This window comes from Perissodus microlepis, chromosome 4 (assembly GCF_051167445.1).
Source record: "Perissodus microlepis isolate ML-2025 ecotype Zambia chromosome 4, ASM5116744v1, whole genome shotgun sequence".
NCBI classification, from domain to species: Eukaryota; Metazoa; Chordata; class Actinopteri; order Cichliformes; family Cichlidae; genus Perissodus; species Perissodus microlepis.
This window is the reverse complement of record NC_140464.1, coordinates 29,264,640-29,408,410: the sequence shown is the minus strand read 5'-3', so window position 1 is coordinate 29,408,410 and position 143,771 is coordinate 29,264,640. Positions and strand designations below refer to the sequence as shown.

The 143,771-nt window shown below is 41.4% G+C and overlaps 5 protein-coding genes across 7 annotated transcripts in view; 3 read left to right on the top strand and 2 right to left on the bottom strand.

Annotated features, from left to right (window-relative positions):
• col1a1a (collagen, type I, alpha 1a) overlaps nt 1-14,879 on the top strand; it is an 18,497-nt gene extending 3,618 nt beyond the window's left edge. Inside the window, exons 5-49 of the mRNA XM_084926953.1 lie at nt 190-282; nt 1,877-1,945; nt 2,029-2,073; nt 2,375-2,428; nt 2,514-2,567; nt 2,782-2,835; nt 2,931-2,984; nt 3,094-3,147; nt 3,884-3,928; nt 4,033-4,086; nt 4,182-4,226; nt 4,338-4,391; nt 4,909-5,007; nt 5,197-5,241; nt 5,362-5,460; nt 5,690-5,743; nt 5,841-5,948; nt 6,684-6,737; nt 6,853-6,951; nt 7,046-7,099; nt 7,191-7,289; nt 7,383-7,436; nt 7,528-7,581; nt 7,745-7,852; nt 7,941-7,985; nt 8,628-8,726; nt 8,822-8,929; nt 9,242-9,403; nt 9,509-9,562; nt 9,667-9,774; nt 9,891-9,944; nt 10,222-10,275; nt 10,365-10,526; nt 10,692-10,799; nt 11,022-11,129; nt 11,448-11,501; nt 11,898-12,005; nt 12,129-12,182; nt 12,277-12,384; nt 12,492-12,545; nt 12,638-12,745; nt 12,905-13,184; nt 13,275-13,465; nt 13,758-14,000; nt 14,143-14,879. Coding sequence (XP_084783079.1) covers nt 190-282; nt 1,877-1,945; nt 2,029-2,073; nt 2,375-2,428; nt 2,514-2,567; nt 2,782-2,835; nt 2,931-2,984; nt 3,094-3,147; nt 3,884-3,928; nt 4,033-4,086; nt 4,182-4,226; nt 4,338-4,391; nt 4,909-5,007; nt 5,197-5,241; nt 5,362-5,460; nt 5,690-5,743; nt 5,841-5,948; nt 6,684-6,737; nt 6,853-6,951; nt 7,046-7,099; nt 7,191-7,289; nt 7,383-7,436; nt 7,528-7,581; nt 7,745-7,852; nt 7,941-7,985; nt 8,628-8,726; nt 8,822-8,929; nt 9,242-9,403; nt 9,509-9,562; nt 9,667-9,774; nt 9,891-9,944; nt 10,222-10,275; nt 10,365-10,526; nt 10,692-10,799; nt 11,022-11,129; nt 11,448-11,501; nt 11,898-12,005; nt 12,129-12,182; nt 12,277-12,384; nt 12,492-12,545; nt 12,638-12,745; nt 12,905-13,184; nt 13,275-13,465; nt 13,758-14,000; nt 14,143-14,289 — 4,011 coding nt within the window. The 3' untranslated portion in view covers nt 14,290-14,879. The remainder of the gene's footprint in view (nt 1-189; nt 283-1,876; nt 1,946-2,028; nt 2,074-2,374; nt 2,429-2,513; nt 2,568-2,781; nt 2,836-2,930; nt 2,985-3,093; nt 3,148-3,883; nt 3,929-4,032; nt 4,087-4,181; nt 4,227-4,337; nt 4,392-4,908; nt 5,008-5,196; nt 5,242-5,361; nt 5,461-5,689; nt 5,744-5,840; nt 5,949-6,683; nt 6,738-6,852; nt 6,952-7,045; nt 7,100-7,190; nt 7,290-7,382; nt 7,437-7,527; nt 7,582-7,744; nt 7,853-7,940; nt 7,986-8,627; nt 8,727-8,821; nt 8,930-9,241; nt 9,404-9,508; nt 9,563-9,666; nt 9,775-9,890; nt 9,945-10,221; nt 10,276-10,364; nt 10,527-10,691; nt 10,800-11,021; nt 11,130-11,447; nt 11,502-11,897; nt 12,006-12,128; nt 12,183-12,276; nt 12,385-12,491; nt 12,546-12,637; nt 12,746-12,904; nt 13,185-13,274; nt 13,466-13,757; nt 14,001-14,142) is intronic.
• Nucleotides 14,880-38,813: 23,934 nt separating this feature from the next.
• LOC146389225 (T cell receptor beta chain MC.7.G5-like) lies at nt 38,814-49,318 on the top strand. The gene is made up of 8 exons (XM_084924727.1): nt 38,814-38,862; nt 38,956-39,405; nt 39,516-39,816; nt 47,252-47,307; nt 47,761-48,108; nt 48,200-48,223; nt 48,320-48,426; nt 49,207-49,318. Exons 1-8 carry the CDS (start codon nt 38,814-38,816, stop codon nt 49,231-49,233), a joined length of 1,362 nt encoding a protein of 453 aa, XP_084780853.1. The 3' UTR covers nt 49,234-49,318.
• A 2,721-nt stretch (nt 49,319-52,039) lies between these two features.
• LOC146389224 (uncharacterized) lies at nt 52,040-61,345 on the bottom strand. Its single transcript, XM_084926952.1, has 6 exons — nt 61,149-61,345; nt 59,028-59,460; nt 57,640-57,785; nt 57,205-57,373; nt 56,647-56,809; nt 52,040-56,402 (listed from the first exon to the last, which is right to left on the bottom strand). The coding sequence occupies exons 2-6, from the start codon at nt 59,331-59,333 to the stop codon at nt 56,095-56,097; spliced, it is 1,092 nt and encodes a 363-aa protein (XP_084783078.1). The 5' UTR covers nt 59,334-59,460; nt 61,149-61,345; the 3' UTR covers nt 52,040-56,094.
• An 8,909-nt stretch (nt 61,346-70,254) lies between these two features.
• On the top strand, nt 70,255-73,284 carry pex12 (peroxisomal biogenesis factor 12). Of its 2 annotated transcripts, none has more exons than XM_084926951.1 (4): nt 70,255-70,508; nt 71,371-71,495; nt 71,588-72,123; nt 72,640-73,284. In XM_084926951.1, exons 2-4 carry the CDS (start codon nt 71,373-71,375, stop codon nt 73,031-73,033), a joined length of 1,053 nt encoding a protein of 350 aa, XP_084783077.1. In that variant the 5' UTR covers nt 70,255-70,508; nt 71,371-71,372; the 3' UTR covers nt 73,034-73,284. The 2 variants fall into 2 exon arrangements, with proteins under 2 accessions (XP_084783077.1, XP_084783076.1); XM_084926950.1 differs by having other exon boundaries at nt 71,368-71,495.
• Nucleotides 73,285-74,849: 1,565 nt separating this feature from the next.
• hdac5 (histone deacetylase 5) lies at nt 74,850-138,565 on the bottom strand. Of its 2 annotated transcripts, XM_084926949.1 has the most exons (29): nt 138,296-138,565; nt 125,284-125,443; nt 106,028-106,123; nt 104,139-104,392; nt 103,914-104,058; nt 103,708-103,813; nt 100,089-100,222; nt 97,639-97,770; nt 97,375-97,484; nt 95,443-95,559; nt 94,196-94,307; nt 93,962-94,072; nt 93,674-93,867; nt 93,466-93,584; nt 91,822-92,017; nt 88,672-88,783; nt 87,298-87,431; nt 86,996-87,116; nt 86,404-86,453; nt 86,220-86,327; nt 86,077-86,132; nt 85,901-85,988; nt 83,795-83,914; nt 83,305-83,402; nt 82,979-83,097; nt 82,641-82,774; nt 82,144-82,225; nt 81,871-82,051; nt 74,850-81,701 (listed from the first exon to the last, which is right to left on the bottom strand). In XM_084926949.1, the coding sequence occupies exons 2-29, from the start codon at nt 125,303-125,305 to the stop codon at nt 81,662-81,664; spliced, it is 3,291 nt and encodes a 1,096-aa protein (XP_084783075.1). In that variant the 5' UTR covers nt 125,306-125,443; nt 138,296-138,565; the 3' UTR covers nt 74,850-81,661. The 2 variants fall into 2 exon arrangements, with proteins under 2 accessions (XP_084783075.1, XP_084783074.1); XM_084926948.1 differs by lacking the exons at nt 125,284-125,443; nt 138,296-138,565 and adding an exon at nt 117,700-119,113.
• Between the last annotated feature and the right edge of the window lie 5,206 nt (nt 138,566-143,771).

Below are 143,771 nucleotides of genomic sequence, written 5' to 3'. Positions count from 1 at the left end.
GAAGACACAAACATGGAATCAAATATTAACCAAACACATGTCTTCAATGATAAGGCCAGACCACAGAAAATACACGTGATTAATGGTTTAACAAATCAGTTTTCTGTCTTAGAGTATTGGACTGTGGACATCAGAACTTTTAATCCAAGCGACCTTCTTGAGTATGATCCTGATTTCCTCTATCTACAGGGTCCCGCTGGTCCCCCTGGTAGAGATGGTATGCCTGGCCAGCCTGGACTGCCTGGACCTCCTGGCCCACCTGGACCCCCTGGCCTTGGTGGAGTAAGTTGTTGAATTTTAGTTATTCTGTATTTCACTCATTAAAGGTCAATGGTGGCCGGTCAGTTAGTAACGTAACTATGTCGTTTAATGTATGCAAATGATTGACAGCATGTTAATCGTGCTGCAGCTAGAGCGGAAAAAGTCAACTGTCAAAGCTGAAGCCCAAATGTGATGTGATATTAGTGTGATGAGCTGTGTCTGGAGTTTGGCACAGTGTCTCTGATCAGAAGGTCAAGAAGTCATTACTAAGGATGGAACGACGCCTCATGTCCTTTTGAACGGAAAGCAGACAATATTCTGGAAGTGGACAAACTTTAGAAAGTTAGAGTTTGCTAAGCTACCATTTTTAATTTTAGAGGTTTATTTACATTCTAATATACCCACTGACTCCAGGTCTGATTTAGAAATCTGATCTGACATCTCCAAAGACTGAATTCTGCTACAGGATCATTGTTCCACATGCTAGGCTAGCACTGCATATCTTCATGCCTCTGTGCAGCCTGTTGTTGACATGACTGCTAATATACCAAAAATATTGATTGAAAATATTTTAAATAGTAACAAAATATAATTTATTATTTGCTAATTCATTTTACCATTTGCCTCTGTGCTAAAATGTTAAAAGAACACACTGTCACACGGTCATATTCTTTAATGAGATACTTAGTTAACATTCAAAAGCTAATTTGCATTTCTGTATCTTGCTTAAACATGAGTCCATACTTTTGTAGAATCAACTTCTAATTGAATATTCTATGTTTCAGTTTGCCAATAACTTCGACTACATATGTGTATGCTAAAGTAATAACTATAGCGTGGATAACATGTATAACTTTACCGAGGGTTAGCATGATGCTGTTTTAGATATGGCTAAATATCAACGTCAAATTTTCCATGATTCAGGACATTAACATCTATTAACATACTTCAGCATTTACTCCATGTAACCACAGTTCAGTAAACTCCTACAGTCTTCCCTGTGTATACATTATCAGTGACATACTTCTATGCCAATGGTCCACGTTAAGCTGGACAATTAGAGACTTGACAGTCACCGTTAACATGTGTTTGACTTCAGACAGAATGTTCCCTATCTACATTATACAGTATGTATCCTCCAGAGACACCTTTAAATACTACTGTTGAGGTCAAAGGTCAATGACTTGATACGCACTGCTCATTTTAGAACTGGATTGTTATGAGTGGCATTAGCATTGAGATTCCATATCATCAAATCTGCTGCTGCAGTTTTGTTATTGTGTTTGCTTTTATTTGGAAATATGAAAAAATTATGCAGTGGGGAAGTGCATGGTAAAAGAAACAACAGACAACTATACTTGATGGAACATGACACAACTATGCATGATTTAGATATTTAATTTGGACTATGGCTCAGATGATCCAGAATCAGTGATTCTATTCAACTGGAAAAAGTACATTTAGTGTTGAGATTTGAAATGCATTGCTTTACTCATAGCTAACATGTAGCCTATGTCATGTCACAACACAGATGGAATTTAATATTTTTTCATCATAAAAACAATTATTTTGGTATTTTTGTGAGATTAACATGTCTGTGTTTATTTTTTTCCAGAACTTCTCCCCTCAGATGTCCGGTGGCTACGATGACAAATCTCCTGCCATGCCTGTGCCTGGACCCATGGTAGGTTACATATGTATTTAAATACACTATATTCAAAATATTTCCATGCACAGCATCTGAGCTTTTCTCTGTTGGATTGATAGGGCCCAATGGGACCCCGTGGACCTCCTGGACCTCCTGGATCTAGCGTGAGTATATGATGGGGGTTTTTATGCTTAGGTTAAAAACTGAAACCTGGCATGCTAGCTGGCATGAATCCAGTCCTTCCTTTTTCTGCTGCAAATAACACAAAGACAGTGTTTCTTTCTGATTGATTACTATTAGGCAGTAGTATTGATATTGATTACTGTTAGGCTGCAAAAACATCTTTTATTTTCTTGAAATAAATTTTGAAAAATTAACAAACTGCTCCTTACAGTGTGTTGAAAAAGTGAGTAGCATCAACATATTTGGTGTAGTGATGGTGTTTCTGTTTGTTACCAACTATAGGGACCTCAGGGATTCACTGGCCCCCCTGGTGAGGCTGGAGAGCCTGGATCTCCTGTGAGTATTCAGACAGGGAAACAAATGCACGTTGCACTTTGCTGTGATGTTAACACTCTCACCTTATGTTTGATTTTCGCTTCAGGGTGCCATGGGTCCCCGTGGAGCTGCCGGCCCCCCTGGAAAGAACGGCGAGGATGTAAGTGCACTGGATTGATATCATATCAGTTCATCTACCTATATATATCATATATATATATATATATATATGATATATATACATATACATATATATATGTATATGTATATGTATGTATATATGATATATATACATATACATATATATAAGTTTAGACTGAGGAATGTCTTGAGCCATCATTTCATCCCCATCTCCCCAACTCTCTTTCTCTCAGGGTGAGTCTGGCAAACCAGGTCGCCCCGGTGAGCGTGGACCTTCTGGCCCTCAGGTAAGTTGTTGATTCTTACCACCGATATGTAAAACAAAAACAGAGCTGAGATAATAACTTTTGTCACCTCCTTGTTTTTTTGTTTTTTTTCCCAGGGAGCTCGTGGTTTCCCAGGAACCCCAGGTCTGCCTGGCATCAAGGGACATAGAGTGAGTCAGAACTTGTGCCACCCCATTCAACTCATATTCAACTCAAAATAAAAAATGTTGAAAGTCATGGCTGGAAACTTCATCTTTGCATGTCTCTTATTCTGTGTAGGGATTCAGTGGCCTGGATGGTGCCAAGGGAGACAGTGGCCCCGCTGGACCCAAGGTGACTGCCCCCCCCGCTTGTTATAACACTTGTTCTCACCACATAAGTTGTAGAAAAAAGTCACCCACAGGTGGGCTACTTCACTTATAGTGCAGTGGTGAGTAGCTGTAATCGTAGCAGTGCTATAAATGACAGTAGTAATTGAAAAAGTAGTTGTAATATTGGCACTGATATCTAACTCATAGTGGTCCTGGTGGTAGGAGCACTAGTGCCAGAATTTGAAGTACAATAAAATTAATCGCATTTAATTGTAATTATAGACAGCACCATATCACAACTCCCTTTTAACAGGAAGACATCTCTGGCAGAACTATCAATATGGTTCTCAAATGAGTACCGTTTAGTGTTTAAAGACACACTGAAAAAATTAACCTATAGATGCAGAAAAATCATTAAAAATGTCTAAAACAGTTTCAGCATTTCCTCCATTATAACCAGTGTATTTTCTTCACCTACCACTCCACCGACAAGTTGGTCATATACAACATATTTTAACCTAAAGCGAAATACTACTAGTATTAACAGCTAACAGTTTGAGTATCAATGTGGACAGTAAAAGCTGTGGCTACAATAATGCTCCAAAAAGCAGTAGTATCAACCATTTAAACACTAGCAAGTTACATTAGCAGTCACTGGCTACTTTTTAGTTATAGCAGCTTGATTGGCTAAATGTTTAATTAGAGTTTAATTAATTATTCTAATCTTCTCGCCGGCCTGTGTGTTTCTGTCCATTTAGGGAGAGGCCGGCACCCCTGGTGAGAATGGAACCCCTGGTGCTATGGTGAGTAAAACAAGCACCCCGTGTCTGCTACATAATTATAGTAGTATAGTTTCTTCTCTCCACAACTGATTTTGGCTAACTGACGCTGTCTTTGTCTATCTCAGGGACCTCGTGGTCTGCCTGGTGAGAGAGGCCGTGCTGGTGCTACTGGAGCTGCTGTGAGTCCATACATTACATAGTTGCAACTAGTGAAATCAATTAATTAGTGAATTGAGAAATCAATCAAACACTCACGTTTGTCTTTGACCTGCAGGGAGCTCGTGGTAACGATGGCGCTGCTGGTGCTGCTGGACCTCCTGTAAGTCTTTCATTGTCCAAAGCTTCAGTTCTTAAAATCTCAGCTTTGTTAGCACTGACCCAAAAAGATGCACTATGTATATCTGAGTATCTGTGTTTTTGTTCTTCTCAGGGTCCCACTGGCCCCGCTGGACCCCCTGGATTCCCCGGTGGCCCTGGAGCCAAGGTATAAACTGCTCCTGACCCGCTCCAGTAATCTTCAGTGCTATCCATTTTTCTTCTGAAAAGCAGTATAATCTATTTCTTCTCCTCTCTTGGTTGTGTTTTTACTGTGCCGACTTTGAAGAATTTATTTTCTGAAGCATGTAGGTAGCCAACACGTACACCTGACATGTAGAATGCAGGTCATAAAAAAACATCTGAGCTCCCACTACTGTTTGAGTATGAACAGTAACTATTAAGAAATTAGATGGATGGGTGCTATTTTTATTTTTATTTTTATGTTTTGCAAAGTTCTCAGTATATTTTAAAGCTTATGATAGAAATTCACAGTAATTGTCTGTGCATGTGGAACTGGGTCATAGCTGAAGCTGTAGGGTTCTTTTTGGCTGAGGTTAGATGTTGAGTGTTTTCTCTAAAACAAATCTTCTGTTTATGCCGACAATTTTATCTTTTTTTTTTTTTTGCCTTCCACCACCAAGCTGTTTCCACCACCAAGAAAATAATCTTTTCTTTCTCCCCAGGGTGATGCTGGAGCTCAGGGTGGTCGTGGACCCGAGGGCCCTGGTGGAGCTCGTGGTGAGGCCGGAAACCCCGGACCTGCTGGCCCAGCTGGACCTGCCGTAAGTATGAGTGACTGTAATAAAGATCCTTGATGAAAACAACAACAAATGGGCCACAAAAAATAGGCCACTAGAATCTGATTCATGGCAAAATAAAACAATTTACATTATCATTTAAATTGTTAAAAGAAATTAAAAAAAATTCTGCCTTCTGGGACAATAAATAAACTTCCTTCCTTCTCTTCTCAGGGAAACCCTGGAGCTGATGGAGCCGCTGGAGCTAAGGGAGCACCTGTGAGTATCTTTTTACTCTATTTTTAATACTTTCTTATTTTTACTAAAGCTACAGATAGTCATCACTTTTTTTACAGCATGACATTAAATGACTATATTGTTGTGTGCTGCCCCCTACAGGGTGCTGCAGGAGTTGCTGGAGCTCCTGGTTTCCCCGGACCCCGTGGACCCCCAGGACCTCAGGGTGCTGCTGGTGCCCCCGGACCCAAGGGTAACACTGTAAGTAAAGATCTCTTAGATCAAAAAAAAAAAAGCAAAATCACCCAAAATTTAAACTTGTATGTTTTGTGTGAATACTTTGACAGTTACAACCAAGTTAGAGATTTGTTTTGGGCATTTGTTGTTTGCTGAAATTATTTTTCTTTTAGATTTATCCAAATAATAGTAATTTCTCCCTAGTTTGTAGTTTGTCTAATTTTATGTTTTCTTGTTTGTTTGTGTCCCATAGGGTGAGGCTGGTGCCCCAGGATCCAAGGGAGAGTCTGGTGCCAAGGGAGAGGCTGTGAGTTCACCATAGATCATGACAGAGCACACTGCACTAAAATTATGTGTGTATCAGCCTCTTATGCCACATTACATGTTACATTGCTCTTCTACAGGGTGCTTCAGGAGTTCAGGGACCCCCTGGACCTCCCGGTGAGGAGGGCAAGAGAGGAGCCAGAGGAGAGCCTGGTGCTGCAGGAGCCCGTGGCGGCCCTGGAGAGAGAGTATGCATCTCACTGGATTTCCACTTTATGCGTACCCTAGTCTGTAAAATGATGGCAGAGGGACCTCTAGTGGTGTTTCAACACAAAGGACAAAAGACTGAAATCTTTATACTGATGGTCAAATCTAAATGATTGAGATTACTTGTGTGCAGCTGTAAACATTACAAAGGTTAGTTTGACTGAAAAAGCAGATTAATCTCTGCTTGGAATGAAAACATAATAAACACCATTGGGCTCTTAATCATGATGTAAACAAACACTCTAATGAGTGAGGTTCAAAATGTTCCCAAAACATTTGACCAAGAGTATTACAGATATGGACATACTGAGTGGTGCTAGTACTAAGATAGAAACATTCATTTCTGTTCCTAGAGACAAGGTTAATACAAGCAATTTGTCAATGGCTGGCAGATCCAGTCCACAGATTCTATCTGCCATCACTTTCTTCTCATTGAGTTCTCTCAGCGCTCTAAAACATGATTAAACCTATAATTATGTTCATAAGGCACTGAAGCAGAAGAAAGCACAAGCACTTGGTTAAAAGCATTAAGTCTTTTGGATGTTAATTTAAGTGAAAAATGATGCCACAGACCTGAGGCCCAGATCTCTCTGATGGAATTCGATTGTATGCATGATACAGGGTGTTCAATTTTAAACCTACAGTTTGGACACATTTCTGTTTAAACACTTTTTACTGTTCAGAGCTAAGCAGGACATGTTTGATTGTCTTTACAGGGTGCCCCTGGTGGTCGTGGTTTCCCTGGTTCTGATGGCCCTGCTGGACCCAAAGTAAGGAAAATGCACACATACATACAACAGATATAAACCTTAATTTCACCCGCATGCTTCCACAATTTTGGTTTAACTAATTTTTAAATCTCCACCATTCTTATTTTCTTCTTAGGGTGCCCCTGGTGAGCGTGGTGCCCCCGGTCTTGTTGGAGCTAAAGGTGCCACTGGTGAGTCTGGCCGCACTGGTGAGCCTGGTCTGCCCGGAGCTAAGGTGGGATAGCATACTGTCTGTCAAATAATTCTCTGCAGCATCATTTATTCATTATACCCAGTCCCTCCTCTGACCTCTGACCTCTGCTTTGTAGGGAATGACTGGCAGCCCCGGCAACCCTGGACCTGATGGCAAGATGGGACCTTCTGTAAGTTTGTATGCAGTACAGTTAACCCTAGTTCTTATAATTTATGTCAAGAAATAGTATAACCCTTAACATGCTTAATCTTCCTTAATAGGGAGCCCCCGGACAAGATGGCCGCCCTGGGCCTCCTGGCCCTGGTGGAAATAGAGGCCAGCCTGGAGTCATGGGATTCCCCGGACCCAAGGGTGCTGCTGTGAGTAGCGTTACAACATCTATATATTATATTTAATCATGCTTAGTAATAGTGGGCATCTAAAATATGGTCTCCGTGTTTTTTTGTCTATAGGGTGAGGCTGGAAAGCCCGGTGAGAGAGGAACCATGGGACCTACTGGACCTGTTGTGAGTGCTCAATATTCTGCTGTTTTCTTTCTTGTTATCTATCATCAAGGGTAGGATTGTGTGTGTGAAAGCCTTCTATCTCTCTACCCAGGGTGCACCTGGAAAGGATGGTGATGTTGGCGCACAGGGCCCTTCTGGACCTGCTGTAAGTAAACAACACTAACTGGCCACATTTTGATATTAACACCCAAGTTTGTGTTGATGTCTCTCTACAAAGTACTGAAAGCTACATAGCTGCAAGAATAAGTCACATCTACTCAATGCATTACTGCCACCATTGCTGACTCTCCCTCTCTGCTCATCTTAAGGGTCCTGCTGGTGAGAGAGGAGAGCAGGGACCTGCTGGATCTCCTGGATTCCAGGGTCTCCCAGGACCCCAGGGAGCCATTGGTGAGACTGGCAAGCCCGGAGAGCAGGTACTGATTGAAGCGGAACTATGACTGGAACAGCATCATTTCCAGTGAATAAAAGTGCTTATTCCTGTATTTCTGTTTTTCCTTTTAGGGTGTACCTGGCGAAGCTGGAGCCCCAGGACCTGCTGGAGCTAGAGTAAGTCACATATCCTCGTAATTTTCACAGTTAGATAAGACTCTAATTGTGGTTTAAATATAATTAAATATATTCATTAGTTCTTTGTCCAAAATCCTACGTGGTGTAGAAAACAACTTCCTAAGTTGCTAACTAGCTCGTTCAAACACATTAAAGTTATTACTAGCAGGCTATTGTAAGCTTATAACTGCTTTTTTATTCTTTAAAGTGGATTCTTGTCCAAAACGCTCAATGTTAGACCCGGAAAACAACTTTTAGCCTGCTAACTAGCTAGCTACTTTCAATATTAGGATTGCTAACAAGCTACTGTATCATTAATAGTGATAGCAACTATGCAGATGCTATCACTAGCTTCAACTCACATTACCTGTAAACAAAACAAAGGTACCATAACAGTGTCGATATGGTCACAGGAGGAAAACCCTTGCACTGCCATTTACAAAGTAGCTCTTCGTGTTGATCAGAAATTCTGTTTTACACTGTCATTCATAAATGAACAGATAAATTAGGATGAAAGCTTCACCTCACATATGAACCTCCCTTTGGGGAATATCATCCAACTAGAACTGATCTAGCAGATCTAGTTCTCATGGTTTCAACAACCCATCCAATAACCTCATTTCAACCTACTCTTCTCCTCAGGGCGATAGAGGATTCCCTGGTGAACGTGGTGCATCTGGGCCAGTTGGACCTGCTGGTGCTCGTGGATCCCCCGGAGCCTCTGGAAATGATGGTGCTAAGGTGAACACATCTTATATAAAAACTAAGAAGTTCTCAGTTGTGAGCAGATTGACTAAATTGCACATATTACACTATTCTGAACATCTCTTCCTCAGGGAGATGCTGGAGCCCCTGGTACTCCTGGTGCTCAGGGTCCTCCTGGACTGCAGGGAATGCCTGGTGAGCGCGGTGCCGCTGGTCTTCCAGGACTGAGAGGAAACAGAGTGAGTCGCCTTCTGTAGTCCTATTACTCTTAGTATTCGGAGAAGCCAGGATAGTACATTGGCGGTCACTGCCATTGTAGACTGCTATCCTAGGTGAGATTTACTTTAGCAATCCAACAAACACTGATCAGTGTTTCTACTATATGTCCATCCATTTTATTGTCATTACAACACAATTGGGATGCAAATGCCCAGTGTAATCACTGATGGGCTTTACAGTGACTTAGCAAATGACCCCAGCATTGTAAGACCTGATATACTATGTGAATGTTCGTCTTATTACCAACATCTTTTTTCCTTTCAAACACACAGGGTGACCAAGGACCTAAGGGTGCTGATGGAACTCCTGGTAAGGATGGTCCTCGTGGTTTGACTGGACCAATTGGACTTCCTGGACCTGCTGGCTCCCCAGGAGACAAGGGAGAGTCTGGTGCCCAAGGACCTGTTGGACCTTCTGGAGCCCGTGGACCCCCTGTAAGCACTGCTATGTCTGCAACAGATAATGTTTAATTCAAAGTTCTCAAGTGTGTTAATCTTTGAATGTTTGAATTCATTCTGATTCGTCTACCTCCATCTTAGGGCGAGCGTGGTGAGGCCGGACCACCTGGACCTGCTGGATTCGCTGGACCTCCTGTAAGTAAATTCTACAATAGTGTCCACGCTATTTTTCTTACTCTAACACAGAAGTTACTAAAAAACTATTTGGCTTTTTCTTCACAACCACCAATCCACTCTAGGGTGCTGATGGACAGGCTGGTGCTAAGGGAGAGCCTGGAGATAATGGTGCTAAGGGAGATTCTGGTCCTCCCGGACCTGCTGGACCCACTGGTGCTGCAGGACCTCAGGTTTACACAATAACATACTCCCAGCATATCCCAGTTCACGAATTACAGCTATTTAGACATATATGTGACCATATTGTGTGCTGCTGTTTCTTTGACACTATGCTGTTGCCTTTCAGGGTCCCGTTGGAAACACTGGCCCTAAGGGAGCCCGTGGACCTGCTGGACCTCCTGTAAGTCACTCTTCCTACTTTCCCAAGCAACTTACATTTCTGACATTAGCTTAGAGGTGACAGTACCTCTAGCCAAACTGGCAATACTTCATAAAACTGGGCAAAGAAAATTTAAAAAAAGGAAAGAAAGTAGTGAAACATTTTATTTATTTTCCAAACACGTACCACCATCAAATCCATTGTTTGATACATGTCTGTTTTTTGTTTGTTTGTTTTTTACTGACTTGATGCAGTATTTTTGCAGCCTGAGTTAGCTAATTGGCCTCTATCTCCCTAGGGTGCTACTGGCTTCCCTGGTGCTGCTGGCAGAGTTGGACCTCCCGGCCCCGCTGTAAGTTTTTCTTAGGTGTTTCTGACACAGTGCCCAAAATCTATGTGTTTTCCTGGAATTATTTTCAATTCTCCCTGTCCTCCCCACAGGGTAACGCTGGACCTCCCGGAGCTCCTGGACCAGCTGGCAAGGAGGGACCCAAAGGAAACCGTGGTGAGACTGGACCTGCTGGTCGCCCTGGTGAGTTGGGTGCTGCTGGACCCCCAGGACCTGCTGGAGAGAAGGGTAGCCCTGGTGCTGATGGTGCTACCGTAAGTTATATCAACTTTCAGTACATTCTAAAATGCTGTGACACAATTTATAATAAACCATAGCCTTCAATAATCTTCTTTTCTTAATTTCCATCCTTTCACTGACTGCACAGTTTCTGCTACCTGTGTCTCAGTGTCTAACTACTTTCTGTCTGTCTTTCACAGGGTAGTGCTGGTATTCCTGGACCTCAGGGTATTGCTGGACAGCGTGGTATTGTTGGTCTGCCTGGACAGCGAGGCGAGAGAGGTTTCCCTGGACTTCCCGGAGCTCTTGTAAGTTCCCATTGGTATTCTAAAACCCAGAATTTCAAAAATTTCAAAATGTTCAGTGGATCTGATAAATCCAGAACATCAAGTTACATGATTCTAAATCAAGAGAAAAGTCTATCTACTTCTAAAAGACACAAAACAATAGCATTTAATTCTCATTTAGCTAAGCAAAAAATAAGAATGAGGTTAATATAACTGGACTGACTGCAACTGTTGCACTAATAGGGAGAGCCTGGAAAGCAAGGCCCTGGTGGTCCAAACGGTGAGCGTGGACCTCCCGGACCCATGGGACCCCCTGGCCTGGCCGGAGCCCCTGGAGAGTCTGGACGTGAGGTATAAAGTCCCACCAGAGCAAGTGGAGAGCCAAGGGGTGGCTCTCCCTTTGGTTACCCTACCCAACCAACTGTGAAGCCCATTAAACTGCCAATTATATGCTCATGTAAATGTAGTTGCATCTAGTGACTGCTATATTCCTAATAGAACTTTTTGTGTGACAGTATTTTGCTATAAACACTATTTCTGACACATCTCGTTATGCATTCAGCCATATAAATTGTAATGACTTTAAAATTGACCATTTCAGCAAACTTTCAGTGAAGTCAGTTCTGAAGGTTTTTGTTAAGCTTAACTTGCTCTGTGCCTGTGTTTAAGGGAACCCCTGGTAACGAGGGCGCAGCTGGTCGTGATGGAGCCCCTGGACCCAAGGTAAGATAAGCTGACCTCACCAACAGCACACAGCTATCTTATTTTTTGTTCCATAGCGCCAAGTATGTTGGCAGCCTACAAGTTAGCATGCTAACATGTTAACATGCAACTAAATAATTTGTGTAGCATCACAAGTTATCTAGCCTAAAGCTTACCTATTAGCCATCATCCACAACTTCTAAAATGGCAACCAGAGGAAGAAGTCACACTTTCTGTGAGTACTGCCATGATTTGTGAATCCCACCCTGGAGGATATATATGTGTGTTCAGCATGTTCATACATATTCATACACTACTAGAATTTTTAACATAAAGCTTAACGGGCAAATGGAGTCAGATACACTGTTTGAAGCTAGTGATAATGATGATATAGCTAGTTTTTAATTTGTCCTTTAGGGAGACCGTGGAGAGAGTGGCCCTGCTGGAGCCTCTGGTGCCCCTGGACCCCCTGGCGCCCCCGGACCTGTCGGCCCTGCTGGAAAGACTGGTGACCGTGGAGAGACTGTGAGTGACAAATCTGCTTCATTAATGTTTCAGCTTGGTATGTCATGCCAGTCAAAGACAAAGGCTGTAAGTTACTGCAACCCTGTCTCCACGTAAAACTTTTTTTTTTTTTCAATTTTCCAGGGACCTGCTGGCCCTGCCGGCGCTGCTGGCCCTGCTGGACCTCGTGGCCCTGCTGTAAGTAACAATATTGGTTGCAAAACTACACTGGATGGAAGAGCATGCAAGGAAGGTTAAACCAAATGATGTCTGTCATTTTTCCTTATGACAGGGGGCTACAGGACTTCGTGGTGACAAGGGAGAGGCAGGAGAGGCTGGAGAGAGAGGCATGAAGGGACACAGAGGATTCACTGGCATGCAGGGACCTCCCGGACCTGCTGTATGATAGTTTATGCTTGAGTCTGCATATACTACAGTCAAAGAAAGTAATGCCATACACCAGCAAACTTAGTTTTAAACTGATTGTCTTCTTTTGTGCACCCATAGGGACCTTCTGGAGAGTCTGGACCCGCTGGTGCTGCTGGACCCGCTGGACCTAGAGTAAGTTAACTTAGTCTGGAGCAGTTGTGTAGTTTCAGCTTTACCTAGTTTATTTTCAGATACTGACATTTGAAATTTCCTGGTATTTGTAGGGTCCTTCAGGAGCTGCTGGTGCTGCTGGTAAGGATGGTATGAGCGGTCTGCCTGGACCCACTGGACCTCCTGGACCTCGTGGACGTTCTGGAGAGATGGGACCTGCTGTAAGTCTAACAAGCTAACCTTCTTTCAGCTGTTTACTTAAGTTGTGTCAAGTTGTACCTTTAAACCTAGGGTTTTTGAGGGTTATATTTTGATAAAAGCAGCACATTACTAATGAACTAAGCAACCCACACTTTTTCTTTACCCTTCTCCTTCTGCAGGGTCCTCCTGGACCTCCTGGACCTCCTGGAGCACCTGGTGCCCCTGGTGGTGGATTTGACCTTGGCTTCATGGTCCAGCCTCAGGAGAAGGCCCCTGATCCCTTCCGCATGTACCGTGCTGATGATGCTAACGTTCTCCGTGACCGTGATCTGGAGGTTGATAGCACCCTGAAGAGCCTGAGCCAGCAGATTGAGCAGATCCGCAGCCCTGACGGAACCCGCAAGAACCCAGCAAGAACCTGCAGGGACCTCAAGATGTGCCATCCTGACTGGAAGAGCGGTGAGCAGTTCAATACAGTGACAGGAGAGCTAGTCCAAGGGCAGTCAGATGTAGGCCTAGCGGAGTTTTGAAGTTGTTTGTGTTTTGCAGGTGAGTACTGGATTGACCCTGATCAGGGCTGCACTCAGGACGCCATCAAGGTCTACTGCAACATGGAGACCGGCGAGACCTGCGTATCCCCAACTCAGCGTGAGGTTGCCAAGAAGAACTGGTACATGAGCAAGAACATCAAGGAGAAGAAGCACGTCTGGTTCGGAGAGGCTATGAATGAAGGCTTCCAGGTAAGCGTCCTAATTTATAGAACCTACCTGTTCTCTCTTCTTCTATTCTTCTTTATAGTTTCTTCTTCTGTCTCTTTCCATATTTCTCTTATCTGCAGTTCCATTGTGATTTTCTGCAGCTTGAGTTCATTTCTCTTACCCACTTTCCTAAATGTCTGCTTAGGTTCCTCTTCTACTCCTCTCTACCCGTCTCCACTTCTTCCCACTTTGTCTTTACCCAGTCTTTTTCAACACCATCACACCTTTGCCCATCACAGTCAGTAATCTATCCCCTATTCTCTGTCTTGTGCAGTTCGAGTATGGCAGCGAGGGCTCTCTGCCAGAGGATGTCAACATCCAGATGACCTTCCTGCGTCTCATGTCCACTGAGGCATCCCAGAACATTACCTACCACTGCAAGAACAGCGTCGCCTACATGGATGCCGCCGCTGGCAACCTCAAGAAGGCCCTCCTCCTCCAGGGCTCCAACGAGATTGAGATCAGAGCCGAGGGCAACAGCCGCTTCACCTACAGTGTCCTCGAGGATGGATGCACGGTGAGGAAACCTTTTACATTAAACTCAATATGTTAATTATTCAAAGTTAACAGAGATTGAGAAGGGTTAGAGGCTAGAGGTTCTAATCAGCACTGTTATGAATATGAACCCTAATTCTGATTTTCGTTGTCTCTCCTTCCAGTCACACACCGGTACATGGGGCAAGACAGTCATTGACTACAAGACATCGAAAACATCTCGCCTGCCCATCATTGACATCGCTCCTATGGACGTTGGTGCTCCAGACCAAGAGTTTGGCTTTGAAGTTGGACCTGTCTGTTTCTTGTAAAAAGAGAAATCTGGACTTGAAATTGTTGTTGTGTGCGTGTGTGTGTTTAATTTTTTTCTAGCAGTCATCTCTCTCTAAAGCAAAAGCAAAAAAAATGCCCCCAACAAATCATTCTCCCGATGCCATTTTTCTGAAAAATCTGACCCTTCATTCTTGATTCTACAAGTTTCCATTTGGCCGTTGCTCCGATGGTCCGCTTTGCCTAAAACCTGCACTTCGACGAGAACAAGATGGCGGTGGTGTAGAGGCATCTGCATCGTCGCATTTGGGACCACTACTTTTTTTTTGTTTCTGACTTTTTTTTGTTTGTTTTTGCCATCACCAACACCAAGGATCCTGTAGAGAAGACATTTTGTTTCACTGGCAACAAGAAAATAATATATGCCTCTGTAAAGTGTAAAAGAAAATTGACTTCCCCTCATCATGCGGCCAAACCCGGCCTCTCTGGAGTTTACAGAAACAGACACAGGTGACTTTTGTATTTTTATACACCTCTGCGGTGAGAGGAATGAAAGGACAGTCCCAACAGACAGAACCCAATTGCTTTGTACCACGTTTCAGGTGTTGATGAATAAACGGTGAAACTGACAGCCATGTTTGTCTCTGTTGTTCTGCCCTTCCCCTTTTTCCACCTGCCCCTAGACAACGCCTCCTCAAGAGTTGTCCCTTCCTCACCTGCTGATGTTGTAGCTGTTGTGATTTGTTTGTTGTTGTGGTCTCTTTCATGTTTATTCCTCTCTATGTCTCCCTTTTTTTCCTAAAGAAAAGCCACATTAAAACCACCAGCAGAGAAACATGGGTTTAAACCTCTTTTTTTAAGGAAAAAAAACACAAAAAAATCCTTATGCCTACCTCAGAAGTGAAAGGAATTCCAGCTCTAAAAAAAGGGCCCAGTGTTTTTTAAGTGAAGCCTGCAGTAGAGTTGTGGTGGTCAGTGGGGGTAGTTGAGGTTTGCAGACACTTTAACAGAAGCAGAGAGGGCAAAAGCCTAAAGGTGCTATTCTTTCTTTCTCAGAGGTCTGCTGGCTGCTCAGTATGACTATACTGTTGTGTAGTAGTGTAGCTACGGTCACTCTGGCATGGCAGGGTCCTCCTCATGGTGCTAAAATAAAACCACAGTTTTTTTTTCTTGATGTCCAGAATGAGACAGACTTCTTCTATTTCCAGCTTTGGTAATGTTGGCAACCAGCGTAACACCTCTTTAAGCCTCTTTTTTTATGTTTTGAACTTCCCCCTTCACTTTTAACTGTCATCCAGATTCTAGTCCACCAACTATCTGTTGTGGTCTGTTTCTTGTTTTTCTTTTCTTGAAGTTTCTCAACAACAACAAAATTCGAGCTGTGATAAAATGCGCAGAAAGAGAACCATCAGTGAGAGTTTGTGAGAGAAGGCAGACAGACACACCCATGGGGGAAAACACCACAAGGATCTGTACCTATTTTGTATATGTATAATAAATTGAGATGTTTTTAATTATTTTGAATGCTGAAATAAAGCATGTTAAGTGGTCGAACAATGAATCCTGCCTAATTGCCTGACTGACCCCCTGCACTTCTCCCCCCCTCCAAAAAAAAGAAGAGACTTGAAGTAAAGCACCTTTTGCCTTTTTTACAACTTGTACAGTAACAGAAAGAGACAAGATTAAAGAAACATGACAGAAAGATTTCTGCCTCTTGTTTAATATTTTGCTAATATATTCCTCTGTAGACGAAAGATGTTAGCAGATTTTGAAACATTTTTGAAGGTAGCACCTTGACTTGTGTCTCTTGATCATGTAAGCCTTTGCTTCTCTTTGCAGTTTTGAGTGCTGCCACGTAAAATAAGCAGGTGAATAACGCGGCTTCTAATTGTGAAACCTGTCCAACTTACTGGGGGTCAGAAAAAATGAGGAGAGCAGCCTACCTTTCAGTCAGATTCCACATTGTGACTTCTTCCATGCCATTAAATCCATATAGAAAAATGCACATCCATAATCCGCCAAGAAAGTGTCAGCCTGATAGTCCATTTAAGAGTAATTCTGTCCATCTTGACAAGTCCCTACAACAATCTTTTACCCCACTGTTTCCACAGCTGGTCAGCCCGTCTGCTCAACTCAGACTGCAGAACTGAGGGGCTTGTTGGTGCTGGGGGGAACCAGCTCTGCTCTCAGACTGTTGGCATCAACTTGGCTTCACAAAGACACCGATTGTCCACCTTGAGGGAGCCAGGGAAGAGAGGGTAGGTTTGCACTCCCAGCGGGAATCTGGATTATTTCCGCAAGAATTTAGGCCTTTATTTGAGGCCTGGGCAGAGGAATGTTAACCTCTCCGGTTTCGGACAACAGAGGAGGTTCTGTTTGCAGAGAGGAAGCTTCTCTTCGGGCTTGTGTGACTTTATAAAAAGGGTAAACATCAGAAGGGTGTGATGAGGCCAGAAAAAAGGAGATAACAGATACAGCTAGAGGATGACTTTTAAGCAAGATCTTTGAAGGGACAGTTTCTGTTTATTCTTTTAGGCACCAGCTACAAAATATATGAACACATAAAATAAAAAGAAGCTTTGTAACAGATTTAGCTACTGTACCACCTAACTTCCATCATCAGTGTTCTATCATCTAAAGATGGTATTGACATGAAATCCACACATGCAAAGAAAGCAAACCATAGATGACCATAAATTATGTGTAATAATGCAGAACACACAGGGAAAAAGTATTTAGGCTGGTAACTGAAATTTATTTAATACTTTCTACTCAAGCCTTTGTTGGTGAGAACCGCTTCAAAGATCCTCCTGTGTGGAGAAACTAGTCCCATGCATTGCTCCGGTGTGACTTTGGCCCATTCCTTGGCTGTGTGTTTGGTATCATTGTCTTGCTGAAACCTACACCCTCATTTAATCTTCATCTGTCTCTGTACATTTTTCCATTCATCCTTCCTTCAATTATGTGAAGCATGCCAGTACTGTATGCTGAAAACAGCCCCACACTATGACGTTCCCACCTCCAAACTGTACTGTTGGTATGGTGTGTTCGGGTCATATGCAGTGACTTTTGACCTCCAAGCATGGTGTGCATCCAAAGAGTTTAATGTTGGTCTCATCTGACCAGACTATATTCCCACAGTATTTCTCAGGTTCATCTAAATGTTGTTCAGCAAACATTAAAATCCCTTCAGCATGCTTTTCCTTCAGAGTCTTGCATGGTGAGTGTGCTTACAGGCCATGGTGGCTGAGTGCATCAGAAACAAAAACAAAAATACCACCCAGGACTCTTGAGAAGCTGCAATCCTCTATCACACAGGAATGGAACAACATTCCTCTCTCAAAAGTCCACCATCAGTTTCCAAATATTTATGGAACATTGACAGTAAATATGGTTTTGCCCCAGTTACTTTCTTTCTTTTCATTTTTTTGGAATTTCTACAAAACTTTTTCATTGCTCACAGTTAACTCAGGATTACTCAGAGTTGACTGACTGTTGTTTGAGCTCAGTGTGTCACCTTTTGCTATCTTTTCTATTTTATTTACCATTAATTTAATACTTGAGTTAAATTTCAATCTCCAGAAACCCAACCTTATCAGTTCATTTTCAGTTGCCTTTTTTTAGGCATTTTTTTTATTGAAAGTTAAAGACGCTACAATAATACAAAAAGCACTGTTGTGCTGCACACTCTACATTTATTTATATTCATAATATCAAGGGTTCAGTACCCTATTAATGCCAAGAAGAGGCGCTAAATAATCACAATTGTGTAAATCCAGGCCACCACATGGAAACACCTCTTGGGCTGTCTCTGTATCACACAGTGTCAACAGCAGTTGCACAAGTACTCTTTGTTATTCTCTGGCTTTCACCTGCACAATAATGATGCTCAGACTCCTTCAATTAGCTGCTCTTCCACTATGTCTAGCAGGTAAATTCCTGAGTTCTGTAAGTACTGATTTAAATATTAATGCTTCTAATAACTCCAACTGTGTGCTTCAATTGTGTTTTCTGTAGGGCTCTCATCAAAAACTGTCCATCAGAGTCCTGCTCAGATGTTCAAAGTGGCTGGAAAACAAGTCCTGATTAACTGCAATCACAGTAACAGTGATTTTTACATGATCCAGTGGTACAAGCAGTCTACAAGGAGGAATGAAATGACTCTCATTGGGTTTGCACGATATGACAGTCAGGCTGTTGAAGGCCCATTCCAAGCACTTTATAACGTGAGCGGAGACGGCAGAAGTGCTTCGTCTCTTCACTTTTTAGCTCACGGCAGTGTAATATATTTTTGTGCCGCAAGTGAAGCACCCTGCTGCATCACCCGAGCGGTCTGTAACAAAAACCCTCACCACACTCATCTGCTGTAACCACACATTCTGCAAACACTTTGTCAATATCTGGTGTCAGACAGCCGATTACGTGGGATTAAAACAAAACTTTGAATGGTGGGGCATGGCATTACCAAAGACAGTTTGACACGTTTGCTCCATGAAAAATCGTCACTCTTCCCCAAACCCCTGCAACTCTGGGAGCCTGACCAGCCCCTGGTGTTCTTCAGATGTTCAAACAATGCCAGTCCTTAATTTTTCACCTTTTTGCCATTCCCTGTTAGTATTATCACAAGCTCACTTCTTAACAGTTAGCAGAACTTCATCAGGTTCTTGACATCGTACTAAACCCCTTGCCTTGTAGCTACATTTTGAGTGCGTGCATGTGGGTGCAGAACATTCAATTAAATTTTATTTATCTAGCGCCAAATCACAACAAAAGTCGCCTCAAGGTGCTTTATATTGTACAGTAGATCGCACAATAATAGATACAGAGAAAAACCCAACAATCATTTGACCCACTATGAGCAAGCACTTTGGAGACAGTGGGAAGGAAAAACTCCCTTTTAACAGGAAGAAACCTTCGGCAGAACCAGGCTCAGGGAGGGGCGGGGCCATCTGCTGCAACCGGTTGGGGTGAGAGAAGGAAAACAGGATGAAAGACATGCTGTGGAAGAGAGACAGAGATTAATAACAGATATGATTCAATGCAGAGAGGTCTATTAACACTTAGTGAGTGAGAAAGGTGACTGGAAAGGAAAAACTCAATGCATCATGGGAATCCCCGGCAGCCTACGTTTATTGCAGCATAACTAAGGGAGGATTCAGGGTCACCTGGTCCAGCCCTAACTATATGCTTTAACAAAAAGGAAAGTTTGAAGCATAATCTTGAAAGTAGAGATAGTGTCTGTCTCCTGAATCCAAACTGGAAGCTGGTTCCCCAGAAGAGGGGCCTGAAAACTGAAGGCTCTGCCTCCCATTCTACTTTTAAATACTCTAGGAACAACAAGTAGGCCTGCAGAGCGAGAGCGAAGTGCTCTAATAGGGTGATATGGTACTACAAGGTCATTAAGATAAGATGGGGCCTGATTATTTAAGACCTTGTATGTGAGGAGCAGGATTTTGAATTCAATTCTGGATTTAACAGGAAGCCAATGAAGGGAAGCCAAAACAGGAGAAATATGCTCTCTCCTTCTAGTCCCTGTCAGTACTCTTGCTGCAGCATTTTGGATTAGCTGAAGGCTTTTCAGTGAGTTTTTTGGACATCCTGATAATAATGAATTACAGTCGTCCAGCCTGGAAGTAATAAATGCATGAACTAGTTTTTCAGCGTCACTCTGAGACAGGATATTTCTAACTCTAGAGATGTTTTGCAAATGGAAGAAAGCAGTCTTACATATTTGTTTAATATGTGTTTTGAAGGACATATCCTGGTCAAAAATGACTCCAAGGTTCCTCACAGCGTTACTGGAGGCCAAGGTAATGCCATCCAGAGTAAGAATCTGCTTAGACACCATATTTCTAAGATTTTCAGGGCCGAGTACAATAACCTCAGTTTTATCTGAATTAAGAAGCAGAAAGTTAGTGGCCATCCAGGTCTTTATGTCTTTAAGACATTCCTGCAGTTTAACTCATTGGTGTGTGTTATCTGGCTTCATAGATAGATAGAGTTGGGTGTCATCTGCATAGCAGTGAAAATGTATGCTATGTCTTCTAATGATGCTGCCTAAGGGAAGCATGTATAATGTAAATAGAATTGGTCCTAGCACTGAACCCTGTGGAACTCCATAATTAACCTCAGTGTGTGAAGAGGACTCTCCATTTACATGTACAACCTGGAGTCTATTAGATAGATATGATACAAACCACTGCAGCACAGTACCTGTAATACCTACAGCATGTTCTAATCGCTCTAATAGGATATTATGGTCGACAGTATCGAACGCTGCACTGAGGTCTAGCAGGACAAGCACAGAGACGAGTCCACTGTCAGAGGCCATAAGAAGATCATTTGTAACCTTCACTAAAGCTGTTTCTGTGCTGTGATGAGCTCTGAAACCTGACTGAAACTCTTCAAATAAACCATTCCTCTGCAGATGATCTGTTAGCTGTTTGACAACTACTCTTTCAAGGATGTTTGATATAAAGGAAGGTTGGAGATTGGCCTATAATTAGCTAAGACTGCTGGGTCTAGAGATGCTTTTTGAGTAAAGGTTTAACTACAGCCAGCTTGAAGGCCTGTGGTACATAGCTGATTATTAGAGATAGGTTGATCATATTTAAGATTGAAGCATTAATTAATGGCAGGACTTCTTTGAGCAGTTTTGTAGGAATGGGGTCTAAAAGACACGTTGACGGTTTGGAGGAAGTAATTATTGAAATTAACTCAGAAAGATCAATTGGAGAAAAAGAGTCTAACTTAACATCAATGGTACTAAGAGTAGCTGTAGATAATATTACATCTGTGGGATGATTATTGGTAATTTTTTCTCTAATGATTAAAATGTTATTTGTGAAGAAGTTCATGAAGTCATTACTAGTTAACGTTAACGCGGTGGTTGGCTCAAAAGAGCTCTGACTGTTTGTCAGCCTGGCTACAGTGCTGAAGAGAAACCTGGGGTTGTTCTTATTTTCTTCAATCAGTGATGAATAGTAAGATGTTCTGGCTTTGCGGAGGGCTTTCTTATAAAGCAACAAACTATTTCTCCAGGCTAAATGATGATCCTCTAAATTTGTGACACGCCATTTCCTCTCCAGATTACGAGTCATCTGCTTTAGGCTACGTGTTTGAGAATTATACCACGGAGTCAGGTACTTCTGATTTGAGACCTTAGTTTTCACTGGAACTACAGTATCCAGAGTCAAACGTAGTGAGGAGGTAAAATTATTAACAAGATAATCGACCTCTGTTGGGGTAGCGTTCAGATAGCTGCTCTGCTCTATGTTGGTACAGGGCATTGAAGATGATAACAGTGGGTGGATTATATTCTTAAACTTAGTTACAGCACTTTCAGAAAGACATCTACTGTGATAAAGTCTACTCTCCACTGCTGTGTAATCAATTATTGTAAATGTAAATGTTATCAGGAAATGATCAGACAGGAGAGGGTTTTCAGGAAACACTGTTAAATGTTCAGTTTCTATGCCATATGTTAAAACAAGATCTAGAGTGTGATTAAAGTGGTGGGTGGGTTCTTTTACATTTTGAGAGAAACCAATTGAGTCTAGTAACAGATTAAATGCCATGTTGAGGCTGTCATTTTTAGCATCTACATGGATGTTAAAATCACCCACAATAATTATTTTATCTGAGCTGAGAACTAAATCAGATAAAAAGTCTGAGAAATCAGAGAGAAACTCTGAGTAAGGTGGACGATAGATGGTAACAAGTAAGACTAGTTTCTGAGTTTTACAGCTGGGGTGGATGAGGCTAAGCATCAGGCTTTCAAATGAATTAAAAGTCTATCTGGGTCTTTGGTTGATTAATAGTCTGGTCTGAAAAATTGCTGCCACACCGCCCCCTCGGCCTGTGCTTCGAGGTTTCTGGTAGTTAGAATGACTCGGGGGTGTTGATTCATTTAAACTAACATAATCATCCTGCTGCAACCAGGTTTCTGTAAGGCAGAGTAAATCAATTTGTTGATCAATTATTAAGTCATGTACTAACAGAGACTTGGAGGAGAGAGACCTAATATTTAATAATCCACATTTCACTGTTTTATTCTTTGGTTCAGATGTGGATACTGTATTGTTCTTTCTTTTTGATTTCTTATGTTTAAATTGTTTATTGCTGGTTTTTAGTTTGTTTTTTGTCTGTTTGGGAGCTGACACAGTCTCTATGGAGATGGGTTTTTGGCCAAACATGGCCAAACAGTTCAATTTAACCTATTAGGTGAATAAAGATAGAAATAACATTGATCTGTAGCTCATCACACCTTCAAAAGTAGGAACATTTTTTAACAGACCTGCAATTTCAAGACATCAGTTCAATTCAGTTTTATTTATATACCACCAAATGACAGCGAGTCATATTGCAAAGGCCCTACAATAATAGCAAGCACTTGGTGACAGTGCAAAGGAAAAAAAGACCTTTTTACAGGAGAAACCTGGCTCCATCTGCCACATCTGTTTGGTGGTGACAGAAAGTAAGTAATATCACTCTCTCCAACTCTGACTCAGTTTTCTCATGAACTGGCAGCATATCTTCACAAAGTACTGAGCTAATGGTGTAGGGCTGATGGGAGGAGGTTCCCGCCCACCTTGTGATTTTCTGTGCGTTAAGGATGTGGATGAACAGTATGACTGCAGATCCACTGAGAAAAACAGCAACTGAAGGCAACAGCACAGATACACCAAAGCTAGTTTAATAGTTGAAATAAAGAAGATGTTGATCTTATTCCTGATTCTGATTCATAATATTAATCTGGTTTCAGGTAATGGCATGAAAGAGGGATATTTTTGGAATAACCGCTGCCTAAAGCGCGCACCTTCTTCTTATTGCTGTGTGTAAAGTATTTTATGGTGTTCTTTGCTCTTTCTTTCACAGGTGTCTCACTCAGTGACCAGGTCCACCAGACTCCAGCTGATATGTACAAAAACCCAAATGAGACAGCCACACTCAGATGTTTGCACACCATTTCCACCTATAACAGGATCCTCTGGTACAAGCAGTCACAGGGTGGACAGTTACAGCTGCTGGGATACATGTGGGGAAGCTGTCCCACTCTAGAGGCCAATGTGTCTGCAACCTTGGATGGTAGTGCAGATGAGAATAAAAACTGCACCCTAACAATTGAGAAACTCCAGCAGGACAGCAATGCGGTGTACTTCTGTGCAGCTAGTTTACACAGTGTTATCTATGGCTGCTTCTCAGCACAAAAACTTCACCACCACACATAAAATATCATCTGTGTATTACTGTTCACACCCCCTTAGTTCTTACTGTGCAGGCAGAAATGTTCCTGGGAAAGTGAAGGCTTCTATTTTTTAAATGAGTTTTTAGCCATTGTATTTTCGCTGTCAATTTCCAGACTTTTTTCCAAGTAAGGAAATCTCAGAAAGTTGGTTCTGTTCATCTGGAAATTCTGCCAGATGAACAGAATCAACTTCCTGTGATGTACCTTGGTTTACTTTTTCTTGGGATTTTGTTCCTGCAGTTAACGGTCGATTTGTTACCAAATTTTCTGACAGCAACTATAGTAATGTGGGGCGTTCTGCAGAGATTTGCAAAGCAGTGTCCAGAGCCCTGTGTTACACTGCCTTTCCTGTAGCTTCTAGAGACTGGCACATGTTTTGTTCTTTGCATGACACCTGCAGATAAAAGCCAGAGATTCTCATGAACAGCTTCAGCAATAGCCTTTTTAAAGAAATTTGCATGTCAGCCTACTTGATGGTTTTGCTTTCTCTCACTCTTTTTTATTAACCTTTCTGACTGATGACTTTCTGTTTTTATCTTCCTTGCTTTGTAACTGTTTGCCCTGTTCCCACCAATGTCCCTGTTCCCACCAATGTCCCTTCACGTAATTAGTGTAAATGCAGTCTTGTCTTTCCCTTTATCTTTTTTCCTAGTCATCCGTGTCTGCTCTGGTGTTCTCCTGGTTAAATGTATGCTCCTTGTGCTTACTATAATGTCATCACAACCTCAACAACCACTTAGAGTGGCAGTTGAGGCAAACCAGATTTGCTGCAGTATTCTGACTGATGGTGTTGCCACCTTAGAATCTGTGACAACACTGAGTTTAGACCAGGTGTAATCACTGTGAACCAAACGCTTCAGGCTGCACTTAACAATTAGTCTAGAGTTTTTCTTGCTCTTAAGCTGCATCCACACAGAGAACAGTTCACTTACCATGCATCCCTTTGAAGCTGTTGATTGGTTGTTTGCAAACATTTCCAGATCCAGTTGCCTAGGTAACCCTCTAATTTATTTTTATTTCCAGGTCATATTTTGTCAACCTACAGCTTCTCACACTCTTATTGGTAGCTACTTCAATAGCTCGCCTAGAAACTGAGAAAATGTTATCTTGGGTCCCACCCACCTCACGTCGACGGGGGTCATTTCATCCACAGCCACCTGAAGTAGCATAATGTCATTCAGTTTCTCCGGTCAGTGTAATATAAACACATCGCATATAGCATAGTAGTTAGACTTTAATTTATATATATGTATTTGTGTATTTATACACATTTAACCATGTGCCTGTATTAAAAAAAACAAGCTTGGCTAGTTTAGTATTATTACTAATAAATATGTACAGTGGTCCTGACAGCTCAAAATGCTTTATACTGAACAATGACTCATCTATGATTCTGTCCTTCCTCTGCTCATGAGGTGGCAGCATATCTTTACATACTTACTGAACTAATAGATCATGGCAGACAGGAGAATGTCACCTCCCACTTTAAGACTTTCCGAGTATCAAGGATGTGGGTGAACAGTATGACTGCAGATCCACTGAGAAAAACAGAATTTGACCACATCAGCTTCACAATAACTAAATACTTTAAAATACCCAAGAATGAAAATCTTATTCCTGATTCTGATTCATAATATTCATTTGGTTTCAGGTAATGACGTGAAAGAGGGAATAACCGCTGCCTAAAGCGCGCACCTTCTTCTTATTGCTGTGTGTAAAGTATTTTATGGTGTTCTTTGCTCTTTCTTTCACAGGTGTCTCACTCAGTGACCAGGTCCACCAGACTCCAGCTGATATGTACAAAAACCCAAATGAGACAGCCACACTCAGATGTTTGCACACCATTTCCACCTATAACAGGATCCTCTGGTACAAGCAGTCACAGGGTGGACAGTTACAGCTGCTGGGATACATGTGGGGAAGCCGTCCCACTCTAGAGGCCAATGTGTCTGCAACCTTGGATGGTAGTGCAGATGAGAATAAAAACTGCACCTTAACAATTGAGAAACTCCAGCAGGACAGCAATGCGGTGTACTTCTGTGCAGCTAGTTTACACAGTGTTATCTATGGCTGCTTCTCAGCACAAAAACCTCACCACCACACATAATATCATCTGTGTATTACTGTTCCTGCATCTACTCAGCTTTTTATTTCAGAGGTTACAGCTGGAGTTCTTACTGCAGAGAGATCAATTCCTATATGGAGGTACAGACTTTTATTTTGAAACAGCTAATGTGATTATACAGTTCTTCCTATTATGTTTTCCTTTTTCAAAAAATAATCTGTACATAATCTGTTATAAGAATTTGCAGAATTGCAGAAGTAAAAGAAAAATGCCTACTCAAAATTTATTTACATGTATTTATTTTTTTTATCCATGTTGTAATGCTTTCTATCTTGTTTTATTTAACACAAACATGCCTCTAAAAATAATCAGTGGTAATTGTTGGCCTCTCTGGATTTTTATTAGCACTATTCCTGTGCAGCACTTCTTTAAGCTCAGTTTTTAAAACCTTGATATGTGATCACAGCCCATGGGCAAGACACCAAATATTTGAACTCTAAAGACATCAGTGTGGACATCAAGGCATCTGGAATTTTTCATAGCGTGTCATTCAAACCATACAGCAGGATATTAACGGCTAGCCTCTTGTTGTGAATGAATCAATCTCCCACCTTCCTTTTATACCCAAAATTTTTGAAAGAGTAGTTGTCAAACAGCTAACTGATCATGTGTTTTAGGTTTCAGACCTCATCACAGTACAGAAACAGTATTGCAGAAGGTTACAAATGAAGTTAATGCGTAAGTTCAATCAGGAAGATCAGTAGTTACACATCTGTCTGCTTTTTGGGTATTTGGTGGCTAATTATGCTTTACATCACTTCCACTTTTCCATACTGTCAAGCTCATTGCTGACATCACTAATCCAATCACTTTCCTGCCCTTCTTCGGGCCAATCAGCCTCCACTCCACATACAGTCTCACTGGACATCAAACATTCTCCCTTGTGGAACCAACCTGCTACTCACTTCTCCCATACTACTCATGCTCTATTTAAGCTTCCATCTTCCTCTCCACCACTATCGTCTAGACTGGGGTCCTACCCCGATGGGCCATCGGTGATGGGTTTGTAGCATAAACCCATTCGCTGGAACGTTCAAGACAATTCAACTACACAGCAAAAAGCATTGAACACCAAGCAGAGCTCTTTATGATTCTCGTATACGAGGGAGACCAACTGGACAAACGTCGTTCCTTCGCTTGACCTCAGTTGCTCTCGTCTGCTCCCCCGTAACACTGCTCTTTTATTGAGGTTACATGAATATACATAGGTTCATTAACATATGACGTCTACATACACACAAAGAGTACCTTGCCTGTGCGTTGTCTAAGTGTGTGTGTGTGTGTGTGTGTGTGGGAGGGGAGGGTCAGTGTGTGACCCCATAAACGACTTCCCTAAACCTGGAAGTCCAGGAGTTCATCTAAACAAAAGGCACTTAGACCAAAACAGATATACGTGTGTTTGTTATACCATATATGAGCAAGAAAAGATACGACCTCTTCCCATGACCCTAAGATTGTGAGTGTGCATGCCAGAACACTCTGGAACAGACTATTAAGGATCAAACCTCTACCAACATGACGTTGATTATACAACTCTAAGCATGTATGAGTAGATATTTCTAAGCATAAATGACAATCAACAATACAAATCTAACAATCGGAGTCTAATTGCCAAAAAGTTTAATTAAATTCTATATATCAGTGAATCATGTTCAATTCCTTCTGTTGACTCGTCTCTGTGCTTGTCCTGCTAGACCTCAGTGCAGCGTTCGAAACTGTCGACCATAATATCCTATTAGAGCGATTAGAGCATGCTGTAGGTATTACAGGTACTGTGCTGCAGTGGTTTGTATCATATCTATCTAATAGACTCCAACTTGTTTGTGTAAATGGAGAGTCCTCTTCACACACTGAGGTTAATTATGGAGTTCCACAGGGTTCAGTGCTAGGACGACTTCTGTTTGTATTATACATGCTTCCCATAGGCAGTAGTGATGGGATTTCCAGCTCTTTTTAGAGAACCGTCTCTTTCGGCTCGGCTCACTAAAAAGAGCCGGCTCTTTCGGCTCCGAACCGGCTCTTCAGGTTGTTTTGTTGCTTTAATTAATTTATTATTAACAATAATATAAAATTATGCACAAAAGGAATTACTAATGTAAAAAAAAAAAAAAGTGGTTTTATTTATATATGTTTTATATAAATATATGCGGTGGCCCGTAGAGACAAAGCACCTCCAAACTCCAAAACACATTTCTAGCATGAACTGAACTTCCAAAACAGAGCTACCTAGATCACTTAAATTACACAATTGAAAGCATGAAAGCATATGTGTATTGTTTGTGTATTTATACACAAGCACTCATATATATTCAAATAATTTTAAAAAAAAGTTAATTTACCTGTTACTACCACACCATCGTTGGTACTTCCTGGCTTGTGTAGCCACTATGTAACAAAAGCTCAACACTGCGCCTAGCATCCTGGAGCACTTCTGTTGTCTTTTGTACGTGTTTTGAGTTTTTATGTGCTTTGTCTGTAGGGGCCACCGTAAATATAATTTTATTTATTCACTCCACATTAAATGTAATAAATAAATCATATAATACAAAAACCAACTATTTACATTTCAACTTTTAACTATTTAAATTTTCAGCTTTTTCCTTTTAAACAAATTTAAAGTGAAACAACACAAAACACTGTAAACCACAACACAATTGAATATAAATTAAAATATGAAAACAAAAAGAACATGCATATTCTCTGTCATATGGACCTGCATGAATAAACTTTCTGAATCATTTATCATCTGCAACTGAAAATAGTTGTGGATGATTACTATACCTTTCTAATGTGACGTTGTTGTCCCTGGCTCTCTTTCTCTCTCTCTCCCTCCCGCTCTGTTCCTGTGCTACCAGCATAAAGCACAAGGCTCGTATGCGGAGTGAAGCGGGGGGGGAAAGTGCGAGAGAGAGAGAGAGAGGGTGAGAGAAAGAAAAAAAAAACCACGGCTCGGGATAAGGAGCCGGCTCGTGTCGTTCACTTCAAAGATCCGGCTCTAAGAGCCGTTTCGTTCGCGACCGACCCATCACTATTAGGCAGCATCATCAGAATGCATAGCATACATTTTCACTGCTTTGCAGATGACACAATCTTATCTATCCATGAAGACAGATAACACAATTAGTTAAACAGCAGACCTGAGTGACCTCTAACTTTCTGCATCTAAATTCAGATAGAACTGAGGTTGTTGTACTCAGACCTAAAAATCTTAGAAATATGGTATCTAACCAGATTCTTACTCTGGATGGCATTACGTTGGCCCCCAGTAACACTGTGAGGAACCTTGGAGTCATTTATGACCAGGATATGTCCTTCAATACACATATTAAACAAATATGTAGGACTGTTAAATCCAGAATCAAATATGAAATCATTCTCATCACAAAAAAGGTCTTGAATAATCAGGCTCCATCTTATCTTAAAGGCCTTATAATACTATATCGCCCAAAGAGCACTTTGCTCTCAGACTGCAGGCTTACGTGTGGTTCCTAGGATATTTAAAAGTAGAATGGCAGACCCTTCAGCTTCCAGGGTTCTTGTATTGAACCAGCTCCCAATTTGGATTTGGAAGACAGACACTATCTCTACTTTTAAGATTTGTCTTAAAAATTAACTTTCTGATAAAGCACATAGTTAAGGCTGGATCAGGTGACCTTGAATCTTCCCCAGCAGGCTTAGGCTGCTAGGGGCTTCAAATGATGCACCGAGCATTTCTCCTTCTCTCACCTTTTTTCACTCATGTTTTTATTCACCTCTACATGTAAACATTAGTTGTTAATAATCTGTCTTCCACAGCATGTCTTTGTCCTGTCTTCCTCCCCTTACCACCAACTGATCGCAGAAGATGACAACCCCGCCCTGAGCCTGGCTCTGCAAAAGGTTTCTTCCTGTTAAAAGGGAGTTTTTCCTTCCCACTGTCGCTAAAGTGCTCACTCATATGATTGTTAGGGTTTTTTCTGTATTATTGTAAGGTCTTTACCCTACAATATAAAGTCCCTTGAGGCAACTGCTGTTGTGATTTGGCGCTGTATACAATTGAGTTGAACTGAATCAGCTCAGGTATTAAGGTGTTAAACTTTATTGTTTAACACTTCGTGATTACTTCATGATCAGTGTGAATACAGAAGAAGAGTTTGGACTGGAATACCTTGAGGTGACTTACTGAAGCTTAGTAAAACTGCCAATGTTAGGATAAAAGTATACAAGAGAAAAAAAAGGCAGGTTTTGCTGAACTTACTCTGTAGCACAAGGCAGACCCACTGTGGTTGAGCATCAGACACAACTCAAAACTATGCTAGAGAGCAGTTCACTTTCCATTAACCAGACTTTTCTGTGCATCAAATTATGAGGAATATATGCTGCTGAACACATCTCTGTGTATCACTCATGATGCACAGGCTTTGAATCACTTGTGGTTTCCTGTAAGGCAAACACCTGTTTCTGTGGCTGCTTTTATAATGTAGTCAACTACATACTATACTATTTCAACATCATGCAAAAAAAAAAGAATCTTTCTGACATCACTGAGACTCAAAACAGGTAACAATTATTATGAAGATTTCACATTAAGAAAGTATCAAGTGTGAAGTGCTGATGGGACTGATGAAACCAACATGTGACAGAAGAAATTAAGAGGAAATCAGGTGTCACTTCGCTGTGAGAGGCATTTGAGAATTAGAGTTGAGAATGATGTCACCATTTATCATCAGCACTGTTTCTCTCCTCTGTACTGCAGGTATGGTTTTAAGATCTTTATGCCCAGAAATGTATCTTTTTCTTCTTAAAACACATATATTGCTAAAGTTCACATTAAAAAATACTTGTTCATGTGCTTGGTTCTAGCTCTTATATGGACTAACGATGTCACACAGACCCCTACCTTACTCCTGAAAACCGGTGACTCTGCCCAGATGTACTGCCATCACAATCTGCATGGCAGTTATTACCATATGTACTGGTTTCAGCAGTTACCAGGGGGGAGCTTGAGGTTGATTGTCCACATGCTGCCTTACAAGGCCCCAGACTTTGGAAACTTTAGTCAAGAAAAATATTCAGCCAACAAGATTGTAAGTGAGAGCGGAGCTTTCACAGTGAAACATCTGGAGCCAAGTGATAGTGGTGTGTATCTCTGTGCTGTCAGCTCACACACTGATGCAGATACCTGCCAGGCTATACCAAAACTCAACAAAAATGACTGAATATTGGGAAACTGTCTGATTTTTCCCTCATTTGTTAACGAACTGTCATTCTTGGACTTTGTTGTGAGGTAATGAGGGCGATCAAGGTAATGTTTCACAGAAGTTTGCAATGTGTCACAGTTCTGGGTCAGGTTCGACCCAGCATTTTGAGTTCTTATGTTTTGGTTTATTTTTGAATGATTGTTTTGTTTCTCTGATGCTATGATGATTATTATTATTAGAGTTCCATGTTTCTGTTTATCCGTGTTTAAGGATTTGTTGTTTCATGTATTGTTTGAGTTACATGTGTTATATTCTGTCTGCCTCTCTGTCTGCGTTTGGATGGAGGTTGGATCAAATTCATGCCATAAATGAACCACTCTGGAGTTGATTTGGAACTGTATCAAGACCACCTCCTCCAAAGAGTCTGGGTGGGATTGATACTCTCTAATACTAATTATAGGATTTGCATCTACTAGCTATGCTGAGGGGTAGCTCTGGCAGCCGCCTGTATTTTTGGTTGATTCCAGCCTTTTTTTTCTTGTTCTGACACAAGCGGCATCTGATGTGGTCTTCTGCCACTGTAAATCTACCTATATCAAGGTTCAACATGTTGTGTATTCAGAGATGCTCTTCTGCATATCTTGATTTTATCAAGTGGTTATTTGATATACGACTGCCTTCCCATCAGCTCAGAAAAGTCTGATTATTCTCCTCTGACCTCTGGCATTAACAGAGGTTAATTCCTACCCCAGGAAAACCCCAGGAAACTGCCACTCAGTGGATATTTTCTCTGTTTCAGTCCATTGCATTGGGTTCCTGCTGTTGTTTTATATATATATATGCATGGAGAGAGAGGGAGAGAGACAGAGAGAGAGAGAGAGTTATGCTGTGAAATGCCACATGGTGGAGCCATTCTTACTTTTCAGAACATTTGGCTGTAATCTTTTAGATTAATACCAACACCTGATATAAAAATGTACACAAGAATATGTTAAAGTGTTTTCATCTTAAAAAACAGGAAGGAACAACCAAGAACCAGATGACCATTCACATGTTAGGAGGTGGAGTCATCCTGTGCATTACCCACACCCCTTTCATCCTCTTTTCTCCTCAGACCTCAGAGACACAAGCTGATGTGACAAAACTAAGGAGGAGCTCTCCATTATAGAAGACATTAAAATGATCTACTTTCTCTTTTTCTTTTTTCTAGCAGGTACTGACTCATATTCCTTCTCTCATTTATTCATTGCAAATAATATATAATAAGAAAAAATGTTCTTGTGTTCTCTCCAGATTGCTGTGTGGGTATTGAGATCCATCAGACTCCCCCTGCTCTCATCAAAAAGCCCAATGACATGGTGCAGCTAGTCTGCACCCACAATCTAACTGAATACAGAGTGATGCTGTGGTACCAACAGCCAGCTGGCCAGACAGATATGAAATGCATTGGATATATCAACTATCGGGATGTCACAGTGGAAGAGACATATAAACAGAATTTCAAGATCAGTGGAGATCTTAGTACAAGTGATATAAAAAATGTTTCACTAATAATCCAGTTGACAGGAGCTCAAGACAGTGCAGTGTACTATTGTGCAGCTCGTTTTGCACTGTGACACAAAATCTTTCTGGTATTTACAAAAACCCCAAAGCACAGGCTTCCAGTGCTGATAGATTTGTAGATGGCACAGAGGAGCAGGCACCTGTTTCTGTGGCTCTCATTTGGGTTTATGTCCTATTAAGTCAGGCTGTTCTTTCACTAAGATGTTGTGCAGAAGTACAGCAGCAAGGTTGGTGTGTGTTTCCAGCAGCATTCATAGGGTTCCTTGGAAAAACTCCTGACAGCTCTTTCTAATACACCTCACTAACATGGCTACGGCGGGCTAATAATGTGTGACGATACTATTTAGTTATCATGCATTCACCAAATAATGACTTGGAATCAGCTGAGACTGAAATTTACATAACTGGGGCAATAGTGTGGAAACAAATGTGACAGTGCAAAATCAGTTTGTAATAGTAAAAAGTCATTTATTTGTTCAATGATTTCATTTTAACATTCTTTGTAATGTGTTGTACCAAATAAAACATGGTTGCTTTGATATTCATTCTAGGCCATCTCTAGCAGTGGATGGGGATGGACTCCAAATTGACATTTTCTCCAAGCAATTGAATGTTTTAAAAAAAAATCATTTTGTTCAGCCAATGGAAAAAGTACCATGACACAGCAATAACATGAAAATAAGCTTCTTATCTTATAAGATATTCAATTTTTTCTGATCACAGATACTTATACATATTTAGATGTGAACAAGAGGGTGAGACGTGTGCTGAAGGCAGATTACATGTTTACATTTTCTTTTTACTAGATATTCATTTTACTCACCAACATTTTTTTTGTTTTAATAATAATGGATTGCATTTATATAGCGCTTTCCTAGGCACCCAAAGCGCTTCACAATTCCACTATTCATTCACTCTCACATTCACACACTGGTGCAGGCAAACCACAGTTGTAGCCACAGCTGGGGCAGACTGACAGAAGCGAGGCTGCCATATCACGCCATCGGCCCCTCGGGCCAACAACAGTAGGCGGTAGGTTAAAGGACACTGCAAATAATGTAACTAATTTGTAATATGCATTTTCACACTATATATAATTATTGTGTTCCTCTTCCTACAATAATACAGGGAAAACCACCAAGCAAGCACTCGGCGAAGGAAAAACTCCCTTTCAAGAGAAACCTCTGTAGAGATGCACAGAAATGAATAGTCATTGTTTTTAACAATTTTGATTCAAAATACGTTCTTCGTATATTATAATGGGGTGGGTATAGAAGCAGGTCATCTACCAATTGGTTGTGGTGGTTGGTGGTTCGATTCCTGGCTCTATGCAGACAACAGTGCCCATCCACATCAGAAGTTTAAAGGTTTAAACTTTGTTTTTTTGTTTGATTTTCTGTCAGACAAAATTAATTATTTCCTCTTAATTTATTAAGTGCAGTAAATCTCTCTAGTATTCACCAAAAGATTTCAGAGAATTTTCACTTGTTTTGGAGCACCTCAATATAAAATCTTTTCACAGAACGCTGTCCCCTAAAAATGAGACTTGACTTTTAACTTCTTCTAGATTCTAAATGAGACGGCTACACTTTAACTGGTGCTGACGTGAGACTTCATCATCGTGGTGAGATGCTGTTGCCACTTTGTCTCCTCCCTTTCCTGCACCAGACTCAGAGTTATTGTCAGTCAGCAGGTGTGGTTTTCAACATGAACAGTTTTTTAATATCAGTTATTATTGCACTGTTGGGGATCAAAGGTAATTATTTACTTAATTTCTTTCTGTCTGCTCAATGCTGCAAGTTTCATGACAAGATTTGATTTAACGTTAGTATTTTTTCTACAGGGGCATCACCAAATCAAAATGAAAATGTTCATCAGACTCCGACTGATCTCCTGAAGAACATAACTGATGGAGACAAGCTGACCTGTAAACACAAAGTCAAGAGCTACGACACTATTGTGTGGTATCATCGCCCAGCAGGAGACACCTCTCTGAAGCTAGTTGGTTTTACAAGTTATAAAGAAATTCAGACTGTGGAGAAACCCTATGAGGGCTTATTCAGCGTGAGTGGAAATGGAGAGGTTGAAGCATTCCTGCACTTGGGCAAACTCAGGCACCCTGAAAACAGCGGGCATTATTTCTGTGCAGTTTCTAGTCCCACCACAGCAGAAAAGCCTGAAATTCCTCTACAAAAACCTTCATCTGACCCTGAACACCTGCAGCAAACCACATGCCCACAAACCTTTGCAGACAGTGGGAGGAGCTGCGCTGGAGAAGTTGACAGAAAGATACAGCGAATTCTAGTCCTTTTCAAACGGTTGAGTTCAGCTGGGATTCGAGCTGGTTTATCACATTCAACATGAACTGGTCTCATCTCTTCATACACATCATCATCTGCATTAAAGGTATTCATAGAGACTCTCTGTCCTTTAGAATTTTGATTTAGAAGTGGTCTCCATGTTTTCTATTTGTATAAAAACTATAAAACTTTTTAATTCGGGCATTCATAATTGCATTCAATTAATGGTTTTATTAGTGTTCAATAAGTATTTTACCAATGATCAGACTTTTTGTTTAAACCCTGAAGTCTGAATCCTCAGTTCTAACAATAGCTCGCTGTCTTTTCCCCAGTGTCTTTGCATTCAGGTAACAAAAATCATTGTGATTGAAATATATCAAAAACAGTTTATGTTATTTATATATAGAGTTCTTCTACTTGTTGTCCAATAGATAGTTTAGAGGTTCGACTTGAGATTATTTCCTGTCGGTCTTATTTCCTACTACTCGACACTCTTTTGTATACTGCCAACACTTTATTCACTGTTAGTCACTTATAGTTTTTTATTCACTTATTCAGCCACTGTCATGTAAAAACTGTGTACATACTGTATATTTTAAGTATTTTTTTATCTCACTCTTATTGTCTGTTTATGCCCTGTCCTTATTTTTAACGTCATGCTGCTCTGTTGTATCTTAATTGCCCCTTGGGGATAAATAAAGTCTCTGATTCTGTCATCAATGAGGACCACAGAGGGTTAATCTTTTATTGGAAAATTAAGTGCTGCAAAGCATCTGAACTAGTTATTTCCAATTATTTTACCCTTCCATGGCCAGCCTTCAGCAGAGACATGTTCTAGAAAGGCAGCCACATTAGGGTGATTAGTTCTGATTTTCAGTATTTCCCTCTCTCTGACTCCGTCTACAAGACAGCAAGACACGGGACAATACAGACCAGGTTCTAAAAGATTAGGAATTAAAGTTGCTAGTAGCTGTTATTTTAAATAGGGAGTCCAGGGGAATGTACGCACAAGCACAGGTCATTTAAAGAGGTTAAGAGAGAGAGTTAGGGATAGGGTTTATAAACTCTCTGATGTCTAATCGTATTATTAATTATCAATAAACCCTCTTTTAATTCTTCATATTCTCAGATTGAACTGCATTTTGTGTACTTTTTATTCTAATCCTATAATTAGCAGTTGTCTCAATGAGCATAGAATCCTTGAAAAGAAATGCTACCAATTTATAACCTGTCAACTTTTCTTTGTTTCTCTACAGGAGTGTCCCTCGATAAAGAAATAAAGGTTCTTCAAACTCCAGAGCAGCTCCTGAAGCCGCTGAATGAGGAAGTCAGGCTGACCTGCAAACATAAAAACCAAAACTTTAACACTATTTTGTGGTATCAGCGCTCCAAAGGAGACACTGCTCTGAAGCTGATTGGCTTCATGTATTATCAGTCTCCAACTATTGAACCATCATTTGTAGGTCAGTTCAACGTTAGTGGAAATGGAGAGAGTGCAGTGGATCTTCACATCCTGAGACCGAGACACCCTGAACACAGCGCAGAGTACTTTAGTGCCGCAAGATAGCACAGTAATGAATGCAGCTCCTCTCTCTTACAAAAACTGCATATGCTAACAGATGGTAAACCACTGGTATCATGTGATGAGGTTGGAAAGCACTGAGATAAGAAGCTTTTTTCCTTCAGCGATGCTTCAGTTTAGCCCCCATAACAGTGAAGACTGATAAACAATATAATTAAAGCGGTACCCCACAAGCGTTTTACAGCTGAGGGGTAATGATGATGTGGTTCAAGCTTCTGGTAGTCAATAAAAGGTAACAGTTTTTAAGCATTCAACACTCTTTGTAGTTTTTAATGTTACTTATAGACTAAATGGGCTATATTATAATCTACATGCTTATTTGGGAAACTGTAAAGGTGAAAATAAAGTCTATTAAAAAATGATTATGTGCGTGCTTATGTATTATATTAACATAACTATGGCAAGTCATGTCATCCTCCAGCAATTTTATTCTGTGTGAATTCAAAGTTTACAGTAAAAGAAGTGAATGATTGCTCCTAGATCAGTCCAACCAGCAATTGAGTGTGAGTTTAACAGCTCCTGTGGTCAGGCACAGAAAAGGAAGCTAATTCTTTCTGCAGGTCCAGTGTATGTGATGTATTACTGAAACCCTCCACGTCACAACTTCTGATGATAAGAAGAACAGACCAGACACACTCTGGTGGTTGAGCCTTGTGTTTTCACTGATACGCTTTAGCCTCTGTGGAATGTTTAGTCCAAGTACACGACTCCTGGATCTCGACTCAGGACAGTTATATTTCTCTGTTAACTCAAATGTTTTTAGTTCACACCTACACCACACAATGAAGAAAAGATTAAGCTAATTTGTGCTATTTCTGAGGGTTGTTTGGGTTTCCTTTTAGGATGTTGCAAGCCAGTTCAGATGGGTACCATGGTTATGCATTTAACCCCATCAATTTGGTGCTATATATAAAACATATGTTAAACTAAGGTCTTCCTGGTCATACACCTGCAAACGCAGAATACGGTTTCTTTCTTCAAAAGTGCAGCCTTTACTTGATTTTGTTTTTCCTGTTTTTGTTTGTTGGAACGGCTGTAAGGAAACCAATGTGAGGATTAGAAGCAATTTCCCCAAGTTGGAATCCTTGTCACTGTAGACTAATAAAAACGAGAAACATCAAAACACAGGCAATTTAATCCTGAATTGAAATCTGTGGGAGAAGAAAAGACCCTGCAGTATAACTACCTCAGGGAAAAGGTCTGTTAAGTTGACAACAGATTCTTTAGATGCAATTTTTATGTCCTGTGACCACTGAAAGTTATTTTGTGTGTGTGTGTGTGTGTGTGTGTGTGTGTGTGTGTGTGTGTGTGTGTGTGTGTGTGTGTGTGTGTGTGTGTGTGTGTGTGTGTGTGTGGTGGCGCGGGGGGGGCAGGGTGGCTTTTGGAAGAACAAATCCCACAATTGTTAAGTCCCATAGTGTGACCACCCAAAGAACAATATGATGGCCCTGCTCTTTCTCATGTTCAAATGCTGTAATATCTCCACTTTTTCATGTCATTTAGTATAACTATGATCCACTTATCAAAATAAACAATTCCAGAGTCTATTAAAGGTTAGATTCAGCCAACAGGTGGAGGTAGAACACGCAGCATAGAGGCTTGATGAATTAGCACCTCCCCATTCCTTTTTTTTTTTTCAGTTGAAAGATGAAGGAAAAGAAAAACAGAAGGGAAGGGGGACAGTGAGAGAGGGCACTTAAAAAGAGAAAGAAGAAAAAAAAATCTCCTGGATCACCTGTTGAGAGAAAAAGAAGAGAAAACAAGCAAAAACAACAGAGCAACATACTAAACACAACACCATCACGTTAATCTGCTAAGTGTAAACAGCAGTAAATACTAAATATTGAATGTTGTTGTGTAGCAAGCAGGACCGACAGCCAATAAAGGTGTAGTTTATGTCTATGAACAGTGAACACCCGTGTGCACACCTGTGTGGATCAGCGCGCTTGTATTCAAAAGGTTTCCCCGTGTAATGGTCTGCTAGAGGATGTAGAGAGCCATAGCCCCGTCCCCCAGGGCATGAAGCAGGCATGGAGGAGATCCAGGCTCCAGACTTCCAGAGGCCCCAGAGTGCGAGAGCCCAAGGAGGACCACCGGAGGGGCATCCATGCCACCCTCCTGGGAAGAGCAGAGGAGAGCCCCAGATGAGGGGTCACCCAGTAGCCACGGAGCAGAAGCCAGAGGGGGCTGCAGTGGTGAGTGGTGTGCCCGCCGGCTCTGCCGGCAGCCAGCTGTGCCAGAGTGAACCGAGCCCCAGGCCCAGAGGCCGGAGGCCTGAGGGCCCCCTTTGCCCCGGAAGAGGCCTGACCGAGCAACAGGCACCAGGCCCCGCCAAGTAGTCACCGGGAGTGAGCTGGTACATACCTGAGCGCCCAGCCCTGGACACCAAGAACCACCAACGCACCGATGCCTCCCCTGCACCCTGGTGACACACCCGCACCCCAAGGCCCTACTTGTGTGGGTGGGTGTGTTGGAGCGGGAAGAGGGAGGCAGCCGGGGATGGGGAGCACCTCCCCATTCCAGAAATACATGAGCTCAGTCACTCAGAGCAAACATTACTTTTTCACAATGTCTCCTTTCATCCACACGTTTGGCTTTCTCTTCCTCTGCTTTCCAAGTAAGAGCCTCAGTTTCACATTCCCTCATACATAAACCTATAACTGTCCTCTTTGTTTGTACTGCAGTAATAATTTTATCCAAACATCCACAGCTCTGGTCAGCAGCATCATATTTCATCAAAGTCTTCCTCAGATTGTGAACGTGAGCTCTAAGGTCCGCATCACATGCAGCCACGATGACGGGACCCGCTTTGTGATGCTCTGGTACCAGCAAAGAACAGGCAGTCAGTCTATGACCCTCATTGGGTTTGGATATGGCACAGGAGACCCGACCTACGAGGGTCAATATAAAGAAGAATTTACGCTTGAAAGAGAAGACAACATAAAAGGAGCTCTGGTTATTCCCACAGCAAACCTGTTACTCTGCCAGCACACAGTGGTGTGGTTTAATACTGCTCCCTCACAAAAAGTCCCTCAGTGTCGTCTTCTTTTCTTCAGCTCTTACGTCAGAGGAAGCATGTCTTCACAGAGCAGAGAAGTTAGGCAGTCGGTCTCATACTCGAAGATCTGGAAGATGTGTTCAGCTGGAATCACACTTTTTTGTCTGCTCTTATTTCCATGTAATCTTTCTTCAACAATAACAACCTTCAGAATTTTTCTACTTGTTTTTGTCAACTAGTATTAACCACATTTTAAATCTCTTTCTCTGCAGATCAAGCCAACTGTGTGACATTCCAGCAACCTCAGTCCAAGATAGTCAACGTAGGCGAAAGAGTAGAAATCCAATGCATCCACGATGATGACAGTTTATACGTGATGCTCTGGTACCAGCAAAGGGATTATGGAGCGATGAGCTTAATTGGATATAGCTATGACACAAACAAACCCGACTATGAGCCGGCGTTTCAGAATCACACCGAGATTTTGAGAGAGACCAGAGTGAAAGGAGCTCTGAGCCTCCCCAGTGTCAAACTGTCACACTCAGCTGTGTATTTCTGCGCTGCCAGTACACAGTGATGTGGTTCAGTGACACAGACTTACTAAAACCATCTGTGCAGCCAACCTGTGCATTGCTTTCAGCGGGATGATAGCAAAATTAGCAGGAGACAGCATATTTCTGCAACAGCTTTGTAGAGATCGACATCTCTCATCACTCAAGTTTTTGGAGCTGCCATGTTGACCTGTCCAAAGCACATGAGGAGAGCAGGAGGTCAGACACAAACCAGCACAGAGAATCTGCTCTGGTGGTGGTACTCACCTTCTCCACAAGGGCTGCGTCTGGATACCTGTGCCTCCCTGGATCTCCCATCCTTTATCTGCTCACCTGCTCATCCTGGCTATCTCATTTAAGGCTTCACTGGATCATTGTACTCTTCTCAGTTAGTGTAGCCCAGCTCTCTGTTGTATTCTTCCTTGTGCTTATGGTTCTCTGGCTAATCGTTGTTTCTCCGTCTCCCCTGTACAGACCTCCCTGGACCCCAGCCTGCCTTTCCTGGAACCCTTTTGGATGAGTGAGAGTGTGACTGAGGCACAGCGTGGATCTTTTGGACCGAGTGTGTTTCTTTCACGAGCGGAGTGAGTGTGAGCATGTCTGTTCTCCAGGCCTGGACCTGCCCACGGAATCTCTGGACCCCTCTTCCCCCTCTCACTGTACATATGTAAATATTCCACTTGCACTTCAGTCCTACCTAGTAATTGTGACAGAATCAGGTTAAGTTAAAGAAATAAAAGACCCCACTTTCCAATGAATTGCAGTAATAGAATTGAGATAAATGCGGGTAAAGTAAAGGCAATAATTCAGTTCAATTTTATTTATACAGTTCCAAATCACAACAACAGTCATCTCAAGGCACTTTATATTGTAAAATAGACCCTACAATAACAGTCCCAGAAATAATAATAAAGTAAAGGCAACAAAGGAAAAGACATCTCCTACTGTTTTTTTTTTTTTTTTTCATATTTGAAGAAATAAAATATCATAAATCACTTGGGGGGAAAAAGGACATTTGGACAAAAATGTAGTTGTGGCAGAGGTGTCGTCTCTGGCTCAGGGGAGCAGTAGGGCAGTGAGCTCAAGGGGGGAGTGCCAAGGAGGCTGGAGGGACAGGTGTCTGGGATTCCACTAGCGAGGTTTCTCCCTCTAGAGTGAAGCCTGAGACCTGTGGAAGGAGGTGTGAGTGCTGGAGACCATCTGAAAAGCTGAAGTGGGTGCCAAACCTGTCAAGAAAGCATTTTGTGCGATTTGCAATAAACACTACTCAAAGTAATACAGCGTGTCGGGTCAAACACTACAGTATCGGAGCAGACGATCTTGAAGAATGTGCTCCAATGAAGCCTAGCCATCAAAAACAAACGTTGCTTGATGTCCACATAACATTGAAAATGGCTGAAAAGTGAAATTTGGTTGAAAAGGAAAAGGACATTCTTCAGTCCACTAACTCCGTATCTAACTAGGGCTATAGGGCAGCGACTGAGGGGGCACTGAAGTGTTTGAGTAGACAGAGGACCAGCCCATCACAGGTTTACCACAGAGTGCACTTATATCAGCACCTGCAGAGGACCAGCACATTCATCTCCAAATTGTTCTTGCTGTGAGATGACAGTCATGGCACAACAACAATGTACTTTGGACAATTAACCCAAAAAGCACTTTATAATGTTTTTCTTCAGTGAAAAAAAGCAAAGCAATGGTGTTACTCTGCCTCACAAAGATTATATATATGATACTGCTCAAAAGGAATAAATGAATAAACGCGTTCTTCAAACTTCAAAAACCACCTTTTGCAGCAGTTACAGTCTGGCAGCTCCTACACATTACAGCTGATGTTTTAAGGTAATCTGATGACATTTAACCACACACTTCCTGGAGCGTCCTCCCTACCATCAGTATGTCAAACAGTTCCCACAGCAGCTCAGCAGGGTTCGTATCCAGAGACTGTTCTGGCCAATCCATTACTGTCATTATTCTGGCTTACTGCTTATTATCTTGCAATATAAAGCACCTTGAGGTGGAATTAATTTGAACTTGAACTAAAGGTTTTCTGCTAATTAATTAGCCTTTTATAATGACTTGAATTAGCAGTCAGCAGCCTCCCCACAGAGGCCACGCCACCATGGGCAGGGCTGTAGCTGTTCTCAGTGACTGTGGGTGGAGCACTCGTGGAAAACTCAGGAAACATTCAAGCATGTGAACATTCCTTTTGATGAACCCTAATGAACATGAAGCTCTTCTCTCTAGCACTTCTCCTGTTTTCCAGTAAGAAAATTGTTTTTGTTTGTTTGTTTTACTTGACTTGACCTCTACACCAAACCCTTAAATTAACCTTTTTGTTTTCTTCGTTGTCCAGGATTCTGTTGCAGTGTGAAAATATATCAGCCACCTTTTACTTTGAGCCGTGAAGGAGAGAAATCGGCGACGCTGCAATGTGAACAGGACAATGATGAATATTTATACATGTTTTGGTACAAACACGCAGACTTTAGGCAAATGCAGCTGTTAACGTATTCTATTAATAAAGGTATTCAAACCACTGAAGCTCCATTTAATGAAACAAAGTACTTCATGTCACGTCCTGTGGTGCGTAATTCTAGTCTGCACATAAAGCGAGTGGAGCCTGGAGATTCAGCTGTGTATTACTGCGCCTCAAGACTGCCACAGTAGCACAGACTCACTCTGTGGCTCATCAACAACCCCAACATCACAGCAGGTCAACGACTGACAAGCAGCTCACTGTCAGTCTCCCCGCAGATGTTTGTTTTTGTCAAAACTCTTTGTGTGCAATTAGTAAAGCTTTGGCTTGACTTTAAGAATTTGTCTTTAAATTATATATTAGATTTGATTATATTTGTATATTATTTGTTTAAAAGTGTAATTTAGAAATGTAATGGTAGTATTTTTCTTAATTTTCTTAATTTTTTAAGAAAAGAATAGAAAATAAGGCTCTTTGTTACAATTTCATTTCTCACATAGGTAACATGATTCAGATTTCCAGTTTATTTATAATTTTTCTGTCCTGATTAAGATACATAGATTATTTCAGCATCCTGTTTGTTATGAGACTGAAATTTTGTTTATTTATTTATGTAATTTGTAGAAAATTGTAATCCAATTTTTTTTTACTGTCGTTTTTAATCATTTTACTATTTTTTCTCTAAATGTACTGTTGTGAAAAGTTTTGTTCATATATTTTGTTACACATTGAAATGAATCAAGCATTATACATTACATGAGGCCATTTTTGTGCATATTATGTTTGCATTAAAATGCCTCAAAATCCTGGTATATTTACAGCACTGCGAGCTTACGGGAAAGTAACAATAATCGAATTGCTTTTTTGCAATAGTAATCCCTTACTTTACTCGTTACTTGAAAAAAGTAATCGGATTACAGTAGCTGACCATCTCTTCTGGTGACTGAAATGTTACATTTGCTCTAGTCTGCCTAAAAACAATTCCACGGTGTGGAAAAAGTCCCTGCAGCAGTGTTTGCATACCAATTGAAGTTGAAATGAAATAAAAAATGACAGCATCCCCTCACTGCCACTCAGGAATCTCTCAGCTCCTCAGTTGAAATATCACGGAAACCCTGGTAGATGATGTCCTTATGTATAAATTATACCTGTTACACCTCACAATAAATCTCCAATTTTGAAATGATCTTCCTGCTTGTGTATACTATGATAAAATAAGTACTTTATACTATACGTGCAATTGTGTACATTACGACAATTATGGTTTAAAGTGGAAATTAGCAAGGGCGAACCCTCAGTCACAATTCATTCTTCTGTGGTAGATTTTTCTTTGTATAGAGGCAGAGATCAGCCGGCTTTCTCTGCTGATACCAAACTACGTCTTGGATTTAGACATACTGAGCCATCATGCCTAACCTTTCACCTCTTGACACTATAAAACTAGTGCAAAGGTCTTATTTAGTGAACGAATCAAATCAGCATTTAAACTGATGTTAGGTGGGGCTAAGGTAGCCTTAGCCTGCTCTGCTGCAGTCCAACATAGTAATTGACTGCAAACCTCAGCATAATACAGACAGACATTTCACAATATGAATAAACCAATACGTGATTAAAAACGCTGAAATGGGACATTAGCTAATATTTTCATTTACATTTCCAGTTTATCAAAAATTACTAAAGTGTGAAAATAATCTCTGATCCTTATCCCTATTTTTCTCTTTGAGCATGATTGGTATCCTAGTTGCCACACGCTGCCTTCCAAATCGAAGATCACAAGCTATCTGTTTTTCAGCTTTAGTTTGCTCCGCGGTTTTTAGATTTCTGACATGGGTGGGGTAATCCAAAAGTACAAGCAGCTTGGACCATGTTCTGTGGTTTTACCCACATAGTGCTTTAAACCACATAGAGCTTTTTCTAGAAAAATTTAGCTGAGGCAAAACTTGATCAGCAGCAGAGGAGCAGTCGCTGATCCATGAAGTCATAAAAATGTATCTGTTTCAGTTCGCTGACGTGTCTGCAGTACCACAAAGCTGATCAGTTAGATAAGTACACAGGTGCTATAACAGAGGGAGCAGTGTCCCGTACAATGTAGCTTCTCAGCATCCACATATCTTGCATTTTGCTATTCTGTGTTTCTTTTTCTCTTATTCTTTAAGTGTTTGCTGTCTGAGCACACAGTTGTTTTGTTTAAGAACAAGTTGATCACAGCCTGACCTCTGCTGGCTGAAGTTGGTGTTACATATGTCTGAAAAATCATGCTGATGATGACCCTTCAATGAGCCGGGCCAATCTCAGATTATATTTATGTCTAAAGTTATACCAGACTGATTTAACTTTGTGCTTAAGCATGATCTGAGGTCCAACTGCATCATTGTTAAAATTCTTTAAGAAAGGACAAACAAATGTTTTATCAGTTGTCCCACAACTTTATTTCTCATGTCGCGTTTACGTTTATATTTTTTTTATTACAAAATCACATAAGACCTTTTTTTCCCTTTTTTTCCTTTTAGGATTCTGGCACTTTTAGAAATAAAACATCAGTATTAATGTGTTTGATATGTTTTTATTTTCCATCTAAAAGTTTAGTTGTGGTTAGACAACAGTAAAGTGAATAATTTGAGCCTCCACAGCAGTGTGTGTAATTCTGTCAGGATGAACAATCTGAAAAGAAAGCAAACAAAATGTTGTCTTGACTGCGATTGACTTTGAAAGGGTTTTCCTTCATATCTGATAAGTTTGATCATATACTCGCTTTCCTTTTTATTCATCTAAAAGCCTTGTAGGGGTGTCAAACCATAGGTTTAATCACTGTAATTTGGGAAACATTATCAAAATGATGATGTGGAACTGCTGATTTCCTCCAGTTTTATACTGACTGGGCGGAAATAAAGAGGTGTGACCAGAGAAGACGTCACCGTGCAGCTACTGTATATAGAAACACGGGCTTCGTTTTCTTTGTGCGTCTTTTCTTAGCAGTCACAGAAATAGCAGCATTCATGCTCACCTCAGGTCTCCAGGCAGCCTGCACAGCTGCTCTCATCCACCAACAGAGAAAGATGGAGGCTGAGATATGGAGATGCTGGGTGGGGGGAGGAAAGACAGCAGCAAAGTGAAGTCAGGTTTTTGTCTAGTGCTTTTTCACTGTGGGGACAGGGGGGGCACGGTGATACAAACCAATAGAGCCGCTGTACAAAAACCTCCTGCATTTAAAATGCACAGCGAGGAGCTCCGCAGATTACTTTCAACACCTGACAAGCATAAAATGAGCAGTATTTTAAAAAGTGCAGGTAGCCCTGCTCTTACTGCACAGAAATATCATTAGTGAGGGAATTTGTTTAGAATTCAATAAAATTTTAAACACAGTGCAGCTTTTGAGTTTATTTCACTCATCTTTTTTTTTTTTTTTAACTAAAAACTCAGTTGGTGGGATTAACATGTCCTTTGCTAAAATTCCAAGTGTTTAGTGGGAATTTAGTCTCATTTCAAGTGCCTGCTCTGGACTGTTTGGTTACTTTTTCACAAAGGATGCGTTCAATGTGACACTGGAGCTGAAGCCTGCTTTGGAAGTGGAACTAGACTAAACTGTTCTGGGTAAGTTGGGGCCCTCACAATTTCTGTTTATTGAGAAAAAAAGACGTTTGCAATGTTTAGACTATGGCTGAAGCAGTGACCTACAAAAATGTGGTCCTTTATATTACTGGTTCAGCTCCGTGCTATTTGATATTAAGCTGGTCCACAGTGCTACTTATGAAGCCTATTTTGGTGCAGGCACAAAACTGACCGTTCTCGGTGAGTAAAACGTCCACTCGTCCCTTTGGAAGCATTATAAATGTGTAGATGTTGGAAAGTATTTGGATATTAGCCTGTGTGTACAAAAAGAAAGCAAGCAAGCATGTTTAAGGTGATTGGAGTAAAGTTCAGTTTACTGTGCTGGTGGTTTTGTTTTTGAGGCTTTTTTCAACGGAGGCACCAGGTCGACTGTTTTAGTTAAGAAATAAAGTGAAAGAACTAGAATATAAATTAGAATATCATTTAATGGTTGTTTTTCATCTGATGGCAAAATACCCAAAAGCCTGAATGACACCTTCAGGTAATGAGTGATGCAATAATAGCCATAAAACTCACTATATCTATATCTATATATATCTATATATATATATATAAATGTGTCCTGTTGCTGCCGTGGTTTCAAGGGCGATCCTTAGCAGACTCTAGCTGTCGACTACTGTCGATCTCTATGAAAAGCTCAATGTCTGAAACTATGACAAAGCTTGATAAATTGCAAAGAGGAGCCCCAAGAGACAAGGAAGAGGTTTTTGTAACAGTCTGACAGCTCTGTGTTCATTCAGCGAGGCTTATTTCGGAGCTGGAACTAAACTGACCGTCTTAGGTAAGATAATCTGCAGCGAAGACTCAAACTACACGTCTTAATATGATAGAAATAATGTGTGATAAGTGTGCTTCACTTTTTGGGCGGTTTTATTAATCAGCCATAAACATATTCAAGCTGTTTTTAAAAAGTGAAAGCTATTAAAGCACAAAGTTAGTCTTGTGTCAGTGCTGATTAGTCTTCAGCAATGTGCTGCAGCTATAAAAGAATTGGCTCTATGCCCAGATTATCTGTGGCTATACGGAGTTCTGATCAGCTCTGTGAGCGACTGCGTATTCCCAGTCCGAGGCTCACTTTGGGAGGGGAACTAAACTCACAGTTTCAGGTAAGGTGCAAAAATAGAACATTTTAACAGGCACAAATGCATTTTATCATGCAATAGTCCATAAATTAAAACCTAATTGTAAGTAAGTTGAGTTACTGTAGCATCATTTAAGGTTCCTGACTTTGTCTAAAACCTGAAATCTGTCTAATTAGGTTTTGTTATGAAGGGGAAATTTGGAGAAATTTGAATTTTTCATAAAGAGAAAAAAAAGATCATTTCCAGCTGTTGATAGCACAAACAATTTTTACTACGCTGCATATCAGTGTGGCAAACTACAACCCTGCTTACCTTGGTACTGGCACCAAACTGACAGTTTTGGGTAAGAAACCTTATGCATGTTTTTTTTCCACTGCCGAGAACCTCTGAGAAGTTCTAATGTAAGTTTAGGGCTGTAAAAAGAGCAAAGTTTGATACTTGGGTGTAGACAGAATCACAAAGTTATAAACATGTTGCTGTGGATTTAAAACAATGTGCCATGAAATTTATTTCAAATGTCTTCTATATCTAAGATATATGCTGCAAAAGCAGCATTTTGGAAAAAAGAAAAAAAGAGATGTGGCGTCAGAAGCTTACATATTAACACCTTACACCATTATTTATTTCATTTTACTTTCTTTTTACCCAGTAATCCCCTGCTGTTTTTCCAAAATCCAAAAGAAAATGACGAAGCAGGGTTTTTTTTACAAGTGTTACTTTTTTTATCTTTGGGTATTCAAAATGGGAATAATGAGACTGTTTGCATTCTAATGATTCGATTCTCTTTGTCCCACAGCACCAAATAGAACAATTGAGCCACCAAAGGTGAAAGTGTTTAAACCTTCAACAAAGGAGTGTCAAAATGAAAAACACAAGAAAAACAAGAAAACCTTGCTGTGTGTGGCCTCTGATTTCTATCCGGACCATGTGAATGTGTCCTGGCAGATTGATGGGGTGGATGTCAAAGATGGCGTCGCCACCGATCACTCTGCCCACTGGAATGGTACACACTACCGCATCACAAGCAGGCTGAGAGTCTCATTTTCACAGTGGTTCAAACCAGGCAAGAATTTCACCTGCACTGTCAACTTCTTTGATGGGGAACAGACTGTTCCTTCTGTAGGCTGGGTCGCAGGCATTCGAAGTACGTTCATTTACAATCTTTAAATGTGTCAAAATCATCTGAAATAGTTTGACTTGATTTCACTGAAAGAAATCGTTTTTCTTTTTCTTAGATCCAGGAGCTGCAGCAATACGAAGTAAATATTATTAATAATATTATTAATAATAATAACTCAGTGTGTCTGCTCTATACTGAGCTGGGAAAATAATACAAATCTTACAATTTTGTGCAGACAAGTATCTGAAGACCACCCACAATGCCAAGCTGTCATATCTGGTTTTGATCATCAAGAGCAGCATCTACGGACTCTTTGTGATGATCCTGGTGTGGAAATTTCAGGTTGGTCCAAAACGATCCAGCTCCTGTTTGTGCCACGAGCAGTGGTCGTTATATGAAACATATCTCAATACAAAACAATAATTTAACAGCACCAAGTGCTTCTTCCTCCAAAGGAACCTGTCTGAAACTGGATCTAAATGTAATGCAGGATCGATTTGTTAGACCGCCGTAAAAATTAGCAGCTAAGAAAAACATCAGTTAGCCTGTTTTTCTTGAATATGTCTTTTTTCTTAGCAACTATCACTCAACAATTAAAACCTATTGAAAACATTTTAAAAGCTAATGAGCTACAAACTAATGAATATAAAGGTATCATTTAAAATAACAAGGTAGGGGTTTTGTTGTTGATGTTGTTTAAAGTTTATAGATTTATAGATTCTCAATGACCATATTTCAGTCACCCCAGTAGTATTTTTCATTAAATATCTCAATCAATCACTTTTAAAATTAGTATAATAATATTTTCTCAGTAATCTCAGCACTGGTGGGTGGTAATATATATGTAACAAAGTGACAAAGTGCTCATTATTACCACAGAAGCTCTGAAAATGATTTCTTATAGTTATCATTTAGTGTATCCAAGAAAACTGCTTTACATCCACGTCATTTCTGAATTTCTTTGTGCTTGATTGATAATTAAAAATGAGTAGGAAGGTGAAGCTTGCCTTCTTTATAGTCAGTTTATTTAGTGAAGACTCACTGAAGACATGAGGCTTTACATTTAAACCTTTGTTTAAAGAGCGACTCTGTAAACTGAAAAGGTGTTTCCTGTCTTCACAGGGGTTTTCAAGAAAACCAAAGAAATGAGAGCTGAGCTGAACGACTGAGCTGCTTTCTGTGAAAACAAAAACATTCACAGTATCATAAGCTTTGCTTTCCATTTGACTTTCTTCCATTTAGTATATAAATAAGTGGACATCCTGTGCTGTTAATAGTTATTATTCTGTTAGTTTGTGTCAGTGCTTTGTGCTCAGTTTGCTTCTTAATAAAAGTACTCCTTAAACACACAACTGTTTATTTCTTTCATATATGAGTCTGAGGCAGTTCTGCCTAACAGTACAACATACAGTATACTCATCAGGTGCAGTTTCAGGTATTATTCATTTATGTCTGAGCCTTCACTACACTGCATGGCTAGCAGGGAGCTATTTTTAGCAGCCTGTTATCTGTTGGGTTTCTGAGAACTCACCCTTATATTTTCCATTTTCTATGAACTCCAACTCAAAAACATTGGGCCATTTTTACTGTGACATGTTCCCCTGAGCAAAACAAAACATGTCTGTAAAACCTGTTCAAGATTCACTTTTTCCATTCTCAGTGAGTAAAGCTGTGTTTTTTTTCACAGTAGGTGGAGGGCTATACATATTGAAGTATGTGTGTAAAATGTGAGTCAACCACAGCTCGTAGGAACAGGAAATCAATACTCTCCTCTCTCCAGAGAAGGAGGTTGAAGCTGTTGTTTTGTGAGGAACAAACCAGGTCATGACAGCTTACGGAGGCGTTGAGAGCAACAGCAGAGCACAGGATGTGGTCACAGAGTGAGACGAGCGAGCGGCAGATTGCTGAGAAGCTTCAGAGGTGCAGACTTCCGCTTCACTGCAACCTTCACAAGCATTAACACGCACCTGTGCACCAGCTCCCCACTCTGCAGCGCTGCACGAAGCACACTAACTGTGTCAACTGAAGCTACGCTGGGAGACAGCAGCTGTTCTGTGTGCATACGGATAACTGCAGCCTTTTATTTAGAGTTTGAGGTCACATAAGTTCATCAGAAGTATCAAGCGCAATAAAGTGCTCATTTCCTTTTCCCTAATCAGAGGATGTTTATATCACAACAGAGTTTTGATCTCCTAAAGCTGAGAGTTCTGCTTCAGAGTTAAGAGTACTGACCGTAATCCTTTAATGCTCACAACAGCATTACATAACAAGAAGGTAACAATAAACTACAATGATTATAATAAAACTATAATATAATAAATCGTTTTTGGGGGCTTGACTTCCTATTAGTACATAAAGCTAACATCTGTCCATCCACTTTCTTTTGTTAATCCAACTCAGCCCAGGGCTGGAAAAAAACAGCTCATTTAATTCAATAAAGAACAACCTCATATTTCCCCTTAGTCTGCATTATCAGATGAAGGAGTGTTTCATGGTGATATGTTAACTAGTCTATTTTATTTTCCCTACATGTCACATCCTTCATATAAGAGCTGTCTCTATCTGAAAGTGAGATCAAATCTAACTTTGTTAAAGTATATTTACCATTAAAACTGGGATCTGCCTCTATCGCCTGATAAATGCTCACATTTTTAGACTGCGTGAGAAAGACTGAACTCAAACACGCTGCCTGTAGATGCAGGTGGTGGCTATTGGTAAAGAATTATATTAACATAATACATTAAAATGTCCTTTAAGAATTCACACTCTGAGGTGCTTTTCCAGTTTAAATATGATTGTAGTTTAAGTATGACACTGGGATGGTATTCACTTTGTGCTATTTTTACTCTTATTGGCCACCAAAGTGCTTTGTAATAAAATCATTATTACTGTGTATGTGTTTTATCTGTCAGAAGAGTAGCAGATGTGATAGTAAAATTACAAAACTTATCACAGTTCAACACTCTTTTTATGAACATGTTCAGGTTACTACATTTAGAGTTTTGAGGGAGTGTTTATAGATTCATAATAGTTCAGTCGTTTAAATAAACCTGATTAAAATATGTTTTTGATTCAGTCCACAGGTGTAACACAGCAGACACCTGTCAGACTCAGTCACAATTATAGAAAGATGTTAAACATGGAAACCTGTTGTTTTATGAAAGGTTTACACCCTTACTGGGTTTTAACCTCTTAGAACTTGTCCCGCAGAGACATCTTGCTTTTGTGTATAACATGACGCTAACCAGGTCACGATGAGAAAATGTATTTAAAATAGTGAGATACTACAGAAAAATGTTAATTAGCCCAAATGATAAGATACTCAAGTTTTATTATTTAAACCAGAGTTACAAGATCAAAATGTGGAATGCATTATCAGAGGGTACAAGAGATTTAATCAGATTAAACACTGAAATAAAAAAGTATAAAACTACATTTGGGTTTCAATAAAACACAAGTTATGTAATTACAGTATATTTGAAGGGATTTGAGGAGATCCATGATCATATATGTGTTTTTCTACAGCTTATTAAATGCTTACAAACTGTTTATTTTTTCAGCCTTATGAAACAAAGCAAGTGTTGATGGGCTTAGTGTAGGAACAACTCAGGAACAACTTCTGTGCTGTGTTCATCTATCAGCTGTGACTGATGGGAAATGAAACAAGCTGTACATTAATAAATTATAAATATTTTTACCTTAATCAGAGAGTGCTAGTGTTCCTGAGAGTAACACACCCAGGCCTGCTGGTCTTTTAATTAAAGAATAAAGTCATACAGCCATGCATAGGATGCATCTGCGCTATATCAGTGTCTCCATCTGCTGGGCAAACCATGCCAATACATCAAGAGCTTAAAGGCTACTATAGACGGTAAGTTTAACACATACAACAAAAATCAGCACAAATAGTTTTCAAATGTTTTAATGAGTCAAAATGAACATGATTGATTTTATTGGCACATTTGGGGATGAAGGAACAAAGTGAATCTTAAATATTAAAATGTTTCTTAAAGAAGAAAAGCTATCAAGCTCCAGAAAATTACACTAGAATAAATGCAGACACGGTTGCAATTAATCTAGGAGGATCCAGCAGAGCCGCAGAGCGATGGCTAACAGAGACAGAGTGATGCTCCGGGCTGCAGAGCCGGTCAGCTTGTTCCTACCCAGAAGGGCACGAGCTATACTTCACTCCTATCATGGACACACCCTCACTTGCCAGCAGCATGCCAGAGAAGACGATTGATTTTGGGTTCGTGTCTGTACCTAGGCCTCCTACGCTGACATTGAGCATCTTGTCACTTTCTTTAATACATATTAGTCTGTTATCCTCAACAACATAGTTTACATTAAAAACCCACAAGATGAATTCTGCTAGTATCACCTGACTGAATGAATCTACCCATACACTTACATGTGCTTCTAGGAGGGTGGAGCACAGCTGGAAATAACTAAGCTTCATATATCATATGAACTGTTAAACACACTGCACCCTAGGAAAACACCAGCAAATAGAAAAATGCTGCAAGAGCACAAAGTGTATTCATTGTGTTTCCATAAAAAATACAATGGAAGCAGAAATTTAACAAAATCACACCAAACACAAGATTTTAGGGACTTGGAAACAGCTATCCACGCCTTTGCTGGACTGCTGCAACTCTATGTGTACAGCAATGCCTATTCCACTCCCTCCCACAGAGAGTTGTATTGATTGAAGTATTGATTTTGCTTCATTCAGTCCAATAATGTAGGCAGACCCTACAATATTCTATGTATTATTGTAGGGTCTACCTTACAATATAAAGCACCTTGAGACACTTTTCTTGTAATTTTTGTGCTGTATAAATAAAATTGAATTGAAGTAAACATTAGGAACATCCTGTTCACCTAGAATGTCATTTTAAATGCAGCTCTCATCCAGCAGATCATCATCATTAGCTCCCAAAATTCACTCTGCCACGTCCTTTCTGTCAGTCAGATGTGGAGTGAATCTCACTCTAATCCCTATTGTTCCAGCTTTAAAACCTGTTACCTAAAAGTCAAAGAGAGGTTGACTGTATGACGTCGGTTCATCAATTCATTGCTCTAGATTTTACAGGTCTACAGCGAATGGGCTAATAACTGCATATTCACTCTTTATTTATTCAATTTTTAACATAACACTCTTGGAGTTTGACTTGATCAGCGGTGGCAGTAATGTGCAGGAAAAACAACACGAGTCCATCTACAAGGAGGCTGTGGGGTAGCACGGGCAGTCACCAGTGTTTTTAATTGTCATCAGGGGTTAGATGGTGGGGTGATATTTGGAATAATGTGTATGTATGCAGACAGTTTAGTCTATAACCATGGCTGTATAAAGAGAAACTAAACTTTATAAATAGCGCCCCATTCACTGCACTGTTGAAAACCCTCCACACAGCTAAACAAAGCACCATATACCAGACATTAGACAGCTCCTGCAGAGCTTCCATTACTTATTCAAAAGAATTCAAATTCAGAAAAATTATATCTTGTGGGGTGAAAAAGCTGTTCTTTTCTTTGGAATTTGGAAAATACTGCAGTGCATTTGTCATGATCTGAGTGTTTCAAAGAATAAACAGAGTAAACATGCCTGGGCTCGGTTCAGTTAAGAATAATTCAGAAAACCTAAATTGCTGTCGCCCACTTAGAGGCTAAACATTCGCTTGTGCGAGCAGTTAGCATGTACCTAAACTGGAGAAATTCATGTTCTGCTAACTCCAAACTGGTCTGGTTCCACTTTAGCTTGCTCGATATTATTAATAACTATTATCAATTATTATCAGTCTAAGTCCACTGAATATTTGTAGAGAGCTGTACAGTCACAGAGGCTAACAATAAGCTCAGTGCTGGATCAGTAGACCAAACTGTGGGGCTATCTGCTTATTAAACCCAAATTTCTCATTTTGAAATTAAAGCTGTACCCTAGCAAACATTTCAATATCTAGTCCTAGTTGAAAAATATTACTAAAATTAAAGATGAAACGACACTAGGGACATTATCACAGTGTCAGTTTGACATATATTTTCAATATCACTGAGAATTTGTTTTCAGTAACTGTTCTCTATTATCTATTTGGTAATGAGAATAAACAAAATGTAAAACATTTTAACGTTTCTCAATAAAAAGAACAAGCAGATATCTGATGTTTCAAACAGTGTTCGGCCCACTTCTTATCTTGTTAACCTAACTAACCGTACATAAGAGCAGCAACATTCCTGAGTTTATGATGCTGACATCTCAGACAGAGCGAACATAATCACATGATGCAGAATTTAGAAATATTAAATCATAAATAGCTTCACAGTGTTTTTTTTCCTAAAACAGGCTCCAGTAATACTAGTCTGTGTACATGGAGCAGACTGACGTCTGATCATAATCAGTTCTACGCATACTAGTTGTTGTTGTTTGAGAAAAAACAAAGGTGAACACTGTAATCCTTCTTTGCAATAATCTGATTTGTATTTCTTGAGTTGTAAGACGCAGTCAAACCCAACCTCTACTCTGCTTGGAAATAAGACTGACATCCATCTGTCCACCATTCTGTTTTTGGCACAGTACCACGATCAGCTTTAATCAGAGGTGAGGTTTGGGTTTCAACCCTGTTTGCTGGAAACAATTAAACTGTGACAAAGTTCCCAACACTAGTCCTAATAGTTTCATTACTAAAAGGTTTTTCAAAAGGACAGAAAAACACAACAATTAAAGAAGAGATGGATGAAAGGAGGGCAGTCTACTGCTGGAGGCCAGACGGCTCTCTTTCTCTGCCTGTTTAATACCTCCAACACACACACACACACACACACACACACACACACACACACACACTCACAGTTAATAACTGTATTCCAGATCAGCAGTAATCATCTTGACATCTTTGACCTCTGCGGGTCCTGCAGTAATCCTCTGTGGAGTACAGACACATATGGTCCTCATGACCCCCTCTGTCTTTATTGCTGACTCTCGGTCTGACTGTCAATCAATAGGTTCAGACATTCTTAGGCCTTCTATGGTGATAAACTACAAAGAACAAAGAGTATATTCAAGAAACCTTCTATTAAATATTAAATAATTTATTTGCATCCATCCATCCATCTTCATCCGCTTTATCCGAGGCCGGGTTGCGGGGGCAGCAGCCTAAGCAGAGAGGCCCAGACCTCCCTCTCCCCAGCCACCTCCTCCAGCTTATCCGTGGGAACACCAAGGCGTTCCCAGGCCAGCCGAGAGATATAATTTAGATATAACTTATTTGCAATTTCTATTTTACATTATGAGTTACACACATGCAAAGATGTGTTTTGTGAGTGAACAGACTTCCCTTGGGTGTTGCATAAGAAAGGGTGTAAAAACCTGCTAAATTAAATGTCTACGACAGCTGCCTGCTGTGGTGATCCCGTGTGATTAAGGAAAAGCTCAAATTAGCGTAGGTATTATAAAATAGGTGGTAATGAGATCAGTGAAAGGGAAAGAAAGAAAGCACAACAGAAGTCAGATTATGTGTGAACAGACGATTCAGCTGTATCCACACAGGGAGCGATTCACAGTGATGTGTGACAAGAGACCGTAGACAGTCAATCTGACATTTGGTGACTTCAAGAGACTACAGGTGAATGAAACCTCGGCAACTGTTAATACAAGTCAGACATTTTTTTACTCTTCGAACTCCACATTATATGTAATGGCCTTTGGCCTTTACCAAAGTATGGCTTTTATTGTGAAAAATCCCATTGCTGACAACGGTCGTTCTTAAAAATTCATCGAAAGAACCACATTTTTACAGCAGTTCACTGGTAGCAGCAGATCACAGTTGCGATATTTGAACAGATACTCCACCTCTTCTTCAGTTTTAATTCCAACTCTGTTTTTCACTTTTTTGCAAGGAAAAAGAAATCAAGTACTATCCATTTGTGGCAGCAGTCAGGAAGTGTGTGCTAAAAGCATTTTTGTAACCAGAGGAGCTAGAAACATCTGCTTATCCTCTCACTAATTTTGCCTCAGGATGGAGGGCTCTGAGTTTGCGTCTGCGACTCGGTGTCCCAGTTCTTCCCTCGGTTCCTCTTCCTGTTCCTTTCCGCCATCACCACAGCGGCCACCACGGTGACAAGCACAGTGACAGTGATGACGAGTACAGTAGCGGTCTCAGCCACGCAGAGTTGGCTGTCTACCCAGGCCAACGAAGCCCCCATCAGCTGCGGAGGGTCCTGGCATGTCACGTTGTGGTAGTCGTCAATGTGGAGGTGCCGGACGTGTAGGATCTTACTGAAAACACGATGCAGCTCACAGTCACAGCTCCAAGGGTTCCCTGGCAGGGAAAGAAGGAAGGCAGGTATACAGAGTTCAATTAAACAAAGAATGCAAACCTTAAAATTGTGTGTGTCAGAGTGTTGAGTCAGAACTTGATTGTAGAAGAGGGGGTGTTGATCAACATCATCTATTTTATATTGCATGATAATCAGTCCAAAAGTTTTAAACATATTTCAGTCTGTTCCGTCAGTTTCTGACATGGAGAAAAATGAATGAAATAAAATTAAAGTACTTCTGCAGACCTGACAGCTGTATGTGTGTTGCTGTTGTATGAAGGCTGATGAAGGTCTTAAATTTGAGGTTATGCAGGTTGTTTCCCTCCAGATCAAGAACAGCCAGGCTGTACAGAGGTGCCAGGGCATCAGTATCTATCTGAGAGATGCTGTTGTTGCTCAGCTGGAGTACCTAGGAAGACAGACAAACAGGTACTAATTAGAAAGGCAGACATACAGAATAATGAAGTCATCAAAAATGGTGTGCCACAGGGATCTGTTTTTGAGCCACTTCTTCTTACAATAATTAGACAATTCTTCCAAAGCAGCACATTAAAGTGTGCATTAATAGGTAGTGATATCATAGTACTTTATACTTTATAACTAATGATATATTTCAAACTTATCATTATTCAGTGTACCAAAACACTAGCTGTCTTACGTACAGATGAATTAAGACCTGAAATAAGATTCATTTACATTATTATCCTTTTTAGAGGCTAAATCTACAACAGTCCACAATCAAAAAAAACAACAACTTTGAGGTACCTCTTTATTTACCCGTTTAAAAAATAAAAGTCTGTTCACCTCCAGTCCAGGCAGCATGTCCAGGCTCCCATGCTGCACCACAGTCAGTTTGTTGTTGTGTAGATAGAGTTGTCTGAGCCGGGAGAGGCCTCTGAACACGCCAGGGCCAACAGACACCAGTTTGTTATAACTCAGGTCCAGCTTTTCCATGTTGTCCAGAAATTCCAGGCTGGCAGCAGAGAGAGACAACGAACGCGTGAGACAGTGAGAAGATACTGTGAGAGACAGGCAGAGAGAAGCTCTGTGCTGAATGCTGCTGTCTGCAACCGTATTCACATGGCATGCAAAGAGAGGCATGCATAAGACAGCTCCTGGTCTTTTGGATCACTTTAAACATATTCCTGTTAAGCCAGACGATAAACAGAAATATGGAAGCTGATGGAAAACTGAGATGGAGTTTCACGGCACTCTGATGACCCACAGATAGCCATGTACCTGTATCCAGATAGATAATGCAAGTTGTTGTGCTCCAGTCGCAGTTCTTTGAGAGCAGGCAGACTAGATGAGAAGTCCACAGGGAGAGTTTTTAATTTGTTCCAACTGAGATCCAGTTTCTCCAGAAAGGACAATGAGAAAAATGCCTATTCAAAGACAAAAAGCATCAATTACTTGTGCTGTTTCAACTTTCCTACTGTCAGGGACCTGGGTCTGAGGACCCAGGGTCCATGAGCAGTTTTGAACTTGTTTATTTGTTGCTGTGTGTACCGTGCTTGTGCCCCTGGTTTCCCTTTGTATTGTGTATGTGTGTGCGTGTGTGTGATGTCCTGGTTTTCCTGGACCACCAGGCCTAGTGGGTGTGTCCTGTTGGGAGGCTGGCCACACCCGAGGAGGCGGAACACACCTGCAGCTGATAAGGATCGTTAGGGGAGCTACATAGCAGTGTGGCTCAGTGCTTCTCAACGCTGGATCATTGAGTGACTTCACGTTAGTCTCTTTGTCAGTTAGAGAAGGTTAGTCTGCTGCAATTGTGGTGTGTTCTGACAGCTGCCTTTTTGTTATTCCCCAAGTGTAGTGTGGCGTCGAGAGGGCAGTGAGCACGGGGTGCTCGAACACTGCCGAGCGGAGACACACTGGGCACTACTCTGGGAAGAGGACACAGCACGGAGTCGGGAATGCACTGTATTCCGTACTTTATAACGCACTTCATTGTTATAGTGTCAGTTTACTTCACTGTAAATAAACGCACTGCTTTGCATCGAAAAGCCCTGCATTTGGGTTCTAATTTCCCCACATCCCCACGGTCTGCCAGCGCGACCGTGACAGATTCAGTTTTTATATGACATATCAGTGACTGGCAGTGATGTAGTGGTAAACACATTTTCTTGCAGTCCATGTCTCTCATTTCTCGTTTCTCATTTCTGTTATTTTCTGTAAATGTGTTTTTTAAATATAAAGTATTATTTTTTATATATACAATTAATACTTCCATTTCTATACAAATACAAAGTTGCAATTTATTTTCTATCTATCTGTGAGCTGCAGACAGATAGTCAGTCACAGGCAAAGAGGCAGGGTACATCCTGGACCAGCACCAGCCTGTTTCAGAGCTTTCACTTAGACACAGACAACCATCCACACTCACATTCACACCTAATGCCAATTTGGGATCTCCAGTTAAGCTAACATACTTGTCTTTGGCCTGTGGGAGGAAGCCAGAGTAACCGGAGAGAAGCCAACCCAACCCTGGAGTGTTTTCCATGCTTGTGCTAATTTGCTTTAGTTACATATTAAATCTCTAAAATACGTCTTCGTATTATCCTTACAACTGTAATTGTGCAACATTTTCAGATGCATAAATAGTTTTTCCACCACTTTGTTCTTACCTGTGGTTGGATTTCCTCTATCTGGCCGTTGGTGAGCACCAGCACCCGCAAGGACCACAGTCCTTTGAAGGCTTGAGTGCCTATCACACTCAGATTGTTTCTTCCTAGCTCCAGCAGCCACGTGCCGTGCGGGAGGCCCCTGGGAACGTGCTCAAACCCACGGTCGCGGCAGTCCACCAGGTCAGCATGCTCATAACAAATGCACTTGTGTGGACACAACTTTGAGCACTGAACACGTGGGAGAAGGGACTGCGGGGAGTAAATGGCAAGAAGGAAGAAGAGATGTGTCGAGGAAAGAAGATTCATATTTCCCAGGACAGCTGAAGGAGGTTCAGGAGATTTTAAGAAGCAGAAAGCTCACTGAAGGGCGGGAGTTTAATTCTGCTGTTCTTTTTCCCAAACCTTGCAGTCCATGTCAAAGCAGCCAAAGTAACTGGCAATAGAAAGAAACAGAATATATTTTCTATATCAGAATATAATACTATACTCAGTATTAATAATAGTGTAGTCTTCACTGGCTCGCTGTTAAATCCAGAAATGAATTCCTTTTCTTTAACTGATAAAGCTTACAGATATCTGTGAGCTTCATGAAACAAACCCCCTGATCCAGCTCTCCCTTATTCATGCTGTGAGTGGCTCAGGCTGCCATGGAGAAGCACTCCGAGAGCACAAACCTCCACCAAGGTAGCTCAGTGTCTGGACAGCATTTACTTTTAAGGGAATTGTATTGTTTTTTATATATAAGCATTATGTAGGATCAATAGATAATATGTGCTGATTTGTAAATAACTGGACATGAATAACTTGAGAGTGCTAGTTAGTATATTTGTAACTAACTAGGCAGCTCATTTCTCCTGATAATGCTTTCTTTAAACATGTGACACATTTTGGGGTCAACTTGGAAAAAAGGCAGATGTGACATGTCAAAGTGAGGTCAGAAGTTATGGACGCAAACCATAATGTGATATTGAGAATCCCTGTGTATCCCTATATGCCTGTATGTGGTCAATTCATATAGTGGCAGAAGGAAACATAGTTTTAAAAGCTCTATATTATCATTATTATCGCTTTGGCGTTAGGATCAGTCTGTTGACCTTGAAGGGGAGTTTAAAGGTCAAATGTGACATGATAGTTCAAATTTTTATACAGTACTTACTATATATCAATAACATATTATATGTTGATAATTCACACCAAACTTGTAAGAATCATAGTTTCTAAGGCTTTTTGCCAATTTTCCAGCCAAGAAATCACTGAGTTCACTTTCATGACCTTGGTTGATGAAAGACGAATTTTCGTGTATTGTTAACATGACCCCGCTCCACACCCCTATCCGCAGGTTTTATTACAGATAGAATAACACGCACACATGCAAAACAGTACCAAAGAAATTATGGCTTTTGTAGAAGTAGTAAGCTATATTTATAAAGCACCTTTAAGAATAGAGGCGAGAAAAAAGAGAACTGTAACAGAGTGAATTTAAAAAAGAGAAGCAAATGTAAAGTTGCACACAAAAACTTACAATGAGTTTTATCTGGTTTTTTGTTTGTTTGTTTGGGTTCCTACTTGTCCTGACAGAAATGTTTGGATCATTAGCTGTTAATTGTTCCACTGTACTCATCAGTATACTGTACAATTTATTATATCAATTCTGCCTCCTGCAAATGAAGGCACAGTTTATGACAGTTGAATTTGTATGCTTAGAAAATAAAACAATGAGCATAAAAGTTCTGAAAAGCTACGACATGATAAACATGACTTTCTTCATTTTTTTCTTTAAATCTCCAAAGGACAGTTTTACCTAACAGGCTGTAGGACTACAGGGATACGTCTTTATGTCGTCTCTCCATGCCTCATCCAGATATAGCTGCATAATCAGATCATGAATGAATTCAGCCAGTCTGATGAAACTGCTATTTTTTTACTGTATCAATTTTTATTTTATTTATTAGCATGTAGTTTTCTAATGCTTATTTTGGAAAAAACAATCTCCAAGATAAAACATTTTCCATGGTAAAAAATAAGAAAATAAAGACATCGAACAAAGAGGGTCAATAAAGTTAAAGTTTAACAAGTGGGATATTTTTTATCAGTTATTTTGACGATGGATACCTGACTCACCCCTTCTGCTGCTGAAGAACCAAAATATATCCATGCTAGCTCCTCAACTTCTACATGCCCTCGGCTTTGATGGATGATGCTGAGACAACAGGCAGAGGAAGGAAGGAGCGAGAGAACCAAAGACAGGACGACGATGATGCTGATGGAGCCTTCCAGTGCAGTCAGCTGCGTTAATAATCCTCTAATCCTCTCCAATCGCCAAACACTTTCTCTCTCTCACTGAACTCGTCTGATGTTTGTCATGGTGTTTCTCTCTGTCCACCCTCCCTCTGGTTTCCTAGGCATCGCTCCATCTGTCCCTTTTACCGACTTAAATATTATATAAAGACTTTTAACATTTTGAGAATATCGCATGTGTGTCTCTGTGTATATTTTTGTGTGTTACTTTATCAAGTAAGTAAAGAAGCACACAAGTAAGGATAAGTACAGCTTTAACTACCAAAATTCACTTAGGCTATTTATTAATTAATTATTACTTTAATACAAAGAGTCAGCTGTTTCTCCAGCTTCTTTAGCTAGCAATGCTAGTGACTACTTGCAAATTTAGCAATTTAGCCCCTATTAGCATCAATATAACAACTGATAAGAACTTCTAGAAATTGTTGCAGTCATTCATTCTTATACTAGATAAATTAGAGAGGAGAAGTACAACATGTTAATTTACTTCAATTCAATTCAATTCAATTTTATTTATATAGCGCCAAATCACAACAAAAGTCGCCTCAAGGCGCTTCATAGATACAGAGAAAAACCCAACAATCATATGACCCCCTATGAGCAAGCACTTTGGCGACAGTGGGAAGGAAAAACTCCCTTTTAACAGGAAGAAACCTCCGGCAGAACCAGGCTCAGGGAGGGGCGGCCATCTGCTGCGACCGGTTGGGGTGAGAGAAGGAAGACAGGATAAAAGACATGCTGTGGAAGAGAGACAGAGGTTAATAACAGATATGATTCAATGCAGAGAGGTCTATTAATACATAGTGAGTGAGAAAGGTGACTGGAAAGGAAAAACTCAATGCATCTTGGGAATCCCCCGGCAGCCTACGTCTATTGCAGCATAACTAAGGGAGGATTCAGGGTCACCTGGTCCAGCCCTAACTATATGCTTTAGCAAAAAGGAAAGTTTTAAGCCTAATCTTGAAAGTAGAGATAGTGTCTGTCTCCCGAATCCAAACTGGAAGCTGGTTCCACAGAAGAGGGGCCTGAAAACTGAAGGCTCTGCCTCCCATTCTACTTTTAAATACTCTAGGAACAACAAGTAGGCCTGCAGAGCGAGAGCGAAGTGCTCTAATAGGGTGATATGGTACTACAAGGTCATTAAGATAAGATGGGGCCTGATTATTTAAGACCTTGTATGTGAGGAGCAGGATTTTGAATTCAATTCTGGATTTAACAGGAAGCCAATGAAGGGAAGCCAAAACAGGAGAAATATGCTCTCTCCTTCTAGTCCCTGTCAGTACTCTTGCTGCAGCATTTTGGATTAGCTGAAGGCTTTTCAGTGAGTTTTTTGGACATCCTAATAATAATGAATTACAGTAGTCCAGCCTGGAAGTAATAAATGCATGAACTAGTTTTTCAGCGTCACTCTGAGACAGGATATTTCTAATTTTAGAGATGTTGCGCAAATGGAAGAAAGCAGTCTTACATATTTGTTTAATATGTGCGTTGAAGGACATGTCCTGGTCAAAAATGACTCCAAGGTTCCTCACAGCGTTACTGGAGGCCAAGGTAATGCCATCCAGAGTATGAATCTGGTTAGATACCATATTTCTAAGATTTTCAGGGCCGAGTACAATAACCTCAGTTTTATCTGAATTAAGAAGCAGAAAGTTAGCGGCCATCCAGGTCTTTATGTCTTTAAGACATTCCTGCAGTTTAACTAATTGGTGTGTGTTATCTGGCTTCATGGACAGATAGAGCTGGGTGTCATCTGCATAGCAGTGAAAATGTATGCTATGTCTTCTAATGATGCTGCCTAAGGGAAGCATGTATAATGTAAACAGAATTGGTCCTAGCACTGAACCCTGTGGAACTCCATAATTGACCTCAGTGTGTGAAGAGGACTCTCCATTTACATGCACAAATTGGAGTCTATTAGATAGATATGATACAAACCACTGCAGTGCAGTACCTGTAATACCTACAGCATGTTCTAATCGCTCTAATAGGATATTATGGTCGACAGTATCGAACGCTGCACTGAGGTCTAGCAGGACAAGCACAGAGATGAGTCCACTGTCAGAGGCCATAAGAAGATCATTTGTAACCTTCACTAAAGCTGTTTCTGTGCTGTGATGAGCTCTGAAACCTGACTGAAACTCTTCAAATAAACCATTCCTCTGCAGATGATCTGTTAGCTGTTTGACAACTACTCTTTCAAGGATTTTTGATATGAAAGGAAGGTTGGAGATTGGCCTATAATTAGCTAAGACTGCTGGGTCTAGAGATGGCTTTTTGAGTAAAGGTTTAACCACAGCCAGCTTGAAGGCCTGTGGTACATAGCCGATTATTAGAGATAGGTTGATCATATTTAAGATCGAAGAATTAATCAATGGCAGGACTTCTTTGAGCAGTTTTGTAGGAATGGGGTCTAAAAGACACGTTGATGGTTTGGAGGAAGTAATTATTGAAGTTAACTCAGAAAGATCAATTGGAGAAAAAGAGTCTAACTTAACATCAATGGTACTAAGAGTAGCTGTAGATAATATTACATCTGTGGGATGATTACTGGTAATTTTTTCTCTAATGATAAAAATTTTATTTGTGAAGAAGTTCATGAAGTCATTACTAGTTAACGTTAAAGGGATGGTTGGCTCAACAGAGCTCTGACTCTTTGTCAGCCTGGCTACAGTGCTGAAGAGAAACCTGGGGTTGTTCTTATTTTCTTCAATCAGTGATGAATAGTAAGATGTTCTGGCTTTGCGGAGGGCTTTCTTATAAAGCAGCAAACTATTTCTCCAGGCTAAATGATGATCCTCTAAATTTGTGACACGCCATTTCCTCTCCAGATTACGAGTCATCTGCTTTAGGGTACGTGTTTGAGAATTATACCACGGAGTCAGGTACTTCTGATTAGAGACCTTAGTTTTCACTGGAGCTACAGTATCCAGAGTCGTACGTAGTGAGGAGGTGAAATTATTAACAAGATAATCGACCTCTGTTGGGGTAGCGTTCAGATAGCTGCTCTGCTCTGTGTTGGTACAGGGCATTGAAGATGATAACAGTGGGTGGATTATATTCTTAAACTTAGTTACAGCGCTTTCAGAAAGACATCTACTTTGATAAAATCTACTCTCCACTGCTGTGTAATCAATTATTGTAAATGTAAATGTTATCAGGAAATGATCAGACAGGAGAGGGTTTTCAGGAAACACTGTTAAATGTTCAGTTTCTATGCCATATGTTAAAACAAGATCTAGAGTGTGATTAAAGTGGTGGGTGGGTTCTTTTACATTTTGAGAGAAGCCAATTGAGTCTAATAACAGACTAAATGCCATGTTGAGGCTGTCATTTTTAGCATCTACATGGATGTTAAAATCACCCACAATAATTATTTTATTTGAGCTCAGAACTAAATTAGATATAAAGTCTGAGAAATCAGACAGAAACTCTGTGTAAGGCCCAGGTGGACGATAGATGATAACAAGTAAGACTGGTTTCTGAGTTTCACAGCTGGGGTGGACAATGTTAAGCATCAGGCTTTCAAATGAATTAAAAGTCTGTCTTGGTCTTTCATTAATTAATAGGCTGGTGTGAAAAATTGCTGCCACACCGCCCCCTCGGCCTGTGCTTCGAGGTTTCTGGTAGTTAGAATGACTCGGGGGTGTTGATTCATTTAAACTAACATAATCATCCTGCTGCAACCAGGTTTCTGTAAGGCAGAGTAAATCAATTTGTTGATCAATTATTAAGTCATGTACTAACAGAGACTTGGAGGAGAGAGACCTAATATTTAATAATCCACATTTCACTGTTTTACTCTTTGGTTCAGATGTGGATACTGTATTGTTCTTTCTTTTTGATTGTTTATGTTTAAGTTGTTTGTTGCTGGTTTTTAGTTTGTTTTTTGTCTTTTTGGAAGCTGACACAGTCTCTATGGAGATGGGTTTTTGGGGGGGTAGCAGGAGGAGAGAAGCTGCAGAGAGGCGTGTAAGACTGCAACTCTGCTTCCTGGTCCCAACTCTGGATAGTCATATTTTGGGGGGTTTAATAAATTTGTCCATATTTCTAGAAATGAGAGCTGCTCCATCCAAAGTGGGATGGATGCCGTCTCTCCTAACAAGACCAGGTTTCCTCCAGAAGGTTTGCCAATTATCTATGAAGCCCACATCGTTTCTGGGACACCACTCAGACAGCCAGCAATTTAAGGAGAACATGCGGCTAAACATGTCACTCCTGGTCTGATTGGGGAGGGGACCAGAGAAAACTACAGAGTCCGACATTGTTTTAGCAAAGTTGCACATCGATTCAATATTGATTTTAGTGACCTCCGATTGGCGTAACCGGGTGTCATTACTGCCGACGTGAATTATGATTTTACTGAATTTACGTTTACCCTTAGCCAGCAGTTTTAAATTTCCTTCAATGTCGCCTGCTCTGGCCCCTGGAAGACAATTGACTATGGTTGCCGGTGTCTCTAGCTTCACATGTCTGAGAACAGAATCACCAATTACCAGAGTTTGACCCCCGGCGGGTGTGTCACCGAGTGGGGAAAAACGGTTAGACACATGAACGGGTTGGTGGTGTACCTGGGGCTTCTGTTTAGGACTATGCTTCCTCCTCACCGTGACCCAGCCGCCCTCTTTCCCCAGCTGCTTGGGGTCTGCCGGGGAACAGCTAGCGGGGCCTACGCTATCTTCGGCTGCACCAGCTACAGGGGCCTGGCTAGCTACGGGTGAATGAAGGGTGCGAAGCCGAGTCTCCAATTCAGTAATCCTGGCCTCCAGAGCTACAAATATGCTACATTTGTTACAGATATCATTACTGCTAAAGGAGGCCGAGGAGTAACTAAACATCTGACACAATGAGCAAGAAAGTGCAGGAGGGACAGGTGAAGTAGCCATGGTGCTAACGAGTCGGCTACGAGCTAAGCTAAGCTAGCGAAACAGTACAGAGACAGTGAGTGAATACTTTGGCTATAAATTAGGTAGTGAGTACACAGAAAGTGTGCTTCGGATGAAGCACGTGAAGATTATACTATGAAAGAAGAATGTATTTAAAAGTTGTTAATTAAATTGCTAAGCAAATAAGCTACTCAGAAACACCACTGTGTTTGAGCAGGAACAGGAAGTGATACTCTACCGCAGAGCGAGCGAACACCAAGTGACAGCGCCACCAAGAGATCTTAAGGCTCATAAATCAGAGAGGAAAACTCTGGAGGTCTACAAGGTTCATTTCCTGGGCCTTGCAAGACAGATGCAGCTTACAGTTCTGAAAAGACAAGCCTTTGCAAGCTCCTTAAACTGCCATTCTTTTTCATGACCAGCAGGGGGCCAACTCCTGTGGATATAAAAATAGTTAAGATTGTAAAAACGTCTATCCGGTCGTTAAGTGATGACATGGCGAATCCTACTTCCGGGCCTAAAGTAGTCTGCGTTTAATATGGCTTTTGTGTTGTTAACATGTTTAATGTTATGTATTTTCTTCTATTTAATCTCAAAAAGCTCCTAAAACAGTCAGTGATCACTGTTGACCTCCCTCGGCTTTTATTACCGCTAATCATTTATTTAAGCTCAGTTTTTAAAACCTTAGGATGTAACTACAGCCCAGCCCATGCAGCAGTATATGAATGACTAACCTCGTATTGTGGATGGATTATCTCAGTTGTTCTCCTGGCTGAAGTTTGGTCCTTTTACAGCATCCTGCCATGCGATTACATTTGTTCCTGACCACCGAGAACACTCACGTTAACTTTTATCGAGTGGAAAAAAAGTTAGCTTGTTTATATTACGCTAACATAGCTGTGTCGCTAGCGGTCACGTAGCACATCATTATATACCAGCTAGCCAAACTTCAGTAACCCTACAAACGTCACTGCTGTTTAGTTTTCTGTCTTCATTTATGTTGGAAGTGATAACAGAGCTGTACGTTTTAATTTGTTTCCAAAACCCCGCAGTCAGGACATGCTATATTGTATTTAGATAGAAGCTAGCGAGCTAACTTCCTGCTAACTTCTAACTCCGTTAAATGTCATAAATTCCGTTTTCATGGATGCCTGGATGTTAAACTCAATTGTTACACCTGGTAGAGCAGAACGCTGATCATTTTATTAAAGATGAAAGACTTTAGACAGTTTTTCAACTCTCAGTAATGCCATAGTGATCGTTTGATATATGAACCTGCAGCGGAGTTTAGGCCCAGACACGGCTAGTGACGTCAGACTTAACGACCGGATAAGACCAGCCTTTAGCTCCCTTTGGCCTCAGTACACTTTCCCCATGACTTTATGGTCGTTTCTTTTCAAATACAACATGATTTTGTCAATCAAAGTCTGTTTTAAAGTCAAAGAAGGACAACGGGGACTAAGCTTTATCATGTGATCAACAACATTAGGTTACTAGGATGTAATGCCTCAGTTAGATCGGCCCCTAAATAACCACATCTGATTTCAACACACACCAAGATGGTGATGGCAAAACATTTATTTTGAGGGCTCACAAAAAAGGTGTCCATTTTTATATAAAGTCTACGATTTTATAGTATCTACGCAGACGCTGCTTGATTTATTGTAACTAGCAAGATTTATTGTAGCAATTATGTAACTAATTTCTACTGTGCAATTTCTGATGAGGCTTTGGTGAGCTTCAGAAATTACAAGTGAGCCAACATTTTGGCACAGCACTGTAAATGTGCTGTCAAATTGACTGTGTTTTATTTTACAGAATAAACAATAATTCAGTGCATAAGTGAAGAAAAGCCACATAATGTTGAATAATGTGTAATGTTGGAATTTATATTTGCATATATGAGGATTAAAATGTTTTGTCTTCTTGTTTGTGCACAACAATTTCATCACATTATGCAATCAAGAGGTTAAATACCCAGCATCCATTCACCAGGAGGACTGCACAGTCCCTGAATTCAAGGTCATTATAACAAGCTGCACTGCTGCAGTGATGTTATTGGGCCTACAGATTTTTGCTTTGTTTTGTGTTAAGCCTTTACTGAACTCAGACAACTGAGAGCAGGCAGAAAATGAAGAGGATAGAGAGACAGAGGGCATAGGATCAAGAGATTAAACCCAGACTCAGACCCACATGGAGAGCTGGATATTGTTCATGTTTAATTAGCACTTTTTTTGTTTTTAGGTACCCATGTTAGACACAAGACAACAAGGAAAAGAGCACAAAGACAGCCTCCAAAATTCCTTCCTGATTGATTGGGGAACCTTCACAGGCTAAATGTGGGCAGAACGGATAAGGAAGCAGAAACATCACGTTTCACAGACTGTATATAAAATAATATGTTTTATATCACCTGCTGGTTTGTCACTGCTTCTAAAGGCACAGTGGCTGTTTGATAAAACCAGAAATAGATTAGACGACATCATATTAAGAGACAATATATAAGATGATCGCGGTTTCCAGTACTTCACACTGCTATACTTGAATGAATAAATAGACTGTCAGCCTGCTTCCAATATTAACAGCAACACAATTGATACATATACATACATACACTATATTTTTTATTTTTGGGTCTATGAATGTGACCCTAAAGTTGAATGAGCAATACACTAATACTTTCAGGAGACCCAGAAGTGCAGAATCAGTAGCAGGATGATGTGATTATTTATGTCACTGTAGCTGAGCTGCTGTGTGATCTTTGCAAACAGTCAGAGCAAGGGTATTCAGTTCAAATTTAAAGAGGTCCGGTTCGAAAGTTTCCTTAAACTAGAGGTTTCCAAAGTGTGGGGCCCGCCCCCTGAGGGGGGGGGGCGGGGCGGGGCGCAGAGCCATTGCGGGGGGGGGGGGGGGGGGGGGGGCGATATGAAAAGAAAGGGGAAAAAAAAGAACCCTTGGACACTGCTAGCATCATTGATAGGTTTTTGACGGGGCTCCCACACAAACGCAAAGCTGGAGATGAAGCATCGCCAAATATGTTTCCAAACCAACTTCCTTCCAACATTTTTCTTGTAAAACAAAGTAGCCTAAAATTTCTATCAGTGCCAAACTCACATTATTTCACCAATGTGTATTATTAATTTCCACAATGAAATAGGGTGTAGCGTAAAAATAAAATAATGCAATCTTAATTTCTTGTTTTAATTAAAATAAATTTTACATTCAAAAGTATAAAAAATGGTCATCTTTAAGTTAAAATAAAAATAATGAAAAGATGCAGCTGGTTTACCCTTTTCTTCTTCCTTTACTACATGTCACATGTAAACTATCAGCTTCAACTCCTCCCTTCTGTTTCCTTGACTTTGCTACTTCGGACTAATGCATCTCGTCTCCTTGCGGAGTTTTCCTTTTTTTGAATAAATTATTTGATTGGCTCAGCACGATCACGTAGGATGTGTTACAATGTACCTGATTGGTCTATGTGTTTCTGTGTGTTATTTGGACTCGGTGCTTTGTTCGACTGCTGTATGTATAGAACAATGTAAAGAAAAACGCTGCCCAGATTAAAATCGACGATCCATCAAAATCAAGTAATTCATATGAATCCGTAAATAACGTAAATAAAAATATGTTTAAACAACTGTTATTTTATAGTTGTCTAATAACTGCCCTCTTGGCTCTCTCCCTCTTCCTGAGGTGGATTTTTAAGGTCAGTTACACTTTTTACCTGTATAAATAAAGGATATAGCGTCGCTTTTGCAAAAAACTGGTTGCATCTTCTACCTTGTGACTGGTATTTTTTTTTTTGGCTAAAAATTACTTAATATCATTAATGACAGATATGTTTGGGAGCTTATAGGCCAACAAGTCATTTACAACGATTTAAATACAGGCAATCTTTTTTTTTTTTGGCAGACTATCATTATTTGGCACAGCCTGGCTGCGTCCACCTATCGGTTGCCTAGGATCTAGAGCGTCATCGGTTGCTTGACAGCGAAACAGCCAATCACCGTAGAGTTACAGGGTCACTCCTTAGAGTCCGATGGAGCAGTCGCATACGTATTCTTGCGCGATGACGTTGTTGAAAAAAAAAAACCCCACTTAGAACGTGTGTAAACGGAAATGGTGAATTGTTGTGGACAGTACACGTTGTGGGGCGAGAGAGGAGAGAAATGGGACAAAATCAGACTCCGTCCTAATGTTTTGCTCAGCGCTGCCGTGTGAGTTAGAAGGAGCCTGAAGAGAATCGACGCTAATGCAGACCTGCTAGCTGGGAGCTAGCAACCAGCAGAGGAAGGTACGTGTGACCACAGAAATAAAGTAGTGAAAAGTAAATGCTACCCCCCGCTGTCAGCACTTCTTACTGTTTAGTCTGTTAAACTGTGTTAAACTGGTAATAGAAGCTGTCCAGTGCCTTACTTACCTGGCGTTAGCACTGAGTAAGATGCGACACTAGCTGGTGTTTACCAGCCGTCATTTCAAAACGTCACTGACATATTAAGTGTTTCACAAATGCTCATATACGCGGCTTGCGTTTTTAAGACTTCAGAGTGTTGCACTGAAGACACCTGTGCCGTTTAACGACACATGCAGCCTTCAGGGACAACTCACGTTGAAGTAGGTCATGCCAGCTTTGCACCTTGTACCTCGGTTCTAAGTTCATGCAGCGGCCGCGTGTAACCGTCATGTTGCTCACTGAATCTCTGTAAGGGAGACAAGATTAGTGTGAATCACAAAGCCCCGATAGAAACCTCCTTTTTGTGCTCCAGCCACCTTAAAATAGTTCCTAAGACTCATTTGGGCAGCAATTTTCAAACTTTACTTGAATAAATTTTAGTTTTAGTGAGCACCGGGACATAAAAACTGCACAGTTGTACCTCAAACGGGAATTAAAACTGTTTAAACGTCACTGACTGACAGATTTCAAGTTAATAATAGTCGTGAGATTCCCAAGAAAGTGCATTTCAAGCTGTTCCTCAAACGCAGCATCACATGGTGATTTTCTTCTACCATGCCTGTGTAAACCCTGCTTTGCGCTCTGTGTTCAAAGATTAACAGAAAGGTGGAAGATACAGATGGAAGAGTCTCTCAGTCTGGACTTGAGTGCAGTGGTCATACAAAAGGCAGTAAAAGGTAACTGTGCTGTGTTTGTGCAGCAGCCATGGCTGAGGCCGGAGCCCATCTCACATCCACGGCTGTCAGTGAGCAGCCGTCAGTGTTTGAAGTCCTGGCACAGGAGTCTTTGATGGAGGTGGTCAGACCGGCACTGAAACATGCAGTCAAGGTGAGCGTGTGTGTGTGTGTGGTGGTGGTACTTATACTTTCCATAGATCAGTGTTAGGGTTCTAACAGCCTAGCTCCTGGTGTCCTTTCCAGGTTCTGGCAGAGTCCAACCCATCCCGCTTTGGCTTCCTGTGGCGAAGCTTTGATGAGCTCTACCTGCTGCTGGACCTCCTCCTTCAGAACCACTTCCTGTCCAACTGCAGTGCCTCCTTCTCGGAGAACTTCTACGGACTGAAAAGAGTTTCAGGCAGGCAGAGACTTCCTGTGCGCCTCGGGATGACCAGGACATCCCGCTGGTGGTCTCTTCTTCTTCTGTGCCTGCTGCCATACCTGCAGGCCAAGCTAGAGGCCACATTGGCACGGCAGAGGGATGAGGAGGATTTCTCCATCCGGTTGGCGCAGACGAGGAGCCAGAGGCTGTACCGGGCGGCCGTAGCAGCATATCCGTACGTCAGCTCAGCCTGGCAGACCTGGATCTTCTGTCAGCAGCTGTTGTTTGTCTTTGGAGTCTCCAGGACCCACAGTCCTCTCCTGTGGCTGGCCGGGGTCAGACTGGAACGACTTAATGCTCAAGATATCAGAGACATGGAGCGGAAAGCCAGGACTCCCTGGAGACCAGCTGGAGGAAGGTACAGCTCGCAAACTCCTTGCTGTCTCTGTTTTTACCCACAGTGGTGTCCTAACAGGTGTGCTTTGTACCCGGATAGATCACCAGTTGCAGATTCTAAACTGAAGGAAGTTTTTCATGCAGCCTGTTTAACTGTATGTTGCTGATACAACGTTCCATGCATTAAAAGGCATTTAGTCAGTGATGCAAAGACCACAAAACTGTTGTGTCCTTATGGTCCAAGCCTGTCTGCTGGGATGGCTCAGATCCAACACATTAGAAAACAGATGTTTTTCACAGAGAATATTCAGACAGTGAGATTAATTTCACTTTGTTTGGCCAAAGGTTTAAGTACTTTAAACACTTATCAAGTTTAATGTTTGCTGATGTGCGCTGTGTGGCTTTAGCTCATTTGGTGAATTGATTTGAGGCCACACAAACATACACTCAGTGATATTTTTCACAGTTCTTGAATGAGGAATGTCATAAAAAAAACCCATTGCTAAACACCCACAATGCATTGTTTCTGTGTTCACAGCGTGATGCAGAGAGCGTGGTGGATGATGTCACAAGCAGCGAGGGGCATGGCTGTGTCTGTCTCCTCTTCCCTCTCTATGGGTGTTTTCTTCCTGCAGTTCCTGGAGTGGTGGTACTCGTCGGAGAACCTCAGCACAGTGAAAGCTCTCACCTCCCTGCCGGCTCCTCCACCTCCGCTCCACCTGCAGCAGGATCAGGGCGGGCTGGGCTCAGAAAGCAGGAACTGTCCTCTGTGCAGGAAGCCCCACACCAATGCCACCGTGCTGTCCACCTCGGGCTTCGTGTTCTGTTACCGCTGCATTTACACATACGTGAAAAGTAACCACCGCTGCCCAGTCACCGGATATCCCACCGAACTGCAACACCTCATCAAGATCTACTCACCAGAGAGCTAAAGCATCAAGCAGTCAAAGCAGACAAGATCAACTGTGTGTGAGAGATGATATACAGACACAATATGAAAATTATATTTGAGGGATATTCACAGCTGTTTTCCTTTTTCTATACAATAAACTAATAATGTCCTTAAAGTTTCTGAAAAAACTAATACATTTTAATAATATTTCTTTTTTACTAATTTTCAGCTCTTGTCAAAGTGAAAATTGAATAATTCAATAATAAAGCCTAATTAAAAAAAATCTAATAAGAGTGTAATTGTTTTGTTTTTTTGAGGAATTTGCAGGGTCCCTTAATTTGGTCACCAGTTGGGTTACTGGTTACAAACTGGCTGCATTTTAGCAGCTTTTTCCTGTGCTAGGACCAGATTTAGGCCTGTCACAGTTAGCATAAAAGCAGATCAGTCAGTGGGTCTTTTCCTCAGAAATAAGTTGTTCACAAATAAGTTGTCATAACTGATAAAAATGTCTGTGACCTGGCAAAGATGTTTAAACTCCTACATGGTGGATTATAAGATGCAACTTCATTTTTGTGGCCTTTTTGAACCGTTGGCCTGGTTCTGCCCAAAGAAGACCTGAGGCACGACCAGTTTGGGAACTTGGTTCACTTCCCTTTTACCCAGAAACCTAAGAAGTGTTCTCCTGCTGCACAGAGAAACATTGTCGAGCTGCTCCTAGTAGAATCAGTTTCTATGGTGTGAGTGCTCTGCTGCATCCCATAATGAGGACACATGCTAATGGAGATGGATTAGAATGAGATCTGGCCCTTTCCTCAAACAAACTGCTGATGAGTTGGAAGAAAAATAAATATACTAATCAGTAAGGTTGTGTGAACACACTCTTAGAGGAGCAGATGCATTTTGAATGAGCCTAAAAAGCATTTGTGTGTGTGTGTGTGTCCTGTTCCTTTTTGCCTAAGCTGATCTAACAAGTGGAAGAGTTGTTTCAGATATGACCTTACGATCACACTAATGACTGACAGTAGGGCATAAACAACAACAAGGTTAATGATGCTCTCATGTCTACACCAAATATAAAACCTTATCCAAATGCGATTTAAAGGCTCATAGCGATTTAGTGCTAAGCTAACAGTGTACATAACGATGATTACTTCAAAAGTTTGGTCTCCATTCTCCAATCCAGAGTTTTCAGAGGAGGGTTCTTCTCGTGCACTGTATGACTTTTCAGCAAGCAGCCAATAGGCTGTACAACCCCGAGCACTTGCTCTACAGGCCACTTGAAAGACAAGTCGATCACATCAAAAACCCCAACTTCAACAATGAAATTCAGTCTATGGCTAATTTCAGCTGCTGTTTTGTTAAGGCTTAGTTAGCCATGGACAGATGTTCCAACACAGACCTCATCTTTGCTAATTAGAAGTGGACTTGTGAGTCATCTTTAAACCATTTTACTGAAATCATATGAAACAATATGGCTGGCTGTGTGGTACAGACACGCCTGAGCTTCAGTTTTGGCTTGCTTCAGCTCGATAACCACGCTTGCTAGCTCAAATATGCTCACTTTTGGCTCCAGAAAATCAAGAAAGCGAAACTGAAACTGAACAAAGAGTTCAAAAATACTGCCACCCACCAGGGTAACTCTCAGCCTACTAGTGGACGCGCCTGTGGTATCAATTTGAAAAGCCGAGCTGAATTCCTTCAAGAGTTAGCGCTAGTTGATCACATGATGATGGCAACTTTCAGGCTTTGCAAACAATCCATAGTCTGTATACAGACAGCCTCTTGCTGTATCTGAGACTAGAAAAGCGCTCTGTAAGTTTCACATCATGCACAGAATACAAGTTAGTGCACAGACCATCGGTGAATTGCTTTATTGAGTTTCCAGACAAATTTAACAACAAGCCCACTTAAAAAAAACAACAAAAAAAAAAAACAGAGAAACAGGTAATCAGGGTCAACATCACAACATTACAGCGAGAGTAATAAAAAAAGGGCTTCGTTAAAATGTCCACAAACCCCTGAAATGAAACTGAGCGTGAAGAATCACAATAGTCACCTTCCCTTTTTAGGCTCCTGCAACACAATCCATCAACAGCAAATCAGGACGAGGAGGGGAACAAAAAATAAACAAAACAAACAAAAAACAGGCTGAAACTTCAAAAAAGGGACAAGTATCATCATCAATAATAGTCACAGTAATAGATTGCTCACGTGTATTGCACATGTGTACACATATATGCACTTTATATACATGTGAGTCAGCAAGAACTAGACACATGTTATATCGTCGCAACAGGCAAGAATCTGGAGAAAACAACAGCACAGACAGAGAAGAGTCAGGAATGTGCTCGTGATCAGTTTCAACAAAAATGGCATTTCCCGAAAAGAAAAAAACGTTTCAGGCGCGAGCTGAAACGAGTGAAAGGTAACAGAGAGAACGTCTCCCCTCAAAAAACAGGAGGTAAATGAGGGAGAGAGGGCGAACCTCCTCTGTCTCCCTCCCACCCGACAGCCCAAATGTACCGCTCTCCCACCCCCCGCCCCTGAACACCGCATGATAGCAGGACACTACATTTACACCACAGTATCAAACATATCAAGAAATACACAGTATCAACTCGTAGCAAAATAGTCCGAGTGTGTGTGACTGTGTGCGTTTCACCTCAGTGTCGTGTGGGTGGCAGCAGCAGTAAAGCTATGTGGCCTCCAGGCTGGGGAGGTGCCCTGACAACCCAAACCATCTCTGTGCATCAGCACGGTGTCCTGAAAGAGTTCTCCATTCCTTTCCCTCTTCTCTTTGGGCTCTTCCAGCTAGCGCAATCAGCCCTGTGCTGAGGCAAGATCCCAATGTTTCCCACCTCAATCTGTGCTCATAAGTGTCCTCGACACCAAGCAGCAACCACTGCAGCTGAAGGGTTTGGCCGTCTCTTGGTGACGTGCTAAATCAACGCAACCACAAGTGGTTCATTCAGTTTTTCCAAATTAGGCCAAGTTTGTCCATCGCATCTGTCGACTACGACGACACAGAGGAGCTCACTCAAGCTCGAATCTTGGACAGTAATGCTAATATGAAAGTTGGGTATTTTTAAAGATGAGCAAAGTTTAGAACTGTTCACAACCATGTGTGAAGAAAGGGATAAACGTTTGTCGTCATATACTTTGGAAACTTTGGAAAACTTTGCTGGTGTCAAGTTTGCTTGCTTGGCAATTCCGTTTCTAGATCCGACTGAGTTTGCAAGAAACCCATCTGAACAACATCTTGGGAGGATTTTCCTGTTATTTTTTTTCTAATTCTTTTAAATCTTTAATTTTTATTGTGGAACTAATAAAAACCACAAAAGAAGTCTGACCTAGCGAGATAAGGTAGCTAATCATGAGCTCTTATAGGTTTACATGTTGACTTGTTGGGTCAAGGCTTATTTTAATGTGACATTCTTGAAAATACCTAAATTGTTATCCAAACTTGATTTACAGGAAATCAACTAACAATTTGTTCCCTTTGTGAATGCAAGAACAAGGAAAATTGGAAAAATTGTGTGCACTTCCAAATCAAAGGACTTAGAAAACCAACATCTGATTTATTGGTTGTTTCCATTTTATTGGTTTCTCTTCACTTGTTTGCTCTTGTTTGCATCTCAAAGGGAAAACTTACAACTTAGATTAGATGCTAATTGCTGTTACTGAACCTTTTTTTCTAATTATTACAAAAAGCAAAACTACATTTCTATATCATCTTTTCTAAAATGGAAAACAAAGTCTTACTGTTTAACTACATCAACTCAGTCTTTTCTTCTTCAGTGGTTTAACAGTTTAGGCCAGCGGTCCCCAACCCCCGGGCCTGGGACTGGTACCGGTCCATGAGTAGTTTGGTGCCGGGATGCGAGTATTGAGGCTCAGGTGTGAAATTCATGGTTTTCAGGGTTTTTTTAGCATTATTTCTTTATCGTTTTTATCGTTAACTCGGTTTCCCTGGGTCTTTTCCGAGTGTTATGAATAAATCTTCTTTTTTTTGGTACTGGTACTGGTTTTATTTTGTTGTATTTACCCGCTACACCTTAAATGCCAGTCTGTGAAAATATTGTCAGACATAAACCGGTCTGTGGCGCAAAAGAGGTTGGGTACCGCTGGTTTAGGCCACAGTGACCATGATGCCCACAAGATGCTAGTCTAGTTATTGAGGGGATGGAAGATCCTTTAACAAAGTGAATCTTTTACTTGTTGTTACTCATTTTTATAAATGTTAAGGTATTTTTCATCTGAACCAACACCTGTGGTAGTTGCTGCTTGCCTCCAAAGTTCTTCATTTGCTCCCTTTGTGCTTGCATGAACTCCAGTCGAGCTCAGAAGCTGACCCCGTGTAGCACTGCGGTGTCGGGTCATTAAAATGATCGACCTGTCCAGCTCTCGCTCACTCTACGGCCCCCACGAACCCGACGCAAGGCGCTGCTATTACTGACTGCGTGTTAAATGGACAAAATGCCCTTAGTGTTTACAATAGTACAAAAAGACTACACTAAACCACCTGGAAACACAGGTCAATAAATCAATCAATCAATACTGCCTCTCCATTCCACCTGACAGATAATATACACAAAGAGCACTCAACCACACTGTGTAAAAAGGTACAGAGAGTTCCTCAGATCATTGGTTGCTATGGCCTTCTCGCTCTCTGTTCCCGTCACTGCAGTTCCACCACTGTGGTATTGCTTTAAATGGACGAGACCCAGAGGTAGCAGCGTCGGCTAGAACACCGCAAAGGGTCCTGGGAAATGAAGTTTAGTGAGGTTGACGATTACGTCGATCAGAGTTAGTCCCCTGACGTCCCGGTATAGTGTTTCTGAGTTGAGTTTCAATAGGTTTTCATAATAGGCCGGTCCAGCTCTGAAGCTTCTGTGTCTGCTGAGCAACATGTGATTGGTCAGAATGGGAAGGTGGTGGCCAAACAGCAGTCAGTAGGCTTGAGCCTGAAGTTGGGTAGGTTGAGTTTTTGAGACTGAACAAACCTCAACACTTTCAAACATTCACTTTAAAGATTTCATGAGTGGTGCAATTTGACTGCACTTTTATAATGATGATTTTTGAGGATTATATCATGTAACAAAGCACTCGCTCCTTCATTACTGTACTGAAAATAGTGGATTGTCGGCACTGATCCAGGAACAGCACACGATGCATTCTCAGTCATTGTCATTATTGTCACAGAATGGAAGCGAAATTTGTGTTAAAAGTTTTAACAGCCTTCATATGCGCTCTGTTCATTGGATGTAAGTCACCATGATATATAGTTGTGGTAATAAGAAAGTACGCCCTATGTAACTTCTAATGTTTCACATATTAGTACATAATCAGATAAAGTGCAACCTCAGAATCACCCCAAGGTCAGAGAAACTGACATAAAACCAGGCAGAGCACCTCGGGTATGAACTAGGCAATGTTGTAAAGAAGAGCTGTTCCTCCAACAGTGTGAGGAAATGATAGTCATACAGCGGTTACTGCTGCTTGTGCTTCTACAAACTACTGAATTATCCCAGCTTTTATTTATCTGACTTTGTAATGACTTCATTTAAAGAGCTGGTAACGACTCAGTCATTTTGTTTATGCCCGATACTTAAAACCTTAGAATAAACAAAGCATGTACTTTTTTTTGACTCAAACTAGACTATTAAAAAATCTGAGCAATGCTCTTAAGTCTTAATTTGAAAAAGAACAAGCTTGAAATGAGAAATCATCTCGACACGAGAATGCAACTAAACAATATGAGAAAACAGAAAATGAATCTATCAAGAAATTCTAATTCTAGGCGGATCTCCCTGTGATCTATTGATGTAACAGTGATGTTGATAAGCCTGCTGAGTTGCACATTTTTCTGCCAGCTTTGGCTACAGCCGCTGTGTAGCTTTCAGCCTGGATTATATCTTTAAATTCCTCATATTTGTTTAGGATTATATATGCAGGATTATATTTGCTAATATTAGAAATAGACACCTTTAGACCTGTGTCTGTTCACCATTGGAAAACTAGTGACAACATCCCAATTTGAACATGCACAAACTGAGAATCATGTAGCTTTAACAGCAATTCAGGCAATCCAAGTGTCAACCTGGACTTGTACTGCTAACCCCGGGTCTGCAGGCATGCAGCTTCCTGATGTGTCCTCAACAAAAAACGGTCTTCTCCATTGAAGTTGGTGCAAACCACATCCAATAATACCTGAGGAAGCAGGTTTTCCTCGCTCTCAGTACTTACTGCTTACTCACTTTGTGTTATTTCACCTTGATTTTAATCAGTTTGTAGTGAGTTTATTCAAGTTTACTGTGGACAGCTGGGGATGAAATACCAATATCCCAGTCCAGCCTCGTGGTCTAGGCTCTGGCTGATCCCCTGGTCCTCACCCAGGACCACTTCACCCTGACAGACCCTACAAGGGGCAACAATGACTTCTGAACCCATGGGATCACTCAGCCAAAGCCCTCCACTGTGGTAAGGTGGTGATTATGCTTTCTGGGTGAGGTGTTTTGGGCATGTCCAACTAAATGTGGGGCAGAACCAGGGCACGCTGGAATGGGAACACCCATTTATCACCCCAGAAGAGATGGAGGGCGTGGCTGAGGAAGACCGTCTTAGCATGTCTGCTTAGACTGTTGCTGTGACCTCTAGAAAATGGATGGTAGTGAGTTTAACAGCATTTAAGAGGTCTGACTGTCATCCAGCGAGGCTGTTTTCAACACTCCTGCTGTACCTCATTTCACGATCCATCAAGTGACCATCGTTGCTTCACTGCTTCCTGGATCAGAGCTGATACAAACCTAACGTATGAGAATTACAGGGCCCATGATTTGGTACCATCGTGTGATATGTAGAATGAATACCACAGTCTCTGGAGGAGCTAGCTTCATTTGGACTACAAAAACACATAATCACTGGACCAGCCTATTTTACTCAGCCATGACTTTTGACCTTAATATCACCTTTCTGTAGTTGCTGCTGTTTGCCTGAGGAGGGCAGCGCTGGTCCTGCTAGAAGAACTAGAGCTCGCTGACCACCCCCCCTCCAACACAACAATATTCAGCCATCCTGAGCATCTATAAACAAACAAACAACAGGTCGTGGTCTGATCGCATCAGACCATGTGCTTACTTCCTGTCTAACAGCCAAACCTTTTCAAACTTCAAATCTTCAAATAGAATATATTCAGAAATCCAATCTGATTGGATAAAACACTGTTTACATATATATATATTTATATAGAATATTGTTTTTGCTTTTTTATACAAAAAGAGAAAGTCTTTTGTGGTTTTATACATATGTGTATGTACAGATATAGAAAAGTGACCACACCAAACCTGCTGTGATGTAACCATGGCCAACAGGACAGGAGACGCTATTTACACCAAACGGGAAATATTACAATTCTTTTAAAAAAAAAGAGAGAGAGAGAGAAAGATAACGTGGGACGTGGTCACTGTGGTGTTTCAAAAGTACAATCCCACAGTCCCCTCCTTCAAAGAAGAAGGTGCAGGGTTTAGGTCACATGACTCAATCAACACAAATGATAAAGACAGAGCGAGGGAGAGAGAGGACTGATGGGTGTTGCAGTTTCATTAGTTACATGAATCCTGCTAAAGCTGATCTGATCCTGAGACGCTTCCACCAGATTCCACAAAAGTCTGATTGAATATTATTTTAATCTTATTACTAATATTCAACTGAGATTTTTACTGGAGAGTTCTAGTGTGTGAGGATGGCTTTAGAGGGTTTTCTTCCCTCAAAAATGTGGAAAAAAAGCAAAACTCAGTCTTTTGGAATATAGCCAGATATTAAAAAATAGTCAATAAGCAGAATATGTATTTACATGAGCTCATGAGTCTCTCTCTCCATCTCTCTACAGGCTGCTAAATAGTGAGACTGGGACAAACTAAGGCATCCAGATGAAGAAACAAGGACTCAGAAATGAAGTGACCAACTGGATCAACAACAGCGTGTGTGTGTTTGTGTTTGTGTGTGTGTTTAAAAGTGTGCTTCTTCAGTCCTGATCAGCTGGTTGCTGTACTGAGGTGCTGCGGTGGTGGTTTGTGTTTTCTGGACTTAGTTTTAGTTTTTGTGGACAGAAAAAAAGGCACCTAGTTCCTCCTCCTCCCCTGCGAATATTAAAACCAGTTATTTCCTCCCCCCTCCAACGGGCAACCCTGCGCTCGACACACGCAAGAGGACCAGTCGTCCGCTTGGTGTGCGGCATTTAAGATTCAAGTTTTTCCACAGTCATCGTCCCTCAGTGGAAACAAAGGAGCAGGGATGGAATAAAAAGGTCACGAGAATGATTGGAGGGTGGAAGAGAACATTTCAGTGGTGCTGTGTACAGGTGGTCAAATATTCAAGGGCTCCCTCTCTGCTGAGCCCCACGGAGGTGCTAACAAGTCGTCTGCTCCTCCTTGCATGGACGAAACAGTAGAGAAAAGAAGTGCATCCATGTTTTCGCATGACACGGTTTCTCCTCCGTTAAGTTCTCCTTTGCCAGTTGGAGTCCTCCACAACAGCACGACTGCGCTCTGTGTGTGTGTGTTGTGTTTACCAATGCACACTCCATGGAGGAAGAGGAAAAGGAAGAGAAAGAGAGGTGCTAGAAGGAGATGTAAGTGGATGTTTGGTGTGCTTCTTGTTTAAGCTCCTCCTACAAAACGGGCTCCTCTTCCATTGGTTCCTCTGTGGACCTGAGAGAAGGTCAAAGCAAAACAACATAAATGAATAAATACAAGCCTGAGAATTTGTTTGAAAACATGATTCATTTCATTTTATTGTGAATTACAACACTAATGTTCTTGGATGACATGCGTGCTCTCCTGGCCCTGTAGCATAAAGCTTTCACTGTGCACTGCTGACCTGCTGGTTTCTGTGCTATCAGGAACAGAGCCTGGCTGCTCAACATCAACGCTCAGAGACGCCATGGCGCTGACCGTTTCCGCCTCATCCTTCTCTGACTGGCCTTGAGCCCCCAAGGGGCCGTCGAGTAGCGAGTGTCCACTGGTCTGAGACAAACTCTGGAGACAGGACCAGTGTTTACCTGCAGGGACACAGTGAGAGAAAGAAATACAATCAGGAAGTTGAGAAGATACGATCTCATGGGTTTCTGGCAGTTTAGCGAGCGTTTCTTACTCTGGATCTCTATTACTCTCTCCAGGGAGGCGTAGGCTTTTGGACAGGGCTTCTCCTGAGGCCACTGAAACATAGAGTCACACTGACGGAGACAGAGAGAAGGGAAAACCAAAAAATAAGTGCCCGACACTTCAAGAAAGTCTGCTAACCAGTGAGGAGTGATGTTCTCATCGCTGAATCACAGAACAGGCTAGCTAACATGCTTTATTCTCTTTATTAGTTTATGAGTTAGTGGGTACTCTGGCTTCCTCCCACAGTTCAAAGACATGCACTACATGGTGTGAATGTGGTTGTGTGTGTATCACAGTGTAATCGGCTTCATAGCTTTTGTGCCAGTAAGAAAGCTACGAAGCAGTAATTACAGTGTGTGCTCAGTCACCTCAAACCATTACAAAACCTTGTAAACACTGGTGTTGTTGTTCCATACTGTTGTGGCTAACACCTCCAGGTGGTAAAAGTCGAAGGTTAAGACATAAATATTAGACTCTGACTCTCACCGGGTCTCCCAGAAGCGCAGAGACGCAGGCCTCCGATGCGTCACAGATAGCGGTGAGGTCATGACCGCCCTCCAGCGCCATAACAACCCGCCCACCCGCCAGAGCCATGAGCAGCTGCGTTAGCTGACCAAAACCTGCCAACACACAACCGTCACACGTGAGAAACACTGCATGTGAACCATAGTCACATAGACTCCTCAGAAGACGGCTCTGTAGAGAGACAGCATGTTTCTATTCGTTTGTTTTTTTACTGTTGAAAAACAGCTAGTTCTGGTCAAAAAAGAAAAAAGAAGTTGAGCAAAAACCCCAAATTAAAACAAACTAAAGGTTGTACTCACATTTGGCAGAGACATTGTAGCCTCCCAGAGGAGACTGATGACCCTCCACTGCATCGAAGCCTGCTGACACCAGGACCACATCTGGACTGAACTGTTGAGCGATGGGCATCACCACAGTCCTACACACACACACACACACACACACACACACACACACACATTTTTACTTCACTGGATGCAAATAAATTTCACCACTGGAGTTTTTTTTTTTTGCCAACAGAATTTGATTCCACTTGTGTTGCAAACCTGAATTAACACCATTCAAACGCATACATGGCAGTACAAACATCACGAAACGATGAAATCTCCACGTTGAAAAGTTTTACCTGAAAGCAGTGAGGTACTCCACATCACCCATTGGGGGATCTACTCCTCCGGTCCACGCTATGTTCACATTAAAACCAACACCTGCACCTGATCCCACCTGCAGACAGCAGGACAAACAGGGACAGAGCAACAATCATCATCACGTGTCTTTAGCCATTCTGTTTGTAAACTCTGCTGTCTTTGCATTTCTGTCAGTTTCACTTTGTGTCTGTGAGCCTCCAGTTGTCTGTCTGCCTGTTCACCATCAGTTAATCTCTCTCTGTATTCTTGTTGCTTTCTCAGTCATTGGCCTCCTGCATCCTGCAATCAGGTCTTGTCTCTCCTGTGACCATATTTGCCATTTAAACTCAAATAGCCACCGGTTCTCGTTGATTTGCCTCTTGTTCGTTCCTGTGCACTACATTATGCAAGTGTGGTCAGCCAAGGTTGAAACTTTTGGTTTGTCGAATCCTCACGCCCACAGAATGACCGGTGGGATTGTGTGATTACCTCCTCTGGAGCGCCGCTGCCAGGAAAGAAGTTTCCGTCGTCGTAGCGATGGAGGGAAATGTAGAGGACGTTGGGGTCACTATAGAAGGCCTGCTGAGTGCCGTTGCCATGGTGAATGTCCTGCAGTGACATATCACAGCAGCGTCAGAGAGAAGGTCAGAGGGAACGTATGGTACAGACACAGTGGACACACAGGGACGGGTTAGCCTTTCACTCAGATTCATTTCCCTTTTAGTTTAACTTTTTAAAACCTTTTAAAAAAATGTTTTCCCAAAACTCTCAGGGATCATCAAGATGCTGTTTTGGTAAATGTGAGACATGCCTTTGTTTTCTTTTTGCTCTAACTGTTTTTCACTGGAGTCTTAAAGCGTTAGAAACGGCTTTATAACCATTTCCAGACAGATAGATGGAGAATACTGCAGCAGCTTTCTGAGAGTTAAAGCGGGATAAATAGAAATGACTGTGTGATAATATTGTGTGAGTGAAAGGACCGATGTAGAGGGTATACTGACGCTATAACTGATGTCTTGATTCGGCAGGTCTGCTAGGAATCAGGTCTGGGTGTGGCTAGCAAAACTGAACTGTGATATCCTAATAAAATGTGGTGAATCACAAATAATTCATAATTTAACAAAGATACAATGAGTCCACTAGGCTACATACACAAAAGGTAGGTTTGGATAGCTTTTCTTTATCCTTTAACACATGAAATCATTATTCAAATAGTGCATTTTGTATTTACTCAAATTATCTTTGTCCAATCACGTCACTTCACCTGCAATAATGAACAGTCACATTTAACCCTGATCTTACCCCAGTAGGCCTAAATCCTGCTTCCAGCTGCATCATTAATACATTCATCTTTCAGTGCATTGATTGCTGAATGTATTAACATAAATCTGTTTCACCCAAACTGAAGAAGCATTCATCTGTTCGGGGGGGAAAGTTTGGAGTAAAAATGAAGTTATTATTACACTTTCTATTAAATATGAAATGCCTAAAAAATCTATGTAAATATAATGTTTTCTATAGTCATAGAGAAACTGTGTGTGTGTGTTCCTGTCTAGCTATCTTTGTGAGGACCGAAATCTGCATTCTACTATACTTGTGAAAACCAACAGTCACTTGTGAGGACACACACACTGGTCCTCACACGTTTGAAGCCTTTTTGAAGCTCGAAATGTGGTTTTAGTGTCAGGGTTACAATTAGGTTATGGTTAGGTATTAGGGTAAGGGTTAGGCATTCATTTTTAATGGTTAGGGCATAGGTGTCAAACTCTGGCCCGCAGCCTAATTACATTTGGCCCGCGAAGCCATACAAAATTACTATTAGAGCTGGCCTGCCAGTATTATACAGTGCATGTACTGCTAATACTACAATTCCCAGAATGCTCTGTTGATGTTTTGGCGTGTCAGTCATGACAGGACCCATTAGCACCCTCTCCTCTGTTGACCATAGTCATAGCAACCATGCAAATACTGCCATGCTACCTATACCAAAATGGCAAAAAGAAAGGCAGAAAACAGGAGCTTTCTGGACAGGTGGGAGAATATGATGAAAATTTGATAAATGATAAAATTTAATTCAGAAGGCTGCAAATACATTTTTTATTTAAGAAATGAATTCCACTGATGTGTTATTTAATTGGAATTTTGATTTTGCGTGTGTGCAATATTAAGTTATATATACGTTTATATAGTTATATATATTGTTTAGTATTAAGCTTTGCTTGGTCCATATTCAGTTTTTCAGCAAAACTTGTTTGAGTCCATAAGAAAAGATTCCTTGTTATATTTGGAGGAAGATTTTTTTTTCAATGAATATTAATGTTAGCCCGCGACTTTGATCCAGTTTTGAATTTTGGCCCACTGTGTATTTGAGTTTGACACCCCTGGGTTAGGGTAAGGGGCTGGGGAAACCATTATGTCAATGAAGGTCCTCACTAAGATAACTGAACGGGCTTAAGGCATTTTTGAGATGTGATTTTAGTGTCAGGGTTACAGTTAGGTTAGGTTTAGATTTAGGCTGACAGCATTATGTCAATTAGATGTCCCCACAAAAATATGAAAACATGACTGTGTGTGTGTGTGTGTCTGCCCTCTCACCCAGTCCACAATGAGGATCTTGCCCACTCCAAGTTTCTGCTGCAGCAGCTTGGCAGTAATGGCGACTGCATTGAAGAAACAAAAGCCCCTGTGCAAACACATTAAAAAAACATATTAGTCAAGCTGGAGATGTAGTGAGAGAAATGTAGTCAGAATTCTGTGACAGGTGTACTGACATAGCCGTGGACTCCTCAGCATGGTGCCCTGGAGGACGAACAACTGCGAAGCCATTCTAGAGAAACAAGCACAGAGTGAGGGGGACGCGCACGCAGCATGAGCTCACACTCATGGTTTGTGGTTGCCTCGGTGAAAGCCTTACTTTTAACTCCCCTGCAGCCACTCTGAAGGCCAGCTCGATGACCGAGCCCACCGCCATGCGCACTGCAGCCGATGAGTGCATCTCATTCCACACTGTGTCGCTGTCCACCTGCAGGGGGCAGCACACAGTTCAGACCAGGGCTAACACTAACACAGGCAGACCAGCTAGAAAGAGAGAATCTCACCCCTATTCCTCCACAGGGAAGAACAGCGTACATCTTCTGGCTAATCGGACCTGGAACGAAAATCAGCCAGAGTTGAGGTTACGGCACATATTTACATGAAGTGCTCGATACATTTATCACAAGTGGAAATAATAATAACAGACAAACAGTAAAGTGGGTACGACACCAACTAAACAGACTGCCACACAGGCAACAGCCAAACACAGGATGGAAGGACCATAACTGGTTTGTCAGAACACACACTCAATCATCACGACATCTGAATGTTATCAACCTTTACAGTGGACACACTGCTGGGTCCTGAGCTTATTTACAGTAAGGATGCTGTGACATTCCTGTCTTATTTTCCTCTGTGGCGTTACTGTGAGGATAATTGATCTGGGTGTCTGACTGATGTATTACTTCATTTCTAAAAATTAAACAGGAACATTTAAAGAAGCGATAAAACTCATGCTAACTCGTACAGCAAAAGTTAAGCCAGGGCTGCATTTTTCTCTATAATTTACTCTATAATTTATAATTTATAATTTACTTTAGTCAAGCTTCAGTGTATAGAAAGTGTAGACAGACAGTCAGACAGACAGACGGGTACCGAGCAGCTTCTTGTGGTCCAGTTTGTGCCGATTGAGCGGACTGGTTCCATACAGCAGGGTGTGGAACTCTGAATGGACGGACTGGATCTCATCCAGAGATGCTTTACGCCCACGAATCCTCTGCTCACACACAGACAGAGAGTAATGTTTGCATACAACAAAATCAACTTTGCAAGAAATGACACATGTGCTGCACTTGCTTTTACATAGCGTATAAATCAATAAACTGAATTGAACGAATCATTGCAGGCTCTGCCGTCAGTGTGAAGGCCTTATCTGAAACTTAAGAATGTGTGTGTACCTCACAGCGGCCCAGCAGGCCCGTCTCCTGCAGTCTGGACCAGATGCTCTGAACTCTCCCAGCATGCTCTGGGTGGATGTGAGCGTTCCCACACACACATTGATGTTTCAGCATCAGACTGTCATATACAAGCCCTGGAGACGGAGAGGAAAAAGATACACACAGGTATTGCAATGAAATAAAAGCCTGTCCTTCAGATGTATGGACACCGGGTCAACAGCAGCTGTAGTACCCAATGATCACCACAAGATGTCAGGAGCAACTAGCAATTACATGTATTTATGTGCAGCTGCATAAAGTCTGTTTTTATATTCGTAAACTGGAATTTAACACTGGTTGGTCTGTTATGGTGTGGAAAACAAAAGATCCACTTTAAGCATGAAATGAGGCAGAGAACTGGTCACAGCAACACAATAAGAACACAATCTATGAAGATTTAAGATTTCGAAATTTACAGCCACACGTTTACTCTGAAATAACTGTCAAAGACAGACAGGTCACCTTAATCACCAGCTTTCATTATCAGGATTAACATGAGCATGCTCTCTGGAGCCTCTGTTTTCAAGCTTGCTCAACATTTTTACAAAGCCACATCTGTCAGATCTGCCCTCGTTTCATCCTGGTCAGACCCCATCTCAGGCTAAGCTCATGTTGAAGTGAACCCTTTTCTACATAAAAGAACTAGACTAGGAAAACAGCACAAAACTCATGGTTTAAGTCTTTATTTGGTACCAAAGAGTTAAAAGCTAATTTAATACCAGAATAAATACCAGTCTGTTTAATAACACACAGTGTGAGATGAATAAGGATTACTTATGAACTATGATTCAAATCCAAGAATTCAAACTTGGAGCAGAACAGGTCATTACTGTGACGCTCCCTCTCTCTGGCTTTGAAAATGCCAAGAACGCAGCTTATGGTCTGAATAAACTTTATAAGTGTGCCAGCTGCACAGTGTGAGCTGAAGTAATTCTAGGTGAGGCGATTAAAACGTGAAGTGCTCAGACTCCTCTGTGTAACAGTTTAGTTTACAGTACTCATGCAAGGAAGTCTCATATGGAGCTGTTGTCCTGTGGATTCAGAGCATACAGTAAAGAACACCCTGACCTGCACGTTCTCGTCCCAGCACATCAATGCAACATAAAAACAGGAAGAGCTCTTACTGGAAAATAATCAAATATAAAACAAGGTACGAGTGATGGGCTCATGCGCTGTTCATCTGAACCGTCAACTGAGAGAGTCAGCTCCCTGTTGCTAGGCAACAAGTATGGAGGCCTCCAGTAGGCAGACTTGACACCATCACATTGTTATCCAATGGGAAACCAGATGTGCGCACGCACAACCACATAAGAAGCGCAAACACAGAAAACTGACCGGTAGTGAAGAGGTGTTTGATGGGATTAACGGCAGCTGCAGGAGAGGACTGCGCTCTACCCAGGGGTCTGTGGGGCAACGAGGACTGGAACACGCCCAGCTGCTGCAAGGCCTGATGGGACAGGGATGGAGGGAGAGAAGAGATAGAAAGTAATGATTCACTGCAGGAGGATGAATCAGAGATCAGCTCATTCACTGCAGCGATGGAGGATGTGTGTGTTTAAGAGGAGAGCACACTTAAAACCAGTCCTGTCTCTCTGTCTCTGCCAACGCACACACACACACACACACACACACACACACACACACACACACACACACTGAAATCACTATTCAAAATATTGTATCATTCACAAAAATTGTGTTCCGTTTTCATGACATTTGGACTGACTGTCCTGAAATCTAACTGATCACCACCCCCTCATGGTGTGTGTGTGTGATTTCAGGTTTGTGTAACCACTCCCCTCACACACACACACACTCTGTGGTGTCTATATATAGGGAGTGTTGCTGTGCTCCCTGCTGCGATCTGGGTGACTCATCACGCGTGGGTGGACACTAAAAGACACACACTCGAAGATATACAGACATACAGGACACACATACACACACAGCGGTGAGTCCAGTGGTTGAGTCATCAGCTGGTGATGTCACTGCGGCATCAACAAGTGTGTGTGTCTGTGCATCATTATCTTGAGGCTGGGTCAGCTTTAAAGGCTTTTGTCTTTCTTCCACTGTTCAACAACATGCCCCAAACATCCAACCTGATACTTGAAGTACTGAGCAACAACAGGTCCTGCAGCAGAGGATGTGAACCCCTGCAGAGCCCTGATCTCATCATGCAGTCTCCCAGGAAGCATCCTCCCTCTGATTTTGCATATTACTGTATACACTGTATGAAAGCAGTGAAGTTGTTCATATTCAAATGCCATCTTTTTTTGTTTTGGTTAAGCATCTGATTTCTTCTTCTTCTGATGACTCATCGAGTACCGGTGCAAAAATAAATAAATAAATAAAGCTGTTTCTCCACAATCACAGCATCCACTTTAACCCTCCTCTCAGTAAGTACCACCAACAGTGAACATGGGTCAGAGGTGTCATGGGGCTGGAGAGAAAAAGATGACTGAAAAACACAGTGAAGTGTGCAGGTTAAATGCATTTAAACTCAATGACCGCTAGCACGCACGTCACACACAAACCTTTACGGTCGGGTCCACAAGTATTTAGACAGCAGCACAATTTTCCTACAGAAATGTTGCCTCTGTACTAAATCAATGAAATGAAGCAATCAAGATGTGATTGAAGTGGAAACTTCAGCTTTAATTCAAGAGGCTGACCACAAATCTTGCATTAACCATTTAGGAATTACAGCTATTTTTATACACAATCCCTCCACAGGCTTCAACGTAACAAGAGCAGTGTACCATAACTGAGTATATCAGAAACCTTTAAACATTCGGAAGCCAAACCAAAAACTGAGAGTTCTCCTTCTGTGGCTTCAGTGTTGTGTGCTCAGGTAAGCTGGTAACCATTCAAGACCTCTCCATGTTTTGCTTTAAGAGGTGCTTCTGTTGGACCATTGCAAGGCTGAACTGTGAAGCACTATCTTATCAGTTTTGCAGCATCTGATTGAAAGTACAGTTTGCACCTGCAGTCACATAATCAATAAAGAAGAGTGGTGCAGTAGTGTCTGTGCCTTTATATAAAATGTATATAAAAGATGGACACAGCCTCTGTGGCACCAGCCACTGGTCTAAGAAACATTAAAAGTGAGGCTATGATGAGCGCTGGATCTGACAGTTAAACCGAGAAATACAACAGTCACTTGTCAATCAATAAATATATCTACGATAATGTATTCAATAAGACCTGAACTGAATGATTGTGACCATAAACTCATCGCAGAAGTGTTTACAAAAAAAACGTCGGCACTTCTTCAGAGCTGGTGAAGTCGCCCTCTGTTGGCCATTTGATAAAAGGCAGGCTTAAAGTATTTCTGTTGAGGCTTTACTTCTTAGATATGAAAGGTAAGTCCTTAATGCCGTCTCTACTATGTTGGAGAGGCGATCAGGTATATGAATAATGATGCTTTCTTGTCCTTGTTCATGCTCTTATCATGTTTCACATTTGTAAGGCTGTTCTAATCTGGCTGTTTGTGCTCGTCACTGCAGCCACTCACTTTGAGGTTAAACTCTACTTACATTCACTAATTGTAGATTTAAATGTTCTCAACTTTACTCAATGTTATGTAGGGCTTTTGTTTACCAGGGAAACAACTCAACTGTGATTATCACCTTTATCTGCCATGTGTAGTCTCCGTGGTCTTTTGGTGTTGCTCAGCTCATCCTTCTGTTTTTGGCCAATTCAACTGTTGATACCAAATGTTGGCATCAGAGTCTGATTGTGGAACGACATATTTAGAATACCAGATGGCAGACTAAATGGAAAAGAATTCATGTAGTTAGCATCACTGATCCACTTTGAGCAAAGTGATCCTTACGTTCAGTCAGAGTCCTTGAACAGTGTTGTGCTCACACAGTTAGACGTCACCACCCTGCACACTGCCAAGTGGTCTGAGCATCACATTGTATAAGTTGGCTCTTCAAGAACACTTAGCCTCGTCTAAGACAGAAAAATATGCGTTTGTCAAATTTTGGGAAATTCAATGTGTGTTCTTTTTCCTGAAAGCAGATAAGACACGTTATGCAATGAGCTCAGCCCAAAAGGAATACTCTGAAGTGATACGTAAATGTACTGCAGCTCAGAATTGCTATGTGTGAAAACAGTTGTGCGTGGGTGAAAAACACCTGAAGCCACCTCAGCTTTAGACTGAAGTAAGAGGCCGACCATTAGCTGGGATGAGTCAGATCACTAACGCAAAGCAACCGCTGTAACAGAGCAAACGCAGCGAGATGCAAAACAGCAGGAAGGCGGTCAGTGATGCATTTGTGTGACTCATCCCTCTGTGGGATGACGCTGTGGAACCAACAAGTCCTGAGTTTTAAGACAGACCGTGGGCTTTGAAGGAGCTCCTGTTGGACACCTTGTCATTATCAGATGAGCCCAAGCACTCACTAACTGACCACACCCATTTACATGAACCAAGCTGATTATCAATGATGCAAAGCTGCACTGTATTCACACACAAACCTGACTGTAACTCCCTCTCTCCTCTTCGTCGCCCTCCCTCAACTGAATGATATCTTCATCCTCTTCCTCTTCTTCCAGCTCACTCTCGGTGCTCTCCCCTTTGATATGCACGCTTCCACACTCCTCCTCACCCTTCACGTGCACGCCGAGACGCTCAGATGAAGGCGTGCTATCATCAGACCCCTCCTTCTGAAGCCTGATTGGATGAGAGGACAGAACAGAGGGAAAAGGTGTGTCCAGGAGCCAGATACACATGCTCTTTACGAAAACTAGCTTCTGGGTCAGATTTACAAAGCAGGGCAACTGATCGACAACCTGCAACTGAACAACGCACCAACGAGAGTGTAAAGCTATTCGAACAGGCACAGCCGGTTCATTTCAATAATGATGTCGGCATGATCTACCAAGAGCAGCACAAATTAGCAGGCAGGACACAAGTAGGACCTGGTGAGAGAATGAGTCATCTATTGTTGTTGAAATCTCACAAACATAACAAGCTCATGTTTTACAGTGTTTCCTTCCAGGAAAAACAGCAATTCAGAAAAATGTTTTGATTCAAGAGCAAAACCAAAGGAAACTGAACAAGATCCGTTCGGGTCTTAAGACTGAGTCCAGGGCTGTTTCAGTTCAAACATTTCCACCTAAACCTGAACTCTGACAGCTGACTGATGGGATGATTAGGCAGTCAAATATCTACATCAATAATAAGAGCGACACACTTTATGTTGTTATGCAAGTCATAGAAAATTCATAGGAAGAAAACCTAGGAAGTTTAATTGTGATGATGAAGAGCTCTATAGCTCTCTGCAGTTTTCACTCCCAACGTTTGTACAGACATCTGACTATAAACCAAAAACACTGCACACTGTAAACTTGACTCTCTGTAACAGATCCATGACCTGCATGTGTTTAGCACCAAAGCACTTGGGTTCACAGTTTGAGCCATCCATTATAAGCTTGTTCCGCTAACAACCATCTCAGCTATGCCAGGAGCACCAGTTAAGATAACGTGTAGAAATAATGGCAGGCAACCACAAACCTAAATCGTGTTGTGAGTCACTTAAATATTTCTCAAAACTCTGAGCTCAGAAGAGGAAACTGTGATGACTACGTCAGCCAACAAGATCAGTAAAAATGTAAAAATAGGAGCAGCCACACTCTTCATTTCTACAGATATATAATAATATATACATATATATATATATATATATATATATATATATATGTATATATTTATATTGTTATTAACCAGCCTAATAACGAAGCCTAAATAATAACAAACTGAATTCATGTTTTTATACTCATATTTGAGCTAACGGAGTGGACATCTCTGAGAACAGAACATTCACTTTTTATATTCAGGAATTGTATTTGTAATTTCAATTGTTATTTGCAATCTTAATTAAAAACAAATAACAGCATGCTTTTCAGCTTCTTTGTAAAGCAACAAATTTGAAAATTCACAGATAAAAACAATATTTCTATTTAGCATTAAACAGCTTCCACATACTGCTGGAGGAACCATTACTGAACACAAACGAGGATTTTGGCATTGGCATAAACCTCACATCAGGCTGGGGCTAATAAATGTGTTAAGCACTGTGTGTCACACAGAGACACACAAACACAGAAATACTGGCACACCTGTGAAGGCCCACCCCTTCATCCTCCTCCTGCATGTCATTGGTCTCTGTAAGCTCCTCCTCTGTTTCCTCTGGGTGAGTGGGTGGTGGCCTAGGTAAATCTGTCCCCTTTGACAGCATCTACACACACACAAACACACAAAGATTATGTGAGAATCTGCACGTGTGCTCATCTGTGTGTGTGTGTGTGTGTGTGTAATTGTGTCTACCTTGTAATGCTTCTCCAGGAAGTGATGGTGCTGCTGTTGAACCACCAGTTGCTGCAGGGCCTGGGGGGACTGGGGCAAAGGTGCGCTCTGCGTACGAGCCAGCGGCCGGTGGCGAGGCAGCTTGTTGACGGCCCGCATGCCACCCGACACACCTCTCTCTGCCGTAACCAGCGGCGATTGGCTGTACATGGGCACTGGACAGGTCAAGGGTCACAGAAAAAGGTGATGAGTTAGGCGCTGTCGTGAATTTTTGTGTATGTGCTGTGTGCGCGATTGTGTTTGCACCACCTAGCATAGCAGTCTGTTGCCTAGCCTGCTCCAGCAGTAGTACGTGTTGCAGTAACGAGGAATGGGCTGAATGAGAGCTGGGGGGCGGAGTCTCCACATCATGTCCCACACCTGCAAAGACATATTAAATCATAACTAAAGAATTCATTTTAAACCAACTACAGTCATGATGCACTTTTATGATTAGTGCACAATGACTCACTAAACTCTGATATGAGCAGCGGTCCAGCTCACCTGCTGGAAGGGAGGACGTGGAGAGAAACTTTCCTGTTAGAGCTCCACCCCCCCGCAGTGACTGGATGGCCTGACGCTCTGCCTCTTGCTGGGCAGACAGCTTCTGGGAGGGCTTTAGAGGGAGTATTACCATAGTTACCACACAGACACAAATTGACAGGCACCTCATATAATAGCGTGGCAGTTTTTCAGCTGCTTAGCTTTTTGCTTAAATCCTCTCCTTGAACAGGAACTGTTTATTTAACACAGAACTCAGAACAACAAATCTATGAAGTGCTGGATTCCTTCTTATGGTACAGATTTCCTACAGTGGTGCAAACAGAGCTGGGAGCAAACGGAGAAACCAAAACCTCATCATGAAAATGTATCCAAAGCCAAGACCAAAGAAGTCTAAACACCGTGTTTGGTTGTCTTAGCATATTTTACCTTCATGAAAATGCAGGAATAACTAGCTTTACACTGCAACACAAGAATATGACTCTTTATTGTTTCCATGTATTCCATAAGAAGCAGCCTATGGATATCTTTCCACTGGGTTCGTGTAGAAATGTGCAGACATAAAATCCCACTGGAGAAAGAGCTTTTAACCAAATCATACATTTTAAGGATAGCACTCGCTTACACATGCAAGCTAGAAGTGATCTCTCACCAAAATGAACAGTCATGGAAATAAAAAGGCCTCCTTTGGTTTACTTCTGTGTGGAAAACTACACACATATAGAAAAAGAAGAGCCACTGCTTCATGGATCACTTAGTGTAAGTGAGTAAGACTGACTGCTTTGTAACAAAAGTGCACGTCAGCTAGACGAAACTCCTGGGTTTAAAAAGCAAAGCAACAAGGAGGCGACTTCTACGCTCACCACAAGGAGGCCAGTTGGAAAGAAGTCACTGGCAAATGACTGATTGACACCCTCAGTAAGCCCTTTCCCAATTCATTCATACAGCTCCATTTAACAACAACAGCTGGCACAAAGTACTTTATATTGTTAAGTAAAGAACCTGCAGAGGTAAGCAACCCCAGCAATCACACCAATCCCACAACTGTCTATGACTGAGCATTTGGTGACAGTGGGAAGGAAGAACTTCCTTTTAACAGGAAGAAACCTCCACCAGAACCAAGCTCAGAAAAAACAGGATATGTACATCCACTGTGTAACAGTGTGTGTGGCGAGTGCATCGGTGTGGGGGTGTATAGTGTGTGTTTGTGTGTTCTTGTGTCGATGGGTACATGCACCGCAGTGACTCACCGTGATGTGTGTGTTGGCAGGGAGGCCCAGCGAGATATTCGGCAGGGAGGGTGAGGTGTAGAGACTCAGAGGACTCAATGTCCCATCAGCCCCCAGCGTCTGATGGAGAGACCTCAGCTGCAGAAAAACAAACACGCAAGCAGTTTTAGTGTCCTGCACAGGGAGAACTCAGTTTGTTCAATTTAGCACATACTTGGGCAAAATATAATTAACTGCTTCTTCTTCTTGTTACAGGAGAAGACCATTTCCTGGAAGTTTCTTGGAAGAGCACAAAAACAGGAAACTTCCATGGCATTTGTTCCACACTCGCTCAACTTAAATAAACAGAGGAGTCTTGTCAGCCTTGAAGGCCTTTAAGAATTACTCCATACAGCCTGCTTTAACATGCATTTGATACAGTTGTGCCCAGTATATTATCCATATTCAACAAAACCCTTAGAAATATGCCTCTGGAATAAAATGAAAAAATGAAATCACACTGTCTTTGGCCATGCTTGTCTTTAATCTCTAACTAGAGCCCGACTGATATCTCAGTATCAGTGTTTATAATGCCCAACAAATGAAAACTCAAAAGGTAAAGAGACAGGAAACCATGTTATGAGCATTGATGTTGGATAGTTTGACCACCAGAGGGCGTTCTGTGTACTTGTGTAGCCAAACACAACAACCAGTTAATTCAAGTGGCATCGAGCAGAGTGTAAATGAGTAATCCGAAACATGATTATTTAACTGCTTTGTCATATTATCTTCATAAAGACTTACAACGAAAACGTAAAAAATGTCAGGGGAATCATTTCATGTGTCTTTAAAGTCATATACTGAAATAACCAATCAAAACCAACCAACTCTGCTGAGGCTACAACTACGGTTTGTCTGTTAGGTGAACTCTGGATATCATCTTAGTATAGTTTCTTTCTTATCAACAAAGCAGCAAAACCTATTGCAGATATGGCACATCTGGTGGTGTACCACAGGGTTCCATTATGGGACCTATGTAATTTGCGTCACACACTCTACATTCCTAAAAATAAGGGCACAGGAAAAGTGTATTATTCCACTGAAACCCTTTTACAGTAATCACTGTACCTCATTCACGAGTAGTAAAGGCTACATACTTCAAATTCTTCTTGATTTTATTCTCCAGTATCGAGAATCAATACTCTGTTATGTTAAATTATAATTTTACATTTAGATTTGTAGGTTTTGCTTTATTTTCTCCAAAAATAATTGTAGACATTACAGAAGTTTGATCTTGTAGGGGTGGTGCAGATGCCTCACAGCAAAACGATTCTGGGTTTTCTGTGGCCTTTTTTAAATGTCTCTTTTTATTCTGTTATACTATTGTGAAACTGTAATTAGAGGTTCAAGATTTGTTTCTGTAAGCACAAACCACAAGGGTACAAATAAAATCCCCCCTCCAGGGTGCAGGGAGTACTTTAGAGAGTTTCCCTCCAGTGACTAGCTCTGAACCACTAAAGGTACAGTTAGATATTTATAAGTTAGTATTTTTGCAGCCCTATTTCTGCGTCACAGTGAGCAATTTTATCTTTGACATTTGACAAACAATAAAAATTCGAGGATGTTTTCTTTTCCAACATTGCAGTGCTAAAATGGTTTATACTTTGGCTGTGACCCAAACAGCATCAAAGTATGCACAGCAAGCACAACTACACGCAGAAACACTCTGCAGATACAGCAAAGAAGACAACACAGGGGCAAAGCCAGAGTTCCTGCCAAAGTTGATTAAATGCTGCCTTTTGCTGCTCAATCATCACTTTCACACAGCTGCCTACATGTCGCCTGTTACAGTTTCCCCCATATCGTCATTTTTGATTCAGTGCTCCACACTGAACTGCAGGGGGCAAACTCGAGCTTCGTGTCGAGTTTGAAGAAATGAAAATGAAGCCAGCCTATGTGTGTGTGCACGTGTACCTCAGTCTGTATGTTGGGGACTGATCCAGTATTGCCGTTGGCAATAGCTGTATTGGAACTGTTGGGACTGCTGGGACCTGACCCCGGAGCACTGTTACAGAGAGAGGAAACTGGTGGAGAGACACAGACACAGGAATAAATGAGCAGCAAATTCATTTTAAATTTCTGATTAAAGCAGCTATTCACACTAAACACTCTGCACCTGAGAGCTTATTTGCACTTTGCACATCTTCTCAGAATGAAAACGTAAGCGTCTCTGCTCACCTGATATCTCTATGGCTCTCTTCTTGAAGGTGCTGATGACAGTTCCGTCCTTCCTGCGGAGGAGAGGGGAGCTCCGCCTCTCTGCCACCTTTTGCTTCAAGCGTGAACGCACCTTCAGGTTAGGCTCAGAGACTGGACGAGTAAAGAGAGAGGGGAGATAAAACTGTTCAGCTCAGAGACATCAGTGTAACACAGACCATTTCCTGTAAATACTAAGCTGTGCTCGGAACGCAGGTGAAAGAAGAACAGTTATTTTGTCGGCTGCTGATCTGTCTTGTTTCTTTTTCATTATAGGTCACTGGTAACATGCAGTGGTTTGTTTTGGCAGAGGGTTTCAGTGATATTTTAAGTCACCTGGTGACTTGCCAACAAGATTCTATCAGGGCAGACCGAGAATTCTGCTAATCCTACATTACAATTTGGCTGGGTCGTTTGCTAAACGAGCAGCCACAGTGGATTTTAAGCTATTTTTGGTGTATGGGTCAAGGTGAGGATAATAAACAGTAGAAGGGAAAACATGAAGTTTTCAGTGGCATAAACAGTATCTGGATCCAGAGGGATGACATGACACTGCTTACCCGGTGGCATCAGGGCAGCCAATGACAGCTCGGCCTGGCATTTGTTATGCTAAAAACCATTTGTCATTATTGTGAGCCAGGCAGCAGAACCTGGACACAGTATCCCGGGACACACTGGAGTATATTTACAAAGAGTGAGTTTAATCTGGTCTATGTGATTTACACAAGTGCCACTGAAGAGCACCCGTGTCATGCACATCTACAAAGTGTTCCTGCCTCTATATTTGGATGACTGGCTAAAAGGAAGAACCCTTTAGAGCTGAAAACATCACGGCATGGATGCTTTAATCTGCAATTGTAGTCAATTTTCCATCTAGCACAAATTTGAAGCTCTTAAAATCTGGCAGGTTGCTGGGAGGTTAGGGTACGTGCACATCTACATGGCATAACTGAAACAGAAACCCTGTAAGAGACAAACTGTGAAGCCATGATGCATGAAAGAGAGCATGTGGCTAAAATACAACCTCGTGCTAACCCTACACCGACACTGCTTCACCCTGGTGTTGGCTATGATACAGACTATGATTATAATTCAGTGTAGGAGCATTAGAAGCTGGGTGTATGGACATGTATATGATCATATCATACACACACACACACACACACATATATATATATGTATAAAGATCCATCACAGCGGCCTCCTACTATATAAAGTAAAGCTAAAATACCTCAGACCTATGTGCTGTGCACAAGTGACAACTACAGTCTTTGCAGTCGTGAGCTGGGTGGTGCAGATGCAGTACGGAGGTCCTGCCACACATCCATGTGAGCTTCACGTAGCCCAGCTGCTGCGCTCTTGTCTGTCTTGGAGTGTTGTGGGCGACCTTTGTACGCTGAGCATTTAAACAATTTAACTACAGAGGCAAACATGTTATCCGGTAACTGCTACTTCAGCTGAGACCACAACAGTCAAAAGAAAATGATGTTTCCATCTGCAGCCATTTATATTTGGCGGCATCTATTTGAGAACCTCCACTTTCCATGTGCACACATGAAAAGCCTTAGGCGGGGAGAGCAACAACAAGATCTCACCACAGGACAGATGACGACAGATAGGACAATTCAGAAATAGCATGAAAGAAAGAGCTGGGGTGGAGGTGGGCTGCAAACTCCCTTCCAGATGTCCAGCATCTGTGTGCAGGCTCAAGCAGCTTAAACACAGCTCCCTGTGTAAGAGTTAGCAACTGTAAATCGTCAGCTGACGTGGGGACCAGCTGATGTGCTCTGACTGTGACCGAGCTTCAGTTTGTGGGCTTGTCGCTCATCGCTTTATGGCGGACGGCCGGTCCCTGTTAGACACAGACTTGGACTGGTCAGATGACTGTGTCATTGTTTGACGCCCCTTCATAAGTAAAATGAGGTTTTCTTCACCTCCATTGATGCTGCTGAGTAAAATGAACCTGAGACGTGCCCACAGTTGCTTTGCATGTAGCATATCACAGCTACATTGTTACGTGTGTTTTAAACTTTCTCCATCAGCGAGTCCACTGGGGTCCATTTGGGTCGAACAGTGAGCGAAATTTACTTTACTCACTCCGTCTTCCACAGAGACTTTCATTACACCGACTACTCGTGCACCCAGGCAGCAGACTGCAAAGTATAACAGGAACAACTGCTCGGCCATCGGGACTCCACCTGTTGCCATGTGTGGATCCACCTAAACACCTTTAATATATATGAGATTTGTCTGGTAGGTTGGAATTGTCCGTTGCATTGGGGAGTATCTACACACTTTTGTTCCAGGTCCAGGTAAGGCAATTAGTCTGCAACACTTATTTCACAAGTAAATAAGTATATGACAATACTGCACCACCTTTGCATACCTTATGAATTGTGTACGTGCAAACACACACACACACACACTCGTACCCGTCTTGCGGAGTGGGAAGTCGTCTTTGCCCTCATAGTTCCCCAGGAGAGGGGGCAGTTTATAGGAAGGAGGAGTCCCCGGTGTGTTGCTCTGCGGAGGCGAGCTCTGCTCCAGGGAGGTGTGCTGGGCTCCCCTGCAGACACAAACACCCAAACAGACGGCAGATTAGCTGCCTGGGAAAACCCTTTTATCGTACCATGAGACCGAGCGCTGAATGTCATTTTCTGCCCAGGTTCTCGAGGGACTTGTACGTCATTTAGTCATTTCCTACACTTCCTAGAATGCTGCGTTATTTCCTTTGATTGTCAGTGTGGAAACATTCTCTCTGTGCTTCTTCCTTTAATTTCCTCCTGTGTTATAGCTGCTGCAGAACGGGTCTGAGTAAAAGCTTATGACACTCAAACCTGACCTTTTCTGTTGTTGTTGTAGATCAGTGAACATTGCCGGTTGCTTCTGGCCCTGCTGATTCTAACAGGACGTGGCATCGTGTTGTCTGCGGCCCTTTTCAGACAGGGAACTCATTACGTTCATGGGAAGTGACAGCTTTTTGTCATTCAGGCGTAGGTGTCTGGTATGTTAGCGTGTGTTATGGAGATGTGTCTGAGGTGTTGGAGCAATATTTTTTTAACATGATTCAGGTGATTATCCACACATCAGACTGAAAAAAACATACATCACAGAACGATGGGTTTGTGGCTGTTATTAATAGTAGAAAACGAAAAAGAGCTCAGCTCACTGAAAACACAACGCGAGCAGTTTTGGGATCAGCGTTTTCTGTAGGAGGATCAAAACTGGACAATCTTTGGTCCGTTCTGCTGTAGGAAAACTGAACATGTGATGCTTCTGTTAGAACAGGCGATAATGAAACTTTAATACAGGGGTCCCCAATCCCAGTCCACGAGGGCCGGTGTCCCTGCAGGTTTTAGATCTCACCTTGGGTCAACACACCTGAATCACATGATTAGCTCATTACCAGGCCTCTGGAGAACTTCAAGACATGCTGAGAAGGTAATTTGTCCATTTAAATCAGCTGTGATGGATCAAAGACACACCTAAAACCTGCAGGGACACCGGCCCTCGTGGACTGGGATTGGGGACCCCTGCTTTAATAGCTGTCATAGACAGCGCCTCATTAAGATAACACAACCAAACTTTATTTTGAAGCACTCGAAACTGCTGGAGTTTTAATACAGGCGGGAACTTTTATTTAGATAAACAGCACTAAAACACTCGAGAGGCCAGTTCAACAAAGTGGGAAACATTTACTAAAATAAAAAGGGGGAAAGTACATGACTCACTTCCCACCCAAATTCAAAAATGCTCCTGCTAGTCTACATAAGAGTCCCGTCAACTAGGGCTGGGTTTAAAAATTGATTTTCCAGATTCAAATCGATTTTAGCTTTAATAAAATAAAGTGAATCCTGAATTGATTTTTAAATAAAAATGCATTTTGCCAGAAATGCCAGAATCTCAGGTTGAAGCTCACAAAACTACTTCAACAACCGCTAAACAGCTAAAACAACAAATGAGAGCAGGTACACGGATTCCACACAAAGATGTAAACACAAAGCGCGGATCGTTCACCCGACGACACGTACACGGACAGCTCACTGATTCTGATGCTGCAGGTTTTGTCGCTCTCACTGAACCAGCAGCAAAAGATCCAAACTTTGCTTCACGTTTGATAAACATCGTCATGGATTCCCTCTTACTTTTGCTGTTTTGCTTCCACCACGATAAAATCACACTTCCTGCACTTCCTCTCTCTCTCGATGTACTTCAAGAACAGTTTCCCATCTCAAATCTCTGTTTTCTGCATTATTAGCTTGCTTATTACCGTTTTGTACAGCGCTGTACACAAATGACCTCCGACAAGAAAGCCTGATTTCTGCTGTTCAACACCGAAGAAATGTCAATTTTTTTAAAATGATGCCAAATTCCAAATTGCTTTGCTGTGTCTCTAATGAAACCTCTGTAACTTTGCTCTGCTTCACTTCAGCAGCATCAGATAATGCTCATATGTCGATTTATGGTTTTCTTCAGTTTTTGATCTAATGCAGAATATTTTTCAGGTCATCTGCTATAAAAAGCCAGGCCAGGAAAATCTCCTTCATGTTTTTTCTGTTTTATCCTCAGTTACTTTGACACAAAGGCATCTGCTGTGATGCTTACCCCTCTGATGAAATCTCACAAGTGTCAGTACTGATAAATGATCAGAAATATAATACAGCAAAAAATTCAAGTTACGAAGGCACTTAACGGCAATATTTCTGCCCGTTACGGCAAAATGCCCGCATAACGAAATCCGCTGGCTCTGATTGGCTGAGCCCAGAATGCCTACAATGCCTACAATGCCCACAATGCCTTCCGAATCATGTGACAACCCCCTTGGCTTTCGTACTTGTGCTTCGCTGTTCCGCTTGAACGACGTATTGTTGTTGCAGTTAGCAGTTAGCCTGTAGCCTATCGTTCACTGAAAAGGCGCGATGGGTGCTTTGACTTACGAAGACCCTCGGGAACAAATTAGTTTCGTAAGTCGGGGTTCCACTGTATTTCTGACTGTCAGTCAAAATTTATTCAAATCAAATCGATTAGAAATGGAAATCGATGCCCAGCATGACCCTCAACGTCTCTCTGTTGCATTCAGGATCCAGTCTGAATGTTTCCTCCTCCAGAGCATCACACGCTCCCTTGCATGGTGTCCTAAATTCGTCATCTTCACCCTTGAGCTTGCTCACTCAGCTCTAACAGTGTTACATTATTGTTGGAACCGTGAGTCCGGCCTGTGGACGGCTGCACCTGCACCTGTGAGCTCTGCTGTGACCTCGTTAAAGTCAGCTGAAGACAGAGCAGTGTCCTCGGATGTTTGAGTAACGTGTTTTGCACCAGTCCGGTTTCTTCTTTGCTGTGTACGTTGTTGTCTTTGTAACTTCTCTTTAACTAATGTCCACGTTCTTCAATTATCCGAGCAGTATTTTTGCATTCTCAAGTTTTTCCTCAGGTTTCTTTCTCACTGTTTGCATTATTCACAGCATTTTCCATAAAACACTTGGTGACTCGTGTCTGGAAAAGTGCCACATAGATAAACATTGCTTACTATTGCTATTGCTGAGCCATAGCACAGAGGATTTGCATGTGCATCACTGCACCATGCACATACCGCGGTGTTACAGTGATTATGTTACTATCCAGTGACCTAAGACATGGCTCTAGTACATTAACTGCATACTGTCAATTTAATGAGATAGAGCTGCTCACCAAATTGCATCATGTGCCCTCAAATACTACATATAACCCTGGTAACGAGGTATAACTGTGTAAAACCAAAGCCATGTGTGTTTTAATGCTTATTTCTCTACATCAAGACAACGAAAACACAACTTCATGATATCGCGGGTAAAACAGCACCCTCACACTCTCCTCAGCTTGGAAAGTGAAGAGTGCTTCCTCGAGATCTCTCAGGTCCTGCTTTGTTTTATTTCTGTTTTGTTTTCATAGCGAAGTGTGTTAAGTGCATGTTATATGAGGCTCTAGTTCTGGTGCAGAAGATCAAACCATCAGTGGGAAACACTTTCCCATTTCTACACACACACACTCTGAAACAGTTTTGGTCCTCACCAGCACTTTGGGGAGAAGGAATGGTTTAGTCCGCCAGAACCAGGCTCCTTCTTACTGAGAAGGAACTCCTGCAGCTTCAGCTTCACCTCTGTGCTGGCAATGGCACCTTCCAAAACACACACACACAAACACACAAAGCAATCAGGCCACTTCCCTGTCTGTATGCAAACAGCCTGTGGTCTGCGAGTAGCATCAGGATGACCTACTCTCTTTGCCTTTCTCCTTGTTCCTCAGCAGCAGCAGTTGCTGCTCCAGCCGTTGTTTCTCCTGCTCTTCGTGTCTTTGCTGCTCCAGCTTCCTCTTCTGCTCCAGCTCCTGCTGTCGTTTGGCTGCCAGCAGCTCCTGTTGTTGCTACACACAAATACACACACAGGTTATTGAATGGTTCCTGGAATAAGGCAGCGGAAAAGAGAGCCGGTGCTTCAGCTCACCTTTAAGTGTTCTTGCAGCTGGACTTCGTGTTGTCTTGTTAGCACTTCGTGTTTTTTCTGAAATTCTGCAAACAGCAGCTGTTTCTGCAGCTCCTGCTGCTGCTTAAGGAGAATGAGTTCCTGCTGGAGCTGCTGCTCTCTCATGGCTGTGTCCACCACTGCACCCCCGGAGACAGACCCTACCCTGGGCTCAGTTCGCAGGTCCACCGGGCCTCCTCCTCCTCCTCCTCCCGGGCTTTCTCCTGGACTCCCACCTGGAAATGTCACAAACAACATGGCATCAACTTTAGCCAAATGCACAGCTGAGCTTCTGATTCTGTATACCTGCAGTCTGATTTGAATTACTGCATTTTTTCCATTTCCTAATTATTTATTTTTTTATTTCCTTCGAGCAAAAGTGTGTGAAGAACATTACAGCAGCCATCACACTGGACACTATTTAAAAGCTAAAATCTAAACTGAGACCTTTTATTTATTTTATGAAAAATATTATATTCTGGCAGCAGCAACATGTTTCAAAAAAGAGAAACTAAAGGCTGCAAAGGTAAGTGTTAATAAAATGAACAACATTTTACATCTAATATTGGTTTATTGGCAACACGTCAGTAACAGGATTGGGTCTTTGGAAAAATTCCTCAATGTATAATTGTGATAACTTTGAATATCTTATCATCTAAAGCAGTAATATCAAAAGATTATGAAAATCTGAGAAATCTCTGTGCAAACAGGATAAGGCCAAAAATCAGTCTTGGACGACCCTGATCTTCAGGTTCTCAGCACACAGTGCACCGTCCCATCCACAAACTTAGGTTAAAGCTCTATTGTGCAAAGAAGAAGAAGAAGCACTATGTGAACATGATCATTGAACACCACCGTCTTCTCATTTAAAATGGACTGAGGCAAACCTTTCTGTCTTCAGATGATTAGAAATTTGAAATTCTTTTTGGCAAAAACAGAAGCTCAGTCCTCCAAACTAGAGATCATCAGTATCAGTGCTCACTTGGTATGAAGGTATGAAGCTTGCACATCTGTAAATCATCAGTGCTGAAAACTATACACAGGTTTAAGAGAAATGTGTGCTCCCATCCAGTTGATGTTTTTTTAGGAAAAGCCTTACATATTTCAGCAAGGCAATGCTAAACTGTACCCTGCATCTATTGGAACAGTTGCTTCATTAAACCGAAAACTATAAGAAAGTAGAACCAGGATTCATGAGCTGCTCAAATCTATCAGGCAGGAATGGCACAACATTTCTCCCCCTGAAGTCCAGCAACTGGTCTCACAGATGCTTACAACCTGCTAAAATAAGAAGGGATGCTTTGGAGAAGGTTTTGTTTTTTATGCAATCAGGCCTGTGCTTGAAATGTAAAGGCTAAGCACAGTCCTGATTGGCTGCCTCATTCCTGCACACTTTTTGTGGTCCATGTGAAAATGTAAAGTAAACAAAGTAAACACTTTGAATATGAGTCTATGTTAAGCCCAGTTTTGGTTATTCTGATATTACTAAAGAAGGATTTTACACTTTACACTGGCTCATGAATGGCACGTTGTAGTCAGACCCCCCCTTGCTCATCACAGGGGTTTGTAAAAACCCACAAACACCAACTCTGATTTGAAAGTTTCGTACCAGGACTTCCCAAACCGGTGGGTGTCATCACGATAACTACATCATTCTTGCACACTGTCCATGATACATATGACATACATAGCCATAGGTATGTATATCATTCGCTGGGGTGAGGAACGTTAGGCACACTGTGAGCGTCAAATTTGAAGCATCAGACACTTCACTTCCCACATTCTGGTTATTTTTTAAAATTTGTACCACCACACACACACACAGACACACACCTCCCACTTCAAGGACTCTTAGAGGACTCCCTACTCACCACCTTCTCCACCACTTCCTCCTCCTCCTCTCTGCTCGCTTGCTGTTCCTACTGGGCTCTGCATGCCCGATGGGAGGCTGCTCTTCACCTCCACTACTGCAGGAAAGAGAGCGAGAGAGAGAATAGAGAAATGAGTGATTGATTAGTGTGGAAAATGTCAGGGACACAGCAGATTATTGCATCACTCATCGCATACACACCCACATAGAGAGAGCTTCCATGTCATTCAGATGGGCTGTGATAGTGTTGTAAGAAAAGTGAGGGGGACAGTCCTGCTGCCTAAAAATATTCACAAGCAGCAGTGGGTAGCACTGAGTTCCAGCGCTTTATTCAGCATGGCTACACTAAAGGACACTGCAGTAACATGCTAACATGTGCTTTACATACTAATAGTGACAGATTATTACAGTAGTACGAGTAGCAAGCAAAGAAAAAGGAACAAAGAAAAAGTGTCTTGTGACACTCATTTCTGTAACACTTGTTCTTAATTGAAATGCCAGATTCGTATTGATTTCCTGCTTCAGACAAAGCCTAGCTAAGCCCAGCAGCTGACTTATTTTAAGTGTGTCAACAGGCTATGACCTCTGATTAATAATTACGAGCTGTGATACTGATTAATTGGTGAGCTTTCTTAATATAACCTACAAACAAAACCTGCTTTTGGACACTGGCTACTCTCTTAAAGGCTTTTTCACAATAACTTATAAGAACGGCTTCATTTTAACAGAAATGAAGCATCATTTGTGTGCGTACAGAAATGCACTCAGTTTAAGCTGACTGTCGTCACTCGCTCTCTGCATTTGTTGTAATGCACTCTTCTTCTTTTTTTTCACAAGTACATTTAAGCTACAAGCCTCAGCAGCACTTGGATCGGAAGGTTCCAATCAGCTTAGCAGCTCCAATCAGCTTATACTGATCACTTGTGTGTATAAGTGAATGTTAGTGAGAGAGAAAGAGGAAGAGGGGGGGAGAGTTTGTATGATCTCATTTGGACTGATTCTTTAGTTTTGGCCCTTGGAAGCGCAAAGAAGCAACAGGTTAACACTAGGGATGAGTATCGCAAAGGTCCTGCGTAGCTGTCCGGGACTTTGGGAGATCAGATGACGTTTTAACCATGATGGACTCGATGCACGCACCCACAACAGTCTGTCTGCTAATATTTACTTAGATCATTAGCCCATTTTTATATTTTAGATAAGATAACCTGTAATTTAGATAATGATGTGCTCTCCAGGCTGCTGCTATAAGATACCTGGAGAACTGCTAGCTGAACTATGAGCCAGGCAGTGGAAAACTCTCCTTTTCTCACTTTGAATGTTTAAACGTTCCCTAAATGTTTTCATAGACTGTTTGTGTTTTTCCCTTACAAGACAAAGAAGTGTTACATTTGCACCAACAAGCACTGTCAGCATCAACACACAGTCTGTATGCTGGGACGGAGAAGCTGCAGATCCTGCACCTCAGAGGGTCTGAGCAAGACACAGAAAACGTTCTTCTTCTGTCTACGTTCTGTCTATATCAGTGAAGGGGGTGTCAGATAAAATGTGAAAGGTAACTTTAATAAACCAATATAAATCTGTTTTCTTACTTTCTTCACTCCCAAAGGCTGCGATATAACGGAGACTCTGATCATTTGTAATTCAGTGCTGGGAGTAAAAGATGAGAGCAATGAGAAAGAGGGGCAGAGAGGTCCTAGTAATCCTGCTCCATCAGCAGCCATCACTGTGTCCGGGAGAAGGGCTGTAACCGTGACCTGCCTTTGCTCTCCTGGTGACCCCTATGAGAGGATCAGGCTACTTCTTAGGAAACGCCACACACGGCAGCACGCTGTGACGTCAGGACATTTCCTGTCTGCAGACCAGGGAGGAAATTTAATTAGGTTTTACCTACTGTGAAGTCTGACCTTTGACCTTTCTGAGTTGGACCGATTGGTCTCTGATGTCTGACGCTTCCCACATGGCTTCTAAGCTAATCAAACAGGAACATCCACAGTAGGGCCAAGCCTGTTAGATTGTGACGACTTTGGCTTCAGATCATAGCAGAGCTGAAGAGAAACATGAAGTGGATCTACAACGAGTGAACAAGTGCTTCATGACACAGGTATATGAAATCAGCAGAAGCTTTTCAGGCTGCTGGTTTGTGACCAAAAATGCCCAAAAAGTGGGAGCTCTGGATAAACAAGTGTGTCTGTTCATATGTGTGCAGCCGTTCACAAATTACCTAAACAAATATTCTGGAGTTTCACTGTGACGCACGTGTCTCCCCTTCCACTACAACACACACTCTGTCTGTATATGTGTGTGTACGTGAGAGACCGGTCTGTGAGTGTGGGTACAACAGTCCATTTGGCAACAGAGCAGCATTCCACAGCAGCCAGCGTCTGACGTCAAACTGAAGACATTTATAGTCTGGTAAACACACACACTAACGTACAGTCTGACACAGAGGCAGGGCTCAGGCAACATTTTAGTCAATCACCCTGTATCAGCTTCTAACTGACTACTGCTCACTGCAGCACCACGCAGTCATTCATGCACCACGGCAGATGCAGTAAAAAAGAATGAAAGACAGACTGTGGGTCCACTTCGTCCAGTCAATGAATCTGGATGGAAACAAGACGGACTGGTCATTATACCCTGGCCCTAATAAGATACACAGGCACACTTTCTACACGGTGTCTAGGTCAAGAAAATGAATGAACCTCATAAAACCAGAGAGTTTACTATAAAGCAAGCTAAAAATGAAGGCGTGAAGAAACATGTTTGGTAAACTGAAAGAAAAACAAAAACCAGTCTTCTCAAAAGGAACTCCAATTAAATAAATGTGTATCAGTGGCATTCAATCAGGGCAAGCAAAGCCACCACTGCATGTTACTGGACAAACATGTTACTGCTTGTCCAGTAACATGTAAAAAATCAACATCAATATTTCTCCTTGCATCTCAAAGAGTGTTCTGTCCCATGAGCGTCTCTCATTGCATGTGTGCACCATCCTTTAAATTACTGTCATCATGCAGCCACAGTTAGTTGTTAACTCTGTAAGCAGGCTTAAGTATGCTTGCCTCCCTAGAATACATAGCACCAGTCGATTTGATGAGCATGTGCATGTGCCATTAACACTGGCTTGAGCTGGGCAAGCTAGGAGGACTGTTAATTTGTGCATGCACATTGTGAAAAAACTTCTGGTCTTTGAGGGTAGATTAATAGTGGATAGACAAACTAGATAACCCGCTGCTGACTCTGATTTACCTGATCCGAGATCAGGTACTATCTGTGGGTTTTAGCAAGCATTTTGTGATTTTCTATTACTAGCCATGTCCTCTTTATTCAAACAGCAAATTGAAGTGGCTAATCAATGGACCACAAATTGCAGTTTAATTAATGGATAAAGACCAAGCAAACAAATGCAATGACTGTTAGCTTCAATCGCCCAACGCTACGTCCATAAAAGCAAGTCTGTACACTGTGTGCATCCATTCATCACACAAGGAAGCACTGAAATCACCAGCACAAGGAGATTCCATTTGGCCAAAGGTACTTCAGGAAAATTGCCAAACTACTGGATAAAAAGATTAATTAACAGAAAAGTTGAACAATGTAAATGTGAAAGCAGTACCTGTTGACTTCATTTTGTATTAAATATTGTTACTTTTAAAAAAAAATTTAAATTTTACATTTTTCCATTTTCTTCTAGGAATTGGCATAATGAAACTAAGATTCTTCAGTATTTACTATTATTTGTCAAATGGCTCATTTTAGATGTTGCAAACCATATAAACATTCTCCATAATAATGAGCATGAAGGAAATAAAAATGATCTACAGCCGCTCAACTATAAATTAAGTGATCAGGATAAAAATCCCCAAGTACTTTATTTTGTTGCTGTTGTTGCTTGGACCGGTGAAATGAACCATTTCTGTCTTATTCAATTCAATTTTATTAATAAGGCGCCAAATCACAAAAACAGCTGCTTTATAATAGAACCTACAATAATACAGAGAAAAGTCAACAATCAAATGACCCCCTATTTGCAAGCACCTGGCAACAGTGGGAAGGAAAAACTCTCTTTTAACAGGAAGAAACCTCCAGTAGAACGAGGCTCAGGGAGGGGCGGGGCCATCTGCAGTGACTGGTTAGGGGTGAGCGGAGGAAACAGGATAAAAGACACACTGTGGAAGAGAGCCAGAGATTAATAATAACTAGTTATTAAATGTAGAGGTGTAAAAAAAACATGATGAGTGAAAAGAGGTGGCAAACGCTCAGTGCATTGGTGAAGCCAACTGCACCATAACTAAGGAAAGATTCAGGGTCACCTGATCTACCCCTAACTATAAGTTTTATGAAAAAGGATATTTTAACCGTATTCTTAGAAGTAGCAATCAAATCTGGGATCTGGAAGCTGAAGGCTCTGTCTCCCATTCTACTTTTGAATATTGTAGGAACCACATATTACCAAATCACCCTAATATGAGGTCTTTAAGATAAGGTGGGGCCTGATTATTCAAGACCTTGTTCATCAGGAGAAAAAACTTAAATGTGATTCTGGATTTAACAGAGCCAATAAAGAGAGGCCAGCATTCGATAAATCTGCTCTCTCTTTCTAGTGCCTATCAGTACTCTCACTTCAGCATTTTGGACCAACTGAAGGCATTTCACAGAGTTTTTAAGACATTCTAATAATAATGAGTTACAGTAGTCCAGCCTAGAAGTAATAAAGGCATGAACTAATTTTCCAGCGTCACTCTGAGACAGCATGGTTCTAATTTTAGAGATATTGTGCAAATGGAAGAAAGCGGTCCTACATATTTGTCTAATATGCGCATGTGCTGGTCAACAATGACTCTGACTGTTATTGGAGGACAAGGTAGTGCAGTCCAGAGTAAGTATCTGGTTAAACACCATGTTTCTAAGGTTTTTAGAGCCAAGTACAACATCCTCAGTTTTATCTGAGTTTAGAAGAAGAAAATTAGAGGTCCCTCAGGTTTTCATGTCTTTAAGGTATTCCTACAGTTTAACTAACTGGTGTGGTCATCTGGCTTAGTAGACAGATAAAGCTGGGTATCATCTATATAGCAATGAAAATGTATGTAAGACTGTATAACGTAAGCAGAGTCCTGTGGAACTAATTAACATTAGTGTGTTTAGAAGACTTCCCCCATTTAAATGAGCCTGTTAGATATGATACAAACCACTGTGTTCAGTACCTGTAATACCTACAGCATGTTCTAATCTCTGTAATAAAATATTATGGTTAAGAATATTGAACGCAGCACTGAGGCCTAGCAGGACAAGCACAGAGATGAGTCCACTGTCAGAGGCCATAAGAAGATCATTTGTAACCTTCACTAAAGCTGTTTCTGTGCTGTGATGAGCTCTGAAACCTGACTGAAACTCTTCAATAAACCATTCCTCTGCAGATGATCAGTTAGCTGTTTGACAACTACTCTTTCAAGGATGTTTGATATGAAAGGAAGGTTGGAGATTGGACTATAATTTCTACGCAAGCTGGGTCAAGTGATGGCTTTTTAAGTAACAGTTTAATTACTGCCACCTTAAAGGTGTGTGGTACACAGGCCAGTAATAGAGATAGAGACTGATTATATTTAAAATTGAAGCATTAATTAATGGTAGGACTTCATTAAGCACTTTTGTAGGAATGGAATCTAACAGACTGATGATTTGGAGGAAAACAATTACTGAAGTTAACTCAGAAAAATGAATCAGAGAGAAAGAGTCTAAATAAATATCCGTACTACTGAAAGTATCTGTAAATAATGATAGGTCTGTGAGGTGGTTTTGAATATTTTTTGAATATTTAATATTTTATTTGTGAGGAAATTAATGAAGTCTACTAGTTCAGTTTAAAGGAATGCTTGGCTCAGCGGACCTCTGACTCTTTGTCAGCCTGGCTGCAGTGTTACAGTCCTACAATCTACTAACTGGGAATTTCCCACTAATGCCTCTGACCTCATGTGGCTGCTTTAAAGCAACTGTGATCCAGTCAGTATCCAGACAGAGTCAAAGATGCTTTACTAAGTGTTGGCCAAGATTTGTCACTGCAAATATTTTGAAAATCGCATGATGTATCCCATCAGGGATGTGGAGTTTGAAGTCCAATTTGGATTACTTTACACTCTTTCTCTGGTTCTATCACTCCTATTTCACACTGGTGCTGCTTCTGCTGGGAGGTATTTCTGGAAACCAATATTTTTCTTTTCTCCTGCTTTCTTTCTCCCCGTCTTGTTCACTCTGCATTGCTAAAAGAAAATAGGCACTATGACGTCAGCCCTGCAAAACACTCTAAAAAAAGCCATGAGACAGAGAGACAGAGCAAGAGAAAGAAAAGGCAGAGGAAGAGGGAGAGTGAGGTAAAAATAGTATAATGGCTGTGTGTACTTTAGACAAATTAGAAGCTTAGAGAGAGGGAGAGGAGTCACATGTGTGGTGTTGCTATAGAGACCGATGGGTGGGTTAAGCATTATGGGATGGCAGACTGTAGGTCATCCACAGTGGATCTTGTCTGTTGTGTTACACTGGGCTGAAAGTACTTGAAAACATCTGGTACAATTAATTGTGCCACAGAATATACGTAGCTTTAAAGATGCACTAAGTTATGTTTTTATATTTCAACTTCAGTGGTCACGTACAATGTAAAGTGAACCAGTAACAGTAACGAAACCTCAAAGAATTATCACCCCCATGAAGCAGGCCTCCTCAGCGTTTAACACTGTATATTTCGTCATTGTGTTTTTACACTCTATAGCTTTTGGTTGAGTCTCACGGTTGTGATCTTGCTTGGTCATTTCAGCATCCGACATCAGTTTAGAGTACAAAAAGCTCTCATTGAATGCTTACAGTTAAGCAGATGGAAAAGTTCAGAAAGTATCGGATGAACAAAGCAGAGCACATTTCCTACAACAGGCAGTGGAGACCAAAACAGACAGTGGTGGATTTAAACATGACTGAACAGATGTGTCCACACAGACTAGCACTGATTATAGTGTTGTGAACGTCAATGAATTTAAGCTACTTACGAAGCCAAAATAACCTTTACTGACACATAGTGGGCAAGGACTAATTTAAACTTTCAACTTTGAGACAAGGGATTGGATCAACTACCAATAGGAGAAAAGGATACGGCTGATGGGTGGTAAATACATTAAAGGGTTATCTATACAACAGGAGCCTGTAACGTCCACAGGAATAGCAATAGGTGACAGCTGCTGTTACTTAAGGTAGAATATCATACAAAGTAGGGCTGCCACGATTAGTCGACTAGTCACGATTACGTCGACTATCAAAATCGTCGACGACTGATTTAATAGTCGACGCGTCGTTTGAAGCTTTGTAAGATCACAAAAGACGCAGGAATAAGTAGTAGGATTTAAGAGTGTAATAACGGACTGAAACAGAAGATGGCAGCACTGCATGTACAAGGATGCCAGCTGCCGTTAAACCCCGAAGAAGAAGAAGCTGTGTCCCAGAATTCATAGCGCAGCCCAGCTCAGTTTCCAACAATGGCGGCAGCTAGTTAGTTTTAATATTACTCTTATTATTCTTTCTGGGCCACAAAATAAACATTTAACATATTTTCAGGCGAGAATGTAGCTGCGTAAACCTCAAATATCTGCTCAGTTTATCAAGACACCACATATTTTCAAAAGCGCTCCGACGTTTTCGGAGACGTCTGTTACCCACTAGCTCGATAGCTAGCCGGGGGCAAGGCTCAGTATAGCCGGTGAGCACACCGGACTCCCGGCAAATCGTTTTCAAACCCACCGCCGTCTTTCGCTACTCAGGTTAAACATGATATATAAGTCACTTAGATAACTTAAAAATGTTATTGTTTGGCTTTTTTTTTTGTATTTTATTTGTTCCTGAGTAAATCGGTTTGGCTGAGATTAAAGTTATAGTTTTTACACAGCTGAATAAACGTCAAGCAGACAACTGATTATCAGAAGTGTGAGATGCTCGAGAGTATACTCCGGTGTCCTGTTATATTTTAGATAGCAAGGAGTTTATTAAACTTCACCGAAACAATCTGCAAATTTCATTAAAATTTAACAAACTATCATCTTGTCTTTATTTTTAGTTAGCACATACCTTAAACACTTAAAGCTGTAAGCTAATGATAGTTATATAAGAGCAGATGCTGCTGGTGCAATAAGCTGTACGTTTTACGTCCAATGGATGCATGATCTGATTAGTCGACTAATCATAAAAATAATCGGTGACTAGTCGACTATAAAAATAATCGTTTGTGGCAGCCCTAATACAAAGTTCATTATTTTTCACAATCTCATTTATAAAGGTAAACTTTTACTTTGTGGTTACATAAAGTTCCAGCCTACTAGAGCAAGAGAACTGTCGTGCATCTCTTGCGCTAGTAGAATACAAATAACCACAATCAAGGGAAAACTACCGACTTGACAGTTGTTCAGATTACAGTCACTGACGCCTGCAACAACGAGAGTAAGCCACATTAGGTCATTGCTGAAAAGGCTGGATACACAGGATTCACAGAGTGCCGTATCAAAGCATGGAAAGTTTACTGGAAGGGAAAAGTGTGATAGGAAGCCCGGGTGACTGAAGTGTTGAGATGATGGTCAAGAAAAGTTGATTCTAAACTTAGGATGGACTGAGGCTGTTGCCAGTGCATCGAGAACCACCGTGCACAGACGTCTTCAGGAAAAGATGCTACATCTGTCACTTCCCTACGATTAACCCACTACTGAACCAAAGACTTGAGAAATGTCTTACCTGTTCATCAGTGGCCCAAAGTCTTTTCAGATGAAAGTAAATGTTGCATTGCATTTAGAAATCAAGGCTCAAGAACTTAAAGGAAGATATCCCAGTGTTTTAAGTGCAGTGTGAAGGATCCACAGTCTCCTCGAGATGTTGATATCTTTATCTAGGTATTAGCACTTGCCCACAGTGCAAAATGAAACTGGCCAACGAACTCACCTGACCTGAACCTTACAGAGAATCTCTGGAGTACTGTCTAGATGAAAATGACAAACTCCCAAACTCGAAAATCCAAAAAAGCCAAAGGCCACTATTAGGGCTGCCACGATTAGTCGACTAGTCACGATTACGTCGACTATTAAAATCGTCGAAGACTAATTTAATAGTCGACGTGTCGTTTGAAGCTTTGTAAGATCCCAAAAGACGCAGGAATAAGTAGTAGGATTTAAGAGTGTAATAACGGACTGAAACAGAAGATGGCAGCACTGCATGTACAAGGGTGCCAGCTGCCGTTAAACCCCGAAGAAGAAGAAGAAGCTGTGTCCCAGAATTCATAGCGCAGCCCAGCTCAGTTGTCAAAAACTGCCGCAGCTAGTTAGTTTTAATATTACTCTTATTATTCTTTCTGGGTCACAAAATACACGTTTAACATATTTTCAGGCGAGAATGTAGCTGTGTAAACCTCAAATATCTGCTCAGTTTATCAAGACACCACATATTTTCAAAAGCGCTCCGACGTTTTCGGAGACGTCTGTTACCCACTAGCTCGATAGCTAGCCGGGGAAATCGTTTTCAAACCCACCGCCATCTTTCGCTACTCAGGTTAAACATATATAAGTCACTTAGATAACTTAAAAATGTTATTGTTTGGCCTTTTTTTTAGTATTTTATTTGTTCCTGAGTAAATCGGTTTGGCTGATTATCAGAAGTGTGAGATGCTGGAGAATTTACTCCGGTGTCCTGTTATATTTTAGATAGCAAGGAGCAGACGGCTGAGTTTATTAAAAACAATCTGCAGATTTCATTAAACTTTAATAAACTATCATCTTGTCTTTATTTTTAGTTAGCACATGCCTTAAACACTTAAAGCTATAAGCTAATGATAGTTATATAAGAGCAGATGCTGCTGGTGCAATAAGCTGTAGCTTTACGTCCAATGGATGCATGATCTGATTAGTCGACTAATCGCAAAAATAATCGGTGACTAGTCGACTATCAAAATAATCGTTTGTGGCAGCCCTAGCCACTATCAAAGAAACCTCAATAACAGCCTTGCAATGCCACAACTACGATGCACTGACGCAGTAATCCACAGTAAAGGAGTAACGGAGTAAAGTCACGGGTGTACAGACAAACATTTCTTTGAACATTTTGGCCATTTGTGTGTTGTAATATATCTCTTCTAATAATAAGAGAGGCTGGCTTTGATTATAAGCTATAATCAAAATTCAAACAAAAGAAGACTCGATATATTTCAGGGTACAAGTGAAAGTTCTTTTGTTAAGTTCTTTTTCGTGACATTCTCTTTTTTTGAGAAGCCTAAGATGTGCACATAGTTCACCAGTTATAATGATATAAACAAACAGAAGGTTATCAGGTGTGTTGATCTAGGAGTTGTTTTAATTTTGCAATCTAAGAGGAAATTCATTACTTCATTTAAAGGAATTTTGGGCCACTACATATGTAAATCTAACAAATCTTGAGCTACTTCATTAACAGCGTCTTCAATCTCTGCAAGTCTTTAATTCTGAACACACACACACATGCACGGAGCCAACATTGTAACTGCAGCCAAAAGAAGATTAGAGTCAATATACATCCTCTTTGTTCCAGCCTGCTGTCATCAAGCTACATTTCAACACTGCTTTACCTCATTTTGGCACCATTGTTTGGCCAGTTCTACTCTACCTAAAGCTCAGAAAATCCATTTTATCACCCATGTTTCCTACTAGTGTACATTTGTGTTTGGCATTATAGGTGTAGCCAAAAATAAATAATTAAAACACTGTCAATTTCCTAAAGATGTCCAAAGGATTCCCAAAGCTAACTTAGTCTACAGAATGAGACGGAATGACAGAAAGTGTGTCCAGACTGAGATAGCTAAAAAGAAACCATCTACATAAACTACAAAAATACTCAGACCTTTTACAAGAGATCAAGAGAGACTGGTCGGGGCTTTCTGCCCTTCTTCTCTAAGAAACGTGAAGAAGAGCGAAAACTGCTTTTTTGCTTTAAGAGTGAAAAAATCTTCTTACAAAGAAGACTGAATCTCATCTCTCTTTGACCTTCTGTCAGGCTCGTCAACTTGCACTTTATTTCTAAAAATCTGATTCATTTTTCTTTTTGTTTTAACATAAAATGTGGAGCTTTCTCTTTCAATGTCAAACGAGAGACTTTTAACGAGAGTTAAAAGTTCCAATTGTGAGAAAATGTCTGTTTAACTGTACTGCAGGGATAAACTATGGAACCAGGATATTTTCTGAGGTTGGGTATCTTTTGCATTGTAACACTGTCGCCTAGCACTGGAAACCTGCACACAGTTATTCTACTTGAATCTATGATTTCTAAACACATCCATCAATATTTATCCTCAATGTGTTTGCTGGAGAAGACGATACAGACGAGATGTGGGAAGTCATGTTGAATCTAAAAATACGTGTATGAGGTATCTGTGGAGTGCACAGTTTGACGCAAACTGTGGACACCGAGCACTTAGTGTACTCAGGTACCACCGTCTCCTCAGCGAGCTGCGAGTGCTGCTGCTCCAGCTGACAAACTTCAACACAAATACCACACAGCCGTTCCTTATGAGAGAAAACGTCAAATTATTCATCAGTTTTAATCAAACTCCAGCACACCGCAGCACCCCCACTCCCTCCCTCCCACCTTCCCTCTCCCCCCACCCCTACTTTCCCATAGATGACTCACCAGCGGTGGGCATGGCAGTGCTGGAGCCCCTGTTGCCGCTCAGGAGCTCCAGAGGCTGATGGTGGCTGTCTGTGCTGCTGGAGGAAAAACAGGACTCAGTCTCATAGATGGTCTGCAACATGGCGCACAATCCTGACACGGTGGGATGCAACAGCATGCCAAGGCAAGAGCCGGCGCTTTATTTTGTTAAACCAGTCACTTCTTCATCCGAGACGCAGGCATGCCGTAGACCCATACAGTTAAACTGGAAACTTCAAAACTAACTTCTGCGGGGAACGGCCGCAAATTACAAGAAAAGAAAATAATCGAACACCTCTGTGCTTCTCTTGTGTAATCCAGTCTCCATCGGACTCCTGGAGCTTCTGCCGTCTCTGACTGCTCAGCTCGAGTTGTGATGACGAGCAGGCGACACTTTGAGCAAACTCCTCCTTTCTAATATCGTCGTCTCGGCTGCAGCCCACAGAAAGCCTCCCCTCCGCTGGGCTTCGCAGATCAATCAAAATGTCAACAGCCAAAGGAGACCACCTGAAAAGTGTCCGTGTGGTCTTTTGGTTTATTTCTCTGTACCTACATCACCTGGCGTCCTGATCCATGCAGAAACACAGTGCTGGCTCCAGTGCTGTTGGGGTGTGTTGCAGATGGAAGGAACAGAAAGTTTGTTTCTTCCATTCAGCTGCGAGGGAAAATCCAGTCACCCACAGGCTGTGAGAGCGAGGAGCGACGACGAGAGGAGCTGCTGCAGCCTCGTCAACACAATAAAAATACAGAGGAGCAGCCCAATTCCCCAGCTCTGTGTGCATCAAAGAATCCTCACGCTGTTCTCCTCCTGGCTGACGAGAGGGAGGAGGAAGAGAAGGAAGAGGAGGAGAGCAAGGAGGAGGTGAAGGAGGAGGAGAGGCAAGGACGTAAATAGCTTTGGGAGAGCGCTCCCCGAGGTTCCATGTTTCCAAAATTAGAACGAAGCACTGAGAGAATGACAGACAGAGAAGGAAATGGAAGAACGCTGGGACGGCGAGTTTGGAGTCCTCACTGAGAAACTGAGCAGCAGGAGAGGAGATGGCACGCTGTCCTCGTATCATAAGACAGAGGATAGTGGAGCTCCACACAGCGACCACAAACAGCTGCTGGTCAGACGGCTAATATTCACTGACTGAGAGTCACTGATGAGTGTGTGTGTGAGAGAGACGCTCACTGAGCTACTGAATGAACGTCGACAGAGAGACAGGAGACGGAGGGAGGAGGGTGACCGAGAGAGAGAGAGGCTGAAAGTAGATCACTGGGTGGAAAGGAAGTTAGACGGATACAGAGAAAAGTCAACAACAGCTCATTTTACTTCATAGAAAGGAGAGGGAGCAAGGACACGAGAAGAAGAGAAGAGAAGAGAAGCATTTACAAACACAGGCGATTGGGGTGGGGGAACAGTGCTGAAAATAGCCTGCTAGGGTAGAGGAGGAGCTAGAGATAAAAATAGACAGAGAGAGGGGAGAGAAGGAGAGAAGGAGGGAGCAGTAAGCCTGCAGCTCTGGGGTGGGGATGGGAGGGTGGCGCTGGGTGCTTTCATGTTTCTGTGCTGTGCTTGCCAAATACTGTATGTCAATCAAAAGTGTGGGCGGGCACTGTGGACCTCTTCTTGCTCTGCTAGCTCCACGACCCCCCTTTTTTCGGGTGCACAAATTGTGGCCGTGCAGGTGTTTATGTTAGCTAGCAGCGGGCACTGGGGGATGGCACAGTCAGTGTAAGATCGCAGTGTGATATCAGCTCCAAGCATCCACAGTGCCAAGAGGATAAAGCCTACTCATCTGCTGAATGGTCATTTAGTGCCACCGGCTGGCCGATATGTCCACCTGACCAATAAAATATGTCAACATTCAGCCAAAGGATTGGCCGACATTCACGGCTCCCAGAGCAGGAATCCTGATAACTGTTCCATTTAGTACCACCATCAGGTTGGTGCTGCGAATGGTTCTGCAGCTTTAAGCTGTACTTGCTGTTAAATTGCATTAACAATATTGTTAATCATTGTTTTTGTGAGGCTTCATTCACTTAACCCTTAAACAAGTTTTTATTGAAAAGAAAAGTTGAAGCCTCAAAGACACTTGTTTGAATTAGCTACAACTTCCACCATCAGGGGGCAGTGTTTTACTAGTGGTTTAAGATGTTATTATTTGATGGCTGCTTAACTTTTTTTATTCGCTACCACCATTTCTTTAAGAGCATCTGCCACTTGCCAGGCTGCCAATACGTCTGTGGTCTTAAGGACTTGCTGGGTTAAACAAAGAGTACACTGCCTCACTTGCACCACCTTGTGGTTAAAAGCTGGTAGTTAAAGTACAGCCAGATCTAGTTAGGCTTTCGTTAAAATCTCTTAAACACAATACAAAGACGCTTTGGACACAACAGTTTCTTCACATTTTGTTGAAAAATGTAATTTTCAAAAAGGAATTTAAATTAAGTATAACTACAAGACTGTGCATAAGTCTTAAGTCACCTCTGATTTCTTCCCATTTTGCTTCCAGTGAGCCAGACTTTTGTTTTCTTATATTCTGATCCTGAGCAGTCGTTCTGCAAAGGCTTCTTTGTAACCAGAAGCTACACGCCTCACTTTGCTGTCAGCGTGGATATTATTCATTGAAACTGCTCTTTATAGTATTTGTTTGTTCCATTCAGTATTCAGTCATAACAGAAGCTAGACATTAAGAATAGGTTTTGGTCCTCGTAACAAAATATAATGGGATGTCTCAGCTGCTGGCAAATGCAGAGTGCAAGGATTAGAAAAAGCAAAAGAGGAGAACAAACTGAGCTCTGTGTAATCAGTGATTTTACATTTAAAAGATGAACAAATCCAGCAGACCAGCTCAGGACTCGTCTAATTCATGTATTTGTCTGCTTTTCATCTCTGCGTTGACCACTGTCGCTGCTGATTCCTTTCCAGAAATGTTTCTTTGAATCATTTTATCATCACTTCTATCCCACCTCCTCCTCATCACCTTCATCTCCCTCATCATCCTCACCTCCTGTGTAAACAGCTCCCTGTGTCCTCCAGCAGATCTAAGGGTGCCTCAGTATGACTCACAAGTAAAGACTATATACACAGCAAAGGGAGAAAATGTAAATACAGAAAGTTAACTTGAAGTGTCCTGTCTTGTTGAAACTGAATGGGCTGCTGTGTTGCTGCTCTGTTATCCAACACTATGATTATTTATTAAAGACTTGTGCTGTTAGCTTAAAATCAGCCTTTCGTGTGTTTATGGTAGCAGATGAAAGTGTCCAGGCAACATGTCTGACATCTCAGTGGTCTAACATACCAAACACATCTACTAAAGGTGAGTGTGCGTGTGTGTGTGTTTGTGTGTACTGCAGCAGCTTGGCGGATGACTCATCTCTGCGTTTCTATTTGAGGCGCATCAACCCCTGGAGTCACACTGCTGTCTGTGCGTGCTCGTGTGCGCGTGTATCTACTACATCTGTATCCATGACAACCAAATTACAGCCAGTCAGTCACCCCGTCACTCGTCCCAAGACAAAGCTGTCAAAAAAGCTGTGAGAAGGACGCACAGGTACCTACTACTCACACATATACAAACATGAACGGAGTTAACCAAAGCGATCCAGCACATGGAGCAAAGCAGGAGCTGCCGTTACGTTCACTGTGAATGAAAAATGTCTCCCTCACCTGACTAACACCATCAGTAGCAAATTTTTTTAAATCATGAGGACTGTCGGCAACTCGATTTAAAGACTCCAACCTGGTCCACTCAGATTTCTGACATAAGCCATGTGTCCCAACATTTAGTGCCCTTAAACATACACCTACCAGTGATGATGTAAAACGAAGATGACTCACAAGTGTTCAAAAACGTATTGCTTTCGTTAAAGCACACGTCTGCAACGACACCCAGAGACTTGTAATATATTAATATATGCTTTTCTTTCCCAGCATGCTAGCAGCTTGACATAGGAATAGCAATGATGCTCAGTTCTCCACATGTGCCTTTAGTCCAAACAATCATAGTCTATGGTGCAGAGGATGAATTCTATCACGTGTGCTGATCCCCTCACCTTTCCTCTCGCACCACCATGACACTGGCATTTTTGTTGCCATTCAAATGATATGCATTAATAAATCCTTCTGCATGCTCTGGTGTCATTGTCAAGGCCGAATTTTCATTTTTGTTTATAGTTGAGATGAGCAATGAATGAAAAATGACATGAGTGTGTGTGTATAAAATAATCAATCAATAACTGTAAACTGTTCAGTTAATCAAGGTTTTGATTTGAGGCCCTACACTGAAGTTACACTCCACTAGCTAAGCAAATTAAGCAAGCACATTTCAAGAAAACTACTTTTCATCCTTTCAAAGACCCCAAACCACTTTCACACGATTGCACATGCTCAATTTAGCATGTTTTGCACAATGTAATGATTTAAATGCTGTGGTCGCCTTTAGATTTGCAGGTTGCTCCGGTGACCGTACCATCAGATCCTCATTCAGTTTTGATTTCTTTCATTTTCATCTATAATGTCCAGAACTAAGATGTAAAGAAATAAATATCAGCTCTGAGTTAACAAATAGCATCATTAGCACAAAGCTATTACAATACAACTTATAATCATCTGTCCACGGATTAGTCCCATACTTTGCCCAGTATAACAGCTGCATCATAACTCAAACATAACTGTTTATATTATGCTAACATAGCTGTGTCGCTAGTGGTCACGTAGCACATCATTATATACCAGCTAGCCAAACTTCAGTAACCCTACAAACGTCACTGCTGTTTAGTTTTCTGTCTTCATTTATGTTGGAAGTGATAACAGAGCTGTACGTTTGAATTTGTTTCCAAAACCCCGCAGTCAGGACATGCTATATTGTATTTAGATAGAAGCTAGCGAGCTAACTTCCTGCTAACTTCTAACTCCATTAAATGTCATAAATTCCGTTTTCACGGATGCCTGGATGTTAAACTCAATTGTTACACCTGGTAGAGCAGAACGCTGATCATTTTATTAAAGATAAAAGACTTTAGACAGTTTTTCAACTCTCAGTAATGCCATAGTGATCGTTTGATATATGAACCTGCAGCGGAGTTTAGGCCCAGACACGGCTAGTGATGTCAGACTTAACGACCGGATAGCAACCAGGCTCACACCTGCCTGCTTTATGAGCTCTGTCTGTCACTCTGCCAAGTTAAAAGCAGCAGTTAAAAACCTCTTTCAACTGCTGCTGTGTCCACAGTGTTTGCTCTACAGCCATCATTTTACCCTCAAAACGTAGCCATCGTTGTTCTCTTTCCAAAGCTCAGAGATGTAAACTTTTTGAACTGTGTGAATCCCGGTAGAGGGATAACCTTCCAATTGACCCATATAAATACATTGTATTTTTAGCCAGGAGTTTGTCTCAACAGCAGGAAAGAGCCCACTTGTTAAACCGCTCCTGTCATCACATTTTTGACAGCACAAGGATAAAAGAGACACTGTTGTGTAGAACAATTCCTTGGGATCCTCACAGTTCAAAAGGTGTTTTTTACGAGTTATGGTCTTGGATTTAGATGCAGTTTTTCAACAGGTGCACCAAAGCAGATTTGACAGGGTTTTGCCACAGAATAACAGTATGCCAGTAGTTATTGCAGGCCAGCTAAATACAGCATTCTGATTGGCCCATTAAATTCAAGCGTATTGTTCATTGGTGGTTCAGATCTCGGCAGTTGAAGTCAGATGATGACTTAGAATCATCTTTTCTGACTGAATCTTACAACATTTAGCTGTCTTTAGTGGATTTTCCCATATTTCATTCATTCAGATGTTTTCTGACTCTAAATTTTCTTTTGTCATTACTCATGTTTTTCTAATTCCCATTTTAAACATGTTCACCTACTTTTCAACTTCTGTGTGAACGTCAGCTTTCAACAGTTCTCAACTTTTGTTTTCAGGTGAAAATTTCTGTATTTTTAATCTCATTCAACATTTTTTACTTAAATTCAGCATTTGTTTCATTTCAGCTCAAAACATTCAGCTATCAGCATTCACACTGCAGTTTCTTCAGAAAATGCATTTTCTAGTTATGTATTGATGTCTTACGTAGCAACACAACCACACAATGCATTTTCATACATGTAACACACGATCATGTAACACACGATCATGTAACATGGTCATGTCACATGTAACTCATGTAATCAAAAATTGATACCGATGCTAGCCACCAAATGCACAGACTGAGCTACAAGCTGTGTTTTAACACAGCTGTTAATGTTCGCTAACAGTTACGTATTCACTTTTATTAAATGACAACCAATTAAAATATTTACATTCAATTTACTAAGAGGAGCATTTTCAGGGAACTTTATAGTAGCAACATTAGCATGTTAGCAAAAGTAGCTTTGAATGGAACTAATTTATATCTTAGGTGATCTCTACCATTGCTTAGTATTCATGCAATGAATGTGAATGATTATTATATGATTTACACTGACCGAGCAGGTTCTATAAGGGGCAAGGTGTCGATTGACTCAGGAGGGTTTGTGCAGCTCAGATAGAAAAAGGCCAACTGTGCAAAATCATTCTTTCTAAATAGTATTTTACGATTCCCTCTAGAAAACGATCAGGTTGACGTGTTTTGATCTGTGTAGATGATAATAATCATCACAATATCTGTGTAACAAAGGCAAAAACCAACATGATGTAACTAGAAAACCAAAATAATGTAATTATACACTGTACTGTGACATGTGCATATTATCACAGTTATACTAAATGAGGATGGGAGCACCCCTCCTAGGTCTGTTTTGCTGGTGTAAATACAGTATTGTTTTGTATGTTTAACACAGACAGTATATTGTTGTGCAGATGGATGAAACACAGTGTAACAGACTGTAACTGGATCTAGCTTGCTCCTTATGCTAATGCAACAGCCAGTATACAAATCAGTAAATATAACTGTTCAAGATGTAAATGGTAAATGGCCTGTATTTATATAGCGCTTTACTAGTCCCTAAGGACCCCAAAGCGCTTTACATGTCCAGTCATCCACCCATTCACACACACATTCACACACTGGTGATGGCAAGCTACATTGTAGCCACAGCCACCCTGGGGCGCACTGACAGAGGTGAGGCTGCCGGACACTGGCGCCACCAGGCCCTCTGACCACCACCAGTAGTGTAAGATGTACCTACAAGCATGCTGCCCAGTATGGCACAAGCTCTCAAACCAACACAGCTCTATGACAGCTTAGATGAGCCAAACATCTGCTAGAAAGTGCCACTGAAGCATCGAGCCTTTTAGTCGTACTCACAGTGTTTACACAGCACTCAGCACCTTATTGAGCCAGTGCTCAGTATAATTGACCTGAGCTCAAAGCGCAACAACAAAATCACACTGCACAGTAACCGAACCACAAGAACAAGGGCAAAGTTTGCATTACTCATATGGATTTATCTGGGAGCTTAGAACTTTGACACATTAAACACAGACACTGCATGAAAAAATGAACATTCACCAGTCCAAACTGGGCAGTTTTACGCTTCCAGGATTCAGGACCACTGTTAACTAATTACATATCATGCTGTTTGAAGAAGACTTGCCTGAGGGGTGTGATGAATTCATGATGGCTGAACCTGGACTTCTTTCCCCTGCCCTTCCACTGTGTGTGTGTACGTGTGTGTGTGGGTTAAAGCGGGTCCTCTGAGTCGGCCATGTGTAGAAGGACAGACGGATGATTCAGACCTTCTTCTCGACGTCTTTCTGCAAAAGACAAAATTGCGTTTTTCAGCATTCACACTCAAAACAACCGACACCTCAACCAAACAGCTACAGCCCAGTCACAGCGTAGCAGACAAACTCGGACTCCAGGTTGATTTGATCCTGCTCGACAGTTAACTGCAAAGATTAGCATGCTTAATGTCTCTCTTGGCTTCTGTTCTTCTGTCTGCCAGAGGTCAAGTCAGAGCCACAGTATAGTTGGAGTTCTTTATTTCACTACTTTTCACAGATGCATCCAAAAGCCTGAGAATGCCTGTGAAGATGTTTCTATTGGCACGTGTCAATAAAATATTTCATTCAAAACAATGATGCCAGCTTAAACATTTTAGTGTTGAGTTAAATCTCTGAAATTTCCCTATTTGACACCTTTTAAAGCACTTGCTCACGTCCAATAATCCAGGTTACTGCAGCTACTGGTGATGTCTGTAAAGCTTCAATAGGTCCCATTAATGTTCAGTAGGGTTTAGGCAGTGCTGGGCAGTTGTTCCAAAAACGAATCAAAACTGACATTCAGAACATTTTATCCATGTTGGTTATTTGTTTTTTGTTGTTTCAGTTATTATTACTTCCGTTATGTACTGTCCCCTTTAAAACACACTAGAGAAAAAGTATCATGAGGAAAACGCAAACACTGAGCCGACAGCACAACCCGAGCAGCTTGTGTGTGTGTGTGTCTTTGTGCAAAATAATAAGTATTTATTCATTAAAATGATGGTAAAATGTTCAATTAATCGCGATTTTGATGACAGGCAGAAGTCTGAGGTCTTTTCTGGTGTTCTCCAAAGCTTTGAGGTGTGTTTGGGCTCATTATCCTGCTGTGAATCCTTCTCCACGAAGATGAAGTATGAAATGCTACTTCTCCTTGATCAGGATGCACTGCAGGAATCCAAATCAAGAGACTTTAATATTTCCTCCATCATATTTCCTTACTGATTTAATCTGCCGTGTCATTTCTTTCATGTCTTTTTACCTATATTCTACTCTTGCTGCAACAAATTCTGTCAATCATCAGAAAACAGGATTCCATCATCTGCTGTAAAGTTCAGGTTTATCTCAGTTACTAAGATAACCTTAGTTACTGATCCAGTCCTGTCATGTTTTGATGGTGAGAAAGTCTGACCTCTCTTAGTACCGATACCTCGCATCCCCAAAATTGCCAAAGCCATATAATACAGCTGTGCCTGAAGTTTAATATAGCTACAGGTTGATGTACTTTATGTCCTAATCTGCCCTCATCTGAAAACAGCTTCAATGACAAAGAGTAAAGGGAGGTAACACAGGTCTGAACTGCTAACCAACAAATACCTCCAGATGTTTTTGATAGGGTTTCACATTCCTGGGCCCAACTGTACATGTTGTATTATCTGTGGATTAACTGAAATATTAAAATGAAATCTCAATCTTTACACCAATAAAAGCCATTCATCAATAGCACAAATGAATACAGAAGTAGTTCAAATAAAATCTTTATGCACACAAACTGCTGGTACACTTTTCCACAAGCTTTCATTTTATGTTTTACTGAAAGCTGCCATTCCTTGTCCTCTCTGTCTCTTTCTAGCAGCAATGCCTTCAGGATGCAGCATTCACTTACTACTGTTTACAAGCTTTAGCTACTTATATAGACTATGTCTTATTCTTACAAACGCTAGCAATACATGTAGTAATAAAATCTTCAGCTTTTGTGACAGATGCTCCCGTCACCTCTATGCACTTTTGCCAAATATAAGGCCTGGGGGCCACAATTGGCCCGGCAAAGACTCCAATCTGGACCGCTGGAAGGCTTTGGACAATATGAACCAGTGCATAGCTGAACTGTCACAAGTTTTATAGGTTTTCCTGCTGATAAAGAGTCCACCCATTCATACTACACCAAAGTCACAGAAAAATAATCAAATGACACAACTATCCACTATCTACTACAGAAATTCTGCTTTTATTATAGTGGGTCCACTTTTTTTTAAATGTAAAAAAAAAAAATCTGTGAATTAACAAAACTTTATACATTTTCTGTCTTTTCACACATTTATCATGTAAAGAAACTGAGACGTGCAGTTGAAATCACACTTTGTTTGTCTTATATTAAAACATTTCAGGGATTAAATGTTCAGTTACGTTTCTCTACACTTACAGAAAAAGCTGTTTCATTATGATATATGACAATAACATCACAAAGAATCATGAAGTACAGTCTGATATGATGACATTCACACTGGCTATATGTCAGACTGTGTTCTGATCTAGAATAATGAGCACATTTGTTTTGTTTTATTATTTTAAACACAGAGAAAACCCGAGGCTCACTGATGCTGCTTGATCCTCTGGCTCCACCTACTGGTTTTGTACTGAAAAAGGGTTTATGGAAAACATAGTGACACCCTAAATAGTTCCCAATAAAGTGTGTAATAGGTGTGTGTGTGTGTCTAAGTGTTGCAGCTAAGTCCTTGGCTACTTAGCTGTAATGTGATTTAAAGTAATGTATTTATCTTCCATTCCCCTCACCTCCTCCATTCTTTTTGTGTCACTCAAACCACACACACTCATTTGTTCTTGGACACATCACACACACACCGACATAGAGCACCGTGGCGGCAGCTGTGTGAGGACTGCTGGCTCTCAGCCCAAACACTGATAGCAGTCGATTAATGCTTTTAACTGATGGAGGGGGACATCTCAGCGTGGGTGGATTCTTCATCGCTGTCATAATGTCACCTACATCCAACATTTACTCGCCTGTAGATGCAGCTGAATCGGCTCAAAATAAACCTTTTTAACACATGTAGTCAACTAACCTGTATGTACAATATAATGGCTTTGACTGGTTGAAAGTACACTGGACTGCTTTCAGACGCAGGTAAAAACAAGCCTACATATGCGTGCCTACGTATGCCCACAAATTCAATTTAATTCATTTATATAGCACCAAGTCACAGCAACAGTCGCCTCAAGGCGCTTTATAGTGTAAAGACCCTGCAATATTACAGAGAAAAGCCCAACAACAAGCAAGAAGGAAAAACTCCCTTTTAACAAGAAGAAAACTCGAGCACAACCAGGCTGCATCTGAGCTCATGTGATGTCAGACGGGGTCAGGCCTGGTTAGTACTTGGAACTGGAGACTGGCTGGGAATACACATTAAACTGGAATAACTGGTGGCCCAGCGGAGCATTAGTTTTCAGTGTCAGCTCACAACAAGAAGGTTTTTAAAAGCTCTTTTTATTTGGAGTCAGGAGACAGATACCTTCTCTACTTTTAAGATTAGACTTGAAACCACGCATTTAATCACTAGTTACTATTAATGTCTGCCTCTCTTCCACAGCATGTCTTCATCCTGTCTTCCTGCCCTCACCCCCAACCTGTGGCAGCAGATGGCCTCCGCTCCCTGAGCCTGGTTCTACTGGAGGATTCTTCCTGTTAAAAGGGAGTTTTTCTTCCCCACAGTCACCACAGTGTTTGATCACAGGGGGTCATTTGATTGTTGGGGTTTTCTCTGTTTTCTTGTATTATTGTTGTTGTGATTTGGCGCCATATAAATAAAACTGAATTAATTGAACTGGTAAATGGTAAATAGTAAATGGACTGGTTCTTATACAGCGCTTTGAAGCTGTTTGCCAGCACTTTTCACACTCTCCCTGTGTCTGCATGGGTTCTTTCCAGGTTCCTCCCACAGCCCAAAGACATGCCTGTTAGATTAAAAGCTGATGCTAAACTGGTCATAGTTTCTGCCTCTCTGTGTTAGTCCTGATAGGCTGATGAACTATCCAGGGTGTACCCCAGTTCTCAGACTATGACAGCTCGCGCAGTCTCCGCCCTCTGTGAACCTTTACCACACAGCAATCCATACTTTAGTCATGTAATCCATTAGAAATACATTAAAATCCTCAAACAGCACACCCAAAGTAAAGAGGTCCAGATTAATAACAAAGAAAGGAGAGGCCAAGCAGACACCACCTACTGCTGCCTGCGTTGCACACCTGTCAGTCAAAAGCAGCTACACCACTAACTACTGATGACTTATAAAAATATACATTTAAAAATTCAACCAGATTTGTGTGAAAAGGGAAATTAAGCACAGAAGCCAAAACCACCCTAAAAATATGTTTTTAATGCTGTAAAGTACTACTTTACGATGGAAGTCTACGGGGACTGACTCGCTTTTGGAGCCAGCCTCAAGTGGCCATTAAAGGAGCAGCTCTGGAAGCTGAAAAATGAAAAACCACTGAAGAAAACAGCAGAGCTGAGCACAAAACTGAGACATAAATCATGAGGAAATAAATCATTCAGCTGTCATTTTCCTCTACCACCTTAACAATCCCACCGACTGAATAGCTTCAGCATATTTAATAAATACGACATGTATGTTTGTGATTTTTAGTTCAGACTTTTTAAGCAGTTATTAAGTGTTAAAAAGGAACTCAACACATTGACCTAGCACTACAACACAGTGGAGATCAGCTAGAGGAACAGATGTTTCCCAGAGAAGCTGCTGAAGAACAATCATATGAGCTCCAAATAAAGTCACTGTTGCTCTTACTGTCAAAAATACGACACAAATGTAACCGACATTACTGATAGCAAACACTAGTTTGTCGCATTCACTGATTTTGAAACAAAGTGAGTGCATTTACGATAATGCAGCTGTGGCCGGATCATTTCCCGGCAGATATGTAAACATGTTAAAAGAGGAAAAACACAGGTGTAATTAACAGCATTAATGAGCCAGGTCCTGGGTTTGCTGGTGCACATGGAACCTCGCTGAGAGGCAGAAATGAACAGAGCTATTGTTGAAATTAGCAGGAGCAGCTGCGCTTTTCCAGCTCTGAAACACGTTGTCCTGTTGGACACGTTAAAAACACTCACAGCTCACAACAACTGCTACGCAACACCAAACTACTGCTGTGCTGCAACACAGGTGCACTTCTTTAATCACAACTGAAAGCACAACAATGCAAATGATAATAGTGAGCTGCCTATTTACACAGAGGTAGGCTGGTGTTACTTACTAATAACGACCGTGCACACTGCAAAAAAAAAGTGTCAGGCAGTGGAGAGAAAACAGGCCAGGAATGAAAAAAGAAAAGCGGCGGCTCGCACTCTGCGGGGCCCCGGTTCTCACCTATTATGTTAACTTTGTTCTGTGTCGTTTTTTGTTTTCCTTTTAGTTTACTTTCAGAAAACTGTAACTCTGTATAATTAGCTCTCGCATTAAGTCCAAAGAATTAGTGCCGCAAGTGTGAAAATAATTAGTCAGAGGGTCACAATTATTTAATACGATTAGTCACAGCCTGGAAGAACAGTGCATTTATTCAACTTTAACAAAATCAGCTGGATCTCCTTTAACTTTCTATTATAATTGTATTTAATAAACTAAACAAACAGATAAAGGTGAAGTGAACCCTCCCACAGCCCTGGTGGGGAATGAACGTGGACTTTTATGGAGGAACGGGATGTGCTGACAGGCAAAACGAGAATTATTGCAAAGCTTGTGTAACACACGACAGTTCGACATTATCAGAAATCAAACACAACAAGTGAAACATTTCAGCCTATAATTAGCTTGGTTACTGGCTGCTGTCCAACTGGAGGAAAGCTGCCTTTGCAGCTCTCCTCCAACTTCGCTAATTCCTGAAAGAAGTCACAGGATGTCAGTGTCAGGGCCTATATAATGGGATGAAACGCTGTGGGTGTCAGCATGTCTGCGTGCCTCAGTGAGTGTGTATGTGTGTGTGTCTGCACTCAGGCTAAAGAGCTAACTAGCCATGACAGACTAACCTGCTGGCCAACTACTCCATTAGCCTAATAACATGCGCACACACACACACACACACGCATGGGGAGGTCGGGAGAAAGAAAGAGGAAATACGTGAAAACAGAAGAGCAGAAGCTGCTGCTTCAGTGTCCAAATGTTGCCAGAAAACCAAGAAACATAAATTACTCTGTTTCTCACTCTGCCACCTCCTCCTCCTCCTCTTCACACTATCATTTCCTAAAATACCTGGCCCCTCCCAACCTGGAGAGGAGCAGGAAGTGCTGCCTGGCAACCACGGAGCTGGGTGCCGTGGTAACGGTTCACCTGAACGCCTCTTCCCTAAACAAACAGCAAGCCTGAGCAAGGGAGACAGGGGGAGCAGGATGTGGAGCTAATGTCAGAGGCGATCTCTTGCAGGATTTCTTTGGAGTCCCTTTGTCCTGCTTGCTCTCACCTGTTCTCTGTCACACACACCAAACTGCTGGACCATGACAGCATTTAACACCGGCCCCACTGCCCGCCCCCCCGCCTTGAGTCCAGCACATTCAAGGAGAAAGGAGACAGCAACTCCAACGCGCAAACACACACATGCTGTAGCTGTCTTTACCAAAGTGACCTTACTGTATCAGCACATATTTAAAATAACTGTTAAAGCTTCAGCGACTAGCTTTTAATCCTCAGGGAGTTAATAATGCGCAAACATCCTGACTGTTACAAAACTGATGCTTTACAGCTTTTCTATCTCTTAACATAATAACTAGTCCTAACCTGAACACGACAGGGACAAACACCATAATCACACATTTATACAACCATTAGTCATTCCTCCTTCAAGTGTTATCAAGATAATTCTCTATATTCCTCTGCTTCACTCAGTGTTACACTGTCCAGCAGAACAAAAACAACAAACCCTGAATGCTTTTTTGTGACCTATTTGAATGATATTGAATCATACTTGTTATTAATCTCTGGCTCTCTTCCACAGCATGTCTTCTATCCTGTCTTCCTTCTCTCAACCCAACCAGTTGCGGCAGATGGCCCCGCCCCTCCCCGAGCCTGGTTCTGCCGGGCCTTTTTAAAAGGCAGTTTTTCTTTCCCACTGTCACCAAAGTGCTTGCTCATAGGGGGTCATATGATTGTTGGGTTTTTCTCTGTATGTATTATTGTAGGATCTACCTTACAATATAAAGCACCTTGAGGTGACTGTTGTCGTGATTTGCCGCTGTATAAATAAAACTGAATTGAATTTGTTACAGTGTTGACATACTGCTGGGTTCACTTCAGGGCCCTTACAGAGAGACGTAATCATCACAACAACCTGCCACTAAAGAAGGCTCTGAAGTGGTTGAAAGCTCTAGAAATAGAAAGCGAGAAGCATCAAAGTTGGAAGGCAATGAGACAGAGTAACATAACAGAGCAAGAATCCAATTATTATGATCACTGGAGGTCAAAATGAATGGCAGATGATTATCACTCTTACATAACTAAAAGGCTGGACTTTACCTCCAAGCTCTGACCTCTTGACTTTGGAGGAACGACGGAAGAATTATCTGCTAACATGATGGTAGAATTCACAAAGTGTAACAAATTCTAACCAAACATGAAGGCAGATAATCGATATCATTTAAGCCAAATCACTATTCTGTTTTGTTCTGATCTGAGTAACTGAGTCAGAGCTACTTGTATATCTAACTGAGACTTTAATACCATTACATTACAGACTTGCATCACCGAATGAAGAAAAGCTCTGCTAATATTTACTAAACACATTTTAATATATATTCAGTGACTTACACATAGACTCTTCTCAGTCTGAGACAACTGCCTTACTAGTTTGAAAGTTCAGTCCCCGCTAACTAGCCAGCACCGCCCCATCCAGTGTCACATTTCCCTGCTTGCAGGATCATCAAGTCACAGTTTTCAGACTGTCATCCAGCAGTCTGCAATGAAAATGTGCTGTGAGGTGGAGGGTCACTCTAACCAGAACCTGCGGCAGGGGAGGAACTAGTTCATGTGATGCTATGCTGAGTTTATCAGAGCTGTCAAACAAAGCGCAGTTCAAGGCTGTTCCCACACTGCAACTGATTCACACATTGTTTTGAAGCTGACTGCCGGTCACCTGCGGACATTAAAGCCTCCGGTTGCCTTGGTAACTCTCTAATGTTTTTACTACCAGGTCACATGTCAATCAGCTATACTCTCAGTGGTAGTCGCTTCAGTTGCTCTGCTGGAAGTTGAGGTAAGTTTATGTTGCATCCTGCTCACTTCATGTCACCAGCAGTCACCTGAAGTCGCTAAACATCATTCACTTTCTACAGTCTCTGGTCATGACATCACTGACATTCACTTCCATGCAGCCCAGTCAAAGTCCAGACCTAAATCACACTGAGATGCTTTGGCACGAACAGGCCCTTCTTCCTCAAAAACCCTCCAATGTGACTGAATTAAATATATGTGCAAAGATGCAGGCCAAAATTCCTCCATGGTGATGTGAAAGACTCATTGCCAGTTATCGCAAATGCTGCCAAGGATAGCACAACCACTTATTAGGTTTAAGGTTTTTAAAATATTGTGATGATAAAGAAAATTCTTGCTTGTTCCTTGTATTACCCTTGGGGTTGTTACAAACTCTTCGTGAACATCTACAAATCAGATATAATGGGTAATTATGCATATTACCTACAGTAGCAGTCAAAAGTTTCAATACACTCTTAGAGCAGAGCAGTTAAATACAGGCAGTATGTATAATTACCTGTATGGCATCCAGTTACCTTGGATTCTCAGGAGAATGCAAATCCATAATGACAGGCCTTAAGCTAAGTGTTTATTGTCAAACCAATCATTGTCCTATACTACTACTACTACTAGGCTGTTTTAGGTAACAACAGCAAAACAAGACTGGCAGAAGTTAAACAACCTCACCTTACATATAGCACCTGTTCAGTCTTACCTGGGACTGGCCGATATGACCTCATGAATACGCACAAAGACCCTGTGTTTGCGTAGTTTCTCTCTCTCTACTCCGGCTTCCTCCCACAGTCCAAAGACATGCAGTTAGTGGGGATAGGTTAACTGATGATTCTAAATTACCTATAGATGTGCTGGCTCTTCAGTACCCTTTAGATTGTTTAGACTTAGACCTTAGACGGTTTGGATTTCTTTATTTTATTGCTGTTAAAAGTCTAAAATTCAAAGCCACCATAAGCAGTAATAATGAATCCATCAATATTGCAACATCACTGTGTGCAGTTTACCCCAAGCTATAAAAGACATGACCTCACCAATAACTAGTAACTAACAAAATAGTACTAACCCAAGACAGGTAGCATGGTAACAATTAAAAAAACATCTTATGGTAGCATGAGTGTCCCGGGTTTGATCAATGACCATTAACAGAACCAATAAAGCTTTTTTCATTCTTTAGGGAAGTGATTTTTCTGTCCACACTCAAACACACTGTGGCAACTGTCCATCGTCTAAGGCCCGTTAACCCAAATGATGGGTTAACGGGGAGAATTTTCACAAAAATCCCTGGAAGTAAACCATGTATATAGATGAAAACATCCGCTTCAAAGACTTTCATACATGTTATCTGTGTGACCTGAACTTATTCCTTCACTCACTGCTCTTAACACACTAGCCTCTCTGTGAATGTTGTTTTTCCTTTACCAATGGCTTTTAAAATAGAAAGGCAGTCATTGGTTGATCTCTCTCTCACACACACATTGAATACATGTAAAAAAAAATGAAGCCCTATATCAACCTGTTATCATTTTTTTTTATTTCTTCCAGGAAACACCAATTAAGAGGAAGCTATGATCATGTAGCATTTTTTATGAAGTAAATGAATAAGGGGCACATTGTGGGGTCCAGTTATGAATAGAGCAATTATATGAATTTGAATCATTAAACTAAGGAAGAATAAGAGTACTGATAAGAGTTAATACAGATAAGCATTACCAGTACTGCTACTATTCAGTCCTTGTGACGTGCATCCCTACCCGTGAAATGTGTTCTACCTCAGCCTGTGCTTTGAGTTGCTGGATGAAATATGGCCAAACAACTCAGCCTCTAGGTGTTTTCACAACAGCTGATGCTGACGCACAAATTTGTGCTCCCTCTTGGGAGTAGGACCAATACTCAGCAGAACCATGCAGGATCAGTGCAATGAACTTTCATCCCTTTTCAAGTGGTTTTGGCAAAGCTTTTGGATTTTTATCACCATAACCAACCTGCGTGATTTGCGGATGAGTCCCTAGTCATACTGGTCACAAGCATTAGTGATGAGTGCTACTGTCAATACAACATCAATTTCTTCAGATTATTCTTTGTTTGAAATAGATTAAGGTTTAATATTGCCAGAGGGCAAAATAAAAGTAGACAAAGACACTGTCATCTAGTCAAACTGCAAATCACTAACTTTCCAGCAGAGATGCAAGGAGGCGGGATTACAAATCTAATAATAAAGACAGACTGTGGCCGTCTTATTTTGCAAAAAGGAAACTAAAACCTTGATGTTCAGAGAATTCCATACACGATGACTGATTGTCATTTTGGCTTTCACATTAATATAAAAGTACTAGTTTTTGTTTTAGCTCCATAGAAACCATAGAATCTAAACGCTACGCATGTACCAAAGCCAGTGGGGGCACCTGTCTAACTTTACATACCGAAAACAAAGGACACCCACAAGCAAAACAAAAAAAAACATGGCGACTAGCCCTGCCTCATTGATAAGAAACAGTCAGGCATGAAAGTACTTTGTGTCAAAAGTGGATGACCAGGACATGCTAACTGACACGAGGCAGTATGCAAACAATCCCACTGTGTTTTTTGGACAAAGGAATGAAATGCTTCTAATTTAGCAAAGCACCTGAAAGATCAGCATTCAGATCTGTTCAAACAATTCAAGGTGAATGAGTTTCAGTTCATATTACCAACATCCAAAGTATTATCTCTCTTATGTTATCCTCAAAAATACATTACCATTTTGTTTGAGACAGATGTGAAACCATCTATGTCTTCTCAACAGAATATATCATTAACATTTTAAATAAATGGTCTGCCAGCATCATGTAAGTGATTTAAAATCACTTTTTAATGAAAGAGTTTAAGTAGATGGGATACTGGCTTTGTTTTGTTTTCAGATTAGGTATCAAGAATCATGTAATGCTGGTATTGGCAAAGACTGCAAACGTTCAGGTATTGTGGCATGCCTATAATGCAGTGCTATGACCAACTGTGGGGAAGAAGAACTCTGACAGCAGGGGACCTCCAACAGAACCAGGCTCACAGTGGGGGCAGCATATCTGCTACAGCCAGCTCAGGGGTGAGAAGAAAATGTGGCTGCAGGTTAGCTTGTTGGGTGTGTATTTGTGGCGCTCTGTTTGAGACTGGTGACGATGTAACAAGATGTCCCATCACATTACAGAAAAACATAAATATGATGCTTTTTACTGACAGAACTATGATATTTTATCAGCATTAGGGTGATTTTATTATGTTATGCTATAAAGTGTTGCAGTTTTTTCAAACATAAATGTAACATATTCACAAATAAGTTTTGTAATATTGCTGCAACCAGACCCTGGTCTGCGATTTTTACATTAGCACTACTGGGACTAAAAGGTAAAGCAGACATTAAAGATCAGCACTGACTATTACTTCTGTAATGTAACCATATTTTGTTTGTATGGATCCAGTGTAGTATTATAAATCTTGAGTATGTGATACTTCCATAACATCAATGATTACATGGGCTGCCAAACATTACAAAGCTGCCTCTTGATCCAAAAAAGGGAAGAGAGAAGGACTGAACACTCCAGATTCGACTTATGAGGCGCTTCACTTGCAACTTTGCAACTTGCAAGTTATCAGGTTAATTGAAATCTCCATGAGTCCTATAAGGTTCTGCTTAAAATCTCAGACGCGGTTAGCATTAGGTAAGCAAAATAACAGAAATAGTGCCATATGAAAAGCACTTTACAGAGATGTGTGAGGTTTAACATTTTAATGTAAATTACTTGAATTACTTCTATATTTACTTTAGAGCCCTTTAGAGCCATATTGTTATGATATTACTTCATTGTATGCTTTTAGTTAGCATGTTGTTGTTAAATGTAAAATATAATTAAGGTTTATAAGATGTAAGCAGGTTATGACTATTTGTTAATGCTAATAATAAAGCAAAACCCCTGTCGGACAAGTCTGGTGACTAGCTTGATTTACAGCACACTTGACTTTCCATCCTGTATTCTCACTGCAGAGACTTACAGGTTAAGAGCTGAGGCTTGCTTGCTTGTGATTTTCACAAATGACTTTCTACCAACTTTACTTACCCCTCTTATTCTTAAACTGACTGGTCTTACACTCTCTTGTTTTTATGCTCCTTCTATTGCCTAAAGAGTAATTCAGTGAGCTCCATAATAAGAAGTCATTAATCATGAGATGACACAACTCCTGAACTGCAGCAAGATGGCAAAAATGCACATACAAATTAGACAAACTGGACAGCCTCAACATAAGTTAGTGTCTGAATGCGTGTGAAGACTTCATACCAGCAGTGGTAGTGGTACCCATAACAGCTACTAGTAGCAGCTGTTATGTTCTTCATTGGTAGCCCCTGGCAAGTAAAACCACCATATTTGTAGTTAATTGGTGCCCACTGCTAGCTCTTAGTTTATTAACTTGTGGTTGTCAGCTGTTTGTTCTGTACTAGTTAGCTGGAAGCTATCATGTCACTCCTGGCACGCCGCTAGTGCCTGTATGAAGCTGTAATAACTGTTACCTGTTTGCTAGCCAGTTAGCTGTTGTATCTGTCAGGTGTGAGCTTGTGTATTTTAGCTAGCCTTAGCACTAACTACACAGTTTCCAAGTTAGCCTATGCGTTAACTGTACGGCAGAAGTGAGGACAACGTTATAGCAAAAGCACAAAATGTTACATCTTAGCTCTGCAGCAAAATAAGATCAAATAAATGTCTACGCATAATGTTCTTGGACGGTCACGCACACACGCACGCGCCTCAATCTCTCGCTCGCGCTCTCCCTCTCTCCCGCTTTCTCTCTCTCTGATAAAACCCCACGGTACCGTGGATGTCGGCGGCTCCTCTTGGAATGTGTATTAGAGCAGAGGTCGCTTCCTCCCGGCTTTGGTTTCTGCCGAGGCACGGTGTGTCCCTCCGTGGAGCTCCTTTGCGCTTCTAATTCACACGACAACGCGTAGTTTAACAAGCGGGACGCGTCTCACCTCCTACCGCTTCACCTCCTCCAAATTTACCGTCTGCCTCTCTCCCTTTCTCTCGCTCTTTCTCCCACCACCAACAACAACATTATTGACGTCCTCCTCTTGCCACGTGACCAGTCTGCTGAGGCTAAAAATAGACTCAATAGAAACCAATGGAGGCAGACAGACAAGGCAGAGGTAGACAGACAGACGTAAAGTTTGGCTTGTTTGCCTGTTTCACCTTACTTTGTCAGATATTCTTCGTTAGTGCAGGCAACCGGACAGCGTCTTACTTTCGAGCAACAGATAACACAGGAAGACTTTCAAAGACTATTCCCTATAGTTGCGCAATTCATTAGCAATAAATAAGCTGACTGCCAGGTTTATGAACTTGTGAAGAGTGCTAAGATTCTTATTATCTATGAATTTTTTTTTGCTTTATTCATGAGCAAACTCTCTACTATCACACTGCAGGGCCTTTTTTGTTATTTTTTTAGAGCTCTAGTATGGCGATTACACTAAGCTAACCATTTGATTTCACAGAAGTCGCTTTAAAATCCAGACATGTTTGAAGAAGTTCTATCAAAGGTTAATACCAACTCTTAGTGATTTGATAGTATTTTCACATCCAGGAGACCAGGATTCAAGTAGAAACTTGAAATACATTACCAAGTGTCTACTTGTACTGAAGCGCATCCCTGTCATAAGATGTGTCCAATCTATTGCAGGGCTAACTGAGAGACAGACAACCACAAGACAGTCACAGGGAGAACATGGAAACGCCACACAGAAAGGTTTTGGGCTGAATTCAAAACAGGACCTCCTTGCTGTGAGGTAAGGCCACTGCACCACTTTGACATCCAGTGCTCTTTGATAAGTTTTTTTTTCAGCTTCTTGGGTTTTTTTTGTTTGTTTGTTTGTTTGTTTTTTACCACATCATACAACACTAATTATACATTTAATTGTACTTAATGCACTGTGTTTGCGACAGCATATATAATTTACAACATCAATATGTTGTAAATTATAGATTCACAGTTTATAGCTTTTTTTACACTGACTGCTCACTGTTAGTTACACCATGCTAATACCAGGTTAGACCCTGTTTGCCTTCAGAACTACCTTAAGTCTTTGTGGCATGCATTAAACATGGTTCTGGAAACATTCCTGTGAGGTTTGGGTCAATATCGATATGATAGCATCAAACAGTTGCTGCAGATCTGTCAGCTACACATCCATTATGTGCCACCATTCATTTCTCAGCTCGTCATTTAATTTGTTTTTAAGTGACTGGTGAATTACAGATTTTATAAACACAGCAAAACTCAGAAACAAAGTGCATTTCCAACAGAGCTGCTAACAATAAAAAGTGTTTTGGTAAAAATTACTATGAATGGCATAATCTTTGTCTTGTCCTATTGTGTGCAGCAGTGTGTGTGTGAGTGTAAATGTTAGGCAAAGTGCTTGAATGGGAAAATAAGACTTGTAGTAAGAAAATGCTTTGAGTGCTCAAATTAAGAAAGAGCCTTTATATATGTATATACACTAGGACATACATCCAGAGCATACATCCATTAAGGGTCCTCAGGCTACGCCCATGCTATCAAACCCTACATCGGAATCTGAGCGAGAGACATATAGCTGAAGCCATAATGGCTCAGATGTGGCCCTGGTTTGGGCCAGGTGATAAAGAACCAGGATACTCTAATGAGAAGTGGGCTACTGGAACAATTAAAGCATAATTGGACAAGGGATGGGAATAGGCAACTTTTGGAATGCTACTACACATGTAATCCCAACAAAAGTGGTTACTTGAAGAGGATGTGGGATCTTAGCATTCTTTGACACCCAACATCTAGATTAACATTGAAACACTAAGTGTTGCTCAGTGTTCCAATCGGAAGAAGCAATAGCTGTCATAACTAAAGATTGATGAGGTTCAATACAAATGCAAGGAGGAGCCAGGATGATGATATATCACCCTCTCCCAGAGAGGGTGATATATGTATGTATGTATATGTGTATATATATATATATATATATTAGGGGTGCAACGATACTCGTATCGATATTGAACCGTTCGATACAGTGCTTTCGGTTCGGTACGCATATGTATCGAACAATACAAAATTTTTAATTTATTTTATCAACTTTCCTTCTGACGATGCCTGTGTGTGTTGAGCGCTCAGTGGATCCGCGCTCGACAGTGCAGCCTAGGCGGAGTAGTCGAACGCAGATTCACTGAGCGCAGGGCAAGCTAGCGAGACAGAAGTTAAGCTCTCCTTGCAACATGGCAAATTGAACCTCCCCCACCCTCATTCAGATGTGGCGTTTGGAACTATTTTGGTTTTCATGTGACGTATGACCCTGAAGGTAAGCGCGTCATGGACTAAAGTAAAACAGTATGTTGGATGTGCCACGCAATGCTCAATTACATGGGTGGGAGCTAGTGCGTTAGCGCAGTTAGCTCGTTAACGTGTTGGCCGTCCAGCCCCATGCACGGGGCGATCCGCGGTAGCTAGTTAACGGAGATTTGCCGTGTTGTGGCGTTAACGTCATTTCAACGAGATTTACGCTGACAGCACTAGTGGGAACACAACGAATATGACTGCACATTTATGCCGACATCATCCTAGTGCAAAGACAAGTGGAAGCAGACAAAAACAACAAGCACGCATGCTACAAACTTTACCCGAGTCATTTAGACAGCCGTTAGCACATGATTCTCCTTATGGGGACCTGATATGTTTAATATGCTGCTGAGAATATAGCCCAGAAGAAGCGTATAGTATAGCTTTTATTTTAGAAAGAGCCATTTCTCTGTAATAAACTCTCTTTTCCAAAGATGAGTGATTCCTCAATCAGATACAGGGCTCGCAAAATCGCTAGCCCCGGGACGTCGGGCTAGCGATTTTGCGAGCCCTGTTTTTTTTTCAGTCGGGCTACCAAAATCTATCTCTGCCCTGCCCGTCGGCCTATCGTAGGAAGGAAAAATATATGTCAATGCTTTTGCATTCTTTCGGAAATGTAGCTGGGTAATTATGTCATTGGCATCGGTGAGCCACTGTCAATATGTGACATATTGAAATCGCGTTTGAATTTGCGCTTGTTTTTTGCTTTCACTTTGCAATCGCGCGAACTGTGTATAGAGAGCGACAGCACTGATTGGTGAGTGATGATAATTTGCGCACCACTTCCTCTGACATCGTCTTATCAATCGTTAGCTTACTATGCAAACATGACAAGTGAAATCTCCCGCAGCAAGCTTAAACATGTGAGAGGTTGATCGCGCAGAGAATCGCTGAGCGTTATGTGAGTGCGTGTGTAAAAGCAGCAGGATATATATTTTAGTTCTGCTGAGCCAAATAAGACAGGTCAGGGTGAAGAAGTGACAGCCAAAGAAAAGCTTACCACAAAACGGAAAAGTTATGACAAATCAGACTATAAGGCAAAAAGAAAGTGCAGCTTTATGGTTTCATGGACAAAAGAATTTCTGTGGCTGCAATATGACAAGCTATATAACCAGGGGTGCACATAAGTGGTCTGCAGGTGCGCATTCGCTGTCAAAATAAAAAACGCGCACAAGATAAGAAGTTGCAACGCGTGTTTGCGTACATAAGATTTTCAGGAGGAGGACAGACATTTGTTTAGAACTCTTAAAGATGTCGAAGAAGCAAGATCCTTTAAGCAATTACTGTGATGTTCCTCCACCTCCAAAGAAATGTCAGAAGGAGTCCGAACCACAAAAGAAGCGTGTATTCTCGGAAAAGTAGTTGCAGGAGGTGAGCTGGCTTCAAACAAATGATGAACGCACAGAGATGTGGTGCGGAATGTGCCGTGAAAATGTAATAAATGACAAATTAAAAAGGCATGAACATTTTTTTTTGTATCGAAAAAATATCGAACCGTGACACCAAAGTATCAAACCGAACCAAACCGTGAATTTTGTGTATCGTTGCACCCCTAATATATATATATATATATATATATATATCATCCCCACCCTCTAGATTGGATACCAAGCTCCAAGAACACCTGGTGCGTTGTAGGCATCGAATGCAAGAGCAGCTGACCTGAAAAAGAAAATTGTGGCGAAGCTGGAAACCTGGCCCTTGTGGTTAACTACAAAGACTAAAGAAAGTACCTTCTGAACGTCTACTAGAAAATATGAATGCAGCATTACAATCTCTACTGCGATCATCACTGAAACCAACCAGATGATCGACACCATGGCAACAGTGACTCCTGAGATGTTTGACAACAACATGAACAAGGACAAGGAGCAGTACTCTCCTTGAAAAGGGAGACTAGAGGCCAAACTCAAGGTTAGTACAGAGGGAAGTTAGCCAACTATCAGAACTGAAGAAAGGCGTGCTTAAGAAATACAACAAGCTGGCCATACCTGAGACCTTAGAAACTGCCAAGCAAAGACTCATAGTCTTGGCTAACCACCCGAAAAAGTATACCAGAGAAATAGTAGCTAGGATAAAAAAACAGATGTCCTCCACTGAACCATCCAAAGTATACTCTCAGTGGCAGGGAAACAACATAAGAACAATACCACTAAGCCTGGAGACTGAGCAATACTGTAAGGATATATGGAAGAGAGGATGCAACACATCAATACTCAGTTGCTAGTGGATCTAAGAACAGACCACAGCAACCTCCCTGAACAGGATCCAGTAAGCCAAGAACTGTCTTGAGTCTCAAGTATGAAGCATTGGACAGCACCAGGCCCTGACATGATTCACACCTATTGGCGAAAGTATAACTACAAGTACCTTGGAATCCCACTGGCAAATAGGAACCATGAAAAGGCCACTAGGAAAGCAAAGCAGCAACCACCAAATACCTGCAGAGAATAAAGCAAGTCCTGAGGAGTCAGCTGAATGGGAAGAATAAGATCCGTGCAATCAACACCTATGCCATGCCAGTCTTTAGATACCTTGCTGAGGTCATAAGCTGGCCAAAGAAGAAGATCGAAGCCACTGACATCAAGACTGGAAAGCGCCTTGCAATGCATGGAGGGTTTCAGCCCAGGTTCACCTCCCTGATACTGTACTGTTCCAGTGAATGTCAGAACTATGATCCAGGATGAAACAACAAAGATCCATCCAATAATGTGCTTAGTGAATACCTCAGGAGGCAGAAATAAGAGAAAGAAAAGGAGCAAAAAGAGGAACCATCATGGAAGAACAGGCTCTTGCTGAGCCTACTATTTGCAGGTAGAAGCAGTGGCTGATATTGGAAAATGGCTACCAACACCAATAGCTGAAAAAACTGGACTGAAAGACACCACAAAGGCACTAATCATGGCAACACAGGAACAAGCTCTAAGGAC

Coding starts and splice junctions, on each gene's coding strand:
- LOC146389225 (XM_084924727.1), top strand. CDS start 38,814: ATGTCTCCTTTCATCCACACGTTTGGCTTTCTCTTCCTCTGCTTTCCA. Junction 39,406..39,515: donor AGCTGGAATCACACTTTTTT/GTCTGCTCTTAT, acceptor CTTTCTCTGCAG/ATCAAGCCAACTGTGTGACA. Junction 48,224..48,319: donor AGGAGCTGCAGCAATACGAA/GTAAATATTATT, acceptor AATTTTGTGCAG/ACAAGTATCTGAAGACCACC.
- LOC146389224 (XM_084926952.1), bottom strand. CDS start 59,333: ATGAATCTTCTTTCCTCGACACATCTCTTCTTCCTTCTTGCCATTTAC. Junction 57,786..59,027: donor TAGAGGAAATCCAACCACAG/GTAAGAACAAAG, acceptor GTCTTTGAATAG/GCATTTTTCTCATTGTCCTT. Junction 56,403..56,646: donor AACACACATACAGCTGTCAG/GTCTGCAGAAGT, acceptor TTTCCCTGCCAG/GGAACCCTTGGAGCTGTGAC.
- pex12 (XM_084926951.1), top strand. CDS start 71,373: ATGGCTGAGGCCGGAGCCCATCTCACATCCACGGCTGTCAGTGAGCAG. Junction 71,496..71,587: donor CACTGAAACATGCAGTCAAG/GTGAGCGTGTGT, acceptor TGTCCTTTCCAG/GTTCTGGCAGAGTCCAACCC. Junction 72,124..72,639: donor TGGAGACCAGCTGGAGGAAG/GTACAGCTCGCA, acceptor CTGTGTTCACAG/CGTGATGCAGAGAGCGTGGT.
- hdac5 (XM_084926948.1), bottom strand. CDS start 117,856: ATGCTGTTGCATCCCACCGTGTCAGGATTGTGCGCCATGTTGCAGACC. Junction 97,771..100,088: donor CTTCCCACTCCGCAAGACGG/GTACGAGTGTGT, acceptor TTACTCGTCCAG/TCTCTGAGCCTAACCTGAAG. Junction 97,485..97,638: donor GAGAGCCATAGAGATATCAG/GTGAGCAGAGAC, acceptor TCTCTCCACCAG/TTTCCTCTCTCTGTAACAGT.